The sequence below is a fragment of the Apodemus sylvaticus genome, chromosome 7 (genome assembly GCF_947179515.1).
Source record: "Apodemus sylvaticus chromosome 7, mApoSyl1.1, whole genome shotgun sequence".
In the NCBI taxonomy this organism is placed as follows: domain Eukaryota; kingdom Metazoa; phylum Chordata; class Mammalia; order Rodentia; family Muridae; genus Apodemus; species Apodemus sylvaticus.
The window spans coordinates 64,989,805-65,132,374 of NC_067478.1; the positions used below are offsets into that span (position 1 = coordinate 64,989,805).

The window sequence follows — 142,570 nt, forward strand, 5'->3', positions numbered from 1 at the left end:
ACAGGTGTGCCAAGCATAGAGTCGGATGAGCTTGAGGAGGAGCGGTCAGTCCTTCAGCTCCTTCTAAGGCGGCTTGTCCTTGGGCTTTGGCCGCTTCCCCTAGTGTGATTGTGATTCCCTCTGTACACGGGATAACCCACACTTCGCCGTTTGGTTGCAGAAGTGCCACGGTAGCATCAGTCCTGGACTCAGGCTTGCCAGACTCTGGTTGTAGCACAGGGGGATCCAGGCTACATCCTACCTCACCCTACATCTCCCAGTGAGCATGCAGAGGAGACTAAATTCCACTTAAGTTAGCAGCCCCTCTCACTTCTTCCTTTATTTGATTATTTGTTTCATGTGTGTTTGTGGTATATGTGATGTGTGTGTGTATGTGTATGTGTGAGGCCAGAGGCCTCTGTCTGCTTCACTGCTCTCCACCTTCCTTCCTTCCTTCCTTCTTTCTTTCTTTCTTTCTTTCTTTCTTTCTTTCTTTCTTTCTTTCTTTCTTTCTTTCTTTCTGTCTTTCTTTCTTTCTTTCTTTCTTTCTTTCTTTCTTTCTTTCTTTCTTTCTTTCTTTCTTTCTTTCTTTCTTTCTTTCTTTCTTTGTTTGTTTGACAGGGTCGCTCACCAAATCTAGAGTTCATTGATTCAGCCAGGCTGGCTGGTCAGAGTCCCAGGAATCTGCCTCTGTCTGCCCCCATCTCCTCCAATCTGGGGTTGTGGACCAGCACTGTTGTGCCTAGCTCACCCCCTTGCCCCTCACAGATCACTGGGCATCCAATTCAAGTTGTCATGGTGAACACTTTAGTGATAAGTCATTGCTCCAGCCCCTAGCTTAAGGTAGCAGGCTTCATAAGGGCCTGTTTTAGTCTCTCCTAGCCTGGTATACCTCAGAGAGAGATGCTTGTGCTCAGAGTAAGGAGCAGGAGGGACAGAAAGCCTCAACTCATACACCTCTCCAGAAGTGATGTGAGAAGACTTCTGGAAGGGTCCTTCCCTACCATGAGGGAGGCCGTGCAGAGCGTCTACAGGTGGGGAACCCCTCCTTCAGGAGTCTTGGCATCTTTGACATTCATACTTCTTTCTAGTTGGGTTCAAGTCCCACCCTGACCAGTAATGATAAACTTACACAGGCTATTGTGTCCAAGGCCTTAGCACTCTATATAATGGCTGTTGCCAGCCACCCTTGTAGTGGGAGAGTTGTAGCCTCCTACGAAATGTCCATCCAGCAGGTCTAATACAGGCAGTACCATACACCACATTTTGGAAACCACTCCCCTAAAAGGTATGTTGTGACATCACACGGTTACATGCTTCTTCCTGCTGTTGGGAGGGGGTGTGTGGCTCTCTGGTTTTGGTGTCTTAGTGCTCCCAATAGGTTTCAATGGCAAATTAAATGAGCAAGTTTTTTTTTTTACCGGAGACAGGGTTTCTCTGTATACCCTAGGCTGTCCTGGAACTCAGAAATCTGCCTGCCTCTGCCTCCCAAGTGCTAAATGAGCAAGTTTTTGTGCCTCAGTTTCATCTGTACACGGAGAAAATAAAACTGACTAGCTGTTTAGGCTTGAAACTTCTGCTACCATGGTAAAGAGCTCAAAGCATCTGCTCTTATTGTAACCCAGAGACAAGGCAACAAAGATCTTCATAAAAGAAAACATAATTGGTTTCTCTTTGTATTTATTATTTTATTTTGAGGGACTTTTGGAGACAGGGCCTTATGTAGGCCCAGGCTGGCTTCCAAGCCACTGTGTAGTCCAGGCTAGCCTTGACCTCCTGATTCTCCTCTCTCCACCCCCCAAGTGCTGAGCTAATGGGGGCGCACAATCTGTAGGGCTCTCTTTGTGTTTTAGGATCATTGCCGTCTTCAGGGGTGAAACAGAAGCTAAAAGGCAATTTTGATGTGTATACTTATTTAGTAAGCACTATTTCCTAGAATCTTCCTTCTGTGAGGCAGGCATCATCTACAGCATTTTCAAAGGAAACCAGTCAGGACAACTACTCACACTCACCTTGGCCAAAATAGTGAAGGGTGGGTGTGACAATCGGCCCTGCAGCACTGGAGTACCTGGCTCCAGGTAAGGCTCAGGAAAGTATTCTGCATCTTTCCTGCACACACGGCCCTTCCTTCCTCTCAGCGTACATCCAGACCTGGTCCTGGACTTGCATGCCACCTTCACGACAGCAGTCCAGAGCAAGGGTAGCCAAAAGGGGATCACAAGTCCGCGCCCCATCCTCCCCACTCCGCCTCCCGCGGGGTGCGGCGTCAAGCCCCAGGCCAATGAGAGTAGCGGAATTTCTTTCATTGAGCTCGGGGCCCTGCTCCTGCCCGGAAGGGGGCGTGGTGCTGCGCCGGGGGTGGGGCCCCGGCGCGCCAGGGGAAGGCGGGGCCGGCCCTGCGGCTGGGCCAATCGGCGCCACGCCCGGGAGGGGGAGGGGGAACCAGGCCTTTTTTCCCCTCCGCGCGGGACCAATCCCGACTTTACAAGCTTGAACTTTTGCCACCCTCGGACTAGCAAGCACGCCCGAGGAGGTACCCCGCCGCGCCGGCTCCAGGGCAGGAGCGGCCTTAACCCTTCCCATGCCGGGTCCCCAAGTCTGTCCTCAGCTTGCCCCCGTTTTTATAGTGAAACAGCTGGGGAAAGCACGCCCCTCCATCACTCTCGAAGGGGCATAAGGTAAATCCACGAAAGGAGAAGAAAGCGCCTGGCCTTGAGAGGAGCCCAGGACGCCAGGCGGGAGAGCTCAGGCGACCGAGTGGAGCCATCCAAGAGCACTCCTGCTTCTACCCCACCCTGTCCAAGTCCCTACCTCGGACTGTCCTGGAGCTCTCTCGATCCCTCGCCCTCCAGTGTAGCCTAGGCATGGGGTGCTTGGAGCCTTCATGGGTCACGGAAAGAAGCCCGCTATCCCAACTTCTCCGCCGCCCCCCAATTCCCCAGAGACGCAGGGCAGGAAGGCGCGCGCACACACACCCATTTTTATTAGCCCGCGCTGAGGCTGGGGGTTTGGACTGACTCTAAAGTGCAATGCGCGTTTGCAAGTTTGGGCACAAGCCAGAGAGAGGCAAAGAGCCGCCTTGGAGTCCGGGTCGCGGTGGGTTCACTCAGCCGATCTGGGTAGCAGGGTGTGTTTGTTAGCGCTGTGCCGGACCGCTGGTATCCGTGCCCAAGGCGCGACGTGAGCTCGAGAGCGAGTTGCGGGCACTGTCAGCCTCGGGGCGGGGGTGCTGGGGCGGGCGAGGGGCGGGGGCCCGGGTTCGGCCCGCCCCGGGAACCAGCCCCCTCTGAGCCTCGAGCTCAGCAATGGGACGTGTTCTCCTTTAAGAGTTAAGAAACTTGAAACCTTGTTTGCGCAACAATCAGCGCCGCGGAGCCGCCAAAGTGTCTAGACTGGCATATGATGGGAGGCAGCCAATGACTCCGCGGCGCTCCTCCGGGGGCCCTCAGTGTGCGTTTGAGGAGAACAAAAAAGAGAGAGAGCGCCGAGCGGGGGAACGAGCGAGGGAGCTGAGCCCAGAGAAAGAGCCGCCGGGCGCTGCCTCGCCAAACCTCGCTGGGACCGCGGGGCCACCAGGAGGCACTTTGGTGGAGGGGGGAGGGGGGCGACCTCGGCAGCCGCGGCGCCCGAAGCGACCCAGCGCAGCGTGGGGCGGGCTGCGACCTCTGCCTCGGTGGATTGCATTTTTAATTAAGGATTCCTAGCAGCTCTTTGGGATTTTTTTTTTCTTTTTTACGGCTTCCACTCATGTGTTGACACCCGCGTTCAGGAGAGACTTGCCCCAAGTGCACCGAGCGCCCGGGACCTGAGACGGAATTGCTTTTCGTGCGTGCAAATCCAAGCATTTTGAGTTTTGTTTGGGACCTTTTTCTTGCTTTGCTTTTATTTTTATTTTTATTTTGTTGCAGGGATCTGGGAGTTATCCACAAGCCTTAGTTTCGGATCCTGCAGGGGAACCCCATGTAGCATAGCGCTTGGCTTTTGAAGGCAGAGCTGTGCAGACACATTTGGGGGTACGACGCAAGCGCTTTGTGCTCAAGTACCATCCGCGCAACTTTTGAAGGCTCGCCGGCCCATGCAGGGTGTCTCTAGCATCGTTTCGCTGGTGACTTCCCTAAGGCTCCAAAGCAGCTGGAGTTGAGCGGTCCCGGCCCATCGCGATCCATGTAGCCCGCTGGTCCCTCGCGGACTGCGGCTCAGCGCGCGCGTGTTCCCGGCCCGACCCGGCCCGGCGCGAGCTCCCTCATGTTGCAACCCTGCGGTGCCCCTTCGACGACAGGCTGTGCGCGGTCTGCACGGCGCCCCGCGGCAGAGCTTCATGTGGGGCTGCGGCCCGCGCAGCCGGCGCCTCGTTGAGGGAACGGACCCCCGGTAACCGGAGACCGCCTCCCCTCCCACCACCCCAGGCGCCAAAGGGTATCGTATGTTCAGGTCTAAACGCTCGGGGCTGGTGCGGCGACTTTGGCGAAGTCGTGTGGTCCCTGATCGGGAGGAAGGCGGCGGCAGCGGCGGCGGTGGTGGCGACGAGGATGGGAGCCTGGGCAGCCGAGCTGAGCCTGCCCCGCGGGAACGAGAGGGCGGAGGCTGCGGCCGCTTCGAAGTCCGCTCGGTAGCCCCGCGTCGGCCCCGGGACGCGGTGGGACCGCGAGGCGCCCCGATCGCGGGCCGGCGCCGGCGCACGGGAGGCCCCCCGAGGCCCTTGTCGGAGCCGGGGGCCGGGGCTGGGGGCTCCCCGGTGGATGTGGCGGAACCTGGAGGCCCGGGCTGGCTGCCTGAGAGTGACTGCGAGACGGTGACCTGCTGTCTCTTCTCCGAACGGGACGCTGCAGGCGCGCCCCGGGACTCTGGCGATCCCCAAGCCAGGCAGTCCCCGGACCCGGAGGAGGGCGGCGGGCCTCGGAGTCGCGAAGCCCGCTCGCGGCTGCTGCTTCTGGAGCAGGAGCTCAAGACAGTCACATACTCGCTGCTCAAGAGGCTCAAGGAGCGTTCGCTGGACACGCTGTTGGAGGCTGTGGAGTCCCGAGGCGGCGTGCCGGGCGGCTGCGTGCTGGTGCCGCGCGCCGATCTCCGCCTGGGCGGCCAGCCCGCGCCACCGCAGCTGCTGCTCGGTCGCCTCTTCCGTTGGCCAGACCTGCAGCACGCAGTGGAGCTGAAACCCCTGTGCGGCTGCCACAGCTTTGCCGCCGCCGCCGACGGGCCCACGGTGTGTTGCAACCCCTACCACTTCAGCCGGCTCTGCGGGCCAGGTGAGCGCGCGCGGGGTCGCCTCCACCTCCACTGTACCCTTCTGGTCCCTTTCTGTGGCCACGTCTTTGTTGGTTACGCTAGGGATACCCCCGCCCCCCACCCCCGTACTGGGAGCTTGCAGGGGATTGAGGAAAGTTGAGGGGTAGATGTCTTCAATTTCAAATGGTAACTTTATTTTGTGGCGCCAGTGAAGTGAGAAAGGGACACGTTCGGGTTTTCCTAAGCAGCCCCTGGGATTTAAAGTAGATTGCAGCTCTGTGAAACCGGGTAGTAAGCCATGGAGAGGCTAAAGGAGTAAGTGTCACCTCTCCTTTGGGGATTCACCTCAGTCGGTACCCAGCTTCTAGCATTTGTACGCACATCCTGATAGCCCTGATTTGCTCTTCCCCACCCAGGTAGGTATGGCTGTGGAGCTGTCTGTAGGGAAATCATGCCTAGCGTCGGAAGTGTTTACTAAATGTTTGACTTGTCCCTTTCTATGGTCTGAACCCAGATTCTGCAGGGCAATCCCTCTTGTTTGCAACATCCTTAGGGATGGAATGTCAGATTCCTCCATCATCATGGCTCTTAATTGTGGCCCTCAGCTTACCTCCCTGAAGCATCTGGAGGTCCGAGGCTGCTAGCTCTTTTGTTACCCTGAGAACTGGCCCCTTTGTTCTCCTGGGATCTTCCGCACACACCCTGCCTTAGCCTTGCCCAGCTGGGCAGGCTCAGGTGCAGGAGCAGAGGTGAGGACAGATGAAGGGCCCCGACAGGCCAGAGAGTGTACACACACACACACACACACACACACACACTCGTTTTCTGTACCACGAAGAACACTTGCTATAAGTGTAGGTGAATACATCCAAGGGCTTTGAATTTGCAGGACAAAATGGAACAGGTAGAGGCAGTTGGCTCTGGTCAGCTCCCAGGTCTCCTCACTCAGTGTGGGCCGGCAGCCTAGGAAGCTTCCCTTCACCCCTGTGTAGCTGAGGGCCTAGCGGTGTGAAGGGAAAGGAAGTTTCCCTTCTATTATTGTGGCTCCTGAAGTGTGCCCCTCAGAGCCCCTCCAGACGCTGTGTAGACGCTTTGGGTAGGTCCTTGGCCAGTGCCCACACTGGTCTTTCTGTGCCTGGAGGCTGACTGACAGCTTCCCCTGGAGGAAACTGCTATCTCTTTCTCTGGGGAGGAGGACTCTATTTGTAGTTGTATTGCGTCCTCTTGTATTTTTGTTTCCTATCGGGAGATAGATGGTGGGACCCGCTACACTCTTCCAGTAAGGCCTTAGTGAGTTATTTTTCTGTCACCAAGTCACAGTACTAACAAGTTTGTAAAGCATTACTCTGTACCAGGTACTCTGTGTGTGGTGGGGAGGGAACAGTGGGATTCATGCTGTCAAGAAATCTTCCTCGGAGGTGGGAAGAAGTGAGAAGGAGGTAAGGGGGAGGGGCTAGGTCAGTGGTCTGAGCCACCGGGAGGGCTGTGGGCGTGCACGTAACTGGATCACCTCTGGGAGTGCCTTGCCTTTAACCTGGAGCAGCCTCAAAGGAGGGGGTGGACCTGAAGAGGGCTTGCTCAGGTGGGTGGACCGGAAAAGGAGGGGGTGAAAAGATGGAGGCTTTAGGACCCAGTCAGTTCCTCTCTTTGCCCTTCGAGTCGGCCCTGCTTCACCACGGAGAAGTAGAGGGAGACCCGATGAACTATAGACCTAGGCTTAGTGACCTTGAAAGAGCGTCTATGTGTAGGAAGGCTCTTGAAAACATTTTCAACTGAACTGAGTGTTGGAACTTAATTCCCTGCCTTCCCCTTGAAGCTCTTCCCCGTTGGAAAGGGGGCGCCATACAGCATGTGTCTGTACCCCGCTACTGCAAGCGACAAACCTGGGAGGATTCTAGTCAGCCAACTGGGGGCATCGCTAAAGACTGTGGTTGTGGGAAAGAAGCAAGGGCTTCCAGTATGCGTGGCTGACCCTCTTGCCTTCCCTGGGACCGAGGACGGGGAAGCCCTTTGCTGCCCACCCCGCCCCCAGGGCTGGCCGCCAGCCTGGCTCCTAGAAATGGGCGGGCGCATAGCTGGGGCTCAGCCGAGCGCGTCCTGATAAGGAGACCGCTCCTCCCAACTTTCCAGCTCAGGGAAGAAGGCTGAGGCATGGGGCAGGCAGACGACAGACAGACAGACAGACTGACTGACTGACTGGGCATACCACTAAAGTGCACGGGAACACCCAGCACCATCCGTGCCTAGCCTCCACCCTCGAGGAGTCCCAGTGTCAAGACCTGTGGGAAGTGTGGTCAGTCCCCTTCTGAGCATGACTCGTTGATTGATGGCCCTGGCTTCCTCCCACCTGTAAAGTTCTTAGTTGGCCTGAACGACTGAGGTGAAGAGGTGATGGGCAGATTACAGGCTCCTTGGGCTTTGTCTCAGAACCTGGTGTTATGCACAGAGGCCTCGACCCCCGGGAGTTACCTTTCCCAGGGCCTTTCTGTTTAGGCCTAAAGACAGTGGCGCTGAGTTTGGTGACTGCCTATGTGGACGGAAATGTGGAGAAATACTTTAATCACAGCTCTGACCTGTTTATAGAGTTCCTTTCTCCTGCAAGTATCCATTAACTCTGGAATGAATCTCCTGCTCTTTGCTTCCCTACTTTTTTTTTTTTTCTGTAATTATATTCAGTAAATTACTATTATCCAAATTGTGCCCGGGAAAGAGAGAGCGAGAACTTCTGAAGGGCCGGAGGAGGCTGCCTAGGAAAACACAGGGTTCCCAGGCCAGGCCTGGAAGAATTAGAATGGGCTAGAAAGTTTTTCCTTTTATTTGGCCTGGCATTATCCCTTTGAAATGAGATCAATTTCAAGTTGGGCTTCCCGGCCCCGCCCCGCCCCCTCGCGGCCCCTCGGCCTGCCTGTCTGCTCCCCGCTCCTCTCCTGGAGGTGAGGAAGCCGTGATAATGCCCAGTTTGCCTCTTGCTGGCGCCAGCCGGCTGCTCTGTTTATCTGGCTGCTGGGGGAATCTGGGCAGTTAGGCTCCATCAGCCTTAAAGCGCCAGGAGCTCCTTTTCTGTCCTCCGATCTTGGAGCTCGGAATCAGAGCCATAGGCTCTGAAGGAAGAAGAAAACAGACGCCCGCCCGCCCGCCCGCCCGCCCGCCCGGGAGGCCCCCTCCGCACCCACCCGGGCGTCACCCCCTGGGAGAAAGAAAAGTCGGAGGTCCAGGATCTTATTCTACAGAGAAGAGCTGCCCGCAAAGATGGGTGGAAAGTGTCAAATGGAAACTCCCGCCGGGCGCAGAGAGAGGCTGTGAACTTTTTTTCTGGCCTCAAATGAAGGTCTAGATCCCAGAAGGCTAAGAAGGCTGACCAGAGGGTGGCTGGGCTGGGCAGGCCTGGACTGCATCCTGATGCTCGCGGCTCCTGGCTTCTGGAGGAAGCTAGGGGAGATTGCCTGGGGCTGGAGGTTTGAGGGGCTTGGAGTTTCTGATGCCTTCCTCTTTTTCTCTTGACCATGTCCAGTTTCCTCAGAGGAATCTGCAGAGACTAAAAGTATTCTGTTAGAGTAGAGAACATGTTAATAATTTCCAAATCAATATAGTTCTTAACAAGAAGTAGGGCATCTTCTAGACAGTGGACAAGGAGCTAGGGGTCAACTAGAAGATTCTCTTGTGATCCTGTGTCTCAGCTAGTGGAGGGAGGGCTCACCTACCATGGGCTCCACTCTCCCGAATCCTGGAGGCTGTGTGGGAGGGAACGGGAGCGACAGGTAAGAATTACTGGTATTGTTCACAGCACATCATTCATAACAGCAAAATGTGGGACCAGCCCAAATGTCCATTAACTGATGAGTGGATAAACAAAGCGTGATGTAGCCACACAATGGAATATCATCCAGCCATAAAAAAGGGGGAAGCGCTCACACATGCCGGGCGTGGATGGACCTGGAGAACGGTGTGAAAGAAACAGACACAAAGGGCCTGTGAGATTCCACAGATGTGAAACGTTCAGAGGAGGCAAATCCATAGAGACAGAAAGTAGATTAGTGGTTGCCTGGGGTTTGGGTTGGAGTGTAGGAAGTGACTGTAATGGGGATAGGGTTTCTTCTTGTGGTGATGAAAATCTCCTATAATTAGATCATGGTGATGGTCACACAGCTCTTCGAATGCACCCCAAACCACTAAATTGTATACTTTTAGAGGGTGGATCTTGTGACCTGTGTTAAGTTTATATCTCCTGTATCTCCTTCCTTCCTTCCTTCCTTCCTTCCTTCCTTCCTTCCTTCCTTCCTTCCTTCCTTCTTTTCGACCCCCCCCCCCTTTTTTTTAAGAGACAGCATTTCTCTGTGTAGTCCTGGCTGTCCCGGAAGACACTTTGTAGATCAGGCTGGTCTTGAGCTCCCAGAGATCCACCCACTCCTGTAAGAGGTGCTTGGGATGGCCGGGAATATCCTCTAGTGTACATTATCACCACCCAGCTTTTCTTTTCTTAAATAAAGAGATTACCTGGTGTTAGTCTCCAACAGCAACAGAATAATTTATGCGGCTGCCTTCAAGCACAGCCTTGGGCAGGTCCTTTCCTGGTGAGTTGTCAGGTGCCCCATCAATAAAAAGGAGTTAAGAGCTTTCGCTGGTGGGGCAAGCCTGTAATCTCAGTGTTTCAGTGATAGGGGAGGCAGAGGCACAGGGATACTTTTGAGGCTAGCCTGAGCTATTGCATCAAGACCCAGTGAATTAGTGAAGCCCAGGACTCTTTGAGTCAGATGAGCTAGAGTTCTTTACTGCGGGCTGCTGACTTGAAACCTTGCTCTTTCTAGAAGGTTCTGTGGTTAGATGAAGTTCCTTCTGGAAGCTTAGCTGTCTTTCACTGGCTACAGGGCTGCAATTCTGGATTCCTGGCTTTTCTTTCTATCTCATGATGTTAGGAACCCTACCTCAGTTGTGATTGTAGCAGTGACTGCTTCCTTAGGGGAAACATGGCGGGCATTTTATTTCCTCTGCCTTTTTTGCTTTCAGGTAAAGTCCCTGTCAGTGGTACTAGAGATGGCCAGGGATATGCCTGTAATGTGTTCAGGAGGTGGAGATAGGAGGGTCAATAGTTCAAGGTCATTCCTGGTTGGATATTGAATTAGGGCCAGCCTGGGCTGTAAGAGATACTGTTTCAACACACACACACACACACACACACACACACACACACACACACACACGCACGCACGCACGCACGCACGCACGCACGCATGCACACACACAGAGAGATGGTGATAGTTGCTTGCCACACTTCAGTTACCACCTCTGGCTGGAGACAGGTGTGGGGGCAGATGTCTGACCATGCCTTGGGTTTCAGGGGTTGTAAAAAAGGGTGTGCACACCAGACAGACTCTGGTTCTGGCTCCACAGCCGGTTTCCCTGGGAGTGTCATTTCCATTCACCAGGCCTCAGACTCCTCTGTGCGGCAGGCGCCCAAGCTCAGTCTCCTCTCCTCAGAGTCCCTTGTCTTTCCATGCTGGGCAGCTGGACCTCTCTCAGGTCTGACCTCTGGCCTCAGGATGAATGAATGCAAGTGAAGTAGATCTCACTGGAAGTGCATAGTCTTCCTCCCGTGTCCTGTTTGAGTTCGCTGACTGGTCCTTTTGGCTCTTGGATTCTTTGTCCTACTCCTGTCCTGGCCTGGAAACACTGAGCGGGCACTGGGTTGAGAGACCTTGGTTCTCGGTCTCTCAACAGTGAAGCTGAAGTTAGGCCTGGGCGCAAATCCCAGCTCCGCCTTGATTATCCTGGGTGTCAGGAGCCAGGCAGGTTCCCCATAAGCAGATAGGCATGTGGATACCATCTTATATATTTATTTTGATCTCTAAGAAAAGACTAAATTGAAACTGGTGTCTGATGAGCATGATTAACTACCATGTACGTCAGGTCTGTAAGTATCAGAGAAAACAGTGGTTAAGAGTCCTGGCTGCTCTCCTAGAGGACCTGAGTTCGATTCCCTGCACTCATATGGCAGCTTACAACTCTAACTCTAGTTCCAGCAGATCTGACACGTTCATGTAGACATACATGCAGGCAGAACACTAATGCCATAAAATAAGAATAAATAGATCATATTTTAAAAAATCTGAAGCCAAGTAATCCCAGCATTTGGGAGGCAGAGGCAGAGTTCAGAGCCAGCCTGGTGTATAGGACAAGTTCTGGGCCAGCTGAGACTATTCTGTCTCAAAACAAACAAACAGCCAGGCAGTGGTGGCGCACGCCTTTAATCCTAGCACTTGGGAGGCAGAGGCAGATGGATTTCTGAGTTCGAGGCCAGCCTGGTCTATAGAGTGAGTTCCAGGACAGCCAGGGCTATACAGAGAAACCCTGTCTCCAAAAACAAAGCAAACAAACAATACATAAATCAGAAGTGTCTGGCACAGAGTGAGTGTTCTGGTCTCTTGAGTGGCTTTGTCCTAGTTGACCTTTCCTCTTTGACCCATGTCCACAGAGAGTCCCTGCTTTAGACTCCGACTCTTGACTTTGAGGAAGCCACTCTGGGTGCAGAGGACAGGGTTGGGGCAGGAGAGGGAAGCCTCTTTGGGGTGTGTGGAGCACACTTAACTAATGGTCCTGTAACTAATGGCGCCTTATTATAATTGCGAAAACACTCATTACTCCTGTGTCACCCCTGATAGCCACCTAATAATAGTTATTACTCCTTTATTACTGTGGAGTTTGCTTTAGCTTGCGATCTGATGGGCTTTGGTTTCATTTACAGAAAATGGAGGGTCATTTCATTCACCCAGATTGTTACTTAGTTTAGCAAATTGTTACTTCCCGGGCAGAGCAAGAGCCTAATTCCTCGGAAGGCAAAGTCTATGTTTTGAAGGAGGAGTATTTTACACCAATGAAAGGCCTGGGTCTGAGCTGCAAGGCTGGGACCCACTCCTGGCCTTTCTTTACAAAATGAGAGACGGAGACCAGAGACTGAAAATACTGGCCCAGAATGGGGGAGTTGAGGCCCTACCAGCTCCACCACCATCCCCACACCAGGAATGATGGTTCTAATGTGGATTAACATAATTTTTAAACATTCTATTATTGTCATGTATGTAGTGAGAGAGCATACATGGCACATGGCACGAAACACATGTGAAGGCCAGAGGACAGCTCCAGATCATCTGTTCTCCTCTCCCACCATGTGAGTTCTGGTCCTTAATCTTGACAGCAGACTATATGCTAAACCATCTCCCCAGCGACTGCTTCCCCCACCCCCACTCCCACCCCCGTCTCCAGCCATATTTCCATGTGTGGACCTTCTGAACTCTGGTTTGACCTGTTGAGCTGTGCTAGTGAAAACTGAAAAGCCCTCCTCGGTCGGGTTTTATCTGACACAACAGCATGATGTTTCAGGATAAGGCCATTCGAGGTATGTCGTAAGGCATGCGCTAATGCTAAGCGGCTGCATGCTGTGTTCAGCCCAAACGCAAACAGAACTGAGCCTGAGCCTCCTGTATATTACCCGGCAGCCTATGCATTACCCGGCAGCCTATGCGCGCTGGCTCTAGTTGTAATGATTATAAAGGTGCTGTTTACTGGAGTGTGACTGAGAGCTGTGTGAAGCATTTTGCATACGCTATCTTTTTCCCTTCTGGCACAACCAAGAGGTCTATGATTATCACCCCCGGTTTTTTAGTTGAGGAATCCACTTGGAGAGGTGAGGGAAATCGCTGGAGCTCACAAAGCATGGGCGTCACAAGTAGGGACTGAGCCCCAGGCTGTCTGTGCCCTTAAACTTGGGCAGCAGGGATGCCGGGAGACGGGGAAGACTTCCTGGGGTTTGAGGAAACTGATCGTTAAAAGCACGTGGAACACCAGGTGTGACATGCTGTACCCTGTCTTCTAGAATCACCGCCGCCCCCCTATTCTCGGCTGTCTCCTCCCGACCAGTACAAGCCACTGGGTAAGTGTGTCCTCCCCTGGAGGGGTGGGCTGAATTGGGTCCCTTCAAACAGGAGAAGTTTTACAAACTCTCCCATGGTTGGGCTGCTACAGAGAGACTATTTACATCTCCAAATTCCAGTCTCCTTGTTAACCTCTCTGTGGCCGTTGAACATGGGCCTGTGGGAGATGAATGGGTTCTGACTTAAGCTGTTCTTTGGAGGTGGGTTGGAATTTCTGGGTCTCTTTTCCTTCCTTCCTCCCCCAGTCTTGGGTTACCGTCCACCAGTGTGTTAATTGAGCATATGACAGGTCCAGAGGGCGTAGAGTCTGTTTAGCTCTACCTACCTGGACAGGTGGACAAAAAGCTGGCTGTCTCCAAGGGAGGTTAGTGGAAGAGGGTGTGTCATTCCAGACAAGTTCAGTGCTATGGCAAGCTGTCTTTTCTGTGTAGCTTGGGGGTTAAGTGTCAGCTCATGTTCTGGAGTTCCCACACACAGTTTTAAAAGCCAGTGAGGGTCTGCAGAGATGGCTCATGGTTTGAGAGCACTTGCTGCTCATCCAAGAGGATCTGGGTTCAGTTCCCAGCGCCTGCCACTCCAGCTCCATGCAGTGCAGTGCCCTCTTGTGGCCTCCAAGGGTACTTGCACAGGATGCACATGCAAACACTCAAGGGCACACACACTTGACTAACTGTTTAAAAGTAGAGATGCCCTGGGACCTGGGCGCTCCTTTGTGGATTTAGGGCAGTTATATCCTCTGTGGAGTTCCAGTAGCAGGTGAGCTGGCTTCAAGAGTTCCAACACAACAACTCTGTGACCAGTAGTTTCTGTGAGGCCCAGGCCTCAAAAGTACATTGGCATGGGGTGGGTGCTAGAACATTCCCAAGTGACCACAAAGAATAATTTTGTACTCTTTATGGTAGAAACTTCCACTCTTGAGTGTGTAAGCTCTGGCTGGAAGGTCACTTCCCTGGGCTGTGCACTCACGTAGTCACGCCAAGATCCTTCCAGCTCTCCATCTTCAGGGAAGTCGGTGATACAGTCACCCTAGACTTGCTTTGAGGAGTTTGATCCATGGAAAATAGATCAAAGGCTGCCCCCTCATGGGGACAGTCCCATGTCCCTCGGATGTGGGAGGCATTAGCTAAACAGGGGTGTGGTCCAGCTGTGAGCCTGTGCCCAGGAGCTTTGTTTACTTCTCTGGGAACTAGTGGGGTCAGGGTCCGATGGTAGATGAGGGGGGAGCTGACTGAGTGAGGAGAGGGAGATGAGGGGGGAGCTGACTGAGTGAGGAGAGGGAGATGAGGGGGAGCTGGCTGAGTGAGGAGAGGGAGATGAGGGGGGAGCTGACTGAGTGAGGAGAGGGAGATGAGGGGGGAGCTGACAGAGTGAGGAGAGGGAGATGAGGGGGGAGCTGACTGAGTGAGGAGAGGGAGATGAGGGGGAGCTGGCTGAGTGAGGAGAGGGAGATGAGGGGGGAGCTGGCTGAGTGAGGAGAGGGAGATGAGGGGGGAGCTGGCTGAGTGAGGAGAGGGAGATGAGGGGGGAGCTGGCTGAGTGAGGAGAGGGAGATGAGGGGGGAGCTGGCTGAGTGAGGAGAGGGAGATGAGGGGAGCTGGCTGAGTGAGGAGAGGAAGATGAGGGGGGAGCTGGCTGAGTGAGGAGAGGGAGATGAGGGGGGAGCTGGCTGAGTGAGGAGAGGGAGATGAGGGGGGAGCTGGCTGAGTGAGGAGAGGGAGATGAGGGGGGAGCTGACTGAGTGAGGAGAGGGAGATGAGGGGGGAGCTGACTGAGTGAGGAGAGGGAGATGAGGGGGGAGCTGACTGAGTGAGGAGAGGGAGATGAGGGGGGAGCTGACAGAGTGAGGAGAGGGAGATGAGGGGGGAGCTGACTGAGTGAGGAGAGGGAGATGAGGGGGGAGCTGGCTGAGTGAGGAGAGGGAGATGAGGGGGGAGCTGACTGAGTGAGGAGAGGGAGATGAGGGGGGAGCTGACTGAGTGAGGAGAGGGAGATGAGGGGGGAGCTGGCTGAGTGAGGGAGACCCCTGACTGAAGAGCTGCGGGGCTGAGAGACTAACCGAGGACAGCCACAGCTCAGGCCATGGCTTCCACATCTTCCTGCTGCAGGCCAGCCTCGGCATCTCCTGAGTCCTATAGAGGATTTCTTGCTCCATTAGAGAAGGGAAACTCAAACATTCATAACCAATGGTGGACTCATTGCGGGAGGAATTGCCAGTCAGCCTGAGGAAGAGCAGAAAAGCCCTAAAGAGTGGCCATTTAAAAACTAAAAGGAAGCTGCGCTTGGTGGCACACACCTTTAATCCCAGCACTTGGGAGGCAAAGGCAGGCAGGTCTCTGCGAGGCCAGCCTGGTCTGCAGAGCGAGTTCCAGGCCAGCCAAGGCTACACAGAGAAACCTTGTCTGAAACAAACAAGCTGGGCGGTGGTGGCACACTCCTTTAATCCCAGCACTTGGGAGGCAGAGGGAGGGGGATTTCTGAGTTCGAGGCCAGCCTGGTCTACAGAATGAGCTCCAGGACAGCCAGGGCTACACAGAGAAACCCTGTCTCCAAAAACAAAGAAGAAAGAGATGCTAACATGTGCCAAATTACTTCACAGTGGGACAACTGAGTCCCAGAAAGCAAAGATGACTCTTGCCAGGGCTCACAGAACTCCATGTTAGCGTAAGAGCTAAGAATGACTTTTACTGATTAAATCGAAATCAAATTGATTGATCGAGACAGGATCTTCTTATGTAGTCTAGTTGGCTTCCCTTCAAACTTTCCATCCTCTGCCTTCTCATCCATCCTGCCTGCTGCAGTTACAGATGTGCATCCCTGTGGCTGGCTTTGTTTTTATTTTTTATTTTTTAAATGATGTAGGAAAAATAATAGAGTAACAAGAACGCTCCCTCAAACATGAGGGGTGACAGAATGTCGGTGGCAGGAAGGCACTGCTCCTCCACGCTGACTGTCGCTGATACTTCATGCTACACTGTGGAGCTGAGCACATGCGCGCAGGGCAGGTCGTGAGGCTCTTGTGGTGGAGGGTGCTTAACTCTCTAGGAAAAGGTCGTGACCCCTAGTGCTCCCCACTGTTCCTGGAGGGGCATCTTGAACCGAACCAGGGTTCCAGATCCCATCGGGGTCCCTCCATGGCTTCAGGTCATGATAGCCAGCAGCTGGGAGAGATCTCTTCCTATAACAGCCACCATAGGAAGGTTGCCTCTGTGGAAAGTCTAGGTCTGTGGGCTTGGCGAGGGTGTGACAGGTCCTCTGTAGCTATCTTCAACCGGTAGAAGCTCCTGGCCCTTCCTATTCTCTCTGGAGACTTCTGGGTGCTACCAGTGTAGATGTAGCAGTTCCCAGCACATACACATCAGGCAACTCAGAACTGTCTGTAGCTCCAGATTCAGTGTACACATAAATACACGGAGACTCATACTTACACAAAACTAAAAACACTTCAAGTAAAAAATTTTAAAATTAACAGGACCCAGTCAGCCTGTGACTTGGTGTTTCTCCTTCAGATGATTGGTGGAAGGCTCAGTACTAGCAATATCTGACATTTTAAAGGACCTTCCGTGCCTTTTGTGTATTTCATCTGCTGAATTTTTGAAAGGAAGCTAGAGCTGGCACACCAGATTCCCGGCATGGCCCGCTCCCTCACCGGGGCTCCCTCACCGGGGCTCCCTCACCGGGGCTCCCTCACGGAGCCTCAGCGAGGTTCCAGGTACTTTGCACTGGGGACATTAGGTATTAAATGCAAACTCAAGGTGGGGAAGATAGCTCAGTCAGTGAAGTTCTGGGACATGAGTTCAGTCCCCAGGTATGGTGGTGCATGCCTGTCCCACTACCGAGGAGGCCAGGCCAGGAGCTCTCCCTGGGGCTCGCTGGCCAGCCAGCCTAATCTACTCAGTGAACTGTAGGCCAGTGAGACCCTGCCTCAAAAAGTCAAAAAGCAAGGTGAGGACTGATACCCAGAGTTGACCTCTGGTGTATACACACATACACACACACACACACACACACACACACACACAGACACACACAGAGTGTGCACTTAAATACACACACATGCAAACACACATACATACAAACAGTACAAAATTCCTCCACTTTAGCACTGAAGGGTTTATTTTGAAGATTTTTCTTATATCTTTATTTTCAATACAGCAGATCCTTTTTTTGTGTGTGTGCCTTGAGATATAGTACAAAAATTTTTTTTTCTGAGACATGGTTTTTCTGTATAGCCCTAACTATCCTGGAATTCACTCTGTAGACCAGGCTGGCCTTGAACTCATATATCTGCCTGCTTCGGCCTCCCAGGTGCTGGGATTAAAGGTGTGTGCCACCACTGCCCGGCTAATACAATATTTTTAAAAATCATTTCCTTTACCTTGCATTGTTTCCCTTTTTACTATTACTACATCACTATAGATTATATGTACATATATTATATAATCACACACATGAATGCATGCACAAAAATCTGTTTATTTTTGTGCTTCTCTGATAACATGAGACCAAGAACCGAAATCAAACTCAGCAGCTGGCAAGTGGGAAATGAAAAAAGAAAGCTGAATCGGTTCCTGTTCCCTCTTTACCAATCCTCAAGTCTTGGGGGAAAAGGAAACATTTTATGCAAAATGAAATGGAATTTTAGCTAGCTATAGGCTAAACTGAGGGAATTGTTCCAGGAATCCCAGCCCCCGGGGGCTGCTGGGCCATCTGCGGCCAGCCAAGCCATATCTGGCTTGTTCTGGATGAGCCAATATTTTGTGGACTTCCTGGTCCATGCTTCTTAACTCTGGGACAGACCTGTTGGTCCCTTACTGCGCTCAACCCCATACTTGTAGTAGAGGCCTAGACCTCGGAGGCCATTCCCCAGAGCAGCAGTTTATGAGTCCAGTGGGGCAGGTTCCCTTCCATCTCAGCGCCCGCAGGCAGGGCTGACCAATGTTGCCTGCCATAGGAAGAGCTTAATTAAGCCTGTTGTTAAAAAACGCGTGTGAAGGAAAATCTAGCCCAAGCTCCACAGGCCCTTTGGATGTTGGGGAGTGGGAGAGGTGAGAGAGATAGCAACAGGTAATCTGGGGAATCTGAGAGCCAACACTTGAACCTTAGTGAGAGGTGTGTGGGAGCAGAAGTGACTTCTTAAGCTTCCCCAGCTCCAGGAGGAAGGAAGGAAGGGAAGAGGGAAGGAAGCAAGAACGAACAACTTCAAGAATTTTAATGGTTGTGATTAAGGTTAGCAGCTATGAATTGTTCAGGGGCTTAATTTAACCTTACCCAAGCCGGCTCAAGTCGGTGCTTGCTCAGTCCTCTGAACGCGGACTATTTCTTCGGTCAGGACTTTAGAGACTCTTCCCTGTGTCAGGGTCACAGCGGTGTGCATTTTTCCAGAAGGGTGATTGGCCTGGTCTGGAGTGATCCTGTGACTGGGCTCCAGAGTGACATCAGAAACTTGGAAGGGGGCCGGAGGGGTCACTCGGTTGGTAGGGTGGGCTCCCTAACGTGCACGAAGCCCTGGCTTTGGTTTCCTGCACTGCACGCACCCAGCCGTAATGGCTCAGGCCTGCAATCGCAGCAGTTAGGAGGTGAGAGCAAGAGAGTCAGGAGTTCAAGGCCAGCCTTGGCTAGATATTGGAATCAAGGTTAGCCTGGGCTACAGGAACAAATCTGTGGCCCCTGGGACATCTGCCCTTTGTACGCCACACGTGCACTGGTGCCTTTTGACCAACTGAGCTCTCTTTTCTCTCTTCGAACAGATCTGTCCGATTCTACATTGTCTTACACTGAAACCGAGGCCACCAGCTCCCTCATCACTGCTCCGGGTGAATTCTCAGGTTGGCATATTTCTCCTTACTCGTATCTGTGGGCGGTACTGGTGGTGGCGGTACTGGCAGCGGGTGTGGGCATTGGTGGAACAGATTTTGATTTCTTGTGAATTTTATGCACTTATTCGCCCACTCTGTAAATGGGAAGATGGCCTGTGTGTGTGTGGTGTGTGTGTTTTGCTGGTGTTACTGGAGGTAAGAAATGAGTGTGGCATTCCACACGTTTCAGCCTAGTACTCAGGAGGCTGAAGCCAGAGGGGTTCAGCGCCAGCTTGGGTCCCAAGGCTGTGTGGATGGGACCTGAAGATAATAACTCGTTTTAACCTGGTTCTCCACCATATCTCTGCCATTTCTATGGTTTAGAAAGGTCTTTTCATCATTGTAGCCTGGGACACTTCTTCGTAATAGGACATCTCAAGGCAAATAGGTCTTTTTTCCCTCAGGGCACTAGGGGAGGGGCCGTGGGTAAGCAAAGGGAATAGCTTGGGCAGACTGGCAAGGGGGAAGTTTGCTAAAAGCTGGTGGTATTTGTGCCCTCTACGTGTCACGAAGCAGGAAGGAACCCCCTGGCTTTGGTGCTGTCTGTCGCCTGTCTGAAATTCCCAGATGTTGGCCCTAAGACCTCTCAGATTCAAGGGAATTTTTCATGCGAGAGGCTGGGTTGGAGGAACTGGGGCAGGGGGGCCAGTGGACTTGGGTGTCTGAGGTCTGTGTGGCCTTCTGGAAGCATGGTCAGTAGAGTGCACTGTGCAGCAGCTGGGCTTGTGGCCTGGGGTGGGGGGCAGCTAGCTGGGCCTCTGCATCTTTTCCTGGCTCCACACCCAAGTCATAAAAGTGAAAGAGAGGGGCTGAGTGAGCCAGGTAAGCCAGGCTCCACCCCAGCGCCTTGCATTATGCCAACCCATAGGTGTAGTGACTCCTTGTGTCCCTCGGGGCCACAGAGCAACCTTTGTGGCCACAGGAACCTCAGCTCCTTCTTGCTACTGCACTGCCCTCCCCTGTTCTGTAACAGTTCAGTGCGCCCCGATAACTATATTCCCAGAATTCCCTCTGTTGCTTCTTGTGCTCCTAGAAGTTTAAGGTGACAGTGCTGGATGCTCCTAGATACTTACCCATTCCCCTAGTCTAGAGCCCTTCTCTGTCTATTTCCTGGTCTTCCTGAGGTCCTGGGAAGAGACCACAGGAGCATGGCTGTTTGAAGAGATGGGGGCAGAAGATGAGACCCTACAAGTGAGCTTGTGGCTCACGTAGCACAGGAATCCAGGTCTCCTGTCTCCAGCTCTTGTCTGCCATTTGGACCCCGGTCCTCTCCTCAGGCCACTTTACTCTCTCCTCTTATTCGGTATACTCTCCCGCCTTTAAAGATCTGCCCAGGTAGCTGCCTGTGGTGGCCTTTAAGCCCGGCACTCAGGGCAGAGGCAGACAAACATCTGTGATACAGACCAGCTTGGTCTATAATTCCAGCCAGCTGGAGATACACAGTGAGACTCTTCTCTCTCTCTCTCTCTCTCTCTCTCTCTCTCTCTCTCTCTCTCTCTCTCACACACACACACACACACACACACACACACACACACACACACGATAAAAAAACATGTTAAAGAACCAGGCAGGATGCTGGGTGGTGGTGATGGCCCACCCCCTTTAATCCCTGCACTCAGGAGGCAGAGGCAGGTGGATCTCTTGAGTTTGAGGACAGCCTGGTCTACAGAATGAGGACAGCCAGGGTTACACAGAGAAACCCTGTCTCCATATGAGGGAGAGAGGGAGGGGGAAGGAAGGGAGGGGACAGGGGGGAGAAGGAGAGTGGGGAGATTCATCCAGGTGATGCCAAGTTACAGCACAGATCATTTTCTCCTCTGGCATGCAGGCAGAAGCCACATGTGACTGAAATGAGGGACAGCGATTATTTTTGAGTTTATGATTCTGGGTCCCTGCCAGCTCTCATGGCTGTTAAGTTAGGGGAATCGCCTTGGTGCCCTTGGATTGCCGGACAAATGGATGCTTTGACATCCTTTTTCCTTGTCAACTGTGGAAACGCGTGCGTGCGTGCGTGCGTGCGTGCGTGTGTGTGTGTGTGTGTGTGTGTGTGTGTGTGTGTGTGTGACATGGGTTTGCATTTGTGAGCTTCCCTGATTCCAGAGGAGGCCAGGTGCATGGTTCCTGCTTAAAGGATTGGACCTCAAAGCACACCTGCTGATGCCTTCCCCGAACCAGGCTCCTGCAGAGAGCAAGCACCTCCACACCCCTGCGGGGACCACAGGCTGGACCGTGTTGGGGTGGGCTGTGCTGGAGATTCTGCCCAGATATCTCAGAACTGAGTCCCGAAGAGGCCACTGTTGGTTTTGTCATGGAAAAAAAAGTGGCTGGGCAGGTGTGGTACAGGCCTTTAATCCTCGGGAGGCAGAGGCAGGCAGAGCTCTGTGAATTTGAGGTCTGCCTGGTCTAGAGAGTGAGATCCAGGACAGCCAAGGCTATACAGAGAAACCTTGTCTTGAAAACAAATGGGAAAAAAGGAAAAAGAAAAAAAGAGTGTCTAGTGGTTGGCATTCTGAAAAGATATGGGAAGCAAGTTTGGGGTTTCCCCTGTGGGAGGAGGGGATGAGGTGGCACCTGCATGGCCCGAGTAAGCAAGTGGAACAGTTTTTGTGTCCTCCTGAGCTTTGGGCTGTGTTGGTATTGCACAGAGGGAAGACTCAGGGAAGGGGTCCTTGGCAGGTGGGGCAGAGTCCCAGGGGACAGGCCTTGGTGGATGGAGAGTCGTGGCTGCCTCATCCTGTGAGGACAGAGTGATGTCGTGCAGGAGGGCATTGAGAGACTCAAAATCAGAAAGGCCAGGAGCAGAGTAGACATTTGATGGTCAGGGGCCAATAGGGTGGTTGCGGTGCTGGTGCCGGTCCTGGTGCTGGTGCCGGTGCCGGTGTCTCTGGACGCCCATGCTCAGATCAGTGCCCACCTTTCTTCCTCTCCTTGACTGGCCATCTAGGGAGACAGCTGCTGTTCTTCCCACTGTCCCCCTCTGAAACAGTACCTGCAAGGCCCTGTCACATTGTCTTGTCTGCACTACTCCCTCTCGCTGCTGAGTGATCAGCTCCAGTTCCCAAATTGCTCATGGAGGCTTGGGTGGAGTCACTTCAGTGCCAGGGCTGGGGTGAGAGCTGGCTGACACAGGACTCCATGCTTTTCTGTGCGACCACTGAGGAAATCTCCTGGAGAACACAGGGATCCACCAAACAATGACTGTGCTATCCTCTGTTCTGTGACCTCTGGATTGGTGCCCTTCAGGGCCTGGTCCCTCTCACATCAAGCCTGGCTTGCACACAATGACAGTCACAGTCTGGCCAAACCTCCTGTTTCTTTGTTCTCCTGCCCTGTGACTAAGGCCACATAGGGGGATGGCAGAATTTAGGGATCAGTCACAGGCCCAGACAGACAAGGGCACATGAGGAGCTGTAGCAAAGTGGGGGCTCCTATTCTAATTTGACAGGATGAGATCTCTTTTGGGGGTGCACTTGGAACACTGGTGCTATGGTGTCCTCATGTCATTTACGACTGGGGCACTATCTCTTGGCTATCCAAAGTCCCCATAGGCATCCACTCTCGGCCTGGGCTCTCAGTCAGGTCCTATGACCCATGCAGGAAACTGAAGGTCAAAGGGCGCAGGTGATTCCACCAAGGTCACTCAGGTGGGATAGACTCGAACCATCAACCAGATCCTGCAGAACCTCATGTCCAGTGTCTCCAGTGGGATTTGGGTAAAATCACCACCAGCCTTCAGGTCTCTTTTGGGGGTGTTCTTGGACCTCTGGGGTTATGATTTTCTTGTTTCACTTGGGTCTGGGGTACTGTCTTCTGTCTAGCTAAGGACCCCTTGTCCCCTTGGGCATCTTCTTAACAGCACTGACATTTCTCTCCTGTTCCCTTGACTTCAGTATAGTTTGAGGATTAAGCACTATCAGCTGAAGACACTCAAACTTCGGTGTGGGTGTGTGAGAGTTATCTATCCTCTTGGAAGGCAGACCATGCTCTCAGTCATAGAAGTGCAGCGTGAGGGGGCAGTGGGAACTGGTGCTTTGAGGGGAACTGGTGGGACGGGCAAAATTCTCCCAGCATCCTCTACTCCAGCTTAGAAGAAGAGAATGCCCTGGGTGGGTGAGAGAAGGAAGAACTGTAGTCATTCCATGAGAACTCAAGGTGGCAGGCTGCCGAGCACATAGGCCTGCCCAATCCCATGGTGGGGCACCCACCTGGCTGGCATCTGTATGCCCCATGATTACCATTTGGTAACGAATCAGGAGCCTCGCAGATAATTGGCAAGGTGGTTTTTTTTGGGGGGGGGGGGGGAGTGTTGTTTGAAGCAGGGTTTCTCTGTGTAGCCCTGGCTGTCCTGGAACTCACTCTGTAGACCAGGCTGGTCTCGAACTCAGATATCCACCTGCCTCTGCCTCCCAAGTGCTGGAATTAAAGGCGTGCGCCACTACCGCCCGGCGGCAAGGTGTTTATTTAGTCCAGTATTGTCCGTATGCCATATAAGCTGCCTGTAGTGTAGACTAGGCAGGCCCTTCTGCTAGCCTTGACTGCTAGCCTCTCCGTCAGCAGTATAGCTGTGGTGGTTGGGGCTGAGCTGGATCAAAGTCTACCTAATCGGAAGCTCCTTAGGGACCCAGGCCCTCCTATGTACGCTTACATTCAAGCTAACAGTTTGGAGGCAGAGAGATTCCGAGCCTGGCCGTGAGCCACACAGCAAGCACCGGTAGCCGGAGTTAGTGGAGAAGTAGGTGGCCCTGTGTTGTTTGTTCACCTGCTCTCTGTCCCGTGGCCCTCGGCTCTCAGCTGAGTGCTCTTTGCCCACATCCTCAGGTACATACAGATGAGACATTGTCACTGTCTCTCGTTGATTGCTGGGGTCACAGGTCTTGCCCAGCCCAGGCTCCGTGTCTCTGTGTCCCTAAGGGCTCTGTCAACTTCAGCAGTACACATCTACCCTTGCAGCAGAGGTAAGTGGCTTCATCACAGTTGGCTCTGGGTTCAAGTCCCTGCTCTGCCTCCTGATTGATTAGTCGAGAGGGGGCAGCTGCTTAGCCACCCTGCCCCTCAGGTTTTCTACTTGGAATAGGGGATAATAGTAATGTACCCTTTAAAGAAGGTAGTAACGGAGCCTCTGGTCTGCAAGGTATAGTCCTGTGCAGGGGTGCATCTGTTAAAGGTACCCAGCCTAGAGATAAGACCTGTGTCAATCCTGCCCTCCAGGCGTCCACATCAGGTGCTGTGGTGGTAGGGGGCATTGGGCTCTCCTGTTGGGAGGCGACCAGGAGTCTCAGAAGAGGGGGGTACCCACATGGGGTTTTAAAGAATGGCTGGAAGTCTGCCATTGTTTGTTTTGTTGTACGTGCATATGTGATATGCTTATATGTGCTCTGTGATATGTACATATGTGCACATGTGTGTGAGCTTGAGTGTCACAGTGAGGCTCATGGGAGTTGCTTCTCTCCTTCTACTCATGTGGGACCCAGGGACCCAACCCTGTTGCCAGGCTTGGCAGTATGTGCCCCACCCAATGGAACCATCTCCCCGGGGGAGGCAGGGTCAGCTCAGTGAGATCCAGTAGCAGTCACACATGGCAGCCCATAGGGCCTGAACACCATTGTGCCTCTGAATGGTGTTCTTGGATTGAGCCTAGACAGGCTGGGTGGTCGGGAGGGAATGGAGACAGAGGGGAGGAAGTGCTAGCTGAAAAGGTGATTTTCTTAGGCCGTGGAGTGAGATTCTATGGGCGGGTGGTCTCATACTTGATCATGGGAGTCCCCTGGATAAGAGAGGCATCTTGGGATAGCAGGGGACAGCGGGTGCCGTCCTCACATGAACCGTGTCTGTTAGCGGCAAGCCCCTTCCCTGGATTCTTTTTTTAATTTCCATTTTCTCTTCTTTATGCTCCTGACACTTCACAGATGCTCCATTCTTTCAGGCTGGTTGCCGGGGTGTGTGTATGTGTGTGTGTGTATGTGTGTGTGTGTGTGTGTGTGTGTGTGTGTGTGTGTGTGAGAGACGGGTCATGGCAGAGGGATAGAGGTGGCTGCTGCAGAATGACCAGGTGCCTGGTGTGTGTGTGTGTGTGTGTGTGTGTGTGTGTGTGTGTGTGTGAACGGGGGTCCTTCAGGAGTATGCCATGGAGTATCATGGGATAAGGCAGTATGCCAGGGTGGGTTGCCCTTTCCTGCTGGCGTCTCCAAGCAAACACGATCCTTGTCTCCAGCACCCACCACCATTTTGGGGTGCTGCACAGGAGCCCATTGGGTCCGAGAGCTCCAGCTCCATGGTGCCAGTGTGCCTCTGGATGTTGCTGGTTCTAGCTCTTAGGCCTTAGGAAGTGGATGGTTGCAAGGCTGGTCTTTATGGTTTACCCCATCTTAGCGGATCTTCTCTTCATTGCCTCAGTGCACAGCTTGAGACAATGCTACGGGAAGAGGAAAGAGGGCTGGTGTCCTCGGATGCCGGGACTCTGTTGAGATTGTGGGTGTTAGGGAGAGCTTCACAGAGCGGGCCTTTTGGGTTGGGTCTTGTAGGCTGACTAAGCACCTACTAAGAACAGACTGCGAGTGTGCTCTCAAGTAAAGAGAACAGCTTGTGCAGAAACAGCTGAAGGTAGACGTGGGAGGGACTGGAGGGTGTGGAGAGTCCTGAGTGGTTCTCCTGAATGATGTTGTGGTTAAGAACAGAGGGATTATGGCCCCTGGGGCCAGGGAACCCTAGGACATCCTTGGCCCCCCTAAAGGACATTGCCAAGCATTATGCTAGCCACAGCAGGGGCTCCCTTTTGTAATCAGAGAAATCCTGAGTTCAGGCGACCAAGACAGCACTCCCCCTCCCCTTACACACTATAGTTAATGACCCTGGAAGCACTGAGCCCTGCGCCAGGCGCTTTCTCAAGTGCCATACATCTATGAGTTCATGGAATTTTCCAGCACCTCTATGAGGCAGCCACTTTATTAGCCAAATTAAAGGAAGAAATGACGGAGGCTCAGAGAGGTTGAGTCGCTTGCCTAAGCTCACTCAGCTGGAAAGCTTGGCTGGCCCCTGTGGGGCCTCCCAGGTACCCTGTCTGCCCCCTGGACAGTACAGGATCCAAAGATGGTCTTTGAGCCTCTGTGGTTCCTTGCCTTCAGGGAACCAAGATTCAGCATAAACAAATGTCTTTTACCCCAGAGAGGGCCCCAGTGACCAACAATAGAATTTTTTTTCAAAGTCCAGCTTGGAGAGCCAGTGAGTGTATCGGTTGGCTTGCAGACCGTGGGCAAAGGGTTACTCACAGGAGCCTCTGCGGCTCCAAAGTAACCATCTCACTGCCAGGTTCCACCCCATCAGGCGTGGTGATGTCATGGAAGCTGTATCAGGGAGGCCTCCTTTCTCTTATGTGCCCTAGCCCCCTCCGAGAGCACTGTGTCTAGGGAAGAGGGGAGGAATGGCTGGCCTCCCAAGAGAAGACCTTGTGAACCTTACCTCCCTCTCTCCAACTAGGGAGTGTCAGCAGCTCCTTGACTGTCGCCATAGATCTAGCTGGCACTGTATTGTTCTGCTGAATTAGTTGCCATGACTACCAGGCCAAGGTGTATCCGCCCCAAGATGGCAGTGGTGTGAACCTGTTATAACACTCCACAGGGCATCTCTGCTCCTTGGTAGGTGGTGGGTGAAGGAGAGAGTAGTCAGGGCGATGGTGGAGGAGCTGAGAGGTGGCCGCTGCATGTCTTTCTGGGGTGCTCTGACTCTGAGCCACTCACAGGGAATCGTGGGATGCCTTTACCCAGGCTGGTGGGTGGCACAGGATTTCTGGGGACCCCCCAGTGGAGCCCCTGGTTACCTCCCATCCAGTTTTGGCCATGTGTATGTGCCCTCAGTCCTCCCTCACACCACCCCTCTAGCCCAGGCTCCCTGGGCATCAGCCACCCTCGGCGGACACACTCAAACATTTCCTTGTCTGGGTCGAGTAGCGTTTAGTTCATGGAGAAAATATCTCCTGAAGATACTTGACCAGACATTTTTATACAAAACATTTTCCTTCCATGACCCTTGGCTGTTTGTCTCCATTTTCTGGAAAGAATGCCTGAGATTTATGGCCTGTCCCCATGGTCCCCAACCTGAGAGGGTAAAACCTGAGGGACTTCAATCCACAGAATAGCCCATCACCCACCCTACCCTAACCTAAGCCTTGTGTTAGAAGGCCCCAGTCACCTTGTCGTAGAAGTTTCTGGATTTTGAAAAATAGAGGGAGATCTCATGTCTAGAGCTGGCCTCAAAGCCACCAGCCGAGACTGTGAGGTGAATCATTGCCAACATTATAGTGACCTTTAAAAGAGGATCTAGGGGCTGGAGACATAACTTAGTTAGCAGAGAACTTGTTTCACATGCACAAAGACATGCGTTTCGGTCTCTGAGTGCCACATATACTGGACACGGTGTCGGTGTCCATACCTGTAATGCCAGCACCTGGAAGGTGGAGGCCAGGAAGATCAGATATCTGTTCAAGATCATCTCAGCAACATAATGAATTGGAGGCCAGCCTGGGCTACATGAGATCCTGTCTCAAAAAACCTGGAAGTGATTTTATTCTCTGAGTCATCTGGGATCAGGCAAGAGTGGAAAGGGCTGGAGAAACCAACCACCAGCCAGGTTGGGTTGGTGCCAGGTTGGTGAGATGGCAGGGAGGTCACTCAGCATGAGACTGGAAGGGACTGAGTTGGCCCGGCTGTGTGCAAAGCTGAGAATCGAGGGCTCCACCAAGACCCATTTTACAGATGGAAAGGCCATGCGGTGGCAGTTTGAGATAAACAAAGAGTAGAAGACCTGGGTCTCCTCCGCACCCCTGGCTGGGCAGTGCTACTTTTATATTTCAGAAGCCCCTTGGGCTCTCTCTAGTTTCTGCTCAGTGAGGGGGAGGGGGGCAGCTAGCCCCAGATGGGCAGCGATGCAGAACTGGACAGAGCCAGGATCTTTCCCACTCTCCTTGGCATTTAAAAGCTCAGTCCACCGTGGAGTCCTAGAGGTAGTCCAGGTCCCTGTTCCAGACCGGAGACTAGAGTTTCCTCAGATAGACTGAAGTCCCAGTGATCCTCCTGCCTCTGTCCTGCTCAGGCTGGGGTTACAGTTGTGTCCAGGACCACACCCAACTACTTACGTGGGTGCTGGGCTCTGCACTTTGGTCCTCATGGCTGCGGGGCAGTGCTCTCTTCTCTGAGCGTCGCTCCAGTGCCCATGTCTAGCTTTTTTCCTTCAGCAGAGTGTGGATGAGTGCTGTGTGGAGCTGCCTGCCTTTCTCATTTCTGGGAGGAGTTTTATGGGCTGTGTGAAGGATCTGTGAGTTCTTTACTTTTAGTTCACACACAGCACAGTTCTAGTGGCCCGTAGTCTGGGACTCCTACCCATGATGCAACAGTAAACATTCCTGAGCTGGCAATCTCATACTCACAGGGACATATTCTCTTGGGTGCATACTTAGGCATAGAGATGCCGGCATATCAGCCTGTCACCTCTTTCTAAAGGATCTGGGGATTGTTTCCAGGGTCATAGCCTTAATGTGTGTGTACGTGTGATCGCACATGTTTATGCATGTACAGGTGTATTTGAAGGCCAGAGGTCAACCTTAGGTGTCAATCCTTGAGGTGCTATCTACCTTGCTTTTTGAAACAGTCTCCCACTGCCCTAAAAGTTCACCAAGTACACAAGCTTGGTTGGCCAGCGAGCATGCGGCGAGCTGCCTGTCTGCCTCCCCAGTGCTGGGATTACAAGCACATGCTACCATGCCTGGCTCTCCCTCCACCCCCTTTAATGTAGGTCCGGGGGATTGAACTCAGGGCTTCATGCTCACACGGGAAGCAGTTTACAGACCAAGCTTGGAGAAAGTTTCTCGTGTCCTTCTGCCAGGGCCACAGGCGTTTCAGTCTGCATGGTCGGAGGGAGGTGGTGTTCATTCGCAGTGGCAGAGCTGGGCTCTCTCCTCTGGGTTCAGGACTCCTGCCCGTATGGCAGCAATGCCCAACCTACCACAGTAGATCTGAGTCCTGGGCCTCGAGCTTCTCAGTGAGAGCCCCGAATCTCCCAGGGCCCTGGGCAGCCAGTGCACGCTGGGAAAAACATAAAGGAGACAGGAGTGGAAGGAAACTCAACACTGGAAAAGAAGTGTGTCTCCACGGAGCCAGGCCTTTCACTGGTAGCCAAAACATGACATTCCTGTACCCGGGAGCCACAGCCAGCTTGGCCTCTCTGAGCTGTCAGTCTTCCCGGGAGCTGGGCTGAGCTGGGCCCTGGGACACAGGCAGGCAGTGTCCTGCCGTTTGATGATGCCAGGCTTCGGGGGACTTCAGCATCTTTGCAGTGGCCCAGGTGCCCGGGGCTTCTTGTGGGCCTCAGGAGGAGCAGTGTGCACTTACCCTAAGGGGCTCCTCTGCCTACCCAACCTCCCTTTCTTGGGTGCTTTGATGGGTAAGAGGTGTTTATGGGCTTGATTCATGACCCAGTTACCAGGGTTTTCCACGGAAATAACTTATTAAAGGGGCCGTGCACACAGCAGCATTGAAGTCTAGCGGGTGGTGAGCATCAAAGGCGGCACTGGGGCCTGGCAGTCAGAGCTTCGAGGGGCCTGGCAGTCAGAGCTTCGAGGGGTCCCGGCTGGGGACTAGGACCAGGTCTCTGAGGGACACGCCGGGGGTGAGTGGGCTGCAGAGAGTACACTTAGGCTTAAGAAAACACCTCAGGCAAACTGAAAACACCTCAGACAAACTGAAATTCAAGCCATTGGAAAGGAATGAGTGTGCTGGCGTGTTTGTATGGGTTGGGGTGGGGTGGGTAAGGCCCAAGGTCCCAGGCCAGCCCCACCCACCGGGAATGGGGACACACATGCAGTGCCTAAGCTCTGCTGTCATGCCCCTTGGCACAGGGCTGTTTGGGGGAGGAAATGCCAAGGATGCACAGTGCCGGGCGCCAGCCGTAGGAGGCTGGGCAGAGCCATCTGGTGGAGAAGAGAGGATCGGGAAAGGGATCTTGAAGGCTTTCCCTTCCCAGGCGCTTGATCCTTTGATTCAGTATCCTGTCTGGTTTGTTTTGTTTGAGGTAGTCCCCTATAGCCCAGGCTAGCCCTGACCGTGCTCTATAGCTGAGAATGGCCTTGAAGTTCTGATCCTCCTGCTTCCACGTCCTGAGGACTGGGAATATAGGTTTGTGCCACAATGCCCAGATTTACCTGTGCATCAGACCCAGGGCTTTGTGCTTGCTAGGCAAGCCACCCATCTGACCGAGCTACATCCCCACGCCCCCTTTCTTCTTCTTCTTCTTCTTCTTCTTCTTCTTCTTCTTCTTCTTCTTCTTCTTCTTCTTCTTCTTCTTCTTCTTCTTCTTCTTCTTCTTCCTCCTCCTCCTCCTCCTCCTCCTCCTCCTCCTCCTCCTCTTCTGTTGTTGTCGTCGTCGTAGTCATCATCATCCTTATCCTCCCCTCCCCCTTCCCCTTCCCTCCTCTCCCGTCCCCCCTCCCTCTCCTTTCCTCTCCCTCTCCCCTCCCTTACCCCTCCCTCTCTGTACGCCTATGGTATTCTCGGTGTGTACTCACTGAAGTGCGGATCGGAGGTGGATGCTAGGTTGGGGCCTTCCTCTCTTGCTTTACCATCTGCCTTAGTTTGGGAGACAGTCTCTGACTGAACAAACAGTAGCTCACTGCTTTTGTGGGGTTGGCTTTCAAGCCTCCGGGGTCTGCCTGGGTTTGTTCCTTTCCTTACCCCAAGTGGGGTTACAGGCGCGCACCATCCCCAACTTCTACATGAGTGTGAGAATTTGAACTCAGATCCTTGTGCTTTATTTGCACAGTCAGTGCTTGACCTGCTGAGAGATTTCCACAACCCCCAATTTGTTTTTGAGGTTTTACTGAAAGCCTTCCTTTTCCAGGAAGCCTTCAGAGATTGCAGCCCCCCAGCCACTTCTTCCCCCCCCCCCCCCCCCCGTACTTTTAGTGGCTACCATCTCTCTACTTCTTTCATGCAGAAGACTTTGTGTAGACCTTCTGTCCCCTACCAGACGAGTGAGTTTTGGTCAGGATGTGGGTTGGCTTCTGCTCTTGGGCAACACATGACAGCCATGTCACGGCGGGTGTATCATGGTGGCCAAGTACAGGGTGAATGTACAAGTCACGTTTCTTACTCCATATGCTTAGTCATTCCTAGCAACATAGGTTCTGTGGTGATTTGTGTCCATTTTACAGGGGAGAAAACCAAGGCCCAGAATAGAGAAGTAAGGTGCTCAGGGTTAACGAGTGACTGGGTCAGCCTGACTCCAGAGCTTGCTACCCTGTACCTCTCTCGCCTGGCCCGGCTCTCAGGCTCTGACAGTCAGTTCACCAGTAACTAGAAAAATAAGACAAGCTCTCTGGAGCAGAAAGGGTTTGATTTTTGGTGCAGGTAAGATACAGTGTATATTCTTGAAATTTTGTTTTTAAGGATCCTGTTGCATGAAGTTTGGAGGGCTGGGGACAGGGCAGGCCAGCAGTACGGTGCTCCTATACATGCACCCCCCCCGCCCCCCCAGCATATACCACACCATGAGTTTGATATCCCAACGTTTCAAACACTAAATACGACTGACAGGGTGTGAGGCGGCTGTTTGCCATCATTGCACTAGAGAGGCAGAGACAGGAGAATCAGTTCCAGGTCATCCTCCACTGTCTCAAATTTAGGCTAGCCTGGGCTGCCTGAGACTGTTTCAAACAAGCAAAACAAACACTGCCTTTGGGTTTCCCCACGAATCCAGCGTTTGTTACACCTGTGTGAGTGTCCAGGATGATTGCTGGGTTTGAATTCACACTTTCCTGTTGGCTGAGGTTATCAAGCGTTTCTCTGCACAGCTTGCTTCCTGGCTGTGTTTCTTCTTAGATGGCATAGCTACACAGAGCTTTATAGGGTTTTTTGTTGTTATTATATATATTTTATTTATATTATATAGGATTTGTTTGTTTTTTCCAGACAAGGTTTCTCTGTGTAGTCCTGGAACTCATGCTGTAGACCAGGCTGGTCTCAGACTCAGATTTGCCTGCCTCTGCCTCCTGAGGCTGGGACTAAAGGCATGGCACTACCACCAGCTTTTATATGACACATATGTGCTGTATGCTTATTGACTTTAGACTGCTCTTTATATATTCTGGGTATCAGTGATGTAGACGATATTTGCAGATATTTTATCTCTGCTTATGGCTCGGCTTTCCATTTTCTTCATGGAGTCTTTGAGGAGCAGAAGGTTTTAATTTTGTCAGAGTTCAGTTGTTCCGTGTCATGCCTTCTGTGGGGCTCTTCCAAACTCCAAGGCTACCAGATTTTCTTCTGGAAATTTGATTGTTTGGGGTTTTGGGTTTAGGTTTTAAATTTAAAATCTTTTTTTAAAAAAGCATTTATTTTTATTTACATGCATGGGTGTTTTGCCTGCATGTGTGAGGGCGTTGGATCCCCTGGAACTGGAGTTACAGCCAGTTGTGAGCCACCATTTGGATGCTGGGAATTGAACGTAGATCCTCTGGAGGAGCAGTCAATGCTCTTAACCGCTGAGCCATCTCTCTAGCCCCGTATTTAGGTTTATAATCTATGATGAATTTTGTGTTAAAAAAATTAATATATATATCAGTCCTGGAACTTGCCCTGTTGACCAGGCTAGCCTCAAACTCAGAGATTTGCTGCCCCCTGACTCCTGAGTGCTGGGATAAAAGGTGTGCGCCACCACTGGCTGGCTGTCAGTTTTTAAAAATGAAGGTCTTCCACCATTGATTCAAAAGATACTCCCTTCTTGGGAACTGTATTGGTTGGTACCTTTGTCAAAGCCCATTGATGAGATTGAGACATGGCTCAGCAGAGTGTTTACCGAGCATTCAGGAAGTCTGCAATATTGTATCCACCAGCTGCAACTGCACAGGGCTGTGAGTCCTAGCACTGTGGAGTAAGGGCGGAATTTCAAAACCATCTTAGACCACATAGTGAGTTAGCCTGGGCTACGTGAGACCCTGCCTTTTAAAAGTTCATGATTATGATCCATGTGTGGTTCTCCTTCTGAGTTCTTCTACATGTTTCAGTGTGTCTTTCTTGTTCCAGTATGTCTGAGTATTGATTACTGTGTGTGTCATGATGAGCTCGGAAACCAAGTAGTGTGAGTTATTTGACCTTGTTCCTGAAGTTGTGGCTTCTACAGGTTGTTGCCGTTTGCCTGTGAGTTTCTGACTTCACAGACAGGCCAGTGGGTATGTGGATTGGGATTGCCTGGAAACTGAAGATCAGTATGGGAAGAGTAGCTGTCATTTGACTCCTCAGCTGATGAATTTGCTTCTTGCCCCACACCTTCCATCAGTGTCTCAGCTAAGTCTGTGCACAGGCCTCCACATGCTGTCCCTCCCCTTCCCTCCTCCCTTTCCTTTCTTTTTTGAGACATGTTGTGTCTGTGTAGCCCTGGCTGTCTTGGAACTCACTCTGTAGATCAGGCTGGCCTTGAACTCAGAGATTTGCCTGCCTCTGCCTCCCGAGTGCTGGGGTTAATGGTGTGTGCCACTGTCACCCTAGAATTATCATAAAGTGATACTTTACATTTTCCAGGGAATGCCCCTTGGTGGGTCAAGTGCTTGTCTGGTGCACACAGAGCCCAGTATGCAGTTCTCAGTGCTGCATAAGCTAGCTGTGGTAGTTCACATGTATAATTCCAAAACTAGGATGGTGAAGGCAGGGGAATCAGAGTTCAAGATCACTGTCTGTCTGTAGCAAATTCAAAGGCAGCTTGGGCTACATAAGGCCCTGTCTCCAAACAAACAAAACCTTACCAACCCCCCACACCTGCGCCAAAGAAAACCCCACAAACATTTTTCTAGATGCATACCATTAGTCATTAGAAGGTATCCTGTGTTGCAGGTGAAGGAATATAATTTAAAAATTATATGTTTTTATTTTGTATGTACCTGTGGGGGGTGCACATGCCACAGTGCATGTGTGGAGGCCAGAGGACAACTTGTGGGAGTCTGTTTTTTCTATCAGGTGGTTTCTAGGGATGGAATTAATACGGTCAGGTTTAGAGGCAGCAAAATATCTGTACCTGCTGAGGTACTGAGGCTTGGAGGATGGCTAAGGCCTTTTGGGGGGATTTTTCTTCTTATGCATCAGAAACTGGCAGAGTCTTAGCCTGGGGTTGCATAGTGGCTGATGGGAGGAGGCTTGGACTACGTGGGGCCAGAGGTGGCCATAGGTGCTGGCAGCCAGGAGGCAAGAGGCCCTTCCAGGATTGCTGGCACTCAGAGGTGGCCAGTTCATGTTTGACTGTTTTCAAAATCTCAAAGCCCGGGGCTTGGAAGAGCGGATTTTGGCTGACCTCACCCTGAGGTGATGACTGTGGAGTTTAAAGGCCTTTGTAACTCTTTGGGTTGGAATGGGGCTCTGGACAGGGCTGGGGAAAAACACTGGAACCTGTTAGTACTGGCCTCCATTGCCCCGCCTCTGGAGGGAGGCAATTGCCTCTTTGTTACCACAAAAGTCCCAGGAACCTGACAGACAGGATTCAGAGAGGGAGAAGAGGTCTGGAGAGGGCCCTAGCTAGGCCTTCAGATAGAGCCAGAATGGGCTCTAAGCATTTACTGACAGCCCATTACTAGTCCTGTTCACTCGTCTACCAGTCACTGCGGGAGCACTTGAAGGAGCTGTGATTCAGAACCAGTTGTGTGTGTGTTCACATGAATGTGTTTGTGTGGGGGAGGAGGTACATGAGTGCACATGTATGTGGGGGTCAGAGGATAACCCCCACGTTTTGTTCTAGATACGGTTGGCCTGGAACTTTGCCAAGTAGGTTAGGCTAGCTGGCTAGAGAGCTCAGTGGAGCCCCTGCGTCCTCCTGTCTCTGCTCGTCTGTGAGTCCCACCTTATTACTGGTAATGCAAGTGTGCGCCACTGCCTTGGGCTTTTTACACTGACTGGTTCTTAAATCTTCACTCTTGGGCACATTGAGTGCCTTGCTGATGGACTGTCTCCCAGCCTCCAATTTTTAACTCCAAAACTGTGCAACTGCGTCTGACTAACTTACAGGGCAGGGGGATCTGGAGCCAGACAGTGCTGCTTGCTATGCGAGTTTTTAATGTACCTGCTGCCACAGGACTGAAGATCTAAAGTGGTTATCATTGGTAAGCGTTGGTCTGTTCAGATTACATTTATTTATTTATTTATTTATTTGTGTGTGTGTCTGTGTATCTGTGTGTGTGTGTGTGTGTTTACATGCCACAGCATGTATGTGGAAGACAGAAGACAACTTGTGGCTGTCAGCTCTCTCCTCCTCCCGTGTGGAACTCAGGGTGTCAGGCAGGCATGGTGGCGAGTGCTCTTACCCGCTGAGTTACCCACTTGCCAGCTGTGCTTGGCATGTTTTTCTCCTTTTAGACTTTTACATTTGTGTGAGTGATTTCCTGCATGTGTGTGTACCATGTGCAGGCCTGGTGCTCACAGAGGTCAGAAGAGGGCATATGATCCTCCGGATTACGGTTACAGATGGTTCTGAGCCACCACGGGATGTTGGGACTTGAACCCTAGTCCTCTGCAAAAAAAAACAAATACTCTTGACCTCTGAACCATCTCTCTAGCCCCTGGTGTATTTTTATTTTTCCATAATTGTCCACACTGCCCAGGCTGCCTCTTGATGCTACAGGCTCACTGTGTCGTAGGAGGTAGCTCCTGCCTCGTGGTTCAGGCAGAAGGCCACGGGTGCTTTAACTAGCAGGATAGCATGCTGGTGTGGCCTCCCCAGAGCAGAAAACTGGGGAAGTCACGACACTGTCCAGAGCTTTTGATTCTTATAAGGATGACAGCCACACAGTCCAGTACTGGACTAAAGTAAGAGTGGATGACACAGTGCCTGCCTGTTGACCTCTGCTCTTTGACCTTTGACATTGCTGGAAGGCATGACTTTTGACATTGTTGGAAGGCATGACTTCTTTCCCTACTAGAGACTGGAGAAGATGCAGGAAGGACATCAAAACCTAATTCTCTTCTGGGCTTGGTGTTCACTCTGGTCAAAACAGCTCTTGGGAAGTTAAAGCAAGAGGATGTGAGTTCAAAGCCAGCCTCAGCTTCAAGATGCCTTGGCTCAAACAAAATTCTCTCCTGAAGGCAAAGCTCTCAGAGGAAGGAGGCAACTCCATCGCACTTCCTTCCTCCTGCGTCCACCAAAGGGAGACTCAGATGAGAGCTTTAAAGTAACTAGTCCTGGGTGTAGGTTTGGCAGATACATACAGACTGCCCCTTTGCGTTTTAAGTGTATTTTATTCGTGTGTGGTGTGTGGGACTGTGTCTGCATATGTAAGCACACTAGGAGGTCGGTAGTCAGGTGCTTTCCTCAACCATGCTTCAATTTGATTGATTGTTTAATTTATTTATCGGGGCAGAGTCTCTCTCTGAACCCACAGCTTGCTATTTCTGCTGGCCTGGTGCTGGGGTTATAGGAACATGCCTCATTGCTCGGATTGTATTTTGGTTATGAGGATGCAAATCCAAGTTATCATACTTGTATAGCAAGCACTCTACCCACTGAGCCATCTCTCCTGAGACAGTCTCCTGTAGCCCAGGCTAGCCTTGAGTGCCTCATCCTCCGTCCTCTGCTTGCTGAGTGCCAGGAATAGAGGCGTATACCACCCCAACCTGCTCCCCGCTGGCATTTGAATCTCAGATAACCAGTGAAAATAACGTGCATAAGCATGTCTCTAACGGTACTTGGGACCGTCATACTAAAACATTCTTCACTGTACGTGGGAGACTCACATTTTGCCTGCACACCCTGCCGTTATTCGACAGCCTTTCGTGGACCATCTGACTTATGAAGGGTGGAGCTGAGAGGCAACCCTGACCTGTGCAGACGCTGGTTTATGGGCTATTGTCTCCTAATGCCTACCAGGAGCACACAGCCTGACAGCAGAGCCCACAAAGGTCTTCTGGCCATACCTGGGCGTCACCTCAGACATCTGTGAAAACACAACATTCCAGCATACCTCCCTACCCCTGACCTTTCAGGTGGTGTGAGTTCTGCAGGAGGCTCTAAGGGGTGACCTGGACCAGGATGGCCTAGGCTAAGGGTTCCTAGCCGTTAGGAGTGTGGGAAGGAAAACTTGAGTTGGAGAGGGAACGTCTAGCAATTTCCTGAAGCCCTTACTTTGGTTCATGCCAGGACTACTCTAGGGATAGGCTGGAGCTCCAGCCCCCTGGAGATTCACACCCCTCCCCAGCTTAGCATCATCCCAACAATCTGCAAGAAGAGGAGGGAAGAGTTCAGCAGAGCTCCCTGCACATGGGCTTTACCTCAAACTCCCAGGACGCCAGGCTTTCCCTCCATCTCCCTGCCTTTGGAACCATTACTTGAGTGTACTGCCCAGCCCTAGACATTCTGCCAGCCCATCCTGTGTAATCCTCTGTCATCTTATTGAGAGAGGAGAGGGAGGGAGGGAAGAAAGGAGGGAGGGAGAGAGGGAGAGAGAGTTTTATATACATGGCTGGCTACAGGTAAAAAAGCTTTGCACGTTATCCCCTGGCATAGCAAGTCCCAGGTCAGTCATCCAGGGCCACACAGTGAGACCCTGCCTCAAGAAACAAAGGCAAAGGAGGGAAAAAGAAAGACAAAAAGTTGTCCTCTGACCCCCTCCTCCATACATACTGCATGTTCTCTTTCTCTCTCTCTACCCCTCCTCCCTCCCCAAACTTAAAAAGTAATTTAAAAAAGGAAGTGAGCCCCCGTTCTAGGCAGACAGTCCGAGGACAAATAGGCTCACGTGGCCCAGGAGGGCAAGGGTGAAGGGATGGCGAGGTCACACGGAGCTCAGAATGTGGTCACATGCACGGTCTCCTTACAGACTGCAAATAGATGGACACTCTTGCTGCTGTCGGCGTGCGTCCTCATAAGTCTTGGTGGTGACATCTGGGGTGGGAAGAGACCAGTGATGGACTGGGTGTGTGGTTATTGGTTGAACACTTGCCTACCAGGACAGTTTGGCAGCGTGGGAGGCTCTTCCCTTTCGGAGCATGGTCATGGGCGGAGGGCGCCAAGATGACTCCTGAGTTACTGTAATGTGTTCGCAGCCAGCCGACCTTCTTTGGATCCCGAGTTGCTTTGGAGAAGCTAAGTCACTCACCTGGCTGCAGAGGCAACCCAGGAGTGGGCCCTGTAGCCACGGAGGTGACTGTGAGTGCTTGCTTCCATCTTCCTAAAGTTCCTGGGGGGACTTGGCTCAGGCCTGTGGCCACAGGTGTGTGTGTGTATGTGTGTGTGTGTGGTAGGCTGGAGTGCAGACAGGGCCCACCAGGGAGGAGGGTGTGTTCAGTGCCAGCACCACAAGCTTTTGCTTTTACTGCTCAGGACAGGAAGTTGGGAGGCCTGGAAGGTGCGAGAGATGCAGGAAGGGGAAATGGCCGGGCAGGGCGATGTTAGGAGCTCCCAGAATCCAACGCTGGAAATACCATCATGGTTCTTGGGGTATTTTGACTTATTCTGCTTAATTTTCCCCTTGTTTTAAAAGATATATAGTTTTGGAGTTGGGGGTGTAGCTCAGAGGTAGAGCACTTGCATGAGGCTCTGGGTTTGATCATTACCTTCAAACAAATGAAAGTATTAAATACCCTATAAAACACACACACACACACACACACACAGTTGGGGGGGGGCTTAGCCTGAGACTCACCCCAGCTTGCAGGCAGTCAGAGGAGCCCTGGCTGGGGCGGGACCTATGCATGGTGTGCAATGAGGCTCTTGCCCTGGACAAAATCTGTTCTTTGAGCCGAGCTCTACCCTGCTCGGGCCTGGTTATCAGAACCAGGCATCTAACTTGGCGGCACATTCTTCTTTGAGCCTCTGCAGGCCGAGTCCTGAACTATGGCCCTTCCAGGAAGATAACCCAGCTGGGCACACAGTGGGTGTTTAGCCTCCTTTCTGAGCCTCTAGGAAGGAACTTCAGAACCTCAGTGCACATCTGGAATGGTGGCACCACGCCTGCCAGATTGCTCTTACTCTTGCAGACTTCTGGATTTAAAATAAGGCTTTGTCTCCAGGTGTGATGGTGCACACCTTTAGTCCTAGTACTCAGGAGGCAGAGGCAGGCAGATCTCTGTGAGTTCAAGGCCAGCCTGATCTACAGGGTGAGTCCAGGACAGCCAGAGTACACAGAGAAACCCTGTCTTGAACCTCCAACCCCCACAAATATATATACAAAGCACACACACACACATACACACGTATATACATATATACATATAATCTCCCAGGAGTGTACATTTAGGGGAAGGTTTTAAAACTGGAAGTTAAGGGGTGAGTGAGATAGCTCTGTGGGTTTGTTTGTCAATGCCCTCAGACCCCACATGAAGGTAGGAGAGACTGACCCCAGAGTCCTTCTGACCATACAGCGTGCCTTCTGAATGCGGGACCCTTTCCTCCGAAGACCTCTGTGTCCTTGTGTAGATCCTCTTGAGTGTCTGACAGTGAGATGCTGGGTGCCAGGCTGCTCTTGTGGTTGGATTCTCCTGCTGAGAGAGTCTGAATTACAATGACTTGCAGGGCTAGGCTGTGGCTCACTTGGTAGAGTGGCTGCCTAACTTAGCCTGGGCTCCATCCCCGGCCCTGCATAATGGGGTGTGCTGTGCTGTGCCTGTACGCCCAGCACTTGGGAGGTAGAAGTGGAAGGCTCATGGTTATCCTTGGCTACATAGGAGGTTTGAGGCCAGTCTGGACTATTTGAGATTCTATCTCAACAACAACAACAACAACAAACCAATAAACAAACAAATAACTTGACTTCCTACCACTTTCCAGGGAGCTGGGGTCCCTAAGAGGTGAGTCTAACCCCAGTCTCAATCCCAGGCTGTTCATGGTGACATCAGAGTCCATGGGAAGCTCTCCCTCAGGCCAGCCCTCTCCTCTGCCACAGGCCTCATGTTAGTGTCTCCCTTATTGGCACAAATGGACACAAGGGCCTAGACTTCTCTTCATAATTCCACCCATAGCACATCTTCAGAAATGCCCCTTGGGACAGCATGGCATGCGTGCCTAGAAGCTTTGCCCTCTAACAGGTGGGGACTCCATGAGGGTCACAGAACCCTGAAGTGGAGAGACAAATTACTTTTATTTTATTTTATTTTATTTTATTTTATTTTATTTTTTTAGTTTTCTTTTTTGAGACAGGATTTCTCTGTGTAGCCCTGGCTGCCCTAGAACTCACTCTAGACCAGGCTGGCCTAAATGAACTCAGATTTGCCTGCCTCTGCCTCCCCAGTGCTGGATTAAAGGTGAAAGTTACCACCACGAGCCACCACAAGTCACTTTAGCCCCCAGCTTGTCAGTGAAAGGGACAAGGTCTTACCCCATGCACCCTTAGCATCCAGCACATGATGGAAGCAAGCCGTGTCCTGCCGTGTCCTGCCGAAGGTTGTGCAGTGCTCTTGACCAAGACACTCCCTCTCAGGTGTCCTTGGTCTTCTGAGCAGTGACCTTTACCTAAGGGCCCCCTAGGAGTGCTCTGGCCCCCTCTACAGTAAGTGGCAGCTCCCAGGGTGGACCTGGCCTGCTGTGCTGTCAGCAGACTCTGACCCTCAGGGGCCGGAGGGTTGGCCTGTCCTTACAGCTCTGGGGTCCTCCTGACATCTCTCTCCCATCTGCTGTGTTTTAGGGTGCTCTGCCAGCCCCTGACTTTCTCCAAATGCCTTTCCTTTACTTCTGACCTCAGCCTTGGTAAAGGCTCACACCCTGGCTGTGTGACCTTTCCCTCAGTGGTTATCAGCTGCCACATCTGCAAATAACAACAGGTCCTTTCTCCCTGTCCTGTGAGTCACTGAGGCCTGTGGGGTTGAAGCTACCCAGGGAAGATGGAGGGATGGGACAGCTGCCCTAGCCAGCAGGACCGCTGGGTTCTGAGAGTCCCCTCTGCCTTCAGGAGGGGGATAACAGGGGGCACTTTTCTTCCTAGAATGAGTAGTTCCCTCCTTAACCCCCTTCCCCCAACACCACAGGTCTGTTGTGCTGTGTTCTCTTGGTCCTGCAGGTGTCAGGACTCAGGTGGTGAGCAGGGGGCCTCTGGGCTGGTGGCACAAAGTCAGATTTTGCATCTGTTAAATGGGTGTGCACTGGGAGGGGCTTTGTGAGTATAAAATGTGATGACATAGGACAAACCTTGTATAAGAATTGTCTTCTTAAGCCGGGCGGTGGTGGCGCACGCCTGTAATCTCAGCACTCTGGGAGGCAGAGGCAGGCGGATTTCTGTGTTCGAGGCCAGCCTGGTCTACAGAGTGAGTTCCTGGACACCAGGGCTATACAGAGAAACCCTGTCTCCAAAAAACCAAATCCAAGAATTTCTTCTTGGCTGCCATTGCCTCCAAAGCCCTTGTTATATGTCCAGTTAGCAAATGAAGCAATAGATTTCCCTTTTCACGGTATGTGTATGCATGTATATTCACGCGTGATGTGTGTGAGTGCTTGCATGCACGTGCACACAAATTGAGTTATATGTGTGTGGAGATCTGGGGCTTATGTCAGGGGTCTTCCTCAATTGATCTCTACCTTATTTATGGAGGCAGGGTCTCTATTGAACCATGAGCTTCTGGTATAGTTAGTCTCCAGAGGTCCCCTGTCTCTGTCTTCTGAGTCCCAGTGCCACACCCTCTCAGCTTTGGATTTTTTTTTCTTGTTGATCCTGGGGATCTGAACTTTGGTCCTTATAACAATCTTTTTTTTTCTCCTTTTTTTTTTCCTTCTTGTTTTTAGACAGGGCTTTTTTATGTAGCCCTGGCTGTCCTGGAACTCCCTCTGTAGACCAGGCTGCCCTCAAACTCACAAAGTCCGCCTGCCTCTGCCTCCCAAGTGCTGGAATAAAAGGCATGGACCACTGGGGCCTGGCTAGCCAGTGTTTTTGAACACTGAATCATCATCCTGGCCCTTTTTATTTTTATGGGTATGTGTGATTCCTGGGGTACGTGTGTGTATGGCGAGCACACAGTAACTCAAGGTAGTCAGAAGAGGGCATCTGATCCCCTTGAACTGGATTTACAGATGGCAGCATGTGCTGGGTGGGTGCTGGGAATCCAACCTGAGCTCCCTGCCTGAGTTGGAAGAGCTTTTAACAGCTAAGCCATCTCTAGCCTCCCTAACCCTCTTTAAGAATGTGTGTGTGTGTGTGTGAAATACAAGGTCACGTGTAGCTCAGACTGGCTTCAAATCTACTTTGTAGCTGGCTGTGACTGTGAACTTTGCTCCAGTGACCTACCTCCTAAGTGCTGGAGTTAAGGATCCTTGAAAGTTAGCAACAAAAGTTAGCAACACTCCGTTTCTTGGTCCTCCCCCATTCCCCATCCTCTTTCTTTTCTTGTAATTCATGACTAACATTTAGAAAGTCAGGAAAGCCTTGGGAGAAGCCGCCTGCCCTCAGAGCTTGCGACTCTGAGAGCGAGGAGTCCTGATGTTGTTATACTCATGTGGGATTATTTTTTTCTTGTCATCTTGTTTCTCAGTGAATAAAGGAGTTAAAAAAGGAAGTTAAGACACGAGATGGGGAGGTATGCTATTTTCCATACGTTGTAACTGTGAGAGGAAGCTTACGCAGTTGGGGCGCCTTTCCTCTCTGCCATATTGAGGACATTTCCTTAATTCAACACATATTCCGTGACCTTCGACGCTGCTTAGTGCTCTTACTCTTGGACCCAGCATGTTTATCCAGTGAATCCTCTCCAGCCCTGGGCCTTTCCAGGGTAGGAGAGATTTTCTTTTCTTTTTTTTCTTTCTTTTTTCCTTTTCTTCCCCCAACCATGAATACAGCACGCTTGCGCTTGAATCCAAATCACTGGCAATTTCCTTAGGATAAATTCCTAGAAATGGATTGCCCCATCAGAGGCCATGCCATTTGAGGTCAAAGTGCCCTCTGGAAAGACCGGATCCGTTTTTTCTCCCAGCAGAGATGGACCCAAATCCTGTAATTCCCAACTCCTTTGAGATTTCCAAACCAGGAGCCCAGAAAGAGTTAGGGGAAAAAAATTAAAAAATAACACACACACATACACACCCATGCTCTGGGAGCGACTTCCTGCAAAGGAAGGTGTCGTTAGGTAAATAGTCTGCTCCCAGGTTTTAAGTGAATGCCTGCCGCCTGCTAGGCCGGGCCGGGCCCCTGGGAACACACCATAGGGCCAGACCCAGCCTCTGTCCTCAGGTGGCTTCCACCTGATTGCAGGAGGAGGACCAAGGGCAGATGGACAGATATCCATCTGCAGCCTCTGTCCCTGGCATCTGGCTAGGGCTGCACGGAGAGGCCTGTAGCAAGCTCCCTTCCCACAGAGGTTGCCTTCATGACGTCACCAAGCCAAAGTCCAGTCCCTGTCCACAGTTGTCGGCTGAGGGAGTGGGTGTTCAGAGCCCAGGAAGGGGGGAAGGGGTCTGAGCTGGGATGGGAAGGAGTGAGCACAGGATGGACCACGGTGTTGGGCAGTTTGCATGCGTTGTTTCCCATCCCAGCTGTGCGTTGAGCCCATAGTTAACTAAGCCCTAGTTGTTTTGTTTGTTTTCTTGTTGTTTTCTTTTTAAGTGCTTTAGCCTTGGTTCTGGGCTAGGGATGCTTTTTGCTTTTTGTTGTTGTTTGTTTTGGATCCAAGAGTCTGGATGCCTTTGTCAGGAGACAGTAGGAAAAGAGTTGATTTGGCAAGACTCAGGCTCCCCAGGTGGCCCGGGATGAGGGTCATTGGCTGTCCAGCCCTGGGTTCCTGGTACCTCTTCTCTCCACCTCCAGCGAGCATGACAGCCGGCCCCTCCCCCGGCCCCTCTGTTTTGAATAAGATTGTGTGCTGTTTATGTTGGGGAAGAGAGGCCCCAGCCAAGCATCCTGCTTTTGAAATCTAAAGTTTTAACCAGCTCTCTCCCCATCCCCAGACCCATGTTCTACAACCTCCAGGCTGGTGTGGCTTCTGCCTGGGCGCCCGGCTCCTCAGAGGCCCCCTTTCTCGTTGCCCCACTCAGCCTCCTTTAGAGCAGCTCTCAAAGGCTCCCTCCTTCCCTTCCCCTACCTCTTTCCCCTAAGTTTCACCCAAGTTACTCTTGGTACTTGTCACAGTGGCTTAGTACAGGACAAAGGCCAGGCCGGGAAGAACGCCTCTGCCTCCAGCTTCTCGTGTGACCTTGGGCAAGTCCGTTTCCTTCTCTGGGCCTGGATGCTGAAGTGGAGGGAGTAGTTGGTAGTCAATGCCCCCTGGGTTCTTTGCACATCTGCTTTTATTTGTAGTGATGATCTCACTGTGTCTTGTGGGAAGGCCCTTGAAGTCCCTCCACGGCCCTGTGGCACTGTTCTGGAATACCACTTCCGGCAGCTGGTTTGGAGCCAGGGTCCAAGCAGGAGGTGTGGCCTTCAGGGGTTTTGCTGGTGCCTGGCTGAAAGCTCCTGTGATTTGCTGGAGGGCATCAAGGCAGGGGCAATGGAGCGGCTGTGTTTGGTAGGAAAAGGGGGCATGGCAGGCATACAGCCTATGACCCCTGTCCTATCACACGTTTATAAGGCTGGAGACTTTCTGTCCCCAACTAACTTGGGACCTTCCAAAAGGCCCGTGGGGCTACATGTAGGGTGCAGCTAGGTTGACACGTGAGTTTCTGGAGGTAAAGGCCTCCCTCCCTGCAAGCTGGCTCTTTGTCCTACATCCTCAAGGTCCCCTGGCAGCCGGTTGTTTGCTGCTCTCACGGTTGCTGTTCCCCTCTTGCTTAGCCTGGAATGGGGTGGTACATGAGCTGGGATAGGACCGGGCACAGATCCACCTTGTAAAAGTCACTTGGGTGACAGCTGAGTGGTCAAGAACACTGACTTTCTCCAGAGGACCCAGGTTCTAGTCCCAGCACCTGCTCACTACCCACTGTAATTCCAAATCCAGATGACCAGACACCCTCTTCTGGCCACCATAAACACTGCAAGTGCATGGTAACAAGGCACAGCAGGCAAAATACCCATACATGCAGAGATAAATAAGTAACTCTTTAACCATCATTTCTGAATCTGGAGCTATAGCCCAGTTGGTAGAGTGTTTGCCTAGCATGCACAAAATCCTAGGTTCTGTCCCCAGACCATGTAAGATGAACATGGTTGTATATACTTGTAATCTCAGCACTGGGAATATGGAGTTAGGAGGATCAGAGGATGAAGGTCAGACCCAGGCTAGCCTACATGAGACCATGTCTCAAAAAATGAGACAGTCAGGTATGTGGCTTACGCCTTTACTCCCAGCACTTGGGAGGCAGAGGCAAGTGGATTTCTGTGAGTTCAGACCAGCCTGGCCTACAGAGTGAATTCCAGGACAGCCAGAGCTACCTAGAGAAACCTACAAAAGAGTCACTTCCTTTGGGGCAGGTGGCATGTTGGATATCCTTTGAGTGTGGAAGGGAGATACACTACCTACCTTGGTTTTTATATCTTGGGTTTTGTCACATGAGGCCTGGCCACATGACTGACGTGAGGCTTAGGAGTCAGTTGAAGGAGACTTTCAATTTGACAGCATCTTAGTGGAGGCTTGCTTGTGACTCTGACAGACAACGACCACCTGTGAGTGCAGCAAGGCTCCCAGCATGGATTCCCTAAGCTTTGAGCCAGAACTGAATCCCTCAGGTTGCTGTGTGGACCCAGGGCTGCAAAGCCCATAGGCTTTCAGGGTCAACATCATTTTGAAGTCTGAGTAAGGGATGTGTGCATTTAAGCCCCTTTCCAGGACGCCGAGTGATGGGACATTTAGCACATCAGTTATTGGGATAACAACACTAATGTGTGAAGTTACTTCTGGCTAATTTTCATTTCACAGAGTAATCCAGTTAATATAACTGGTCCCATTGCTCTTCAGGGACAGCCCTCAGCCAAGAGGACAGAACAGAGATTTCTTTCTGCTCTGTCTGGCAAGTGTCTGGCATGCGGCTTGGCCAGAGATTGAATGGTTTGAGGGGCCACAGGGTGAGCCTTCTGGGACCTGGGTTACTATGGGCCTCTGGCTGATAAGGTGTTCATAGTGGGAACTGCTTGTTCACACTGACCTTTGTGGGTCCCGGCAAGGTTCCTCCCGTAGGAATTCCTGGGGCTTAGGTGGAAGGATCCTTGGAGTTGGCAGGTGCTGGCAGAGCCGCCTGGCTAGGGGCACCACCTCATCCACGCACCAGCATCGCTGTTCATGTGAAGATTATTCATGGGGAGTTTGAATTCCAAGTCAACAAGTCCTCTGAGTTTCATGCCCATGCTATGGCCTATAAATAAATAAATAAATAAATAAATAAATAAATAAATAAATAAATAAATAAGCGAGCAAGCATGCTGTGGCCTATAAATAAATAAATAAATAAATAAATAAATAAATAAATAAATGCCATGCTACAGCCTCCAAATAAATAAACAAGTAAATACATTATATATATATATAATATATATATATATATATACACACACACACACACACATATACATACACACACACATATATACATACACACACACACACACACACACACACACACACACACATATATATATATATATATATATATATATATATATGAATGATTTTTTTTAAGGAGTAGAAAGTGAGAGGTATTAATTCAACAGAGATTCAGCAGAAAGCCCAACTCACGAGTATGGTGGCTCAGTGGGGGAAGTGCTTGCTGTGCATGCATGAAGACTGGCACCCATTGAAAGCAAGGCCAGAGCTGGATGTGCCTATAATCCCAGTACTGGTGGGCAGAGAATAGGAGGACCCTTGGGGCTTGCTAGCCAATTGGTGACTTCCAGATTGAGTGAGGGGCCATTATCTCAAGCGTAAGATAGAGAGCAGTTGAAGAAGACACTACGCTAACCTCTGGTCTTCATACACAAGCATTTGTACACACATGTACAAACTTGTCTACACACATGTATGCACGTGCACAAAATAAGATAATACACATACGCATACACAAAATGGAAGGCTCCTGAGGAAGGACCCTGACATTGATTTCTGGCTTCTAGATACACACGTGCACACACACATCCAAGCAAGCATGGTGGCACCTGCCACAGAGTGAGGCAGGTAGATATGTAGTTTGAGGCCTGCCTGGGCGACTTAGTTAAGAGACCCTGTCTCGAAGCAAAAAACGAACAGACTAATCCAAGCGCTTTGGCATTAGTGGATTTGGGGACTGTCTGTGGTGATCACTTCTCCCTCCGCCATTATTTCCTTACTCACTGATTACAGCCTTCTGTCCCATTCAGACTCACTGCCCCTCACCGTATTCACCTTTGAGGGGTGACCTGCCATCCCCCCTGAGGGCCCCCCTTCTGACCCTGGCACCTAGCCAGCCCTACATCCTAACCTGGCCCCACTGCAGCCAGATCCCTCCCTCTAATCACAAGCCTCCTTGGGCACCATAAATCACCCTAAGAGCACATTCCTAGGGGGATTTGTAAAATAATCAAAATATTTGGGGGAAAGACCGTCAGATTACTTATGGCTATTAGTGGGATCCATATATTTTGGCACCAAGCATGGCTTAATTGAAAAAATATGTGAGCATGGTGGTTTCTTTCTTTCCACCACTCCCCCCTCCTCTGTGAGGAGAAGGCTCAGAGCAGAGTGGTGTGGTGGAGGTGGGGGAGCCGGGGAGGAATTGAATATCAAAGCATTTGTGCAGAGAACCTGTTTACAGAAGGGCGGAAAATATAATGCTCGCCGGGAAGCAAGCTCTGCCCATATAGTCCGGATTATTAATAGAGCCGAGTTACCCTGCACATAATGAACCTTTTAAGAGACCTGGGACAGCTTTCCCCTTTGCAAAACAAGTTTCCCTCGAATAGCACCATTCACGCTGCTAAGGGCATTGGGTTACAACAATAAATAAAAATGAACAGTGCCCTGAGATATTCGAGGAATGCGCAATCGCTTCAGTGATTTAGTATGAGAAAACACGGTTTCAACATTTAATTGAAGGGTATACTTTCATCTGAAGGCCAGAGTTGGAAACTGCCCTGACTCTCTGCATTAGCTCTCAGGGCTCTTTCCTGGGAGGGGGCCACTCGCACGCCCTCCTCCTCTCCCCCCTCCCGCCCTCCTGCTCAGCTCCTTAACTTGCCTTTGCCCAGGATTATCGGGAAGAGGAGACTCCGCGGGAGTTTCCTTGTAAAGCCACGGGCAGAGACTTGGAAGAGGCGTGCTCTCCTAAGTGTCCCCAGTGTTTTCTTTGCTGGGCGTGAACTGTGTGGTTCAGGTTAGTCCCTGGCCCTCTTTGAGACTCAGTTTCTTTTCTCTCCTCCCGCTTCCTATCTTTTACTGGTTCCAGCATCTCAGGGCTCCAGCATCTCAGGCTGGCCTTTTTAAAATGGCTGCGTAGCTAAGGATGAATGCATTTGTAATCTGCTTCCAGAGTTGGGATCCTGAAGTACACCTGTTTTATTCAACACCAGTGACCGAACTCAGGACTCCCGTGGACCAAATCAGTTTCTAGCTTTGTCAGTTGGCATGCCTGAGGCCCAGGCTGCCTGGGGCTCTCTATCTGCTTCTGTTGTCTGGACTTTTTTTTTTTTTTTTTTAATGAGTAGAAATTTGCAGGCCCTCTGCAAATCTAGGAAAGGAAGGGACAGGGACACAATATCCCTGGGCATCCAATGTCCTGCCCAAGAGCTTGGTATTTAGTGGGAAGTGCCACCTTACTGGGGTGTAGAGCCAGCGAGGACTTGTGTTTGCAGCAAGGTGGCCAGCCTTGGCCAATTTTTACCCTTCAAGGTTACTATGTGCACACCTGAGAGTAGACAGGGCCCTGGGCTCGTGCTCACTCTCAAAGGTGAACTTTTGTTGATAACCTTAGGTGGTAATCTTGGATGGTCAGGGCTGCTCCCTCTTAGCTGCCATGGGCACACAGAGGGGCTTCTCACAACCTGACCTTGGAGGGACTTGAAGTCAGGTTTTTTTTCTTTTTTTCCTCCCTCTCCTTCCCTCCCTCCCTCCTTCCCTCCCTCCCTTCTTCCCTCCCTCCCTTTTTTTCCTCCCTCGCTTTTTTCCCTCCCTCCCTCCCTTTCTCCCTCCCTCTCTCCTTCCTTTCTGTTTTGTTTTTTTGTTTTTTTGTTTTTTTTTTCCTGAGACAGGATTTCATCGTGTAGCCCTGGCTGTTCTGGAACTAACTCTGTAGTCCAGGCTGGCTCCAAACTCAGAGTTAATCTCTGCCTCTGCCCCTAGAGAGTGCTGGGATTAAAGACCCGAGCCATCACTACCTGGCTTGAAATCAATTTTCAGTGAAAGACAGCAAAACTGTAGCCTTGGGCCAGTCCACAGGGAGGCAAAGGCAGGCCCTAGGGTAGCACACGCCCCTTTCTCTGCAGGCATTTCCCCCTCATCGCCCAGCTAGACTGGAGGTACCCTGAGGACAAGGACAGGCCTTCTTCTGTGTGCTCAGAAGATTGGGACATCCCTGTGACCACTGGATGTTCCCAGAGTGACTCACCAAACTTGACAGGCTCCGCTCGTGGGCACCTCCTAGGAGCTGGGCATTGTTAGCATCCGGGCACTGAGCAGACAGATAAGCATTGGTACTTAGTCCTTCAGCCTTCCCTGGCTCTCAAGGAACTAGGGCGTGGCTCTCACGATATGCTCAATGCCAAGGGAGGTTTTCTTAATTTGGGTGTTACCAAGATCAGGGTCTGAAACAGAAAGGAGTCTGACCCAAGAGAAGTCAGAGAGTAGGGATTAGCAGCCTGGGGTGGGACTGGGGACATCTTGGAGATCCTTGCCTCTGTGAACAGCTGAAGCTGTGTCCTGCTGGGACTTTGGGAACCAGTAGAATGCACATTCTGTCCTCCTTGGGGTGATGGAACTGGGTTGTCATCCTACTACTCCTGGGCATGCCTTCCTGGCACCTGAGGGAGCTCCTTGCAGCCCAGGTGTGGTCGTCTGCCCCGAGTAGGCGAAGGCTCTACATTCAGCGGAACTGCTACTGGTTTTGTGTATCCAGGTACGTCTGCTGAGATTCTATGTGGAGAGAGCCCTGGTAGGAGAGAGACCTTCGGGAAGCTTAGGGAAGCCTGCGTGTATGTGTCTGTGCGTATGTGTATTTGTGAGAGGCTCTGGAGAAAGAATTCTGCCACCTGGGTTGGCCCATTCTGTGGGAAGTTGGCTGAGATGCTGGTGGCTCAGGTCTGGAGACATTTCTGTGCTTGGGGCAGAGTCAGAGCAAGGGGCCTAGAATCGCCTCACCTATGGATTGTTAGCCTCAGATGGCAGCCTGCATGGTACCTAGAGATACCCACAGAATGGGCCTCCTCTTCTCACCCTACCGTCCTGTGGTCCTCCAAACAGGCTGCACAGTACCATTTCCACAACAGGAAGCCAACATCCAGGCATCTCCCGAGCTTCTGCTTTTTTAATATCAAAGTCATGTGTCAAGGTCAAAGACACTTCATTGTAAAGCTGACTGCTGGGGGAAGTGGCCTTCCAAGGAGGAAGCCACTTGACCACTCTGGGTAGGTGGTCTTTCCTATCCTGTCTTAGCAGGTCACCGTGGCAGATGCTGGGACTCATGGGACCTTGGCTTCTGACTCACCCAGCATGCACGGCACTTTCACAGGCCCAGGTAGAACCAAGGAGGAGGAGGAAAATGTCCCAGACACACTAGTGCTTTCTCAGGTCTCATGGTGACTTGGTGACACCTTGGAGCTCTGTGGTCATCTCGCCTTTCCTTTGTTCCTTCTTGTGTGAAACATTTCAGCACAGCACTTTAAAATATACCAAAACACGGTCTGCTAATGGGCTGTCACGTGCTCGAGCTTTCACTCTCTGTTCCTCTGGAAAACCACGGAGGGCATTGCTCATTTTGGCTTTACATCGGTCACCGAGGTCCAGGAAGCTGGTGTTGTCTCTGCCCCTCAGGAGAAAGTCCTTTCTGGTTATACTGCAGGTGTGTCAGGGTGGTTCGGTTATTTGGTATTAGATGCTGTGATCCCAAGAAACCCTCTCCATCTTCCAATGGGCTGCGGACCTGGCTGTGGGCACCATTTCTGTAGAGGAACCCCCAGCTGGAGCCCAGAATGCCAGAACTCAATCCCAGCTTGTAGGTAATGTGGGGGACTTTTGAGTCCTCTCTCTAGGATAGATATTCCCCATAGTATTGTAGCTGACTGACTCTCCCCTCACAGCCTGACTAGAAACCTATATAGACCTCTGTATGCTGTAGTGGGTGTGGCCCAGGTGGGCATGGAGAGGCTTTCCTGAGGAGGAGACTGCTAGTCTGGAGAAGGCATATATAGTGAGTAGCATCCAGGGGGCAGAGACGAGGGATGTAACAGGGTTTGCAGAGATACTCTGTGGTCTTGGTCATTAGATGTGGGTGGCATAAAGGACATCCAGGGTTTGCCTAACTGTCACCAGTGTGCTGATGACCCCAGGTACCAAGGGACATACATACATCCTTGGCTCTACTTCTCCACAGCCTCCCACACAGGCCCCAAGGCCTACTAGGACCATCTCACTACTTTTAGAATCTGGGATAAGGGACAGTGAAAATGCTGAAGATGTATGTGTCCAGGAGTGGGTGGGAAGAGTCCCTGGCCTGGCCTGGTGTCATCTTAGTGGACAGCTTCTGTGGCTGAGTTTGGCCATCTCTGGTGAGTCTCACGGCTCTTCCCCAGCTCCAGCACCATATTGCTCTGAGCTCCAATCCCTCCCGCAGTTTGGTTCCCTTGGGTGGTCTTGGACATACCCAAGCAGGCAGGCAATATTGGCTTGGGGCTCCTCTCCCAAATCCCTCGGTGGCCCTTTGTAAGAGATGTCAGAGGTCATTCAGCTCAAGAGTCCATTCCAGGGGACTGGGGCAACGGACTCAGTTGGCAAAGGTCTTGCCACACGAGCACTTGAGTTTGAAACTCTGGAACCCATGAGAAAAGCCGGGCATGGTAGCACATACTTGTAATCCCAGTGCAGGGGAGGCAGAGACAGAGGAGTTCTGGATAGCCAGTCTAATCAAGTGAGTGACTTCCTAGTTCAGTGAGAGACTCTGTGTCCAAAAAAAAAAAAAAAATAAGGAGGTGAGCAAGTGAGGATGACATGGTGGTTGACCTCTGGCCTCACAAACCCACACATACCTGTGTACACATATGCACACACAGGAACACATATATAGACACACACACCCCAACACAACACACACACACACACACAAAGAAAATAAAAATTATAAAATCCCATTCCGAAGCTGGGGAAACTGGGTTCTCAGAAAGGAAGAGGCGTGCGCCAGAGTCATATGTATCAGAGACTTGGCCACAATGCGTGGTGACCCTCGCTTAGAGTGGATAGTGTGGCTTCCCCTGCCCCCACCATGGTAGGATGGTTCCTGGGATCCACAGCTTTCTCTCTGCCTTGCCTGGTACTGGCCTTCCCAGAACCAAAATCCTGGCTAAATTAGAAAAGGAAACTTCCAGACTTTCCCTCAACTTCTCCCAAGGCTTCATAACTCTATGGAGTTTGGGAGGAAGCAGGTGTTACTGAGGGCAAGAGCGCCATATGGGGGGCTCAGGCACCTCCCTGTGGTACCCCCAGGAATGCCACCGCTGGTTTCCCTTCTTCCTTCCCTATCCTTGTCAGCCCCTTACTGGCATGTCCTTAAGTCCCAGAGACAAAGGGGCAGCTCCCGTCCCCTCAGCCCTCTGGTTTTAGGGCTACTGATTCTCTCATTGTGGAAGCAGCCACTGTCACTGGCAGGCTGTCCCTGCCTGTGTCTCCTGATGCCCAAGTCTGCAGCCTGGCAACTCTGCCTAGGAGGGGGCGGGCTTGTGATGAAGGGCTGTTCTGTTTTGGCACACCCAGCCACACTTCCTCTATCCAGGCAGTGTTCCTCACCACACTTAGCACCACAAGCACACTATCCATTGCCTTGTGTGCAGTGCCTTTAGCTCTCCTGGGTAGGAGGAGCTTAACACCGAGGGACCGCCTTAAATTTAATTGTGCACGCATGGCTCTGTAGGAGGAGGGGTGGAGGTGGGGATGAGTTGTGTGCCCGTGAGTTCCAGCAGAATCCAGAAGGGTGTCAGGTCCTCCACAGCCAGGTTTGCAGCTGGTTGTAAGCTGCTAGGTCCAGGTGCTGGGAACTGAACTCTTGTAAGAGCAGTGCTGACCCATCTCTCCAGCCTCAGGCTCTCCTCCGCTGTACACTGTGTGGATTTCTCAGCGGGTCTCTGTGCCAGGAGGTGAGGCTGTGTGGAATGTGAGCCTGCCAGCTGATTGGCAGGGCCATTTCAGTGTTCTCTCCCGGAGTTCTGATAACCTGTCTTGAGGGTGGGGTACAGTTACTAACCATCTTGATTTTACAAATGGGTTCTCTGAGGTTCAGAGAAAAACACACTTTGACACTAGATCAGTGGTTCTCAAGGTGTAGGTTGTGACCCCTTGGGATAGCCTACAACCCTTTCACAGGAGTCACCTAACAATAGGAAAACAGTTATTTACATTGTGATTCCCAACAGTAGCAACATTACAGTTACAAAGTAGCAACAAGGAGCGGATGGTGGTGGTGGCAGTGGCGGTGGCAGTGGCGGCGGCATCGCATGCCTTTAATCCCAGCACTTGGGAGGCAGAGGCAGGCAGATTTCTGAGGTCGAGGCTAGCCTGATCTACAGAGTGAGTTCCAGGACAGCCAGGGCTACACAGAGAAACCCTGTCTCGAATAAAAAACCAATCCAAACCAAACCAACAACAACAGCAACAAAAAACCCCCAAAATGCAAAAACCAAAGTAGCAACAAGGAAAGTTAAGCACAGCTGCTGTAGACAATGGTGCTAGAGCTCAGATGTTCACTGAAGATGCCATTGCCAGGGTTCCGATGCAACTCTGACTCCTGAAGAGACTCTTGGCATCAGCATCCTCATTTTGGGATGAGGATGAGGATGGGACTCACAGGGTTGGGCATGCAGGACGCTTGACTCACAGTCTCTCTTCTGTTGCTCATTTGCTGTGTGACCTTACATAAATGTCTTTGCCTTTCTGGCCCTGTATGATACACCTATACCATACTGTACTGTACTGTACCATCTTTCTATATCATTTTTCTATAGTAAACCTTGGATGAAATTTCAACAGTGAATCGGCTGGTTGAAGAGAGTTGTTGTTTTGGCTTCTTGGCTCTCTGTACCCTTCATGAAGGTGTATAGGGCAGGTCACAGCTTAGTTCAAGAGTCATCCAGCAGATACTGTGGAAACCCCCAGGAAGTTAACAAGCAGGTCTTTCTGGACTCCCAGACCCAGCATCGTGGAAAGAGGGCTGTATTCCCCTCTGTATGGCAAAGACCAGCCCACTACCCATTGCTAGACCTTAGTTTCCCATTTGTACCAGGAGAGGATGTTCTCTCAGGCAGGATGGAGAGAGGCGGGTAGCTGTCATTTGTGTTTTAGGTCGGTGACAGTGACAGAAGGAATCCTCCAGAGGTTGCATTGGGGTGGGGGTGGAAGCATTCACTGCTAAAGGCCATGGCGGATCTGGGGTCCTGGGTAGCTCCCCCTAGAACATGCGCTTGGCGTGGACTAGGCCCCAGTCTCCTCCCCCACAGTACAGAGTCAAGTCCCAAGATGTCCTCACTGTTTCTGCCTTAGTGGCTTTACACTCAGGCCGCACTGGTCACTGATCCCAGCCCTGTTACAGGATTCTTTCCTCTTTGCCCCTCACCGCCCCCCAATACCCCAGATTGTGGTTGCAGTTTGTACCCCGTTTTAAAGTTGACTGATAGAGGCTCCAGGTTGGGGAGCAGTAGGGACCACCCCTTTGGGCCCAGCCTCCACCTTGTAAGGTTGTCTAGCTGGGGAAGCCACAGTGGGGCTGGACTTGAAGGCCTGAGGAGGAAAGGAAGGAGTCCCAGGGGTCTGTGCTGCTAGCCATTTTGGTAAGGAAAAAACCCAGCACCCTAATTAGAGGTGACAGGGGTGACTCTGTCTCCGTGCTCACTCTTTCCTCCCTCCCTCCACACCTCCCCCTCCACCCCCCATTTGTTGTATCCGTGGGAAAACTGGGAAACTAGGTACCACTGCAATTACAGAAGAAAAAAAAAACAACAAAATGCTGCCTGCTCGGAGGCTGGGGGAGGGGCAGGGAGGGGCAGCACGCGGGAGGCCGCTCTTTGGGAAAAAAAAAAAAAACAACTTTTTTTTTCCCCCTTAGATTTTATTTTATTTTATTTTTCCTTTCGTTTGGAAAAGGAGCCCTTCTGCAGTCACGCTGTCACAGTTAAAATAAGGTTTAAATCACAGGCCAGCCCGTGGCTTTTCCCCTTCTTTCAGAATTTTTGCCAACTTGCAATTTACTTAATGAAATCCTGCGATTCTGTTTAACGGGGATATTTTTTGCAGATGTTGGTTTGACTTAGCTTTGCAAAAATATGTGAACTGTGCCATTTCTTTTCCTATTTTTAACGGTTTCAGGACTCTGGTTCATCGGCTCTGCCTGCTCTGCTGTGCCAGCAGGGCTGTTTACCCCAGCCCTGAAACGCACGTTTCCATTGTCCTGCCTGCCCTTCCTCCCTCCCACGCACCCACAAAGGGGAGGGTCCCCGCTGCAGAGCAGAACCTCCCACCCAAGCCGCTGCCCCAGTGGCTCCAGTGACTTACCCATAGTCTAGCCCCTATGGTTTGGACAAATACAGGCCAGAGTCGGGAAGTAACTCATCTAGACTAACACAGTAAACAAATCAGGAACGTAGTGATCAGAGACTGCAGGCTGAAGTGGGAACCGGGCTGTTTCCTCTCCCTGGGAAGGCACCTTCCTCCTTCCCTATCAAGGCCAGCCTGGTCTACATAGTGAGTTCTTGGATAGCTGGGGCTATATAGAGAGACCCTAAGTAAACAAACAAACAAACAAACATCCAGATAAACAAACAAACAAACAATCAGTCCACCCTCGTGTCTGTTTGAGGCAGTTGTACTGTGATGGAAAAAGGGCCCAACTGTTGAGTGGTCTTGAGTTCCTCAACTGCGAACTTTAAGGTGATATCCTTGTATCCCAGCAGTATAAAGACCCAAATGGAGAGGCTGCTGAGAGCCGGGGAGATGGCTAGGGAATGCCTTTGTAAACTCAGACCACAGGCCCCGGATAGCATGTTAGAGCCCAGGAGGAAGTGAGGCGTGCACCTTAGGCCTCGCTGGGGAGTCGGGGGTCTGGGATGGGAACGGCCAGCAGCCCTGGTTCACTTGGTACACAGTGGGGAATGCCCTTTCCTCGGGACCGGGGACTCCATTAGCTGCTACCCTTGCTCTAGTTAGGAGTTGCCAGGAGGGCAGAGGCCTTTGGGCGCTGAGGGAATGGACAGATTGGCCTATGGAGCAGGCAGAGGCCCAGAGACAGGACTGGGCTTGGTGGACCTGCGTCCCCCTCCTGTTGCTCCTGGGGACGCCCATCAGGGCTCTTCTTCACGAAGGCTGAGCTCCTTATCTTCGAAGTTTAGGTGATCTTCTTGTATCCCAGCAATGTAAAGAATCCAACAGAGAGGCCTCTGAGACCTGAGGCTCTAGATGGCTAGAGAAGTCAGCACAGGCCTCTGGGCCCGGCCATGCCCCTCAGCTGTAGGAGGTATTTAGCCCGCGTGGCTGGAGGGCAAGGGAGACAGCAGTGGCTCAGGATGCCGAGGGGCCTGTCCTGTCCTGAGCATGAACAGTACCACACACACTTAGGTGTCCACAGACCAAGAAGGAAATGCTGTCAGGGTGACAGATGGGAGGCCCAATCCAGAGTCTGCATAGTAAGCATCAGATTCTCAGCAAAGGTAGGACAAGAGAGGGGAAGCCACACTAGTGGGACAGGTGTCACAGACACGGTGGGGACCCTCCCAGAAACATACGCCACACTGACTCCCTTTATCAAGTTGCTGTGTCTGTGTCGTCTTTGTCTCCTCCTCCTCTTCCTCCTTTTAAAAGACTAGATTGGCCTTGAACTCACAGAAATCCTCCCTCCTCTGCCTCCCGAAAAAGGCATGTGATCAGTGGGATGAGGCTGTCTTAGTTAGGGTCTCTATTGCGGTGATAAAGACCGTGACCAAAAACAACTTGGAAAGGAATGAAGGTTATTTTATCTTATAGCTCTCTGGTGTGTGGTAGTGGTGTGAGGTAGGCAAGCCCCCTACCAAATGAGCTACCTCTCTGCCCCCCTTGGCTCTTTTTTGAGTCAGGGTTCCTCTGTGTAGCCCTGGCTGTCCTGGAACTCACTCTGTAGACCAGGCTGGCCTCGAACTCAGAAATCCACCTGCCTCTGCCTCCCGAGTGCTAGGATTACAGTCGTGCACCACCACGCCCGGCCTCTTGGCTCTTCAGAACCCCTGCTTTCTTATTAGATCTATAGCAGTATGATATCACACAAACACTATAACTATATGATCTTTGTAAAAAAGATTAAACAGACAGATAAAGCAGGTGTCTCTTTCACGTCACGTCACGTCACGTCAGGTTGCTCCTGGGGCTGGAGGCATGCTCCGTGCTTAAGAGCACTTTGCTCTTCCAGAGGACCCAAGCATGGTTCCTAGCAACCACATCTGGCAGTTCACAGCCACCTGTAACTCGAGCTCCAGGGACCAGGTCAGAGAAGGCCGTCGCAGCCTTGCCTTCCACCTGTGTGCCCTGCGTTTGTTGCTCCACAGTGTGGCTCCCCGTACGTCACCTCCTTGGCAGCCGCCTCAAAATCTCCACTTGCCCTCTCCCCATGGCTGGACTTACTGCCCCTCGTGTAATGCTCAGGTCATGTCCTCACAGACAGAGGCGTGCTGGGCAAGACTTGTGCATTTCAGTGCAGAGGAAGGAAGGCAGCCCAGTGGGGAGCCTTCCTGCATGGAGCACCGCCTCAGACTGGATGTGTGAGTCCTGAGCCACCCTCTCTGGTCATGACCTTGAATGGACCAGGAGGCCCTAGTTTCTTTTCATCAGTTAATAACCTAGCTCTCAGGATTCTTCTGAGAACTGGGTGTGCCTGGTACATGGCGAGCTCACAGACCACGCTAGCTGTTAAGTCTTTTCATCCTCTGGCAGTTCTTGGTGGCAAGTGTTCTTGACCTGTTACATAGCTACGGAAACGGAAGCCCAGAGACAGTAAGACCATTCATCCCAGGTAGTCGTCTGGACCAGCGGTAGAGGCAGGATTTGAACCCTGATCCTGGATTCCAAATCCCACAGGAAAGGTATACATTCTCCCAAGGGCTTGTCATCGAGCACACCCAGAGCCACTGAGTCAGATTTATCCGTGCCAGCTCCAGATGTCACCTCCCTCCCAGTCAGACCCCCCAGGCCTGGCACCAGAGCAGCGGCATCTGTCTTATGCTGGGTTGATTCCGTTTGGTCCTCTTGTCCTTGTCATCTGTTTATGAGGAAGTCAGCTCTCCTACCTCTATGCCAGGCTGCTAAATGTGTGATCATAACCCGTCAGGGCCGGCAGAGGGGCCTCCTAATCTTGTGCAAAATACACAGAATATCAGACTCCACCCAGGACCCATGAATCAGAGTCTCCAGGGGCGGGGCCTGGGAATCTTGACTTGAGGGCACCAGAGTAGAAGAAACACGGGGCTCTTTTAGCTCTTTTCTATTGTGGTAGGGGAAGTCGGGACTTGGAGAGGAGTCTCAGGCTTCTTTGCTGCTGGGAGACCCAGTGAGCCTGTGGCCCATAAAGCCACTTTCTGGTCTCTTACCTGGACTGTGACTACTGTCGTTTGCAACACTGTCCCTGTCCTGAACAGCACGTACCCCGCCCGTCAAGCCTCCATTGTACAATGGAGGTGAGTGACTAGCTGTGACTGGGTGAACAGAGACAGGCTTTCTGGAAACACAGGCCTTGCTCGCAGACTTCCTGTGTCTTACAATGTTATCTTCAGAATAGGAAACTTTGCCCCATTTTTGCAACGCACATCCTCTGCCTGAGAGTCCATGGCGGTGCCGGGGCGGGTCATTTCTCAGGCGCAGGCAGGGAGTTGTTCCGACAGCCCAGGGATTGGGGAGGGGGGGCTCCCTGCTACTCACAAGAACAAACAAACAGACCATTTTGCAAAAATAATTCATGTTGGCTGGACTCATTGGTGGTACTTGTCTCAGTATCTGGGGCTTGCTTATTGGTACCCAGGACAGAGTCCTGCCTGTCAGGTCAAGGGATTTCTGCTTCCATGCCTCTGTTTCCTCTTCTCTAAGTGGAGGAGGGTGATCTCAGTAAGTTCCAGCCCTGAAGTTATAACAGTTCTCCACAAATCCCTTAGAGCTTTCGCCAGGTTCCTCTCTGAGGCAACTGGGGATGCCTTCTGGCAGTAGTATGCAAAGCTACCCTGAGTTTTCAGAGTTCTACCATCCTGAGGTAAGCAGGCCCCCTTGCTCTGAAACCTTCACATGACCAGCTGGGGTGGTGGCCAGTCTGCTCAGTCCACAGAACCCATTTGGAGGCAGAAGTAGGATGGTGGCTCTCACTGCCTGCCAATGGGACTTTCGTGGTCTGCCTGCAACTCTGGAGCCGTAGCTACAATTAGTCATGTTGTTTTGATGGGGGGGGGGCAATAAAATGTATCTAAGCCCCTAATTAACTCAGAGATGACCAAAAGGGATAAGCAAACATCTCCCCAGTTTCCTTTGACAACCCCAATATTTTCTTGCTTCAGTCTCCTGCCCCTGCATGCAGCCGGTATCTGTCTGGTACCAGCGAAGCCCAACCTCCTAAGCAAATTCTCTCTCCCTGCATCTCTGTGGTAGTTCTGCTGGCTGGAACCCAAACCCACAGTGAGTGACTCTTGCAAACACCCTACCCACTCTTTCCCTTCAGGGAGCTTGCTTCCGTGGTTCCTGAGTGGAGCTCCACGTGTTCAAGGCCCAGTTTAGGGTGGTTTTCTGTTGGCTGTGTTGTGAGCCAGCAGGAGGGGCTCTTTGCAAGGTAGAGCTGCCTGGACTCTGGCAGAGAGTGCCGTGCTAATTGCGTGTTAACACTGAAGTGAGTTGGTTCGTGAGTTTTAGTATAAATGTCAAGGGGAGAGAGACTCATTGAACTGATGCTTGCCCTGTAGTCAGACAGTTTGAGTGATGAGGGTCACAGTCCCCATGATGGTGTCTGTGGAAAATGTCCATCTTACGGTAGGGCATGTGCATGTGACAAGCTGTGCCTCATTGTCTTATTGATACATATATATTCCAGGGCTGGGGCTGGAAACTAGAACTTAGTGCCTGCTAGGGAAGCACTCTACACCAGCCCTGTTGATAACAATGTGTAAAGCCCACCAGAAAGAGGCAGAGGAGTTTGTATGTAAGTGGGGGTGGGGAGTATCCCCTAAGCACCAGGCTTCCTACTCTGAAGGATGACTCTTCCCCAGAGGGAACAGAGAGGCCCTGGCCAGCCCTGTGATCCACAAGGCTGACTTCTTCACCCTGCATCCTGTCTGGGTGTTAGTGAGCTAAAAGATTCCAAAATGCCTGCAAGATGGTATTGGTGGGCTCGGGTGAGCATCCCTGGGATCCAGAGCCAGAAAGTGAGGAAAGAATGGCCCTGTGTACTACAGTCTAACCGGTGTCTCTAAGGACAGTGCTGGGGGGTAGCACCAGGACAGAGGTACCCTGGGAAGACTGGCGGCTCTGGGTCTTCCTGGCTGGACTCCAGCTCCCACGTGCCTTGAGACACAAGAGGCTGCTCCTGACGCTGTACCCTTAGGGACCTGCCTGTCTGGAACCTGCCACTGTACCTCCCCCACCACCACACACACACAAACACCCCATCCCCGTCAGCACTGCCTTCCCGACTTGGCAGGGTCACTTCTCCAAGCTGGAACAGCTCTCGGTATTTCCAGCTTGGCCTCCCGCCCACATCTCTGGGGCCTTGCAGTCTGTCCCTCTCAGGGAAGGACCGGGACACCATATTTGCCGACTGCTTCACGGGCTCAGGGAGCCTCTTCCTGCTGCTCTACACCCTGTTGTCTGTGGGGTCCTGAGCTCCCCTGACTTACTTCCTGTGTGTATGCTGTGGTATGTTTGTGTGTGTGTGTGTATGTGTGTGTGTGTGTGTGTGAGAGAGAGAGAGAGAGAGAGAGAGACAGACAGACAGACAGACAGACAGACAGAGACAGAGATTTGCAGATGTATATGTGAATATGTGTAGGCTAAAAGGTCAACCTTGCATATTGTCCCTCCAGAGTTGCCTATTCTATTTCTTTGAGGCAGAGTCTCTCACTAGCGTGGGCTTACTGATCAGGCTAGGCTGACTTAGCAGTCAAGTCCCTGAGATCCTTCTGCTTCTGCCTCCCCAGTGCTGAGATTACAAGTGTATACATCCATACATACATCTGGCTTTTTACATGGGTCCTGGGGCTGGAGCTCAGGTCCTCAGGCTTGCAGAGCAGGCACTCGGGTTGACTGAACTGTCTCTCAGCTCCTCTCTGCCTTCCTACTGACCACCTAGTCCACTCACGGCTTCCCCGGGGAGAATAGCAGATCCCACTTGTAAGTAACCCAGGAGGGGGACCACCACCAACAGGACATCTTGGTTGTTAGCTGCTGCTGATGCCTGAGGGGCTTCCTTGCCCAGTCTCAGTGGGAATGCCCGAGCTGGCAAGGTCCCCTGGCCTAGAGACCCTGTCAAGTGCTTCTTCTTGAAACTTGGCACAGAGAACTGGGTGACGTGTAGAGTCAAGAGTTCTCACTGTTTCCTGGGTGGCCACTGGGTACCAGAGGAGGGCCAGGGAAGTTTGACCACCCGGCTCCTTCTTTTCCTAATTTAGAACTCTGGCAACGCAGGGGCTCCTCACCAGCTCTGGATGAGGGGTGACAGGAAGGATGAGGGGTGACTAAGAAGCCAGGTTTTGCGGTTTTTCAGCCGTCCTAGACTGCTGCTAGCTGGGAATGCGTCCTGGGAGAGATCCCTGGCGAACTGCGTTATAGATCCATGAACGCAGTGTGGAACTGCAGCACACTGTTTATACAGTGCTAGGAAGATAAACAGTTGTTCTAAATCGTATTTATATTTTGCATTTGTTTATCAGAACCTTTTCTCAACTTCAACCCTGCTACTTTCAGAATTATTACGAAGCCTGGGCTTATGGGTTCTAAATACTGACGCTTGATTGTTTGTGCGTGACAATTTATTTTGGCAAATGCATGCTTTATATCCAGAAGCTGCAGTGTTTAGGGGGAAGGGAAAACAAAAGTCTCTCCTTACCCCCTCCCCCTCAGAGCATCAGAGTTATAGAAAGCTTTGGGGTCCCACCATGAACTGGGCGTGGGGGACATAGTAATGCCAGCTACTCTGGAGGTTGAGGCAGGAGGATCACAAGTTCATGCCAGCCTGAGCTGCTTAAGTGAGAACCTGAATCAAACAGTAAAAAGTCTGAGGAGGTAACTCACTGGCAGAGAGCATGCGGGCCCCCAACACTGGAAGCGGGAACAGGCAGGTGAGGTCGGGGGTGCAAAACCTTCTCTAGACTGTCCTAAGGTGCCGAGTCTCTGGCATCCATAGGCTGACCCTATGAGGGACATCAGGCCACTGCCCTGTGGCGTGGGCTAGAGGAGGGAGGTGACCACAGACCTGTTAGAGTCACCAGCCAGTCTGCTTTCCTGGTGGCACACAGTGTCCATTTGAACTTGTAGCTTTCTGGATGGGGAGAGCTCTCTTGTGATTAAGGACAGTGTGCTTGGTGGCCATAGGGTTGGGCACCGAGCTGGGTAAGGGCGCTCTGAGGAGTTTAACTGCATTGGTTTGGATGGGGGAGGGGGGCTGGTCACCGAGGTTCTTATTGTCTTTCTTTTTATGAAAGTGTCTCACTCACTATGTAGTCTAGGCTGGCCTTGAACTCACAGACATCCACCTACCTTTGCCTCCTGAGTGCTGGGATTAAAAATGTGCTCTTCCATTCCCAGCCCACTGGTGGTTTCTTTTGACATGGACAGAGGTCGGGGTCACACACTTGCCTCTGTGTTCCAGCTTTCTGCTGTCCCCCAAAGGTCTGTCCCTTTATCATCTAGTCAATGGTGACATGAGCAGATGAACTAAGAAACATTGCATAGCCCAGGCTGCCCTTGAATCAGCTGTGTAGCTGAGGGTGACCTTGAACTTCTGAGCCTTCTGCCTTCGTCCCCTGAGTTCTGGGATGTAGATGTGTGCTAGTGGGGAAGGTTTATGCAGTGCTGGGGGCTGCACCCGGGATGCTGAGCGTGCTACGCCGTAGTCTCCCACCTGAGCTGCATCTGCTGCAGGGCTCTCTGATGTCACCGTTCTGGCCAGCGAGAGTGATCAGGTGTGAGGCCTTTTATACTAACCCACCACCTTTACAAGCACACCGATCCATTTCACAGACTGAGAAATGGAGGCATCTTGCAATAGCACCCAGGTGGGCTGAAGAGAGGTGTCAGGGTGTGTTTGGGTGTTCTTCAGTCGTCTGTATTTAGCTCTGGCTTTAAACACCCTTTCCACAAGACATGGCTGGGATGTAGTGAAAGGCTCGATGTCATTCAAAGGCCCATGAGTTGCCTACAAAGGAGGAAGTGGCTAGGCGACCAGGAACGCAGCCTCCACCTCCCAGATTAATAATTGAGAGCTGGCCTCCACCCAGGCAGGGTGGGAAACACACAGCCAACCCAGGGGTAGTTAACAGCAGAGGGGGAAGGAGAAGGTCGCTTTTGCCGGTGGCTAAGAGGGTCATACACAATGGCCGTGATTTACGGCCTGGATTACTTGGGAGCCTCCTCGGTGGCCGACTGGGGCCTAGGCTCTAGGAATGCAGCCGCCAGCAGCCTGCAGGCCACTAGTGCCCGCCCGTGGGAGGGAGGAGGAAGGGCTGCTGGTGGCTTGGCAGGCACCAGTGTTCTGGAGGGGGTACAAGTGGCACCCATGGGCGAACTCGGGGACAGGGACTGTGCTTACCTCCCGCTGGAACTCTGGTGGCTGTGACTTGGGGTGGGGGGCTCTGGCGCACACGCTCTCTATGGCTGTCGATAGCCTTGCAAAGTGCAGCTAAGTAGGTGAAGGTGTTCATGAGAGACGAAAGGGGAGGATTTGATGAAAGAATGGTTTGTTTATTTATTGTTTGTGGGTGCGGTCTCCACTGGGACGGTATGGAGTTGCCTGCCTCCATAGAGGTGGAGAACAACACACATTTTATGTGGATTCTGGGGAGTCAAACTCAGGTTGACTTTACCCACTGAGCCATCTTGGGTTTTAAAATCGTTTGTCCTGCCTCTGGTACTTGGAGGTGTTTTTCCTTTCTCACAAAGTTCACTTTTAGTGGCAATCAAGGTAGATGCAACTGACTTGTTAAAGTCACGCATAATGTCCACTTGGGTTGTAGAGCTTTGCAAGTAAGGAAGTCAGCTCCGCCACCCAAAGCCATGTCTCTATCTCTCCACACTTGGAGACTTGGCGACACAGAGGAATCAAAGCTTCTGTAGCCAGGCCAGGTGCCCGTGGTGAGCTTCTGAGAACTTGCCGCCTTCTTGCTGTGCCTTTGGAGCACTGCGTTTTCAGGCAAGCTCCACTATGCTGCGCTCCCTGGAGAAAGCCGGCGCTCGCCGGGCGTGGTTCAGATTGTCATCTCTTCACTTTTCACGGCCTTCCCTGCCACGTGGTGCAAGACGTGGGGTGGCCATGGGGCACCCTGGGTAGTGAGAATGCAGGAGTCAAGCCGACAGCAGAGACCCAAGCCGGCGGGCTTCTGCCAGCTGCAGCAGGTGATGGAGGGCACAGAGGATGTTATTGTGTGGGCCCAAGTATGAGTCTGAGGTAGAAGAAAGTGTGCCAGTAAACCTCGGGCTGCTTTTAGAAAATAAGAGAAATATGGAGATGCTCCTGCTCCCATGCTAGCTAGCTCTCTTCCTTGGGTCCCTGCTCCAGCACGTTGTCAGCTAGGCATGCGCCACACCTGCAAGCCCTGCACTTGCTGAGGGGGAGGCAGGAGGTCAGAGGTTCAGGGTCAGACAAAGAAGGTCTGAGGTGATAGCCCAGGCCTAGCCCGGTGGACTGGTAAACACCAATCTGTACACAGCAGTTCCCTCACAGACAGAGCACCCCTGGAAGAGCAACTGCCTTTCTGGAGAAGGAGCTTCTGGCTTCCCACACTTAACCAGACTGTCCAGGGGCAGTAGGGAAACTGAGGCTTTCCCACCCTAGGCTGTCCCTGAGTAAACAGAAGTTCAGTTTCAGACTTTGGAATAAAACAAAAGAGGCCTTGGAATGGGGGCCAAGGTTAGAGTCTTCAGTGACAAGAACTGGGCCTTTCCCTCAGCCTGCTGGATTCCTGGTGCTCAGCTGCTTGCTCTAGAACTCTTGTCTCCTCCCTCCCTCCCTCCCTCCCTCCTTCCCTCCCTCCCTCCCTCCCTCCCTCCCCTTCCCTCTTCTCCCCTCCCCTCCCCTTCCTCCCTCCCTCACCTGGAGTTTTCTTGCTCAGTGGCTGAGGACTTGCTTGCTCCTTGGGGCTTAGCTGTCTTTTGTATTACACTGAAGTTGCTGGTTTTCATCCTGTGTCTCTGTCCTCATCTGCACACACACACACACACACACACACACACACACACACACACACCCGGGATGATCCCATCCTTCTCCATGTAGCTCTTTGGAGTGACTGACAGTGTGCTGTCAAGCTCAATGCTGAGGCCTGAGGGGAAGCCTGGCATGCTATAGGTGTAGGTGTGATGGATGTGGGCCCTCTGTCCACTGCAGTTGAGTCTGGGGTTCCTATGGAGACTGCCCTGCTGGGAGCAATGACAGAGCAGATCTCAGAAACTTACTCAGGGTCAGGACTGCTAGAGGAGTTCATCTTTTCAGAATCTGTTGAAATACTGTTTAAATCTGAGATAAATTAGTGGAACCCTACCTAGTACAGCCCAGGCTGCCATCAAGTCCCACCAAAGACCAGAGGCCAAGCAGCCAAGGTCAGGACACAAAAAGGGCCTTCCTGAACGCCTGTTTGGCCTCTCAGAAGCTGGTCACCAGATTTCTGAGGGATCCAGCACCCTCCTGGATGATGCCTCCCTCTCAGGACTCAGACTGCCATATCGAGGAGCCATCAGGAAGGTCTCAGCAGAGAGAGTCACTCGGGTAGGATCCCCTCTCTGCAGCTGCTGAGGAGACTCTGGCTTGGGGCCTGCTCTGAGAATGGGGTGCTAGACCAATCCTAACTCGCTCATTGTTGAGGGGGGAGGCTGGGTGGCCGTCCTGTCCCTTGGGTAGCACTCACTGTTGTAGCTTACCTACACCACACTCTCTGCTGTGGTTTGGATGTGAGGGAGAAATTAAAAGGACATGCGTTTTCAGAGCAGTACTAGGCCCTCTCTATAGTGGTCAGAGGCTACATTCGAGAAGTGTTTCTGTCCTCTCAGGAGGGGGTCAACATGCAGCTGTTCAGTACCGCAGAAGCTACATCCCAGGCTGAGGACCCCTTCTAGCACCCCATCTTTTTGTAGCCCTGGCAATACATCTTAGAGCCAGCAGAGTTAGAAGTTTGGGCCTGTGAGGTTATCCACGCTGCACACTGAGGTTGGCAGCACACATGGTTGCCAACATAGCAGAAGCCCCCTCCCCACCCTCATCTCTAAGCCTGCATAGATAGATCAGATCCTTGAAACTTCTTGGCTGCTGACTTTGGACACAAGCTTCTTAGGTTGACACACAGCTTCTTTATCATAAAATGGGTGGGGGTGGGACTGGGGAGATGGCTCATCTGGGAATATTCCTGCTGCCCAGGTATTAGGACCTGAATTCCTATACCCCAGGACCCACATCAAAGCTGGCCAGGGTGGCTCACACCGGGAGTCCCAGTGCAGGAGAGGCAGAGACAGGATCCCTGGGGCCATCTAGTCTAGCCTAATTGACAAGCCCTAATTCAGGGAGAGATCCTGTCTCAAAAAAAAAAAATAAAGTGGATAGCTTCTGAAGAACAGTAGCTAAGGTTGACCTCTGACCTCCTCATACATGTCCACACATATACACAGACATCACACAATGCCCCAAAACACACGAGGAGCTGAGAGGATAGCAGTTTGTCCTCTGAGGGTCTTTTACCTGTTTCACTCTGCCTGGCATTTGCAAAGGCCTTCTCCGGTGTTGACTCATTTGTTTTATTATTAATTATTATTATTGTTATTATTGTTATTTCTCCTTGAGTCTCTAGTCCATTAGCCCATCTTATCTCTGCCATGGTCATTATCCAACATGACTGTACTTTGGAATTCTGCATTGTATAATTGCTGTAAATAATTTGTATAGCTTACATTTTGAGATCTGCTAAGATGAGTTAGTGATCCCTGATAATTTTCAGGTTGCTCATTTCCAGACAGGGCATCATCTGATTGCCGCTGACCCCAGTCCCCTATGCAGTAACCACTGCTTGCACCCCTGTTTTACAGTTTAGGAAACTGAGGCCCAGAAGAGCAAAATGTCACCTGCCCGAGACGGGCTCCACTGTTCGTCCCCAATAAGCCAATTAAAAAGGCAAGGAGTAGTGAGAAGCTGAGAAAGGCGGTTTATTCAGAGTGGCAGCCGTGGGAAGGGGAACAAATAAACGACCCCAGTGACAGCGCCCCCAAGACCTTCTTTAGGGACTGACATTTGCGGTTCAGGTTTAAATAGATAGTCCCCATCCAAGGGGCGGTCCTGAGCTGCATCCCTGAGCTATCATTGTCTAGGATCCAGTCCCTCCTGCAAGGTGGTCTGACAAGTCGTCAGAACAGTGTGACATCTCAGGTCTCCCTCTTGCTGACACCAACTTCTGCCTTTTCCTGCTCCCAGTATGAGAATCCTGGGGAAATTCCAATTCCTTGGGGACAGTTGATCGCCAAAGGGAGGGTCACGAGTGTCTCTCTTTAGAATATTTTCTGTAGGGATTGTTGCCATTGCTGGTGAGTAGCAGGGCTGGGGTTTGCGCATAGGCTTCCTTGCTCCTGATCCAGTGTGTAAACCCCGTGCCCTCTGAGCAGATACCCCGCTCCCTGGCGCATTCCTACTGTGACCTGCGTAAGGCACTTCACCTCTTTGGACCTTGAGTCCTCCCCTCAGTCATCGGTCCAGTGGACTTCCTGTTCCTGGGCTTCCCCCCTCCCTTTCTTGCTAGCATTCTTCCTTTCTGCACCCATCTCGTTCCCGCTTCTGCCAGCAGAGCAACCAAGTAGCCACCTGGGGCGGGAGGACCGCATGGCCTCCACACTGGAGACCCACCGTTGAAAGAGCCCCTGCGGTGGGCCCTGTGCAGGCAGGCCGCCGCGGTGGCCAGATCGCTTGTGATGTAATGAGCGATTAGGAACTTCCTCTTGGAAGCCAGGCTTCCTCTGGGAGCCCGAGGTGCTGGCTCTGAGGTGGGGGGTTGGGGAGGTGGGTGGGAGCTGGGAGGAGGAAACTCCTGTCAGCTGGGCCAGCTTCTGGACCGAGTTCAGCAGAGGCTCGGCCGGCTCTAAGCTGCTGACCAGAAACGTGGCCCTGTGCACATTCTTTCCCTACTTTCCTGCAGCAGCCAGGGGCAAGGACAGGCCCGCCCTCCCCTGTGAGGAAGGCAGACCATTAATGAATGCCGCTGCTGCTTGCTGGACTGCCTGCAAAACCTGAAGCCAGTTTTCTTCAGCTCCAAAGGACAAAGGAGAGTTCATTGGAAACTCGTTTCTTCCCCTAAGTTTGATAACAAAAAAACCTACTTATCTAATGGGCAATAAGGCTTTAAAAGGGGTGTTAGGTTAACCAGATGCAGGGCCTGCGTAATTGCTCCCAGGCCCAGAGCCACAGATGAAAAGCTGCCTGTTGGATGAAGGGAACTTGAAGCCACAGGCATGACACGACACGGACAGAAGAAAGTAGTTTTCCAGGAGGGTGGGAGGCCCCCACGCAAGGGCTGAGAGGAAGCCCTCGGCTTATTTCCAGTTCTGCCGCCAGCTTGCTGTGTGACCCTGAGCTGGTTGCTTCACCCTTCTGGATTTTAGAGAGCTGGTCTCTCTCCTCAGCACTCCTCAGGAATTTATTTGGTTCTTGTCTGAAGCTTATAGCTGAGCAGTCTTTATTGTTTGTTTTTAATTGGTGGCAAGGACAGTGGTAAAACCTAGGCAGATGCAAAGTCCAGCAACTATTAGGGGATATGGTGGCCGTGGACCACACCACAAGCCTCCTGAGAGGGCTTTGTCTTCTTGTCTAACTGGGGCATGTTTTGGTTCCTTCTTGGGATGGCTTACCCTGGGCATTGTGGTCAGAAGCGGAGAGACGGCAGGAAAAGACATTTCACTGTGTCGTGCTTTAGCGGGGTCCTGTGAGGGAGCACAGGACCGCGGGCACTCCTGCTCTTTGTTTTGACAGAAAATTGCTGAGTCGAAGAAGCTAAAGACATTTCTTGGGCTTTCAACGCTCCCCACCTCCTCCAGCCTCCAGCCAGCCCCCCTGGGGTCCAGTACCCCGCTCTCCCACACACGAAATTACATGTTGGTCTCTAGGCACCCTGGCTGGGCAGAGCTCTGAGGAAGGCATGGCAGCCTGTGGCTGGGCCGGGCAAGGGAGAGCGCCTTTGTTGGGGCTGTTGCCGGGTGCTCTGAGAAGGCTGCCACCACCCTCTGGTGGCAGGAATGTGGGTGCCTCTGGGAGACAACGGGGTGGGAGGCAGTCCCCTGGGTCACCTGAGCACCTTCTGAGACCACTGTAGGTGTCATTAACTACAGCCAAAACCTGCTTAGCCTAGCGTTAGGTTGTGGTGGCTCCACTGTGTATGTGTGTGCCCCAGTTCCCATCGCTCCTGTCTTGGGAGTTCCCTCCTCCCTGCTCTCCCACTCCTCAGGTTGTCACCCGCCCTGATTCTCTTCTTCCTCTTCTTCCTCCTGTCCTCCTCCTCCTCTCCTCCTTTCTCCTTTATTTTCCTTTGTATTTATTTATTGCAGCGTTAAGGGATGGAACCTGGGGCCTTGAACATGTGGACCTCACTCACTCACTCACTCACTCACTCACTCACTCCTCACTGGGAGCTACAGCCCAGCTTTGCTGTTGCACATCCTCTCAGCGAGTCTGCCTGCCGAGAACTTCCTGCCTCTGGCCTTCAGTGGGTTTTCTGTGTGTGACTTCCTTCAGCAAGCAGGTGCACCCAAGGGTGGTCCATTCTACTGTGTGTTTGTGGAGTTGGTTGGTTCCTCTCACTGCTAATCAGTGTCCCTGACAGGGCTGCACCATCCCCCTGTTAGAGCACGGCTGAGCAGGACTCCCAGGAAGGGACTGGCTGGAGCTTGCTATGGGTGGAAATTCCAAGCTGCACATTAAAGAGACTTCCCTGGTACTCAGACCAAGGCTCCCAGCATTTCTCCTCCCACCCACCCTCCCAGTGGGACCCATAGCTGGCTGGGAACTAGGCCAGGCCCTGAGCAGGCCAGGGATTGCAGGGGGTGGGGGGACGTGAGTTTCGGTCAGACCTCGGTCACCTTTGATGTTGCTCTGGTCTGACTCCCCCGGTATTTATTTGCAATTAAAGAGATGGTTCCTAATTAGGCTAGTGGCTGTGGAAGATGACAGGGCCAGAGCTTTGGAATCCCTAAGAGAGAAGGCTCTTTTCTACAAGACACTATCCCTGATGAGTGGGGCCATGTGGGCTCCTGGGTGCAGCCTGCCTGTTGTGCATCACTGAAGCACATGAGCTTACAGCAGACATGTCTCCACAGAACTGCGTTCTTGGAGCTTGTGAGTGTGAGCATGAAACCACAGCTGGCCTCATTCTAGACCTTGAGTTTTCCTTCCTTCCTTCCCTTCTGTTACAGGGCAGGCTGGTCACCACAGGTGCCAAACCAGGAGCTAACCCAGGTGCTCTATAGAGAGAAGAAAGCCCCACTACCCCCCTCCCCCAGAGTCCTCTTGAAGCACCTCCAAGCTTCCCTTGCCTGGGTTGTCCCAACAGGCCTGCAGCCAGTGACCAAGATGACTGTCCTTTCTGCACATGCCTGATTTACTGGTTGAGTTTCTCGAGAGTCCACAGTGGCCCCTGTGAACAGAGTCCTCGATGACTGCTGAGTCTCTCACAAAGGAGGAGAGGCGAGGCTTGGGTGCCTGGAGAGGCTTGCCAGCCAAGTGGCTGCAGCCGTGTGTTTGCCTCATTCAAGGATCTTAAGTCCTGGTCCCAACGTTGCCACCTCTGATGGGTGTCCTCAGGCAAATCATTATAACCCGGGTGCCACCTTCCAGGGCTAAGGCCGCTGAGCTGTGCTTGTGGAACCCACCCGTGCTCTCTAGACTAAGGTTGCTTTAGTTCATGACAGGGAAAAATAAATACCCATCGGACAAAATAAAGCAGATCGATCAGTGTCACCCCATTCCCATTTAGAAGTGTGGCTTGGGCTTAGGGTGGAGCTCCGTGGTGGAGCTCCTGCCTCGTAAGCTTAAAGGCCTGGGCTCACCCTCTTCCCAGCACGCGCGCATGCACACACACACACACACACACACACACACACACACACTCATGGGGGAGGGGTGGGAGACATACCTCCCTCTACAGAGCCCTTGGTATCTCTGCCAGACGAGGTGATGCCCGGGAGCTCTAAAGCTGAGGGGGTCACTCTCAGGATCTTTAAGTCCTTGCCCACATCTCCTCCTCTGTCCTCAGACCTGAGCCCACCTTCAGAGCAGGCTTCCTGTGTGTGAGATACACGGACACTTAAGATGTGTTTTATTTCTTTTCTTCCCCTGCTTTAGCATGTTCACAGAACCCTAAGGATATTTGCAGCCTTGGGGAAGGATCCAGAGAGGGCTGAGAGCCCTCTCTTCATGGGGGCAGAGGGAGGCCATCTCCAGAGCCGCTGACCCACAGCAGGCATGGTGGTCCGGGCCCAGAGAGGATGCTGTAGAAAAGCAACCAAGGAAGGCTGAGAGAGGGACTTACAGGGCAGCAGGCTGGCTACCTTCTGGAATTTGGATGCCAGGCAGCTTAATTTCCATAGGGGGTGGAGATGAGTCTACCCTGGACATCCAGGGCCAGCCAGCAACGTCCCTGTGAAGGATCCTGTGTCGCACTGGATTTCTAGTTTCAAAGCCTTCTAAACGTTGGCAAGAAGAAAGTGTCTCCTCTCCTCCCTGACTGCGGCCCCTAACACATCCCTGAGGTGAAGCTGTTGTTTTGACCAGGACACAAGGCTACTTTGTAACTCGTCGTCGTCTTCCTTTTCCTCAGTGAAGTAAGCACCCACAGGACTCATAGGCCCTTACAGCAGATAGGGAAACTGAGGCTCAGAGAAGGGAAGTGACTGGGCCCAGTGATTAGTTTTAAGGAGGAGTCTGTCTGACATTCTACCTTTTGGTAAACCTCTTATCTTCAAAAATATTTACATTATGATTCATAGCAGTAGCAAAATTACTTATAGTTATATTATAAAATTAGTTATAAAGTAGCAACAGAAGTTTATGATGGGGGTCAGCACCACAGCATGAGGAGGAACTGTATTAAAGGGTCTCAGCATTAGGACTGTTGAGTACCGCTGGCCTGAGGATGGAGGAGGGCGCCCTCTAGTGTGGCTGGCTTGGGACCTGGGTGTAGCTCAGCAGGAGAGAAAGACCCTGGCTGCATTTATTTCATCACTGGCACCACACACACAACGGCTTGCCCTCTCAGTGAGGCTGGCTCCAGAATTCTGGGGTGCACAACTGGGCATGCAGTTCCCTCGCCTATGAAGGCAGTGCCTAGCTCATAAGGTGCCCAGCGATGCCTGGTACCCACCCTGGCTCTGCTCCCAGCGTACTCAGGGTCCTGCACACAGCTTTTTGACCTCACTTGGCCTGGCTCACTAGAGGAAGTCTTGCTGGCTGTGAGCAGTACCGGAAGCTCATGGCCAGTGGGCACGGTCTTGTTTTTCTGGCCCTCAAGTTTCCCAAGCCTGTGCCAGATGGGTGGGCATTGAGAGGAACAGTGGTTCGGTGGGGTGCTGTTCAGGACCTTGCTGGTCCTGGTCTCCTGCCGTGGGCTTGAGCTCTCTATGTCCACTAGCCAAGGGCACTTAGCTGCGGATAGCTTGACTCCCCTACTCACGTTTACCTAGCTTTTGGCTGGCGTGAAGATTTGACTGTCCTCAGCAGACTGAGGAACCCGTGGCTGGCTCTGGCTGGCTCCAGAATGACAAATGGGCCTGTTCGAAGAGTCCCTGTGCAGCCGAAGGTAGCAGCCTCCAGAAAGCTCCTTGGGCAGTTTCCTGCTAGGAGCCAGGCAGCCTTCTATGTGTGAAAAGAGGGTCCAAGGCCTTCTAGAGACAAAGGACTTAAGTGGAGGCTGCAGAGCTGGCCTCAAGGCACTGGTAATGATTGCCCATCCGAGGTTAGGTTGGTTGGTGGTCAAGTCCCCAGAGAGGAGCTGGGTGACCGTCAGTTCTGTGTTCAGAAGGCCCCAGCCAGAAGCGAGCGCGGCAGATCATACCATTTCCGTGGCCAGTCATGGTGAGGTGGGGGCCCAAAGCAAAGGATGCCAGAGGTGTCTGCATCTGAAAAGTGGGTCACGGCAAGGGCTCCAGGATGCCTTCCAAGTCAGACATGCCCGTGTCAGGTCCCCCACTTGTGAAAGTGCCCCAAGCAGACAGGGGCAGTGTTTCAAGGCTACCGGGACAGAGTGCAGGTCACACTCTGTGGGACCATACAGTGGGAAAACTGAGGCCCGGAGTGGAGCAGCACTTAACCTCAGAACTAGATACCCATCCACGCTCTCTGGAGAGCAAAGCCCACTTTTTAAAAATAGCACTTAGCAGCCACAAGCAGTAATGCTCAGGGGTGGTTGTGGGCCTTGGGGAACCTGAAAGTCAGCTTGGTAAGGAACACGGGAAGTCTGAGACAAGGAGTGCCATCAGCGTCTCCTCGGGGGCAGGGCGTGTGATGCTTGCCCAGGCTGGTGTGACATCCTGCATCTTCTGCCTCCTGAGTACCTGGGACAGCAGGTGCATGCCGCCATACCAGATAGTGTTATTTATCAAAGGGCAGCAAAGTGTGTAACTCACCTCGCTGTAAGAGATCCCGAACTCACTTCTAACCTATGCTGGAGGCCCCTTGAGGAGCTAGCTCTGTTGGGGTCAAGTCCTGGACTGAGGGGACTCAATCACATGCTGGTTTGGCCTCTGTGAACCTTGGGCAGGTCACGATGGCCTTGAAGACAGGGTCTTATAAGATTGCTACACTTGCGTGGTAGAGTGTAGGTTCTTTTTGCATTTGTTGGTGTGTTTATCTCTCCTAGATGTAAAATCATAGTGGGCAGGAGCTGGATGTAGTTCATATCTGTATGTCCCAGGGCCTAGCACACAGTAGGCACTTTGGTTTGCATACTGTAGATTCATCATCCTATGTGGGGCAGAATGAGATAGTAAAGATGCTTGTAAGAAGTTTGATTCTCAGTGTGTGTATCTCTCTCTCTCTCTCACACACACACCTTAAAATGTATTTTTATTTTGATAGGGAGAGATAAATTCCCAGTGTACTAAATTATTTGGCAGCCTGGCATACAGTGGGTGCCCACATACTGATTGATCTTGGAAAACCTTGCCCAGCCACAGCTCCCCTCCGCACCGGCAATAACGTTGCCATTTTATATGCTTGCCTTGCAGATGCCAGCATGTCTCCGGATGCCACCAAGCCGAGCCACTGGTGCAGCGTGGCGTACTGGGAGCACCGGACACGCGTGGGCCGCCTCTATGCGGTGTACGACCAGGCTGTCAGCATCTTCTACGACCTACCTCAGGGCAGCGGCTTCTGCCTGGGCCAGCTCAACCTGGAGCAGCGCAGTGAGTCGGTGCGGCGCACGCGCAGCAAGATCGGCTTCGGCATCCTGCTCAGCAAGGAGCCGGACGGCGTGTGGGCCTACAATCGGGGCGAGCACCCCATCTTCGTCAACTCCCCGACGCTGGATGCGCCCGGAGGCCGCGCCCTGGTCGTGCGCAAGGTGCCACCGGGCTACTCCATCAAGGTGTTCGACTTTGAGCGCTCAGGGCTGCTGCAGCACGCGGACGCCGCTCATGGCCCCTACGACCCGCACAGTGTGCGCATCAGCTTCGCCAAGGGCTGGGGACCCTGCTACTCGCGACAGTTCATCACCTCCTGCCCCTGTTGGCTGGAGATCCTTCTCAACAACCACAGATAGCAATGCGGCTGCCACTGCGAAGCAGCACCCCCAACCTCTGGGGGCCAGCGCCCAGAGACGCCACCCCAGGGACAACCTCGCCCTCCCCCCAGATATCATCTACCTAGATTTAATATAAAGTTTTATATATTATATGGAAATATATATTATACTTGTAATTATGGAGTCATTTTTACAACGTAATTATTTATATATGGTGCAATGTGTGTATATGGAGAAACAAGAAAGACGCACTTTGGCTTGTAATTCTTTCAATACAGATATATTTTTTTCTTTCTTTCCCTCTTTCCTTTTTTAAAGAGAATTATACAGCAGAACTAGGTGGAAAGCCTGGGTTTGGTGTATGGTTTTTTTAAAAAATATTAATGCCCAGACAAAAAAAAACTAATACCAGTCACTCTTGATAATAAAGTGTTTGCATTATAGTTTTTTTTTATTTTTTATTTTAAAGCTGTCTTTCTTACAAAGAGCCTTCAGGACTTCAGTGGGCTTTGGGACTGTTAGAAACTTGGTTTCAGTACTTTGAAACAGGGGGGTGTCAACAGAAAAGGGAGCTGCAGGGTCTGGTGGCGTATGCCTGTGATCCCGGTGCTTGTTGAGAAGCGGGTACTGGAGGATGGGTAGTTCAAGGCTATTCCTCAGCAATGTAAGAGTTCTGGGCTACAAAACAAAGGAGAGAAGTGTGTGTGTGTGTGTGTGTGTGTGTATTTATACATAAGAACCAGGCAAGGGTTCGTTCTTCCTTGCCCATGGCTGGAACGTGTCCACTGGATGGGGGGTGGGGGGTGAGGAAGTGCATGCCAGTCAGATTAGGGAGGCTCCTGCCATGTCCCAGTCTGATGGGAGAGGCTCTTGTTCCTGCCTCCCATCTCAGAGCTCTGAGCAAACTAGAAATTACCATCTCTCACCACAGTCTGAGGAAGATGGAGGCCTACTTACCAATCTAGAACCCAGGAATGAGGCATCTTTTAGGACCTTAATAGGATACAAACGCACACACCTACACACACACACACACACCATACCACACTCAGAATCTGCCACATGAGCTGTGTTAAAGGTATAGGAAAGGCAGGGAGTATGTTTCTGATTAAAAACTGGGACATTTGGGAAGCAGAGACAGGCGGATTTCTGAGTTCCAGGCCAGCCTGGTCTACAGAGTGAGTTCCAGGACAGCCAGAGCTACACAGAGAAACCCTGTTTCGGGGGGAAAAATGGGGCATGTTGCCTTCTAGATGGATGAATGGCTAGCTCATGACAGAGCTGGTGGTTGGACCCATCACACTGTTGGACCAGATTTATATGAGAGCAGTTTTCTGGAAGTTACCCTCTAACTCTCAGCAGCGACTTTAAGTCACCACTGTCACTGGCCACTGTTGCTGTGGGCTGAGGGATCCAGTCTGTGTCCACTCACAAGGCCGGTCCCCCCACAAAGAGCACACCCCTCGGAATTCTCATCACAAGGCTTTCCCAGAGCCAGCCGTTCCCAGGACTGACCACGCGGGAAGCTTCTGACTTCCACAATCACATGGCCTCTTCCACCTTGTACTGATCACATGACCCCTTCCTGCCCGCGTGTGTGGTGGCTACAAAAGGATGCAGGTGGCATGGGGCAGGTGACAGGCCTCAGATCACCTAACTTTGTTTCCCAGTGTCATTTGCCCACGGACTGTTTCTACCTCTTGTAATCTTGTCCCCATACCAAAGGTCACTGGTGTCCCTTGACTGACCATAGTTGATTCTTCCAGGATCTCTCTGTTTTAGAGACTCCAGCCTCTCCCTCATGTGCTGTCCTGACCTGATGCTTAGTGTAGGCCATTAGTAAATCCAGGGATGAGCTCTGTGGGGTGCTGAGGTAAAATCGGACACTCTCAGCTCTGTCTCTCTGTCATGGACAGATGCCAAGGTAGCTGTGAGAAGTGATGGAGTGGGTGAGATCAGGAAGCAGTGATGGCGTTTTCATAGGCTTGTACTCTGGAGAGAGGCTACCACCTCACAGCCAGGGTAACGAAGAGCGCAAACCTGGAAAGGGAGGCTGCGGCATTCAACGCTGATGTAGTACCAGGCGGTGCTCCATGGGTAGAGGGAGGGCGGCTGGATTCTAGATGGACCCATGAGGTAATCATCTCTCTCTCTGTGTGTGTGTGTGTGTGCACCTCTGTGTACCGCGGCATCCATGTAAAGGTCAGAGGTTAACTCTCAGGAGGAAGTTCTCTGCTTCTATCATGGATCCCAGTGATCGGAGTTGTCAGCCTTGGCAGCAAGTGCCTTCACCCGCTGAGCCATCTTGTTGGCCCTGAACTGGGCTTTCTTAAAGATCATTGGTAGGGACCTGGCTGCAGGAGGGGACTGAGCCCAGCCCAGCCGGGCTTTCAGAGAAAATAGTTGTTGGTTACTCCCCATGCCAGGAAATGGACATGATGGTCACTGTCCTCCATCCTCAGGGAACAAAAAGCTCCCTGACTGACACCTCATGCAATGGCCAAGGAAGCTGAGACTCACACTATGCCTAAGTCCTCAGCCACTTCAGATATTAAGGAGGCCCTATAGCTGCCTTTCCTTTCAAATTACATCTGCCTGCCTGCCTGCCTGCCTGCCTGCCTGTCTGTCTATTTTGTGTATGTGCATGTGTGTGGAGGCCTGGGACTCTCCTTCAGCCATGCAGGTTCCAGGTCATGAGGTTGGCCACTGTCATCAACCAGCTGACTGTCACCTGCTCTTCGGCTGCCTTTCTTCCTGAGGGTCTGGGTTCTGCTCCACCCCCTCAGGTTACGAACGAAGGGGTGAGGATCCTGGAGCTGGTTGGGTTGCTAAGTTGGCCATCTTGGGCAGCAGTTCCTCAGCCCAGTACCCAGCAGTGACATCCTGCTCAACACCCTCCCCCAACCCCCAGACCACCCAGGAACTGGTGACTCATGCTCCAAGGAGACACTTGTAAACAAAGCCCAAGTCCTCGGGAGCACTGGGAACCTGGTGCCTGCAGGCCTTAGGAAATGAGGTAGGTGGGAGGCACTGTCCCCAAACAGAAGCTCAGGCAGCTTATGCCCCAAGGGGACACCTGAAATGGACTAAGTTTTTGAAGGACTAATACCTCCTGAGGGTTCTTTCCACTTAGCACACCACCCTCCTCTCTGGCTCTTCCTCTGCTTCTGTCTTTGGGTATATGTGAGAGCTAAGGTTAGACCACTGATCTAGGAATGAGAAAAGCGAATTGTCGGGGGTGGGTGGGGAGTAGTGGCCACTGTAAATATTTGTGTTCTTGTCTTAAGTGAGTCAGGGTGAGGTTCAGAGAGGGAGTATGAGTGGCCTGAGGTCACACAGCACACGCACACTTCATTCATCTGTAGGGAACTGCTAGTGCAGCAAACCTCTTAGTTCCCCAGCCAACCCTCCTCCACCCTCCACAAGGCAGAGGCCTAAACACTCCCCTGCCTCTGGCTGTAGCTGCCTTATTCTAAGTGACCTTGGAAGTGACCTAGCATCTCTGCTTTGGTTGCCTCATCTGTAAAGGTGGGCCTGGCTGGTACAGGGAACTGTGAGGGGACATGAATTCATGCTGGTGGCACTCAGAACCAGCATACATTGAGGGCATTTATGGGGGAACCTGAGTGTCAGCCCAAGGGGGTCAGCAAGTGAGAGAACTTGAAGCCAGGCGTGTCACTTTCTGGTGACCCAATGCGGCTAGTCATGGCCACCCAAGCCTCTGTTTTTCCTGCAGTCCCTTCTCTACCCAGAATGCCAAAGTTCCACCTACAGCGGTAGTGTGCTTCCTCCATGGTCCAGGACTAATCCCCTAAGGATGGAGGGCAGTCTTTCCAGTGGTTTGGGGAGGAGAGAAGGGACCCAGCATCGCCTGCCTCTCACATTCCCCCATCCACCAGCTGCTGCCTGCTCCTCAGTCTCCATCTCTCCAGCTAGCCTACCCCTTCCAATGCTCTGACCATTGACTCCAAGTCTCTCCCTCCCCCATGGCTCAGGGCTAGCCCAGTCCTGGGCACAGGGGACAGCTCTGGGATGTTTACAGAATGAAAGGGTCACAGAGAACATGGGTGTGGGTGTATTTTATAAACTCTTATGGGAACATGCAGCTTCCAGAGGGGTCTGTTTACTAGGCTGGGGTGACAGCCGCCAGCTGGCTTTCCCTATAGTCACTGAGACTACTCACCCTGCCCCTGGTTAGGGACTCAGGACCTGCAGCCTTCTATCTTTTTAGAAGTCGGTGGAGATGGGAGCCTAGAATGCAGGTTGGGGCATGTCAGTGCTGGGAAGGTCCCCAGGGTGCCTCCAGTTCCATCCCCATGACAGAGCTGAGTACTGTGCTCACAGGGACCACATAGCAGGACAGTGGCAGATGGAGGCCAAAGCTGGAGCACCTACAACTGAGACCAGCACCAACCTAAGCAGGGCCTCGGCACCAGCAAGGAAGGCAGGAAGGCAGGTCAGGTGTTTGAGTTTTACTTTTAGTAAAATATATGTAGCAAATCTTTCTCTGTGTGGGTGTTTACATGCATATGCATGTATGTGGTATCTGTGTGCGTTTGTGCATCTGTGTACATGCATACATGTATATATGTGTGACTGTGCGTGTGTGTGTGTGTACACATGTGTGTGCACGCGTGTGTGTGCGTGTGTGTACACATGTGTGTATGTGCACTTGTGCAGGCAGGTATGCATACATGTTGTATTTGTGGAGGCCAGAGGTCAGTCTCACTTGTCATTTCTCAGGAGCCATCCACTTTATTTTTAAAGTAATCATCACTGTGCGTGCACAGGCTATGATTTCCATGGAGGGAATGTGGAGGTCAGAGGACAGCGCTGTAGCACCTGTCCTAGACAGTCTTAGGGAGGTGAAGCAAGGTACGTGTCTTAGTCAGGGTTTCTATTCCTGCACAAACATCATGACCAAGAAGCAAGTTGGGGAGCAAAGGGTTTATTCAGCTTACACTTCCATGTTGCAGTTCATCACTAAAGGAAGTCAGGACTGGAACTCAAGCAGGTCAGGAAGCAGGAGCTGATGCAGAGGCCATGGAGGGATGTTTCTTACTGGTTTGCTTCCCCTGGCTTGCTCAGTCTGCTCTCTTATAGAACCCAGGAGCACTAGCCCAGAAGTAGTACCACCCACAAGGGGCCCTCCCCACTTGATCACTAATTGAGAAAATGCCCCACAGTTGGATCTCATGGGGGGCACTTCCCCAACTGAAGCTCCTTTCTCTGTGATAACTTCAACCTGTGTCAAGTTGACACACAAAACTAGCCAGTACAGTACGCATCATTTTATAGCTTGGGAGCAGCAAAGATTCACAGCGACATCGTAATGTCCGCGGCTGCTGTCCTCCCTTGATCTCTCTGCTGCAACTCCATTTCCGAGCTCCACTTTCTGCTGTTGCTAACTATTCCAGCCCCTGGGCTCCAGGACAAGCTCTGCCTCCAGCCAGGCAACCTTCAGCAAGTCACTCAAGATCCCGAGCCTCAGTTTCCTCTCTCCTCAGAAGGAGAAGAGTAGGGCCTTGTGCCCAGGGCAGCTAGGAAGGCACATGCTTGCAAGAGTGGGTGTTTCTGAAGAGCTGAGACCAGTCTGGCCACAGTGAACAGTGATTAGGATTTGTTTTTTAAATTGTGTTTACTGTCAGGGTTTTGTTTTTGTTAGTTCTGTTTAAATAGCATATTAATTGTAAATGTTTATTTTTAACAGTTTTGCTTTCGATTTCCCATCAATGAGCAACAAAAAAAAAATGCAGTGTTTGGAATGTCAAGAAATGTACACACTCACACACACAAACATACCCACATAACACACATAGTCACAACACACTCACACATACACATACATACCCACACAACACACATAGACACAACATACTCACACATATACTACAAACATACCCACACAACACACATAGTCACAACACACTCACACATATACATACAAACATACCCACACAAACATACCCACACAACACACATACACAACACAGTCACATACACACAAACACACAAACATACCCACACAACACACACAAACTCACACATACAAAAAAACATACACACACCAACATACCCACATACAAGCACACATACACACACAAACATTCCCATACAACACACATAGTCACAACACACTCACACACATACAAACATACCCATACAACACACATAGTCACAACACACTCACACACATACAAGCATACCCACACAACACACATATACAACAGTCACATACACACAAACACACAAACATACCCATACAACACACACAAATTCACACATACATATAAACATACACACACAAACATACCCACATACAAGCACACATACACACACAAACATACCTACACCACACAGACACACACACCACATACACCATACCTCACTCGCCACCACTCACTGTACTTGTCAACAGCCCAACATACACTTTTTTTTTTGTTTTTTTTGGATTTGGTTTCTTTGAGACAGGGTTTCTCTGTATAGCCCTGGCTGTCCTGGAACTCACTCTGTAGACCAGGCTGGCCTCGAACTCAGAAATCTGCCTGCCTCTGCCTCCCAGAGTTCTGGGATTACAGGCGTGCACCCCAACATACACTTTCATTGACATTTTAATGGAAACACATTTGCCCATAAATTTGTATGGGAAAAAACTAAAACCTTCCAAAAGAGCCCATTCACTGTGGACCTTACAGATGGTCTGAATCAACTGTTCTCAACCCGTGGGTCGAGACCCCATGAGGGGTTCAAATGGCCTTTTCCTAGGGTCCCCTAAGACCATTGGAAAACACAGTAATAAAATAGCAATTAAAATAATCTTATGGTTGGGGGTCACAACATGAGGAACTAACTGTATTAAAGGATTCATAGCATTAGGAAGGATGAGGACCACTGCTCTAAATCAATAGTGTTTTTTACGTGTTGGAAGCAGGCCCTTTACAGTGACCCTTTGTCCCTTCTTCCTTTTCTCTAAGGCAGAACAGAGAGTTCAACAGGTCTTGGCTGTGATGATAATTATTTTGCCTTGAGGGAGCACTTGCTCTGCACTCAGCTGTGACCTTGGCTCTGGACTGCACACTGGTGGCTTAGAAGGTTGAGGTCTGAGGCCTGCCTGCTTCAGCCGCCTGGCTGTGAAGAACAAATGAATTGAGGGGCAGAAGGGGCCTGAAGCTGACCCAGGAGGGTCAGTGGCTGCGAGGTGGTCCCTGAGAGGCCTGGAATGAGCAACATGACAGGGCCTGGGCCCAGGTTCCCTGTCAGCTTCCCACTGGGGCTAGAAAACCACATTAGACAAATGACACTGAGATTTGCACATACCTTAGTTAGCAGAAGCCATGAGACCATTCTCTAAGGGGATACTGACACCAGACTTACATTCTACAGATAGGAAGGAAGGAGGTTCAGTCAGGAGCTTGAGGAGGTGAGGGGGAGAGGCAGAACTCTTTTGGCCTGATCTCTCTTTTCAGCTCCCAAAGTTTTTATACAATTGACTCTTGAACAACTCCAGAGCAACTAAGACCTTGAGCAGAAATGACCCCAGAATCTTCCACCAAGCATAGAATACCCAAGTGGCAGACAGGTGCTTCTCCTAAGTAACTCCTTTCAGTTATTTAAAAACAAGATCATTGAGCTGGGGGTGTGGCACAGCTAGTAGAGGGCCTGCTTACTTTAACAAAACCCTGGGTTTTATAGGTATCAAGCACTGCATAAACTGGATGTAGTGGTGCACATCTGTTGTGGATGGGCCTGGTGCTGTTCTTGTGATCCAATCTCCTAATGTATAAAGGAGCCAATCACTGGGTGAGTAGGCAGGACTTCCGGGTTGGATGGAGGAAGAGAGGAAGCAGGAGAGAGGCTCTTTTTGGAACAGGGACTGCAGAGGGGTAAGATGTAACTGGAGTTTCCCAGTATCATAGTAGATCTGCAAGGATTCACCACCGGAGGAATCAGATTTTAATAAAGTTTACAAGATTAGGTTTTAGTTGTTGTGCCCAGAGATTGAGTTACCATTGTATCCAAACTAAGTTGTGCAGCTCGTCTGGGTTCAAGAGAGAGGGGTACGACAACCAAGCATGGGTTTGCCTGAGGTGCTTCACAAAGGCCATGGGGGATTTGAAGCACAGGGTTGACATGGTAGCAACTCAACTCGCCAGTGGGAACCTAGTGAGCTGAGTGGAGAGACTGTGGAGTTCAGAGTCAGAATCTCCATGGAATAAAAACACTTCAGCCATTGCACACCAGTGCATGGCCAGCCAGGCTGCTGGGGATGAGGCACGAACGTGCCAGGTTTTTTTTTTTTTATTAGTATTATTATTTCCTGCAACACACATCAGTAATCCTGGCATTTGGAAGAGAAAGGCTAGAAGATGAGGACTTCAAGTCATCTTCAACTGCACAAGTTGAGGCCAGTCTAAGTAATATAACACCTTGTCTCAACTTTTTATTTTAAAGATTTATTTATTTATTATATGTAAGTATACTGTAACTATCTTCAGACACCCCAGAGGAGGGCATCTGATCTCATTACAGATGGTTGTTAGCCACCATGTGGTTGCTGGGATTTGAACTTAGGACCTTTGGAAGAGCAGTCAGTGCTCTTAACCGCTAAGCCATCTCTCCAGCCCCAAAATGACCAATCCTTTTTTTTTTTATTTTGTTTTTTTCGAGACAGGGTTTCTCTGTGTATCCCTGGCTGTCCTGGAACTCACTCTGTAGACCAGGCTGGCTTCGAACTCAGAAATCTGCCTGTCTCTGCCTCCCAGAGTGCTGGGATTACAGGCATGCGCCACCACTGCCCGGCTTTGTCTCAACTTTAAAAAAAACTCGTAATATTTAAAAATTGTTATGATTGTGTGTGCGATGGGATGTCATGAAGTGCATGTTGGGGTAAGAGGACAGCTTTGTGGAGTTGGTTCTCTCCTCCCATCTTTCCAGGGGTTCTGATGATCCGACTCAGGCTCTGGGACCATGATGGAAGAAACTGTTTATGTGCTTATACTGAGTCAGACAACCACAGTCTTGGAGAGCTTGGCTGTGCCGGTGCAAAAGAATGGTCAAGTGCTTCCTTGACTGCTTATATCCCTCATGGATGGGTGGGGAGGGTTAGGAGACCTTCACCTGGTCTTCCAGCCACTCCCTGACACCTGCAGAATGTAACTCTGCCTATTGCGTGGCCTGGGGAGGGGCTAGAGTATACGCCTGGACCCTTGGAGAGGGAATCCATCTATGAAGATTATGGGAAACTCAGAGTAGATTTTAGTGGAATCATGTTCTGATCTGTTTGTGGGGCGTAAGAAGGAGGGCTAGACATTAGCAGCACTGCCTGTATCTGCTGAGCCCTCTTACCTGCCTCAGGTCCAGCCTTTATAGATAGTTAGCATAAGTGCAACTTTTATAAACATAAAAATCAGCTGGACATGGTGGCACACACCCTTAGTCCTAGAACTCAGGAGGCAGAGGCAGGCAGATCTCTGTGAGTTTAAGATCAGCCTGGTCTACAGAGGGAGTTTCAGGGCAGCCAGAGCTACATAAAATAAGAAAGGAAGAAAGGAAGGAAGGAAGAGAGAGAGAGAGAGAGAGACAGAGAGAGAGAGAGAGACAGAGAAAGGAAGAAAAAAGAAAGAAAGAAAGAAAGAATCAGCAAATGAAAAAAAAATGTAAGTAGCTAAATGGAAAAAAATGCCGGGCGGTGGTGGCGCACACCTTTAATCCCAGCACTTGGGAGGCAGAGGCAGACGGATTTCTGAGTTCGAGGCCAGCCTGGTCTACAAAGTGAGTTCCAGGACAGCCAGGGCTACACAGAGAAACCCTGTTTCAAAAAGCCAAAACAAACAAACAAACAAATAAATAAATAAATAAAATTTAAAGGATAAATAAATGGAAAAAATTACATTTTTTTTTAGCGTAAGTGTCCATTGAAATGGAGATTGTGGGTTTTTTTTTTAAAAAAAGATTTATTTTCATTTTCATTTGTGTGTGTGAAAGAGAGACAGAGACAGACAGACAGTGTGAGAGTTGTATACATGTAAAGCCTGCAGGAACATGCATATGTGTGTGTGAGAAAGCCAGAGTGTGTTCATGTGCGTGTGTGTGCTGATGCCTATGTGTGTATTTGAGAGTGCTGCTGCTTATGTGCTTATGGATGCCTGTGTGTGTGTGTGTCTGTGTGTGCGCGTGCATGTGTGCGTGTACGTGTGCGTGCGCATGCGTGTGCGTGTGTGTGTGTGTGTGTGTGTGTGTGTGTGTGTGTGTGTGTGTTGGTGCCTATGGAAGTCAGAGACATGGAATTCCTGGAGCTGGAATTGCAGGCAGTTGTGAATCACCAGACCTGGTTGCTGGGATCTGAATCCAGGTCCTCTGCAAGAGCAGCAAGTGCTCTAAGTCCTGAGCTGTCCCTCCAGCCCTGAGACTGTATGTTTTTCTTGCTTGTCACTTGTGTTAACTATTTTTAAAATGTTTTCCTGATGTTAAGGCATGAGTGTTGGAACGTAGCGTGTAACTTGTGAGCTCACCTGTGGTCTGCACTGAGGGAGCATGTCTGAATCCTGTCATACTTCATCGCGCCTTTCAAATTTCCCACACAAATCATGTATTATCTTTATCACAATAAACTTCATTTTACATCATAATCATGAGAAGATATTCTCTTTAATAAATGCCAACCAAGAAGCTCTGGCATTGAACCTCAATTAAACACCTTTAACTGCCACTGTTCTGCTTAGTTGAAGTTTATTGTGTGACATGATGATAAACAATCCTCCTGTGGGCGACACTGAATAACACACGAACACACGTGTCCCCTGCAGCACGCCTGCGAGGCTCTGAGACTCCTGGATATCAGCCAAACAGAGCAGGACTGTGCGCACACCCACCTGCTGTGGCTTTAGGTGGGTCTCTGTCCTCCAGGGCTGCATGTGGCAGCCTCGGAAGCACTGGCCCCAGCATGGCCTTCCACCCGACCTTCTGCTCTGTGGTTCAGTGGACACCAAGGTTATCTGACCAGACAACAGGGGGAGAGAAGCCCCCGTAGTCATTGTGGGGTGGGTGGGAGCACTGCAGATTCCATCTTTCACGGGACACCTCCTGGCTGCTCTGCCTGGGACATGGTGTCCTGAAAAATGAGGTGGTGTTTTTCGCTGTGCCCCACAACCAGCTCTCTCAGCCAGCAGTGGCACTGGCCATAGCTTGACATCTTCTTGGAGGAAGTAAGGCGAGGCCTGTGCTTGTGGGTAGCTGCTATCCACCCTTTTGATCACTGGACCCATATGTGGTCTACTTCAGAGGCGGGATGCAGAGGGCAGAGAGCACAATGTAGATTAGACGTTGTTGGAAGAGCCAGGAGGCTTCTCTGGGAAGGAGGCTTCCTGGATCAGAGGTTCTCAAAGCTGCTTCCTGAGCTGGCAATGTCAGCAGCACCGAGAATGGGCCACGGGCACAGATGCCCTGGGTCCACTCCAGACCTAACTCAGAGGAAAAGCACGGAATGGGCATATATAACCTTAACACACACCCTTAATCCTAGTACTAGGGAGGCAGAGGCAGGCAGATCTCTGTGAGTTCGAGGCCAGCCTGGTCTACAGAGTGACTTTCAGGAGAGCCAGCACTACACAATGAAATTTTGTCTTGAAAACAACAACAACAACAACAACAACAACAACAAAAGTTGCTGAGAGAGGAGAGCAGCACAAATGAAAGTCTCACACATTGTCCTAACGCATGAGACCAAACCCTACAGAGATGTTTCAAAAGAGCGGTGGTGGTGGTGGCGGTGGTGGTGGTGGTGGTGGTGATAAACAATGACTGCTTATGAAGCACCCGTTGTGTGCCATCTGTCATTACATCCCACTGTCTCACCATCCCTGTCATACCCATTTTACAGATGGTAAAAGTGAGATCCAGCCATGTAAGACAAAAATCCATTCCCTTCCAGATACCCAGTGAGTTGGTGGCAAACTGGAAGTTCAAATCCGAGGTGCTCTGCCCCCAAGCTAATGTCTAGAAGTTCTCTCATGGCTTGTATTCTCAATGAGGATTCTTCTGAATGAACATGTGGTGCTGGGAATTGAACTTGGGCTCTGCATACATGAGGTAAGTGTTTTACCATGGAGTGATGTCTCAGCCCTCTCATTTAGTCTTCAGGATGGTTTCTGAGTGAGTTTTGGGGAGGGGGTAATTATCCTCATTTTGAAAATTTTAGGAAACTGAGGCTCAGTGCTTGTCCAAGGTGATACTGAACCACAGAAAGGTGCTTTTCAGGAAGCCACCTAAGGGGAAGAATGGTCTGGGAACACGCTGGACCACAGCCCCGTAATCAGAGGAGAGAGGAGAAATGGGGTGGGGCTGCTAGATGCATCCTGCTTTGATGCACAGTTATGGTGTGACCATTGGTTGGCTCCACCACCCCAGGCCAAACAGTTCCACGTGAGGTTTATTGAGAAAGGAAAGGGCAAAGTGGCAGCAGAAAGAGAAGGGAGGGGGGAAGAGAGAGGGAGAGCAGAGGGGCCTTTCTTTATATATGGATGCTGAAGTAGTCACAGGTAAAGGTGGGAGGTGAGCCAAGTGGATTCTGGGAATATGGTGGCTGTTGCCTTGGCAACAGGTGTGCAGGTTGTGCTGTTGCCTATGTGATGTCACAGGTTTCAGAGGTCCTGATACCAAAACGTTACACGTGACATGCTCGGAGCAAGAATGCTTTCCTTTCTCAGTGGTGTCTGTCAGTCTGTTCCCATGGAGATGTGACTATAAGTCTGGCCTGGCATCTCACCGGTACCCAACCTCCCTGCCAGGGAAATAACTTTAAGACTCTGGAGTAAGCAGGGGATGTGACTCTGTCGGGAGAATGCTGCTAGAATGCAGGAAGCCCTGGATTGATCCCTGGGACTACGCAAAACTGGGCATGGTGGTGAGCATCTGCAGCCCTAACAGCCAGACGGTGGAGGTAGAAGAGCGGGAATTTAAGGTCACCCTTGGGTATGCAGTCTATCTGAGATACTACTTGTTTGTTTGTTTGTTTCTAGAATCAAACCCAGCTAAGACTCTTAATCTCTCAGTGTCTTTGTCTAGATGGCCAGGGCAGGCGAAGGCAGGGATGCAGGGGGCCGGGGGGCAGGGGGAGGCAGGGGATACAGGAGAGGCAGGGATGCAGGAGAGGCAGGGATGCAGGGGAGGCAGGGAGGCAGGGATACAGGGAGAGGCAGGGATGCATAGGAGGCAGGGATACAAGGGGAGGCAGGGATGCAGGGGAGTCCGGGGAGTCAGGGATGCAGGGGAGGCAGGGATGCAAGGGGAGGCAGGGATGCAGGGGGAGGCAGGGATGCAGGGGATGCAGGGGAGGCAGGGAGGCAGGGATGCAAGGGGAGGCAGGGAGGCAGAGGAGGCAGGAGAGGGAGGCAGGGATGTAGGGGGAGGCAGGGATGCAGGGGGAGGCAGGGATGCAGGGGAGGCAGGGATGCAGGGGAGGCAGGGATGCAAGGGGAGGCAGGGATGCAGGGGGAGGCAGGGATGCAGGGGAGGCAGGGGAGGCAGGGAGGCAGGGATGCAAGGGGAGGCAGGGAGGCAGAGGAGGCAGGAGAGGGAGGCAGGGATGCAGGGGGAGGCAGGGATGCAGGGGGAGGCAGGGATGCAGGGGAGGCAGGGAGGCAGGGGAGGCAGGGATGCAGGGGAGGCAGGGGAGGCAGGGGAAGCAGGGAGGCAGGGATGCAAGGGGAGGCAGGGAGGCAGAGGAGGCAGGAGAGGGAGGCAGGGATGCAGGGGGAGGCAGGGATACAGGGGAGGCAGGGATGCAGGGGAGGCAGGGATGCAAGGGGAGGCAGGGAGGCAGGGGAGGCAGGGGAGACAGGGGATGCAGGGATGCAGGGGAGGCAGGGAGGCAGGGAGGCAGGGAGGCAGGGAGGCAGGGAGGCAGGGAGGCAGGGATGGAGGCATGCATCATTACAAGATTCCTCCCCAGATCAGAGTGCATTCTGGCTCTGAGCTCCACTCCTACTCCCAGCCTATATTTCTTTCACTCTGAGTCAGGGCACAAATGGGCACAGGCCACTCACTGTCTGTCACTCTGGAGTCGCTGCATTCTTCCAGAGTCTCCAGAGGGACTCCTCTGAATAGGAGGTGACAAAGCCAGCTTCTTTCTCCCACAGCCCTGCCCAAGCCCAGCAGACAGGAAGGCAACTCAGCCCAGCCCCTCCTCAGGCACCCAGCACAAACTCACTTTGGAAGGGGGGGGGTGGCTTTCATTTCTTCCCTTACCCACACACCAGATTTCCCGGGGCTGTGTCTCCCATGAGCCTCTGTGGTTCCAGCCTTAGACTATCCTGTCCTGGGGCAAGGTCGATTATCAGGGCAGGCTATAAAACCCTACTGTGTATAAAGGAAAGAGGTGAACCTCCAGAGGTGCCTGCCTACCCCTATTATATTGGCTTCTTTTAAATCGAAACACATAGCACATTGATTACACAATAGACCACAGCTATTTCATGGATCGAATTAAGTTTTATTTGGGCAAATTACAACCTTCCCTACAGTTGTGCCTTTGTAAAACCATTCCTTTTTAATAAAAGCAAGCATTTCTTAGGGCTGGCCTTCCTGAACCAGAGGTCTATAGTTAGGTTAGGGACTAAGACTGGAGCTGGTTTGAGGATGGGAAGGTGTGTGTGTGTGTGTGTGTGCGCACACGGGCATAGTGTGTGGTTGCATGAATGTGCCTGTGTGAGTGTGAATGTGCATGTATGAGTGTGTGAGTGTGTGTTGAGTGTATGCATTGAGTGTGTGTGAATGTGTATGAGTGTATATGTTGTGTGTGTGAGTGTGTGCACAAATATGTGTGAGTGGTGTGTGTATGTGTGTGCGTGTGCATGTGTGTGTGTGTGTGTGTGTGTGTGTACTTTCTGTGGCAGGAACCCTTGGGGCCTCTCTAAGGAATAGATTTGGCCATCCCTGCCCTTATCTTTCCCATCCTTAGGTTGCCATGGAAATCTTGAGATAATTTTTCATCAAATGAGAATAAAGTAGCAGTGGTGGCAGGAAAGCATTTCCTGGAATCTGGGAGGAAACATGAGTCACTGGCCTGCTACAGGAGTCCTGTGTGGCCACCTCCGCCTGGCCCAGGAGGCCTGGAGCGCAGCGCCAGCCATCAAGGCCTCACCAGGCCAGGCCCTAACCGACACGCCTGTTGTCCAGGCTGACACAGGCTCCAGGAATGCAAACAAAGCTGGGTGGAGGGCCCTTCTGAGGGCTAGGGTGCTGGGCAGGCAGGAGGCAGCAGGCCCGGGGAAGAGGCCTGCACAGGGGTCTGGGGCCTTGGACAATTTGCTGTCATTGCCACCCAGGCTGCTGATAAGGCCCCTGCCTCCTGGTGTGATGAGAGCCAGCAGGATTTTCTGGGAAAGAAGAAGCTGCACAGATCAGAGATTCTCAAAGCTGATCCCTGAGCCAGCACCATCAGTGACACCCGAGAAAGCTCAGGAGCCCCGGGGTCCTGGTCCACTGCAGGCTCCTTAGAGGACAGCAGAGGCTGGCCACAGAGCCCTCAGAGGTAGCACACATGCCTGAATTGAAGCGGAAGTAGAGCCTAGCATTGTAACAAGCAGTGATGTGGAATGCTTACTTTGGGGGACAACAGTGCTTCTTCACCTTCTCTCTTAGTTAGGGTTTTAGTGCTATGGAGACACATGGTGCTGGAGATGGAGCTGAGAGTTCTGCATCTTGACCTACAGGCAGCGATGAGGAGCCTGGCTCAGCACCGGGCGTAGCTGGAGCGTATATATTAGACCTCAAAGCCCACCCAAAGTGACACACTTCCTCCAACAAGACCATACTTTCTAATAGTGCCATTCCCTATGGGCCAGACATTCAAACACACGAGGCCATGCCTATTCAAACCATCACATCCCACTCCCTGGACCCCATAGGCTCGTAGCCATAACATAATGCAAAATGTGTTTAGCCCAACCTTAAAAGTCCCCATAGTCTATCACAGTCTCAACATCGCTTAAAAGTCTAAAGTTCAAATCTCTTCTGAGATTCATGCAATCTCTTAACTGTAATCCCCTATAAAATCAAAATCGAAAGGCAGATCACGTGCTTTGAACTCATGGCACAGAATATACATTGCCATCCCCAACACAGGGAAGAGCACAGTGAGGAGACACTGGACCAAAGCAAGACGGAAAACCAGCGGGCAAACTCCGAACTCTGCATCTCCACGTCTGATGTCAACGCCCTACAGGTCTCCAACTCCTTTCAGCTTTGATGACTGCAGCACGCGTCTTTCTTTCTCCTGGGCTGGTTCCACTCCCTGTTAGCAGCTTTCCTCGGCAGGTCGCCCACGGCTCTGGCATCTCTAACGTCTCAGGCTCTCCAAGGCTGTGCAAGTTTCACCTTCTCAGACTCACAATGGCCTCTCTGGGCCTCCACACAGGGACACCCCTGACACATGCCTGGCCTCATCAGCTTTCCTTAGTCCCAGAGGGAAATTCCATCCTTGATTCTACAGCCAGAACCACACGGCCAAAGCTGCAATGTCCTGCTGCTTGTCGGGGCTGGAGACTGGGCTTTTTTATTCAGTTAGGTCTTCACCAGCTTTCTGTTTTCAATGGTTTCCTTCACTGTCTAAGCTTGGCTGTCCTGGAACTCACTCTGTACACCAGGCTGACCCTGAACCCAGAGATCTGCATACCTCTGTCTCCTGAGTGTTGAAATTAAAAGCTCTGTCTGCTGGGATTAAAGGCCACCAGGGCTGGGCCTAAGCTTTTCTTTAATTCCTTTTTACAAGAGGGAAGCTTAGCGGGGTGGGATCTTGCCCGGAGGAGACTCTCTTAATTGAATTTAATATATTTAATCTGTTTCTCTCCTGAACACAGGAGTTAGCATCATGACACTTCCTGGTGCCCCTTTTATCCTAGAACCAGACATTTTGTATTTTTCCTTGCTAGGTTTCATCAAAACACTCTTCAGAAAGTGAACTACAGGACAAGTCTTTACTATGCTGTTTTGAGATTTCCTTTGCCAGTGCAATTAATCTGAATCTCTTCACTTTAGCCTCAGGCAGGGCAGGGCAAAAAGCAGCCACATTCATCATCAAAATATCACAAGAATGATCTCTAGGCAGCATACTAAATTTCTTTCCTCTGAAACCTCTTGAGCAAAGACCCCACAGTTCAAATCACCCTCAGCACCAATGTCTTCCATATTCCTACTCAGACACCCCATTAAACCACTGCTTAAAGCATTCTACTGCTTTCCTAACCCAACATCTCAAAATCTACATTTCTCCAAACAAAATCCTAGTCAGGCCTATCAACAACAATACCCCAGTCACTGGTACTGACTTCTGTCTTAGTTGGGGTTTTATTGCTCTGAAGAGACACCATGACCAAGGCAACTCTTACCAAAAAATTAAAAAACAAAAACCCAAAACAACAACAACAACAAAACAAAACAAAACAAAAAACCAAAAACCATTTAATTTGGAGCTGGTTTATAGTTTCAGAAGTTTAGTCCATTATCACCATAGTGTGTGTGTGTGTGTGTGTGTGTGTATCCTCCAACAAGGCCACACATCCTGATAGTGCCATTCCCAACGGCCAAGCATTGAAACACATGAGTCTAAGGGGGTCCTTCCTATTGAAACCACCATATCTTACAACCCACATCTGCTGGTGATATATTCAACAAGGTAGGTGTGATACTTAAATCCTGCTGCTGCTACGTTCCAGGTCCCCAGCTGCCTGCCTGCTGTTTGTGTTTATACTCAGTCTACAGGGCCACCTTCCAGGTCAGCTGCTGCGGTCGCTCCTGTGCTGTACAGGGAACATAAGTGCTACTCAGTCCTCAGAAGTGCTGAAGATATGTGGCACCTGAATTCCTGTGTATGTGTGTGTGTGTGTGTGTGTGTGTGTGTGAGAGAGAGAGAGAGAGAGAGAGAGAGAGAGAGAGAGAGAGAGAGAGAGATTGTGGGAGTCCATTCTCTCCTCTGCAATATACAGACCAGGGATTGAACTTAGGTCATCTGGCTTGGTGGCAAGCACCTCACTGGCCCTTAGGTAGTTTTTCTTATAATGCCTTTCAGAGGAGCTGCTGCCACTTCACAGGACTCTGGTAGGTAGAGCTCTCTTAGAACTGGAGGGATAAAAAGAACGGGGCAGGTGGAGTAAGAAAAAAGATAGAGCATTGCAAGGCCTGAGAAGAGATGTGCGCTCCAGGCATGGCCAACCTTTTGATGCTGCAACACAGGGCTCACACTGAAGGACCACACAGTTGAAGTGCTTAAAACTATTTTTCCAAAAAAACAACAAACAAGCAAACCAAAAAACCCTTGTAATGCTTTAAGTTTATGACTTGGTGTTGGGCTGTGCTCATAGCTATCATGGTCCACAGGTTAGACCCATCCATGAGAGCCATCACTAATAGCATTAATAAAGGCTGGGAGCCTGTTAGGAATGCACAGTCCTAGGCCCTCCCCAAAACTCAGTGAGCTGGAATAATTACATGTTAACAAGACCCCAGTGGGATTCAGGTGCACATTCTAATTCAAGAAATGAGGAGTGAGTGTGGAGTGGTACCCTGCCTGGGTCCAGGCACTGGAGAGGCAGAAGCAGAAGGACCAGAGGAGTTTCAGGGCTGGTTTGGCCTTTATATTGAGATCTTATATGAAAGAAAAGATTGAAGGAAAAAGGCCTGGGGAGATAGCTCAGTTAGTAAAGCGTTTGCCAGGCAAGCACAAAGACCTGAGTTCAATCCCTCAGAGCTGACATTAAAATAAAAGGTGCTGGTGAGATGGCAGCAGGTAGAAGGGCTTGCAGCAAATCTGACAACTTAGGTTTCATTCTTGGGATTCACAGTGGAAGGTGAGAAGTAAATACATCAGGTTGTCCTTTGACCTCCACACACACACACACACACACACACGCACATGCATGCACACACACACACACACACGCACACACACGCACACACGCTAATGAATAAAGTTAAAATAACTTTTAAAAGTTTGGTATAGTTACAAACTCTTATAATCCGGGGATGGAGAGACAAGACCCCCAGAGCTCCACAGCCAGTGACTATAGCCAGACCTGTGTAAACCAGTTCCAGACAGTGAAAGACTCTGGCTTATAAAAATAGAGCACAGATGACATCCTGATATATGTGGCTGACCTCTGACCTTCTATTGCACCACACACAGGTACACATGCACTGCCGTGCAGATATTAAAAAAGAAAAGAATTAGATACAAATGTAACAGTGTGCACACAGTATCTGTATATCTACATAAGGAAAACAAAGAACAGAGGACATGGAACCTTTAAAGACATTGCTGGGCCTAGCAGGAGAAGCCTGTATATGTATCCAGGAGGAGCCTGGATGTAGCTGCTAGAGTTTCCCAGTATTGTGGCGAATCCTTGTGGATTCACCACCACAGGAATCAGATTTTAATAAGGCTTACAAGATTGGGTTTTAGTTGTTCAAGGCCTACCTGTACTGTCAAACAAGTTCCAGGCCAGATTGAGCACTTACCAGGACCCTGTCACAAATGCAAAGAAAGGGGAGAGTCTGGGGTAGGACCTGGCCATAGAGGTTTGCATGGTGTGTGGAAGGCTCTGGGTTCGAGCCTCAGAGACAACAGCATCAAACCCCTGGGGCTCAGGGCTGGGAGGTGAAAGAGCTTCCCCTTTACCTCCCTCTTCCTGCAGAAAGACGTTTGTACCCAGCGACAGCCATTACCCGGCTACCAGTGCAGGGCCTTAAAGCTGAGCCTGCCCTGGGAGCTCTCTACTGTCAGCTGCTCTCTCTCTCTCTGTCAGCAGGCTCCAGAGCCACGGGGACTCTGAGGAAGCAGGGAGCAAAGGGAGAGAGACAGACAGTCACAGGAGGCACATGACATCATCTTGCTAAGGCATTATTCACTGCTGAGTGTCTGCCCGCTGTCACCATCCCAGAGGTTGGGACAGGACTGTCACCATCCCAGAGGGCAGTGCAGGACTGGTGAGCTGTATAACTTCAAGCTCTTGCCACGTTAAGCAGTCCTCCCTGGAGGGTGCTGCCTCAGCGCTGGCCTCGGAGGCCCGAGAGCACACACACAACAGGGACAGTACCATGCTTGTCGCCAAGACTGCATAGGCTCATTCTGTGAGCTGCTGGGACTCGTGGCCCCTAACCCTTGATCTAGGGTTCCACACTAATGTACCCCTAAATCTCCTAAAACAGACAGATCAAAATGCTGGAGGAAAGGGCTCTCAGGGCCAGGTCCCCAAAGGAGGGGGCACTGATGGTCTTGGCTGCTTCCTCCTCCTGCCAGGGACACCAGGATGGCAAAGCATAGACGGCGTTGGATCCTCCATGGCCACCAGGAATCTAGGACGCTGCCCTGTGGCCCTGCTCTAGGCCTCTGTGGCAGTGATGAACGTGTAGTTACCTCCAACTGTCCTTCTTCCCCATGTCCTTCCCCAACATGCTGTCATGGCAGATTATGAGGCAGCTGAAGAGGGGAGCGGGGCTGCCGACGGTGCCAGCTGAACTGGGGAGCTGGCTGAGTTTCCCAGAGGGCACTGCGAGGAGGTAGCCTGTAAGAACAAGGCAGCCAGGAGGGGTGCTGCTCAAGGCTCTTCCTTGTTTCCCCAGAAGGTCCAAGAAGGGCGGAGGCAGCAATGAGGAAAACCTGCGTTTTTCCAAGGTGTTGGAGAACGAGCTGGCCCTGGCGATCTCAGCCAGCACGGCTGGGGGCCAGAGGGAGGGAACTATGTAAGCTATCAAGCTCTAGATCACAGCACCTGCCAGCTCCCTGTCCTTCCAGCTTTGCATGAAGCCAAGGGCCATGAAGGTGGGGTAGTGAGGTGTCTGACGAGGGAACAGGGAACAGCCTGAATGGCTAAGAATTCCACTCAGCCTACCAGTGGGGCATGCTGGTGCCACAGAAGACTGACTAAGGGGACATCTGAAGTGCTGGCTAGCTGTTCACCCACACCAGGAGATGTCCATAGCACGTCCCATTCTGCCCTAAGCCTCGTACTTCCTAACCTTCTCGCCTGCCCGCTAGCTCATGTTCATGTTCAGAACCTTCCAGCAGGCTGGTGAGGAGAGCCATGGGCCAGGCTGAGGGTAACCAGGTGGCTAGCAGGCTGAAACTGCAGGCCCGACTGCAGGAGGCCACCCAGAGAGAGCCTCTGAAGAGGGAAGTGCAGACACCCTCCCAATGGGAGAAGCTGCCCCTGGGAGGCAGGTCACCCACCTGCAGTCGGTACCTGCAGGAGAGTGATCTGGAAGTGATCTGAAGGACCATGCCCTCTGCAATCCTAAAGAAAGAGGAAGTGATTGAAAAGGAAGGTGACAGCTCAGTGATGCTTGTGTGTTCTCAGCAGAGGCAGCAGGAGTCCTTAAGGAGAAGGTGGAACTGCGGCTGAGGGGGCCATGCAGGACACAGGGAGGACTGGCAAAAGCTTGCCAAGGCTGTACATGGAAGAATCCAACGCCAGCCAGAAGCTCACAGAGACAAGGCAGTAGGCGGCTGGGCAAATAGTCTCTCTGTGGCTGGACTCATCCCAGAGGCAGACTGGGCTTAGCTGAAGGTTCGTTCGCCTGTTAGGGGACCATGGTGGCAGTATCACAGAGAGCACCAAGGCCATGACACAAACCAAGCACATTCCAGAAAAGCAGGCTGATCATTTCGACCTCCACACCAGCAGAGATGGTATGACTAACACGGAGGACTCCATCAGGGGCTCGGAGACCTAGGCCAGTGTGGGGACTGTGGCAATGCCAGAAAGGGAAGAAAAGGAGTGAGAGGGCAAGACAGGAAGACAGGGCTGAGGGGACTGCAGGAGGGAAGACTCGGGGCTAGCCCCAGCTCCCAAGCATGCTGGTGGCTCTGTGTGTCTGCTTCTTTCTGCTGCTCGACTGCTGTAGCAATGACAATGACAGTTATAGCTTGGAGGTATTCTTAGCCATAAGTCTAATGTTTCATCTGGAATAAATATCAAACTTTAAGACAAGTGCACTTGAGCTTCATAAGCAGGTATGCACATAAACACACACAAACACATAAACACACACACACATACACACACACACATAAACACACACACACACATAACACACACACACACACACACACACACACACGAGCTGTTCAAGGTTTTTCCAAGTACACCTTCTGCCTTGTTTAGACTTTACTTTTTCACACAGGGTCTCATGTCCCCCAGTCCTCAAACTCTCCAAGTAGCCAAGAATGACCTTGGACATAAGGCCATCCTCTCTCCGCCTCCTGAGTGCTGGAATTAGAGGTGTGCACCTCCACACCCCCGTTCATGTGGATCAGATCCAGGGCTTTATGCCCTGAGCTGCGTCTCTAATCTGCGATGTCATTTCTTTTGGGTTTGTTCTGAATGATCAACACAACCCCAATTAAGCCCAGTGAATTGCTTTGCGGATATGGAAAGAAAAGCCAATAAAATCCTAAAAGCAAAGAACAAAGAAGGTTGATCTTATCAGCCTTGGAGCACACTGTAAAGTGGCAGCTGCCAGCATTGTGTGACACTGGTGACAGAATAGACCCGCAGAGTAGAAAAAGAAAAGAGAGGCCTAGAAATAGACTCCCATGATCCTCTCTGGCATTCCCATGGAGAAAGGACAAGATAACACTTTCCACAGATGGTACCAGGAGAATTGGACATCTGTGTTCACAAAAAATGTGTAGAGAAAGAGATGTTACATCTTTTTGTTTGTTTTTGGTGTCTCCATGTAGCCCTGAGTGTGGTGGAACTGGCTCTGTAGACCAGGCTGGCTTCACAATTCACAGAGATTGGCCTGCCTCTGCCTCTTCAGCAGGGATTAAAGGCATGGGCCACTAATGGTAATGTCACATCTTTTGTAAAAAAGAAAAACATTCAAATGCAAAACAAAGTGATGAAATTTCTGAGTGAACATATTAGACAATCTAGTAACCTTTGGTTACTGCCTCTCTGTACCCCAGTTTCTCATCTGTTCTTCAGAGAGAGAGAGAGAGAGAGAGAGAGAGAGAGAGAGAGAGAGAGAGAGAGAGAGAGAGAGAATAGTCAGGCTTATCTAGTCGGGAGCTGGGAATTATCACCTGGGGATGCTGCAGTTTTGTAGCCTGACAAGACACTTCCTGGTTCCATCTGGCTTAGGTTCAGCTCTGAGAAAAAGCAATAGTGACAAAATCAAAAACATCAAACACAAAAATTACAATAGTTTCACTATGTGGAAGCTTACTTATGACTGGGGTAGAAATCTGGTCTCCAAGAGGTCCAGGGCTGACAGAGGATGGCACAGGGACAGGCATCCAGACTCCAGGGTTTCTCCATTATCCCCTCCATGATCTCCCTATGGGCTGGGTGGCTGCTGGAGCCCCAGCAACCACCTCCCCTTGATGGGACCCCTAGACGTATACACTCCACTGGCAAGCTATGCCAAGGCCTTATCCTGTAGAAATACATTCTTTTAATTGTGAGTGACCATGAGTCCTGCAAGCTAAAACGTCAGAGTTTGTACACTAAGGCAAAGGTTGAGAGCAGAGCCTGGAAAACTGGCTACACTGAGGAAAGGCGGTAGGAACAGTGGTCCCAGGGGAAGAGATCACCCTGTGCACAGGCAGGATCCGAGGCACAGTGGTGGCTGCTCTCTTTGGTGTCTTTGAAGGCCTCAGCTCCTTTCTTGGGACCTCAGATGGCTCAAGTCCCAAGACCTGTAGACATGCTGTTATGTGGCCTTTTACTAGGTAGACACTCCTGCCTCTGGTCTCTCTCCTACCCACCGTCACTCAGGGGAGAAGCAGGCACTTCTGAGCAGATATGACAGTTAGGGGTTGGCTTGTTTGGGTTTTTTTGAGTTTTTTTTATTTTTTGTTTGTTTGGGTTTTTTCCCCCCAACTTGATGTTCTAGAGTCATCTGGAAAGAGGAGCCTCAGTTGAGAAAATGCTCCTCTCAGATTGGCCTTGGAGGCAAGTCTTTGGTGCCTTTCCTTGATGATTTCCTTGATGGGAGGGCCCAACCTGCAATGCGAAGTGACACCTCTGGATTGTTAACGAAAGCAGGCTGAAGAAGCAAGGGGGGCAAGCTAGTAAGCAGCACTCCTCCATGGCCTCTGCACCAGTCCCTGCCTCCAGGTCCCTGTCTCCAGGTTTCTGCCTCCAGGTTCCTCCTCCGACTTCTCTTTATGGCTATAAGTGATACCCTGAAATAAATCCTTTCCTCCCCAAGTTCCTGTTGGTCATGCTTTATCATGGCAATAGAAAGCAAACTAGACTGGAGGGCTTCCTCTGGAGAGCCTGGGCTCAGCTCCCAGGTCAGCACAGACTAGCTGGGGCTTTGGTAGCCAGTGAATAAAAAGAGGCCGAAAATGCCACAGTCCTAGAGAGGCATTTCTTCTAAAACTTCCCAGGCAGGCTGAGGATCAGAAGGCCACAGAATGAAACCCGGTGAGAAAGAGCTTAGCGGAGCCTGCCTTAAGTTTGGTCAGGGAAAGTGACTCCATCATAGGCTTTAGAATCTGAGAGAGTTTTCCCTTTCTACCAATGAGGAAGGGGAGATTCTCTTCTTTGAGGTCTGCTGGAGTACCCCTCACCTCAGGAGGGCCAGTCCTGGGGTTCTGGCAATAGTCGATGGGTGAAACAACCCTACAATTCGGTTACAACCTTATCGCTGACTCATGACCGGGTGACCCTGATTGCCCACCCAGGAGCCTGTCATTGTGGTCCAAAGCTGTCAAAGGGGGAAGAGCAGATAGGGTGGGGGTTGATGTCCCTGGGGCCAAACTATGGGAACTCTGGGGGAGCTGGGTGGTCCGGGCCTGGGATAGGCAAAGCACTAATTAGCTGAATGCCTCTGGAATGTTAAGTGCCAGCTCTGGAACGCAGCCCCTGCTGGTTGCAAATTCCCTGGCCATCAAACAGACATGGCAGTGATAAAGATCGGGTGGTCAGGCTTTGGACTTTGCCTTAGAAGCCCTCTGTAGTCCTCTGTTCACCAACGCCACACTGTGGGTCCTCGCCATGGAAGCATGCCCCCGCTTCCATGTAGGAGGACCGCTTGGGCGTTGTGTTAAGGAACATCTATCTCGGATGGATGCCAAGAACCCCACTTCTGGTCCTAGTGCCTGGTGTAGTCCTCCTTCACTTGAGATAGGCAGAACCTGGTACCTGCCTACTTCTGACAACCAGAACACAGAAAAGGTATGGGGGTGCTTCTCCTGAGAGTGGGTCATTGGGGGGGTACCATGGCTTTCATATGAGGTATTCTCTTGCTCTCTCTGACTAAAACCAGCGATGTAAGTTGCACAGGTAAGATCAAGTGATAAGGATCTGGGGAAGAGGTCTGCAGCCAAGATCCTTTAAGCTAGTAAGTCCAGAGAGAAGCTCTGCTCCCTGGCCAGTGACCTGTGAGGACAAGCTGGGAAAGACCCCATTCCTAAGACAGTTCTCTCAGCCTGCAGGCTTGGCCACAGCCTGATGGCAGCCTCAGTTTGGGACAGAGGATCCTGCTAGGCAATGCCCAGACCCCTGAAACACAAAACTGCCATGATAAATGTTGGCTGTTGCGTGCTGTTGACCTCTGGGGCAATGTGTTAAGTAATAACTATTACTAATACAGCACATGTCAGCCAAGGGCCTTCCCTGTGCCTTTGTGTCATCCTTTCTAATCTGTCTATGGCAGTCAGCCCATGCAGAGACAAGATAAAGGAAGTAGAAATAGAAGAAATCCCTCTCTGGGCTCTTTGACCAGAGTCCCTGCAGAAACCAGAGAACCTTGCCTGAGACCTGCTTTCTTTGCTTTCAGCTCTAAAATCAGGCAGGTGACGTGGTTCGGTTTTCTTCGGAGAACACTGAAACTCCAGGACAAGGCTGACAGGCAAACTCCAAAGCCATGGTTGAAATCCAAGACTCAGAGTCAAGTTTCAGGCTCACAGTCACCCCAGACTCCTCTACCTAGTCAGCCTGGCTGGGACAGGTTTATTTTATTTGTATGAGTACACTGTAGATGCCAGACAGACACCAGAAGAGAGCATCGGAGCCCATTATAGATAGTTGTGAGTCACCATGTGGCTGCTGAGAATTGAACTCAGGACCTCTGAAAGAGCAGTTATTGCTCTTAACCACTGAGCCATCTCTCAAGTCCTTGTCTGGCTCTTTTCAAGACTTGGAAAATCACTGTCAGAAGATGCTTGACCAGATAAAACCTGCTTTTTGAGGGCACAAGGATTTGAGCCTGGACTATGAAATCTAAAAAGTCTTGGAAGGGGGCAGAGATGATAAGTCTTGTTATTTTCTTGCCTTAATCCAAGGTCCCTTGTCCTTAGGACTGCACTGAGACTCCTGGTTGGAGAGACATGAGTCCCTGTCAGGACAAGCTAGGCAGATGGTTTTCAAAAGGGGGTGCCAGATCTCTTAGAGCTAGAGTTGCAGGCAATTGTGAGCTTCCTGATACAGATGCTGGGAACCAAACCTGGGTCCTCTGTAAGAGCAGCAAATACTCTTCACCCCTGGCTATCTCTTTAGTCCCCCAAATATATTTTGACTAGTTAATTTGCTTATTTTATGTTTTATCTGCGTATATATGTACCATATCTGTGCCAGGTGGGCAGAAACCTGAAGAAGAAATTGGATTTGTTCTCAGTCACTGTTCTAGTGCTGTGAAGAGATGCCGTGACCGAGGTGTCCGCTTTCTTATAAAAGAAAGCATTCAACCAGGGGTTTGCTTTCTTTTCCGAGGTTTAGTCTGTTATCTTCACAGCAGAGAGCATGACTGCAAGCAAGCATGGCTCTGGAGTGGTGACTGAGAACAACTTCCTGACTGCAGGCTGGGTGGGCGGAGCTCACCTGCTACCAAAGGTCGGAAACAGATATCCTCGGCCTGCCTGCCTTACTGAGATGGGGGAATGTAGTCATTTGAGGGCGGGCAATGGGAAGCATGCTCAAGCTGCCTCAGTCCCCATGCCAGCTCTCGCTTAATGATGTAGCTCCTAGATGTAGATTTTCTCCACCGGGATGGCGGGCCAGTACTTGGCGAGGTCATCAGGGCACCTAGGAGATGTTTGACATCTTGGGGTACTCAGGGGATTCCCCTCCATGTTTATGTTCTGGGCAGAGGAATGGGAAAGAGGACAGGTTCTCTCTCCTTAGGGTGTCATGCTTCTGTACACATTCACTCGTACATACATTCAAATTATTAACCTATGTTCAAGCCACCACAGATCTCCTGGAACTGGAGTTACAGTGGTTGTGAGCTACCAGGGGCATAATAGGAACTGAAACCTGGTTTTCTGCAAGGGGAGAGGGCGGGAGGGAGAGACAATGAGAGACATGGGGAGGGAGAGATTGATTGGACTGATGAAGGCTTTTAAAACTTTGAAAGCCCGTCCTCCGGTGCCATACTTCCTCCAACAAGGCCGCACCTCCTGATCCCTCTAATTTTTCCTCAGGTAGTTCTAATTCCTGATGGCCAACATTCAAATAGATGAGCCTATGGACACCATTCTTTTTTTTTTTAAAAGATTTATTTATTATATGGAAGTACACTGTAGCTGTCTTCAGACACCAGAAGAGGTCATCAGATCTCTTTATGGATGGTTGTGAGCCACCATATGGGTGCTGGGATTTGAACTCATAACCTTTAGAAGAACAGTCAGTGCTCTAACCTGCTGAGCCATCTCTCCAGCCCTATGGACGCCATTCTTATTTATACTACCACAGATCTCCTGGCACTAAGTTACAGACAGTTGTGAGCCACCATGTGCATGCTGGGAACTGAAACCTCAGTCCTCTGCAAGAGCAGCCAGGGCTCTAACCACTGAGCAACCTCTCCAGACCCCTCCTCCCAGTTACATTCTCTCTCTCTCTCTCTCTCTCTCTCTCTCTCTCTCTCTCTCTCTCTCTCTCTCTCTCTCTCTCTCTCTTAGAGACGGCTTTGCTATGTCGCCCTTGCTGGTCTAGACCTTACTAGATAGATCAGGGCAGTTGTGAATTGGTGAGGCTCCACCCACTTCTGCATCCTGAGGGCTGGGATGACAGTAATTCTATTGTCTACATTTTTGGGGTTTTTTTGTTTTTTGGGTTTTGGATTTTGTTTTTTGTTTTTTTTTTTTTTTCAAGACAGGGTTTCTCTGTGTAGTCTGGCTGTCCAGGAACTCACTCTGTAGACCAGGCTGGCCTCGAACTCAGAAATCCGCCTGCCTCTGCCTCCCAGGATGCTGGGATTACAGGCGTGTGCCACCACAGCCCAGATTATTGTCTACATTTTTAAATAACTGAAAAACATGAGAGAAATATGTTTGGGGGCTCATGGTGATTAGATGGTACGCACGTTTCAGTGTGCATAAAAGAATGATTTTGGGGTGCTGACATGGTCACTTACTGCTTCATCGTCTGTGAAAAAGCAGGCAGGGCTAAGAGAACAGTAAGGCCCACAGAACCTGGCCTCGTATAGAAAAGGCTTGGCAATTCCCGGTCCGTTGTGACAGAGGTCCTTGTTCCTTCCCTCCCGGCTAGGAACCAGGGCTCAGGCATGGCAGTCTCAGCTACCTCAGCCCTCAATGTTTTGTTTTTGGTGGGCAATGAGCTACAAACTACATTGCCCAATGTCCTTTGCACCAAAGTGTGCCCATGTGATTAAATTGTGCCAGTGAATTATGGGCAGAGGTGATATACTCTAATGGAGAGAACATACTCTAATGGAGAGAGCCCCTGTTCTCCCCATCCCTATGTCTCTGCCCAGAACATAAACACAGAAGGGAATCCATTGAGTACTCAAGATGGCAAAAGCTGCTCAGATGCCCTGAGGACCTCACCAAGTAAGAGCACCATTCCAGCCTGGGACAATCTCTATCTGGGAGATACATCCAGGAGATAGCAGTGAACATGAGCTGGCTGAGATGACCGGAGTGAGTCTTCCCCAGCAGATAAGTCCCCGGAGCCCCCAGGCAAGGCGGGGCCCAGGATATCAGAGATCCGGTTCTGAGATTGGCAGGCGAGCTTCCGCGACCCTTCCCTGCCTCCCCTTCCTGTGATACTGGCAATCTCTTACAGGATTGTGATCACCTCCAGTGTCACCTCCAGTGTCACACCTGGCCAGCACCTGCTCTTAACAGGTGCTAAGGAACTGGCAGCTAGTATCAGTTAACGAGTTTTCAGAAATCCTGTGCCTCCACCCTGCTTTAAACCACAGCTCCTCAGCTGGAGCCCGAACTCCTTGCGGTAACCTGTACGACCCTTCCTGTCCCAGCCTGCTCACCTCCTGGCCTCAACTCAGCCCTTGCAACAATGTGGCAGATGGAGTCACTCTGACATCCAGTCTAAGGGCTGTTCTGAGCTTGGAGGATGGCAGGAGCGCGCACACCCAGCAGAGTACTCAGCTAAGTCCAGGCTCCCTCTCACACGTTCCTTCAGTTACTCACAGGCACACTGGTGAGATCAGCTTCCCTAGCAGTCCGCATTGGTTTCCTCTAGTGTGGCTGTCTTTAGCTGAGCCCTAGCTAAAGTATCTGGCTTGCATTTAAGGGACTCATCACACCAAAAACCTGTCGTTAGTCAGTGCAGCCACACTCAAATGTCCCTGCGCTGCATTTCTGGCGTGCATCCACGCCTGCAGCACACCTGCATTTTCTCCTTCAGCCTTGATCATCTGTATTCTCTCCATCACAACAGCCCACCTGCTTCCCACTCGCCTCTCGGTGACCTGCCAGGCGCCTTCCTCTTCCAGGTCGCACTATTCCAATGCCCCTGATCCAAATCCCCTCTCCCGGGAAATCCCTTGGCCCATCTACCTAAGGATGGCTAGCTACTATCAGTCTCTGTCCCTTCCACGCCATCCTTCTCCCTTTTTCCTTCCTTCCTAGGCCAGAGGTGGGTGCAGAAAGGCCCAGGTCAATGCAGTGGGGTAGAGGTGGACGCTGCCAGCGTGTGGGGTGGGGACAGCAGGGCTCCCTCCGGCATCCCGCTGTGCTGGAGGGGGTGAGGCAGCACCCTGGGGCTTCCCAGACCCTTTCCCTGCCCAACAGGGCGCCACTGGCCTGTCCCACACCCTCTCTGCCGCCTGCCCAGTGACCTAATTATTGTTTTTTCTTCCAACCCCGCGGAGGGGAAAACAGAAATTCCTGGTGGATGACACAGGCCAGGCGGCCGCCTGCGAGAGAAGCACGGGACCGGCTGGGCCGGCTGTGCCCGCCCTGAACCCAAGCCCGCCCGGCCATTAGGGCCGCGGAACCCTTCATCAGGATAAGTACAGAGCGGCCCTGGAAATTGCCGGTTCCCTTGGCCCGCGGGGCCTGTGGCGCCCGAGTCTGGGGGCCTGCGGCGGGGGTCAGGGCAGCCCGCGGTCCCCGCTGGGCTGAGAGCCAGGCCGCCCCGACCCCAAGGGCCAGTGCGCCTCGCAGGGAGCTGGTGCTCAGCTTTCTGCCTGGTCAAGGTCAACGGGCAATTGTTCTTGCTTTCTTCCAAAATGACCATGGGACCCAGCAGGAACCCAGGCCAGGCCTCGAGTCCAGCTTTGAGGTTAGAATGGTGGCGAGCCCGAAGAAGGGGCTGGGGATGTAACTCTAGTGATAATGCACCAGCACAACACTCCGGTTCTATCTCCAACGCTGCATAAACAAGGCTGTGGTAGCATGTTTGAGATCCCAGCACTTGGGAGGTAGAAGAGAGAGAGAGAGAGAGAGAGAGAGAGAGAGAGAGAGAGAGAGATGAAGGTCACCCTCAGCTTCAGAGCATCTCATGCAAAGCAGTCCTCATTTGCTTATTGTTTATTTTATTTTAGGTTGGCAAATTGAACACAATGCTTGGCTGTGCCTCCAGCCCTAGACCTGGCTTCAGATTCTGGCTCTGCGACTCATTAGCCTTGTGACCTTGCACAAATCACTTGCCTTTGTGAAATAAGTCTCGAATCTGACTGGTGGGCAGGGCAGCGATGCTTGGATAAGGCGATCCTTGAGCTCAGTGAGAAGTACTGCCTGTTGATGTGTAGGCTGGAACTTGATGTGTAGGCTGGAACTCAGGCATAGTTGATGTGGAGTAGCTGCCCCTCGGTTGTGGACACCTTCGCTCCTAGCACTTGGGAGGCCCAGGCAGGTGGATCTCTATAATTTCAAGGTCAGCCCAGGTCTAAAGAGCCAGTTCTTGGACAGCCAGGGCTACATGGAGAAACACCATCTCAAAACAAACAAACAAACAAACAAACAACAACACAATCAAATAAAATTTAAAATTAAAGGAAAAAAAAGAAAAAAGAACACACTGTGGGGTTCTCTAAAGGACCTCAGTTTCTGTGTCTCCCTGAGTAGAAGCAAAGGGAGACTTACTCTGTGGTGATGAGGAGATCGCTGGTGGAAATCTGAGCATCTTGAACAAACCCTGGGAGGCAGGCCCCGCTGGGGCCAGTCGCTGGTCACCCTCTGGTGCCGAGAGCCAAGTCGTAAGAGGAGTGTGCCACAGCTGCACTGCCAGCTCCCTTCCTTCTCAACCAGGCTTTTGTGTCTCAGCCAGCATGTAGCGTAGTTCAGAGGGGATCTCCAGTAAACCTGCTGGCTGGAACCTGTCCCACTGGCCACCCTAACCCTCCTCCCTTGGCAAACTCTCCCTATACCCTGCAGGAAATATGGCCTCTCTTGAAAAAAATGACAGGAGGCTTGATAGGGAAGGCACACTGTAAACCCAGCACTCAGGAAGGGAAAACAAGACGATCGTAAGTTCAAGGACATCCTGGGCTACAGAGCATAACACTGTCTCAAAATACCGAACAAACCAGCCAGTCCAGCAGACAGAGCCCCTGAAGAGATGACAGGAAATCCGTGACTTGACTTTACAACCAAAGGACAGTTTCAATCCTTCAATCATTGGATGAGTTCATTCCTCTGACCACTGGGGAATCTGAAAACCAGAGAGTGCAGGCCTTTACCAGCTAGGCTGTGAGATGTTGGATCTGGGACCGTTTCTCTGTGAATTACATGGCTTAATTCCACCCATTTCATAAATGGGAGAAACTAAGGTCTAGAACATTTATTCAAGTCAGCAGAGGCTTCCTAGGATGACGGTGACTGGTGTGGAAATGAGGAACCTATCCAGGCCCGGGGCAGTTGGGAACCTCAGGAATGCAGGGTTTTGTTTTTTTTGGTTTTTTTGTTTTGTTTTGTTTTTTGTTTTTTTTGTCTATGTCCCTCTAAGTGAAAGTCATTTGGGAGATCCAAGGCCCCTCTTCTCAACCGGGAATCCTGAAGATCCCATTGTGAAGGGTCAGCTCATGGGGGCCAGGTGCTGCTCTGGGTCTCCTGAGAGCTGGCAGTGATAACTGAGTACTCAGAGGCCACACACCAGTGTCCTGGGGTCTTTCCTTGAGACGTGGGTGTCTGGTGATGCTGGCCACCCAGTTCCACAAGGCTGCTTTCCACCCCGGCCCCCTAACCCCAGTGACAGTCTTATGTAGCCCAGGCTGGCCTGGACTTGTTCTGTAGCTGAAGGTGACCTTGAGCTCCCTTGTGTGTGCCTGCACTGTGCCCGATGTTTTCATTTATTCATTCTTGCATTCGGAAGTTATTTCTGAAGAGTGCTCCAGCTGCCAGATGTCGTCCTGTGAGGGTGGAGCAGCGAAGAGGGGCCCCACCCAGCCTCAGAGTTCCTATCACAGAGTGGGAGCAGCCAATAAATGAATATATACAAAACACAAAGCTGGGCGGACAGGGACGAACGCAAGGGAACAGAAAGGGACTGTGTCTGTTGGGGGTGAGCTATCTGCTAGGCTGGCTCAGGTAATCACCACAACCACTTGGGTAGAAATGCTGCTGTCAGGGCAGAGAAGTACAGAAGAAGGATCTGCAGGGGTCTGGGCTTAGAGGCAGGAGTGTGCTTAGTGCTGTGGCAAGGGCGGGGGGTACCGGGGAGACTCTGGGTTAGAGAGAAGGAGTCGGATGATGGCTCTACTTACCCCAGCTGGAGTGGCTGCTGAAGTCACTCCTGTACCCCGACCTTAATCTTGGGTTTCTCCACCTGTTTAACAAAATGGAATTAGAAAGGTGGACAAGTGAGCCAGCGATCCCAAAGGAGGCTAGAAGTAGAGCTCTCCGGGCCCAGGGCAGCCTGCATGCACACAGGTGCTGGGTGAGCCGAAGCGCTTTCTCTACTCTCTGGGCCCTCCTCTCTGTCCCCTGAAACGGACCTGCTGTGAAAATGGCTGCTAGCACGCAGGTTCCCACCCATAAGACTGAGAGGTGCATGGCCAAGAGGCTGAGGCAGGGTATTGGTGTTCACAGCAGCCCCCAGTGGGATCCACCCTGGTGCCTATCAGCAAAGGAAAGGATATTATGGTACATATCTGTAATCCCAGTTCCCAGGAGGCTAAGGCAGGTATATTATGTGAGTTTGAGGCTAGCCTGTGCCACATAGAAGTGCCAGGATAGTCAGGGCTACATGGGAGACGTTCTGTCCAAACATTCGCGAGCGCGCATACACACACACACACACACACACACACACACACACGCACGCACACGCACACACTCATGCACATACACTCTCACATATACATTTACTCACACATAAGTACACCTACACACTCATACACATACACTCTCACACCTATACATACACACTCACATACATGTACAGAATTTAGTGTGCTTTGTTCATGCCTATAATCCCAGTACCAAGAAAGCTGATGCAGAAGACTTGTCATGAGTTTGAGGCTGGAGTGGTTTATTTAATGAGTTGTTCCAGGCCAGTCAGAGATACAAAGTGAGACCCTGAAAACACAAAATCAAATTGCTGAAGAAACAGCTCAGTTTGCCTAGCATGCACAAGGTTCCATGTTCAAACCCCAGCGCTGTATAAGTCAGGCATGTTGGCACATGCTTGTGATCCCAGCACTCAGGAAGTGGAGGCAGCTGGGTCAAAAATTCAAGGTCATCCTTGGGTACCTAGTTTGAGGTTAGCCTAGGCTAGAAGAGATCCTTTTTCAAAAAAGCAAACAAGAGGTGAGGGGGGAGTAACTGAGGAGGAGGAGATGCTGGAGGAGGAGGAGGAAGAGGAGGAGGGAGAGGAGGAGGAGGAGGATGGAGAAGGAAAAAAGAGAAGGAAGAAACCAGAAAGGCCACATCAGAGGTTATGTCCTGCAACAGAATATAAAAAAAGAGTCTGCTGAGCAGTGGTGGCACACACCTTTAATCCCAGCACTTGGGAGGCAAAGACAGGCAGATTTCTGAGTTCGAGGCCAGCCTGGTCTACAGAGTGACAGCCAGGGCTACACAGACAAACCCTGTCTCAAAAAACAAAACAAAACAACAACAACAACAAAACAAAAAAGAGTCAATACTTAAAAAAGAAACTATCAAGTCAGGTTCTGTGGTGCACACCTTTAATCTCAAACTGAGTTTGAGGTCAGGCTGGTCCAGTTCCAGCACAGCCAGGGCTAAGACGGGAACTTTGTATCAAACAACAACAACAAAAAACAAGCAAATAAATAAATGAAAGAAACTAGCAGTAGACTCAGCGGTCTGAGCCAGGCTGACATTTTGCTGGGAGGAGGAACCAGAGACACAGGAATAGGCAGCGAGCCCCCATCGGTATTTTCCAGAGCAGACAATGATGCAAGGTTATGGTGAGAGCTGAGCCTGTGGTTAGCCTCGAGGCAGCTGCTAGGACGCAGGCTCTAGAGAAGCTTCTGGCACACTGGAAGTGTTTTATCTTGATCGGCATCACATATGGCTTAATGTATATGCATGTACATGTTTGCATGCCTGCTGTATACACAGGAGAGTTCATGCAAAGGCTGAACAAGAGGAAAACCCAGAGAGCCTGTGTGAGCAGCAAGCGTGAGGGAGGCTGCGGCTATGCCTTCCCCAGGACTCGTGCTTGTGAACATTCCTGCCTCCTGGCACCATTCCAGAGGGACGATGTTGTCCTCCAGAAAGCTGTCCCTTGCCCTGTCCACTCTTCCCATCAGCTGCTGTCACTGCCGTGCCGCTGGCAACTGAGCGGCTCTGCGTTGTGTGGTGCTGTGCGGTTGGGCTTTGGGTTCCTTTGATTTTGTTTTCTTCTGTTGTTTTGCTTTGTGCTGAGCAAGTTAGAGTGTTTAAGATCACATATCACCGCCCACTGGCGTTCAGATCCCAGGCCTGGTGTGCAGGAAAGATCTCGGAGTTAGGGGTGACTTTGCCCTTTAGACTGAGTTCCCCAAAGATGGGCTGCAGGGGGAGGTATCTCAGGCTGGCCAGGCAAGGAGCTGCCCCGCCCTACCCATGTGACTGTAAGGCATCTTCACTACCCATCCACCCTTCCCTATTAAAGTTCCGGGCTCAGAGTGGAGGAGTCACTTGCCCAAGGTCATAGGAGTAGTATGCAGTCGTAGGCAACAGATCCAGGCCAAGCTCTCTGTGATAGGTGAGGGGCCACATCAGGCGCTTCCGGAGCACAGGCTGACGTCTGTCTGCACCCCCTGCTCTGAAGGGGACTCCCGCTGGATTAGTGATGGCACACTCTCAGTATTAAGTCAGCATTCCGTGACTTCTCCACCAGGTGCTTACAGGGTGAACCCTGTCACCCTAGCTCTTCTGTCAGGCTCACGGGCCAGGTCCACCTCCTCGTTAGCCCTGTTTTATCTCCACAGCTTCCCTGTGCCTCAGTATCATCTTGGTATGAGGAGCTGGTGCTCTGTGAGGAGTGAGGAGGTGACCTGAGGGAAGGGTTAGAGAGAACAGCGTAACTTGTCCTGGCTACTTTGAGGATTCTTCTTTTTCCCACCCTTGATTCCTCCAGTTTCACCCCCATCGCTAGAGAAAGGATAGTGGAGAGACAGAGACAGAGACAGAAAGAAAGACAGAAAGACAGCTGAATCTAATTTCTTTCCTTTTGTTTCTTCTTTGAGTATGACTACTAACAAACCACAACCCCCACACCCATCCAGCAACTACCAACACCAGGTATCAGGAGGAGTCTAGTATTTATATACTCTCTAAGAAGTTCTCAGAGGCTGGAGAGTCAGTGGTTAGGAGCACTGACTGCTCTTCCAGAGGTCCTGAGTTCAATTCCCAGCAACCACATGGTGGCTCACAACCATCTGTAATGGAATCTGATGCCCTCATTTGGTGCATCTGAAGACAGCTACAGTGTACTCATATAAATTTAAAAAAAAAAAAAACCATTTCCAGAATTCCAAACATAACCACAGAAACTCTGCACTGGCAAAACCATGCCTCTGCTAGAGCATGAGACAAATCATAGTCAGCTGCTTCAGAGAGTCCAACACAACCCCTCATTCCCACGCCTGGTATTAAAACAAAAACATTCTCATAATATTTCTTTGTTTTTTAAAGAAACCAAAATTCTAAAATTCTCAATACATGACAGTGGTCTAGCCCAAGAGCTGACCTTCCTCCCTTGTTCCTGTGGATCCATGGCTCTCTCTGCCTCTCGCAGAGCTGTGTCTAGGCAGAAGCTGGCTCTGTCACTGCCAACCTGGCTTGTGGTACTTAGGTGTATGGTGGTAGCTGATGAATGCATTGTAAGAACTGCTCTAGTAAGGGTGTGATGGTGCCAGGGACAAAATGGGCTTTGATTATGAAGAAAGAGGCACATCAGTGGATGAGGTGGGATCTTGGGCTGGGCCTTGCTTGGGGAGGCCTCTGAGAGCTAGTTGGTAAGTCTGAAGGTCAGAGCAGAAGGCCTCATGTGCTTCTCTAGGGAAGCAGAATTCTAGAACTTCAGACCTTCTTTTCTGAGCTGGAGAATGGGGCCTGGCTGTGGGACTGACAGGTCCCTTAGAGAGACTACAGGTGCAGGGACTTGGATGTTCATTCTCCCTGGGACTTTTTGGCAGGAAGAAGCCACTCTCTCTAGTCATACAGGTCACTGGTCTGTGGCTCTCTCCTGACACTTCAGTCCCTGAGGCTCCAGAGAGCCTGTAAACCAGAGGGCATCAGTGTGCCCAAGGTCACACATAATCAAGGGTGAGGAAAGCTAGGGCTCTCCGCTGCCTAGCCTAGTTCCTGCTGCCTACCTCACGTCCATGTTGCCGCGTGGCAGTCGGCCAACCCTGGCCTTGGCTTACTATGGGTAAATTTGGAGCCCAAGGTTCTAATGCAGGCCTGAGGGGAACACCCACTACTCTCAGAAAGCCTTTCCCAGTAATTCCTGAGGTGGCCTCATCACTCCAACAGTCTTTGGGGTACCAAGAGGCCTGGCTTCAGAGGACCATGTTTTCTATGCCTTTCCAAGGGTGCCTTGAGTCCTTATGATAATTAATATTGATTGACCACTTGATGTGATCTAGAACCACCCAGGAGATTTTCTGGGTGTGCCTGTGAGGGAGTTTTTAGATTGGGTTAACTAAGGTGGGAAGACCCACTCTGAGTGAGCACGGTGTCATTCCATTGGCTGGGGATCCCACCTGAGGCAGGGGGGTGGGATTCGGGCTGAGTCCCTCTGCTTCTTGACTGCAGAGGCACGGTGATCAGCTGTAGTTCCCCTCTCGGGGTGTCTGGATGACGTCGTCAAGTTGGAGGAACTGTTAGTGTCTGCAGGATCCCGGGCAGGTTGGGACCGCGTGAGGGGGTGTGGGGACCTTCTTTGGCATCTTAGTGTTGTGGTTCTTTTAGGCAAAAGCCTTCTCAGCTGATCTTTAATGCGATCTCAGCTTGTTTGGGTCACTTTATTTGGGGTAAACCAAGGGTTATATAGTTTGGGGTGAGAATATCCAGGGAGTAGAAAAGCCATTGGCTGAAGGCTAAGGTTACTGAGATGCCTCATTTGCACAAGGAAGGATTCCAGGTGCTGTGCCATGTGACTACCCATGATCACCTGGTTGGGGGAATCTCCAGGTTATACGTTCCTTCCCGAGGCAGGCATGGAAACGAGGAGGGAGCTACTTCTGCTACTCCTGCTGCTCTCAAGTTTAGCGATGTCTGGGATTCGACCATGTTCTACCTTGCCAGTTCCGTGCCAGCTCTTGTGGCACAGTCCATGTGCTCTGCTGTCATGTCTTTCCCACCATGGTGGACTGCTTCCTCAACTGTGAGCCAAAACGAGCCCTTCCTGTCTTAAGTTGCTTTTGTCAGGTAGTGGCAAGGAGTAGACAAACATTTCCCAAGGAGCCAGGCAGGCCTCCTCCATCTGACTAGAGACCCCTAGCTCCTGGCCACCTCAGCTCTCAGGGCTGTGGTCTTTCCATACTGACATTCACCCCAGGCCTCCTCCAATCTGTGAGCCTGGGGCTGGGAGCCTTGGGTTAGGTTTGTGAATGAGATCTTTCAGCCAATTCCTCCTGGAAGCCTCTGTAGTCCTGGGCCATATCTTATCTCTTCCTAAGCCGTGTCACAGAGCCTGATATAGAGGAGGCTGTGTGTATCCTAGGTGACTCTGATGCCATTTGAGGGAATCTAGAAAACTCCAGGGACCCCCCAACCCCAGCCCAGAGTCCCCAGTTTATTATAAGTGCTTTCTAGACTTCCCAGGGGACATGCCTTCCCTGACATTCTCTTCATGGAAAGGAAACTAAGGCAGCCGAGCCTGCTCTGGGCCTGGAACCTCTGGACAGTCTGCTGGCTTCTCCATACAAAACCTCTGGGCTTTATTTTGGCCTGTGTGGGGAGGCTGAGACCCTGGGAAGGGGAGCTTTCCTTTGGTGACAGGCCTGGGCCAAGTCCTCTTGGGCCTGTGGGAGTAGTGGGACCTGTCTGGGAGGAAACCACTGGCAGACACCTTATCAGGCCCTGCCGCCTGTTATCTGTGTCTCCTCAGTGAGAGAGCCCCCGTGCTTAGACCACTCCAGGCCCAGAACAAAAGCATCCGAGTCAGCTGGCGTCCCCGTGGCTCCACAGCCTGTGGCCCACACTGGATATTTGGGGGCAGGAGGGGGTGGCTGCCTGCCTGGCGACAGCCAGTCTGCCTAGACTCCCCACGCCAAGTATCTGCGTGGCCAGGACCAGCCCCCTCTCCCTAGAATGGGCTTGGGGCTCGGGGTTACCCCAGTGCTGCCTGATCCTAATGAAATGTCAGTCTCAGAGGACAGGACACAGAGGGGCCTGTCTAGGGACAAGGGCCAAGTGTCGGCGTGGGAGGAGGGCGGGGCCCGGCTGGTCAACTGATTACTTGTAATAATTGCAGTGGACACCCTCAGGCCATAGGGCAGCCGGCGCCTGGCACAGGGTCCCTCTCCCCACTACCATGGGACACATAGCAGATAGGGCCCAAGTCCAAAACCACCCAGAACAGGCTGTCAGCGAAGGCCTGGATGTGGCCATATTCTGCCATCGTGAAGAGCCGGACGGGTTGTACACCACAAATCAACGTCTGTCCTCTGAAGCAAGCTTAAAACCCTGTTTGGCAAGCAATGGTATAACTCAGAGGCCGTGTCTCTGCAAAGAAGGGGCACCTCTGTATAGCGGGCCCTGGGGACAGTGAGATGGTATGTCTCTTCTGGTAAGAATAGAGTCTCTTAGAGGTTGTCTTCCGATATGATAGAGATTGTTCCCTTAAGTCTGAGCTCCAGAAAAACAATAGATACTTGTTATATACCGTAACTGTGACCCTTACAGCACTGCACTGGTTAAAGTGTTTTGAGCTGTTTTGTGGCAGCCGAGCAGGTTGGCTGGAGCTCGGAGGCCAGATGAAGTTGGTCCACCAGCCTGTCCTGGGGGAGAACTGGTGCAGAGCAAGGCTGAGCCAGGCCTGACGCTGTCCAGAGCTCCCTCTGGTGGCCATGTGCAGGTAAGGCTGGCCACCAGAAAGGCTCGAGTGGCTGCCTGTGCCACACTTTGGAGGCCACTGGCGATGGGGGTCTGGGGGCAGCCCTGGAGCACAGGGTGGTGTGTGGACATATGAACTCTTTTCGAGATAGAGTTTCAGGAATCCCAGACTTGCCTCCAAGTTTCTGTGTAGCTGAGGCTGGCCTTGAACTTTTCATCCACCCACATCTACAGCTTTTATTTTTAAAAAAGATTTGTTTATTTTATGTATATGAGTACACAGTAGCTGTCTTCAGGCACAGCAGAAGAGGGCATCAGATCCCATCACAGATGGTTGTGAGCCACCATGTGGTTGCTGGGAATTGAACTTAGGACCTTGGGAAGAACAGTCAGTGCTCTTAACTGCTGAGCCATCTCTCCAGCTGCCTATTGTTCTGTTTGTTTGGGTTTTTTTTTTTTTTGTTGTTGTTCTTTTGTGTTTTAATACGGAGATTCTCTATGTAGCCCTGGCTGTCCTGGAACCTACTATGTAGACCAGGCTGGCCTGTAACTCACAGAGATCCACCTGCCTCTGCCTCTCGAGTGCGGGGATTAGAGGTGTGAGCCACCGAGAATGGTTCTACCTTTGTAGCTTGAGTGCGGCTGTTACAGGCAAGCACTCATGGCTGTTTTTGTTGGTTTTTGGTTTTGTCTTATTTTTTTAAGATTTATTTTTATTTTATGTGTGTGGGTATTTGGCCTGTATACTTATATGTATACAATGTGTGGGCATTGCCCACTGAGATCAGAAGGCATGGGACTCCTTGGGAGTGGGGTTACAGGTGTTTGTGTGCTGGGAATTGAACCCAGGTCCTCTAAAAGATCAGCCAGCCCTCTTAACCAACGAGCTATGTATCCAGTCCCTATGCTTGCTTTTTTTAAAATTAATTAATTAGTGTGGTACTCACATACACAAACGTATAACCAAGTACTTGTGTGGAAATCAGAGGACAGCTTGCACAAGCCAGATCTTTCCTTCTGCTGTGAGATTGGGGGATGGAACTCAAGATTCGTAAGGTTTTCAGAACAAGATCTTTACCCTGCAGAGCCATGGAGCCCACGCTGTGACCAGGTTTTTTAAAATGTGGTATTGGGGATAGATGGAAACCTCAATGCCGTGTTACGCAAGCCCTGAGCTCCAGCTTGGAGAGAACATTTTCTTATGGAAGGCAGAAAGTCCACTGCGAGGGGTGCCGTGCTTCGATCACCCACTTAACTACTGATCATCCATCACAGCCAGTCTTATTCCTCGTGCAAACTTTCTGTCTCTCCTGGCCACCGGGTGTTTTTGAAACAAATGCCAGGCATGTTGTTCCACCCATAAACACGTCAGTATACATCAGGAGGCCTGAGGAGTCCTCAAAGATGGAGCCACCAGGAATTCACCCTAAGCCCTTATATCGCTCCTAAGAGGAGGGGCCCTGCCCCAGGATGCCCCAGTCTCCTGAGATCCCCTTTAGTGTCTCCTGGCCTTTCATCCCCTTGGACAAGTGTTCCCATGCCAGGATTTCCTGTCTCCCACTGCCCCAGGCTCCTCCAGTGTAGTCTGTGAACTCCTTGGGGAATTCCCCTTGAAAGCGTCTGTGGCTCTCAGAACTGCCACAGTTCTAAAACTCACGCCCGCTTTGTTCTCTGCCCCTTCTATAGATGGCATCAGAGGGTCATTCCTGGGAACTCAGGCTTCCTGGGGAATGTGAAGAAATATGCGGGGTTTCACAGAGGGTCACGACCCCAGATTTAGATCAGAGCCCCTGCTAAGGACGGCTTAAGTGTCTGCTGCTCAATGACCCCTCCTCTAGGAAGTGCCTGAGTCTGCCTCACTGAGACTTTGCTGTGATCCGTGTCCTGCTCTGGACTCTAAGAGGTCACCGCCTCTTCTGGTGACCTTCTCCCTACCTGACCTCATCTCAGAGCCACTGGAGAGGGAGGAGTGGAAGGGCATATCTAGGGGCCTGGACACACCAGCTTCTCATCACATACAGAGCTCCAAGAAAGAGAAAGAAAGAACTTGACTAGGCTCTCCAGCAAACACAAGGCAGTCAGGATTTGGGTGCCGGCCAAACCCTCAGCTCTGGTACCCGGATGCCTCCCTGGTGTTCAAGGCCTTTCCCTGGGCACACCCTCCTCACCAGGCCTCGTTTAGCCACCAGCTGAGAGGCTAGCTCACACGCCTCTTCTGTTCCCTCACTAAAGAGACTCCTGAAGGCAAAACTCTGTGGATGTCTGCAACGTGAACCCTTTCCTGTCATTTCTGAGTGGGAAAGGCACCGCCCTGCTTTCCAGAGGTGGAAACAGAGGCTCAGAAAGGTGCAGTGATCAGACCACGGTGCACAGCTTCGTGGTGGAGGCAGCCAGATTAGATCCGGAATCCCTGACCGGTGGATGCTGCGGTTGCTTTGTGCAAACATCACCAGAGAGCGGCGGCCCCGCCAACAACGACCCACTGCCCTTTGCTCTCCTGGTGGCTTCACCACGGTTTCCCTGCATCCTCTCTTGTTCTTCCTAATCCATGCAGGGCAGGACTAACACCACACAGCCATTGCAGGTGAAGTGGCACATGTGCTCCCCCTGGTGGAGGGGTATGGAAATTTCCTCTATCTTCTGCAAAGTTGCCTTGCTTTCTACCAACAGCTCTGTCACCTGTGATGGTTAACTAGCCTGCTGTATGTTTGCCAGTTTCTTCCTCTTTTTGACCCAGTATCTTCTCCCATGTGCTGGGGTTTCCCCTTGGTTTGGACCCACCTCATCCCTCCTTGCTAAACGTCCTTAGTCATGGCTAAAACACAGCTATCTCCTGCAGCTCTGTCTTTAGGAAAGCAGGGAGGCTTAAAGGTTCCAGCAACTGGGGAGACTGGGAAACCTGAGAACCACACAGATGCTCTCAATCTCTCCAGTCCAGGGATGCTCTGCCGTGAGAGTTCTGTGCTCTCCCACGCCCCTGAGCAGGGGCTGAGCCTTCCTTCTCCTGCACTGGGATGAGACCATTTCAGAGAAGCAGATGAGAGTGGTTCTCCGCTCTCCACACAGGGTAAGAGTCCTGTTTCCTGAAACGTAGACAAGATACAGAGATACCAGGAAGGTCCTTGTGGACACCAGCTTGGGCCTCTGCACACATGGGCCCTGCCCAGCTCTTAGGGGAACTTGGGCAGTAATATGTCATCTGAGTGAGCTGGGTGGCACATGGAGCTAAAGATGGTTCTCTCGGGAGGCAATGTGGCAGGCATGCGTGGTGGAGGCAGGAGAATACTGAAGAAAGGCCAGCTGAGAGGCAAAGGTCACGGGTCTCCAGGTCTCCACCTTTAATGTCCCGCTGCCCACTGGTCACCCTCACCCTGAGATCCTGTGGGTCTTAGACGTTCCTGCTGGTGCCACTCCCACTAAATGACTCCTCCTCCTCCACTCGTGCATCAGATAGCCAATACGCAGCTGGTCAGTTTTCAAGTGCTGTGTTCTATTAGTCCCATGCTGTAAGAGTTATCCCTTGAAACTGCACAGTCTATGAGACTTGACAAATGTATAGCAAATGTGTAAACATCATGACAATCAAGATACAGAACCCTTTCATCAAGCCTTGGTGCAGGCAACCCCTCTTCCCACCTCCAGCCTGGCCTCTGTTGTCTGTCCCCATAGTGTGGCTTTACCCGTGGAATCTGGCTCCGGGCCTTGGAAAGCCATCCACATTTGCTCCTTCCTGTCACCATTCGATGGCTTTGCATTGACACAGGGCCATTTGTTTATCTGCTTGCTGGTGAGGGACATTTGGCTTGTTTCTAGTTTGGGCTAGTTATGAAGAATGTCACTGAACATGTTTACACTTCCAGATTTGTGCAAATATAGATACTCACTTCCCTGGGGTTGATCTCTACCAGAAGAGCTGCAGGGACGTGTGTGCTTAGCTTCACAGCTGTGTGCCAAACTATAGTTCAGAACAGCTGGATCATTTCCTAAGTATAACTTTTAACATTTAAGTCTTAACTTGAATATCAAATACAGCAAGAAATCTAAACTAAAACAGTAACAACTCATCTCTCTGTCTCTGTCTGTCTCTCCTCTTCCACCCTGAGAGAGTTTATTCTGTCCTACATTTCAAGGGTATAGGCCATCCTGGTGGGGACGTCAAGGAAGGGAACTTGAAGCAACTGCCCACATCCATACTCAGAAGGCAGCCAGTGAGTGAGTTAGCTTTAGTTTTCATCAATGGATGGCAGCGAGTGGATTTTCTGGGTCAGGTGGTTGGTGTTTCCTAAGAATCTGTCAGAGCTGAGGTTTAACTCAGCTGGTAGAGCGGCTTCCTAGCAGGCGTGAAGTCTGCACTCCATGCCCTGGACTTCCCAAACCGGGAAGTGGAGGCACGTGGAGACCCTACCTGAAGAAGAGGCGGAAAAGGAGGAAGAGAAGGAGAAGGGGGAAGAGGAAGAAGAAAGAGGAAGAGGAAGAGGAGAAAGGAGGAAAAATAGGAAGAAAAAGAAGAGGAAAGGAAGAGGAGGAAGAGGAGGAGGAGAAGGAGGAGAAAGAGGAGGAGGAGGAAGAGGAGGAGGAGGAGAAGGAGGAGGAGGAAGAGGAGAAGGAGGAGGAGGAGGAGGAGGAGGAGGAGGAGGAGGAGGAGGAGGAGGAGGAGGAGGAGGAGGAGGAAGCTGCTTTCCAGAGTGGACACTTGCCAAGCACCAGATTTTAATGTTTTGTCATGGAAAATATTTATTTGAGGTCCTGGGAATTAGAACTCAGGACCTTGTGCTTGTAAGGTGAGCACTGTCCCAGTGAGTGCTATTGGGAAACTTTCTAATATCTGCGACAGTAGAAAGAATTGTGTTCAAAGAGCTTCAGAGACCCACAATGGTTTCCCCACTCACACTGCATCGCTTACCATCACCCCCAACAGTTCAGATTATTAGCGTTATTTTGAAATGTATTTACTATTAGTGCCATGGCTTGCATGTGTGAAGGTTAGGGGACACTTTGTGGAATCACTTTTCTGCCACTGCGTGATCTAGTGAGCAAACTTGAGTCATCAGGTGTGCGTGGCAAGCCCCTCTACCCAGGAGCCATCTCACTGGCCCCCAGTAGCTAAATCACTTTTGAAGAAACTTCCAGAAGTCATTCTCAATTCACTCATATCCAACATTCTTTCTTTCTTTCTTTCTTTCTTTCTTTCTTTCTTTCTTTCTTTCTTTCTTTCTTTCTTTCTTTCTTTCTTTTGCTTTCTTTCTTTCTTTTGCTTTCTTTCTTTCTTTCTTTCTTTCTCTCTTTCTTTCTTTTGCTTTCTTTCTATCTCTCTTTCTTTCTCTCTTTCTCTCTCTCTCTTTCTTTCTTTCTTTCTCTTTCTTTCTTTCTTTCTTTCTTTCTTTCTTTCTTTCTTTCTTTCTTTCTTTCTTTCTTTCTTTCTTTCTTTCTTTCTTTCTTTCTTTCTTTTTTCTTTTCGAGACAGGGTTTCTCTGTGTAGCCCTGGCTGTCCTGGAACATACTTTTGTATACCAGGCTGGCTCAAACTCAGAAATCCACCTGCCTCTGCCTACCAAGTGCTGGGACCATGCCCGGCTCAACATTATTTTTAAAGTGCAAGAATCTTGTTTTTTAAAAGCCACAAAAGCTCTCGGTCCCATATTGAACTGGAGTTGGAAGAGTCGAGTCTGGTCTCAAAATGGAGGGCCATGATCCAAAGGAACCAGAGCAACTGAGAAAGCTGTTTATTGGTGGTCTGAGCTTTGAAATCACAGATGATAGCTTAAGAGAACATTTTGAGAAATGGGGCACACTTACAGACTGTGTGGTGATGAGAGATCCTCAAACAAAACGTTCCCGAGGCTTTGGCTTTGTGACGGACTCTTGAAGAGGTGGATGCTGCATTGTGTGGTCGGCCACACAAGGTTGATGGGCGGGTGGTGGAACCAACGAGAGCTGTTTCTAGAGAGGATGCTGTAAAGCCTCGTGCCCATTTAACAGTAAAGAAAATTTTTGTTGGTGGTATTAAAGAGGATACAGAAGAATATAACCTGAGATACTACTTTGAAAAGTATGGCAAGATTGAAACCATAGAAGTTATGGAAGATAGGCAGAGTGGGAAAAAGAGAGGATTTGCTTTTGTAACTTTTGTAACACAGTTGATAAGATTGTTGTTCAGAAATACCACACTATTAATGAGCCCAATTGTGAAGTGAAAAAGGCCCTTTCTAAACAAGAGATGCAGTCTACTGGATCACAGAGAGGTCGTGGAGGTGGGTCTAGCAACTTTATGGGTCGTGGAGGAAACTCTGGAGGTGGTAGAGGAAACTTTTGTCGTGGAGGAAACTTTGGTGGAAGAGGAGGCTATGGTGGTGGAGGTGGTGGCAGTAGAGGTGGTGATGGTGGATATAACTGATTTGGAGGTGATGGTGGCAACTATGGTGGTGGACCTGGTTACAGTAGCAGAGGAGGTTATGGAGGTGGTGGACCAGGGTGTGGAAACCAAGTTGGTAGATATGGTGGTGGAGGAGGAGGATACGATGGTTACAATGAAGGAGGAAATTTTGGTGGAGGTAACTATGGTAGTGGTGGGAACTATAATGACTTTGGAAATTATAGTGGACAGCAACAATCAAATTATGGACCCATGAAGGGGGGCAGTTTTGGTGGAAGAAGCTTGGGCAGTCCCTATGGTGGTGGCCATGGATCTGGAGGTGGAAGTGGTGGATATGGTAGCAGAAGGTTTTAAAATAAAACAGAAACGGCTACAGGTCTAAGCAGAAGAGACAGCGAGGAGTTGTCAGGAAAGCTGCAGGTCACTTTGAGACAGTCGTCCCGAATGCATGAGAGGAACTGTGAAAATCTGCCACAGAAGGAACGGTGATCCACAGTCAGGAAAGTCACTGCAGCTTAAACAGGAAACCCTTCTTGTTCAGGACTGTCATAGCCACAGTTTGCAAAGTGCAGCTATTGATTAAAGCAGTGTAGTCAGTTACATGTACATCCCCGAGGTCTTTTATCTGCTGTAGCTTTGTCTTTTTCTTTTCATTACATTAGTATATTGCCCTGTAAATTGTGGTAGTGGTACCAGAAATAAAAAATTAAGGAATTTTTAACTTTAAAAAAAAAGCCACAAAAATATCATTTCACTGGAGTTACCTGTAATCACATTTTAATAGCTTTAAATACATAGTCAGTGTCCATAGTTCCCTGTTGTCTCAAGAACACCAATGTGTGTGTGTGTATGTGTGTGTGTGTGCGCACATGCACACATGCAAGGCACACACATGTGGGGGTCAGAGAACAACCTTGGTTGTTTGTCCTCAGGTGTCTTCCGCCTGCTGTTTGAGACAGAGTCTCTCTCTGGCTAAGGGCTTTGCCAAGTGGTTCAGGATGACTGAACAGCTTTGACTAGAGCACCCAGGGAGTCTTCTAGTTCGGCTTCCTGTCTCACCAGAGCTGTAATTACAGGAGCAAGCCATGCCTGGCTTTTTATGTGGGTACCAGGTATCCAAAGTCAGGTCCTCGCCCTTTCAAGGCAACTGCTTTACTGCTGGGCATCTCCCCAACTATACCATATTCTAAAAAGTGATTTACTGAAGCAGGAGGAGAACTGCGAGAGGGCAGAGGGCTTTATGGACTGCTCTGTGTATGTAAGTCGGAAGTGGCTCCTCTCACAGTGGTTAGCTGACACCATACATAAACTGGCTTGCACTGGTTCACTTTAGACTTCTATGAGTTTATTTAGAGATTTTTTTCCCCCAAGACAGAATTTCTCTGTGTAGCCTTGGCCAACCTGAAGCTTACTCCGAGAGATTCTCCTTCCTCTGCCTCCTGGGTGCTGGGATTAAAGTGTGCACCACCACTGCCCTTATGATTCCAAAGCCCATCGTTGTGAATTGACTCTCAGCTGTCTCTCAAAGGCTAATTTTTGAAAATGGCCTCAACTGACGGTGCTTTTGGGGAACGGCAGAGACTTTAAGCCATAAGTCAAGAGGCAGAAGGTCCACTTTGAAGAGGTATTTGGGACACACGTCCCTCCCTCCTCTTTGTTTCCCAGTTGCTGATAAGTGAGCAGCTAGATCAAACTGCCAGTCACTGATGCCTCTGAACCTGTGATCCCAAATAAACCTTCCCTCCTTTTAAGTTGTTTTCCTTGGGTATTTTGTCACAGTGATGGGAAGCTAAATTCATTTACCAGACAAAATAAAAGGTCTCCGGAGAGACCCAATTTTTGTGTCCCCTTTACCAATCCTCCTAATCACTTTGATGACAAAGTTTATGCTTTATCCTTACATCAGCTTGTATTAATCATAAAGTGTAAACACTAGTTCTGGAGAGATGGCTTAGTAGTTGAAAACAGTTGTTGCTTTTCCAGAGAACCCAAATGCTATTCCCAATGCCTTTGTTGGGTGACTCACAACTTCCTATAATTCCAGCCCCAGGGGGTCAGGATCTGACACCCTCTCCTGACCTGCTAAGCACTTATACTCACACCTGCCCTTATACACACACACACACACACACACCCCTAAAAATAAAACAAAGCATCCTCACCTGTATGTATGCAAGCTTCCTGACCCTTTCCTTAGACACACTTTCTTATATCTTGTTTTCTCCATTGTTATCCCTGGGCCCTGTCACCCAGAATCAATGACTTCTTCTTGGGTTCCATTGCAACCACCAGGTCCACTCTTGTGTTGTCATCACAACCCCCTGCACATGGGTGTCCCTCATCTGATTCTAGGTGATTACTGTTGACCCAGGAGCATTTGGCTGATACATCTCTGTGAATATGCTCCCCAGAAGAAGGCTAGGACTGCAAGTCTGAGGCCATGGGTGAGTTCAGTCTCCAGAATTGCAAAGGAAAGAACAGCTCTGCCTCCCCCCAGCCCTCACCCTTCCCTCAGTAGAATCACTTCCGCATTCCCATCAGCCCTCTTGAGAGTGCCTGCTTCTCTGCTACCTTCCCAGTAAGGAGAGTTGCCAAACTTTTGGATTTATGCCAATCTGATAGTCGAGAAATGATATCTTGGAGCAGTTTGAATTTGCATTTCTTTTATCTGTGCCTTGTTAGGAAGCATTTCAGAGGGCTGGGGGGGGAGGCATTTGCATGCCTTTCTGTGAATTGTCTGATAATTTATTTAGGATCGCTTCCTCCTACCTTCTCTCGCCTTTGAGGCAGAGTCTTGCTATGCACCTCTAGGAGTCTAGCCGTCCTGCTTTGTCACTCTCTGCCTCATTCCCTTGAGACATCATCTCTTTCTGAGTCTGGAGCTAGACTGGCAGACAACAAGCCCTGCCATCTTCCTGTCTCTGCCACTATAGCACTGGGGTTACAGGTGCCCACGAGACCAAGCCAATGGGGATTTGAACTCAGGTCTTCAGGCGTGTGTAGCAAGCACTCTTTCCTTCTGAGCCACCCCTTGAAGGCCTCCGTGCTCTGAGTGCCATAACATTACTATTTGTGGAAATGTCGTGTCTTTCCTCTCTCACTCAGCCTTCCTTTGCCATTTCCTCCCCTGTACAGTAGGGGCCATAGTGGCATGTCCCTTACATGTTCCTCATAAGGGCAAGTATGGAATGGGGTCTGGACATATTCCTTGTGTCAGCCAGTGTGAGGTGTGGTGGATGTGGTGACTGGGGCGGCCATTCTTGTTCCTGTCTGATGAGTCACCGAGGTCTGGAAAGGCACTTGATGACATGCATGTTAACCAGGTCTGAGGCTCTGGACTCCTGCCCAGGGCTCCTCTAATTACCCTTGTGATCTTCCAATGGTCTGTGTGCTTGACCAAAGGAAAAGGATGAAGAAGTCCAAGGAAGCGCCAAGGGGTTTCTGCAGCACACCACCGGAAGTTTTGTGGTGCATTTCTCTCTATGGAGCCCCGACAAATGGAACTCAACAATGCAATGCAAAGCACACCAACACATGCGTGTTGTTAGCAAAAGCTCCTTCATCACGGGTCCCTTCATGTGCCTGCTTCAGGAGAACGTCCTTTCTCCGATGTCTGCTTTAGTACAGCAGGGTACGTCATGACTCTGCCTTCGCTTTCCACCTGTGTCCATGCCAGGAAAACACTCCTTCGCGTGTGTGCCCCAGAAAAACACCATCCAACGCGGCTGACTCTCCAAAGAACACTTAGGTTTCCACTTCAGCATTTTATTTTCTTATCTTGTGTACATGTGTCCGCTTACATGATGGATTACATGCTGGCTTGTTGCTGGGCAACACGTAGCAGCTGTGTGTCTTCATTTTAGGAACTGTAAGTACCCTACACAGTCAGTAGGAGGGGCTATTCCTGAAGGGAAATTAGGAAGAGCATTGCAGACTCACGATGCGTGCATGTCCCAGCCATTGGTCTCCAGGGACTGTGCAGAGAGCAGAGGGACACCCCACCACCACAAGAGCTGGTAGCCGAACAGAGTTTGGGCTGCGGGTCTCCCTGTTCTGGCCCTAACTCTGGCTCTAAGGGGGTTGGGTGCCAACGAGGGTGCGAGCAGCTTTGGAGGACCCCAGGACAGGGACCCCAGGACAGGAACTAATAAGAGGAAGGCCAGTCGAAAGGACAGAGAGTGAGTGGGAGATTGAAAGAGAGTTTAAAAGCGGAGGCATGGCATGGACTAAGAGTATCCCCCTCGTGGGAATGCAGGAGCCTGACGGGTGGTAAGAAGGTCCTTGTCTAGGTGGGGGTGTGATGGCCAACCTTAGTCATCCATCTTTGCACACCTGAGACGAATCCTCAATTCAAGAACGGCCTCCATCAGATTGATGACCAATCCCACTCAGTCAGTCAACCGGTTCTCCAGCACAGGAGTGAGGATTAAAAAAAAAAAAGATGATTAGACAACATTGCAGCATGACCCCAGTCAATTCTGAGACTGAAAGCAGGTTTAATAATTTCCAATCCACTTTTATACCAATTTAATTACATGCAGGTATTAAGACCATTGGTAGTACAATGAGGAACAAGCAAGACAGTAAACACAAAATTGTCAAGGCAATAAGCGAAGTCAAAATACCTGAGCCTGCTTCCTTGACAAAGCCCAAATCCTTGCCTGAAGCCTGCTTCTTTCATTCCACACTAAGATTAAAATTCCTGCCGTAACCTATTTCCCTATCATGCCCTAAAGTCAGATTCCTGCTGGGCTTACTTCCTTGTCATTGCCTAAAGTCAGATTCCTTGTCCTTGGTCAATGTCAAGCTCCTGCCAGGTGGCATGGAACCCCAATAATGCTCTCTACAGATTGGCTTATGGGCATGTCCTCGGGGCACTTTCTTGCTTGATAACGGATCCGGAGGGCCAAGTACACTATGGGCGGTACCATCCCTAGGCAGGTGGGCCCCTACTGTATAAGGCTAGGAAACAGCTTTCTTCCATGATCTCTGCTTCAGTTCTTGCCTCTATATTCCTGTCTTGCGTTCCTGCTCTGGCTTCCTTCAATGATTAACTATAACCGGTAAGCAAAATAAACACTTTTCTTCCTCCCCAGGTTGCTTTTGATTAGTATTGTATCGCGGCAACAGCAAGCAAGGATAGTTTCAACACTCAAGTGTGAGCCTGCATGGGGGCAGGTGTCTCATTCCTGGGCTTATTGTGTTTACTTTCAAACTGCACCGCTTGTATCCAACTGTTTAAGTGGCCGCTCCTTCCTTCCTTGCTTTGCTCACGCTTCTCCTTCTGAGTCTCAGTTCCCACCCACGTGAAATGAGGCAGAAAGACAGGTTTTCTAAGTTGCTTGGCTGTACTTGCTTGGGCGAGTTCTTACAGAGCTCATTGCTGGATGGTGGCGGCGCCCTCTGGTGGTCAACAGTGGGCATGCACTCAAGGTGCTGTTCCTTGCTCCTGAGCATGCGGGTGTGTCTGTGCTTTGGGGGTGACTATGATGGGGCGAGGGTGGTGTGTGACAGGCTCAAGACACAAGAGTTAACTCAATTCTCAGTCATTTCTGTAAACATGGACGGAGAGGTGGGAGCTATTTAAAACAACATGGTTAATCCTAGGACGCCAAGGTTTCCAAAATGCGCCCTCGCCTCCAACCCCCTTTTCCTGGTTGCCTAAGTCGCCCTCTTCGCGACTACACTTGTGTAGCATTGTTCTGCTTACGATCTAGACCTGGTGCCTCTCTGCTGACTCACTGACCTCTGGCACACCACGCTTTAACGTCTGCCTGCCTCTCTCTGCTCTCTTAGCCACTTCAGCGGCTCCAGGCTGCTCAGTAGTCTTCCAGAGTCTCCCTCTCCTGCCCTCAGTCCCCACAGCACCTCCCGTGGGAAGGCTTTGTCCGCATCATTCTCCCTGATGTGGAAAATTGAGGCTTTCCCTGGGGCTGAAGATGCTCTGTGTATGCCCCTCGGATGAGAAGCAGCAGCTCCGAGGTGGCTGCAAACCCAGGTCCTTCAAGAGCACAGAACTCCCCACTGGTCCCTACACTGCCCCCTACGGGCTGACTCTTGCATCTCTACTGAACTGTTGACTCCCCCTCCCCCACAAGAGCCTGGGCTAGACCTACACACGAGTCTCCTCCAACAAGCAGATAGCTGGGACCTGCAAAACTCCATCTACTGAGATGCCTGTGGGAAGATGGTATCTGGCTGCCCAGAACAAAGGGCTGAACCCACGTAGCTGCTTGCGGGACCCCTGGGAGGCATCTGCTAGTGTCTGCGAATGCAAGATTTTACATAGAGGAGAAATGAACTCAGAGATGCTTAGTAACTTGTTCAGGATCACACAGCTCTGAGAGTGAATGTTCAAATAGAACCTGTTTCCCCAATGGTCTCTGAAGCCTGCATCAGAGAACTAGAAAAAAATACATGCTGTCACCATGCCTGTCACACAGATAGTGCTGGATGAATTCATGAACAATGAAATTCAGAATTTAATGAAGACATGACTATCTTCTACTTGACTTCTGGCTGCCTCAACCCAGCTCCAGTCCACCTCGGCCTGGGGAAGAAAGGCTGACCTATGGCTTCTGGAACTGGGGTGGGCGGGGTGGGAGCTCTAGGGGATGAAGGGAAAAGGACTCGCACCCAGTCCCTGGCAGGCAGGAAGCCCTGGATGTGATGTACTTTGTGCCTACTGTTCAATGTGTCAGCTCTGAGGTGTTGTGGCCGTGGGTGTCCCAACCCACGGAAGCCCAGGCAGGTCTCATGGTGAGGACCTGTGCCGAGGCCTAGTTCTCTGAGAAGCAGATGCTGAATGAGACAGATTTCTCAGGGAACACATCCGTGGGAGACTGAGGTGGATATGGGGGAGTCTGGGAGGATCCCCAGAGCTTACAGGGATGTTACCGACCAACTGGAGCTGGCTGGCAGAGGCACTGCCATTGTAAGCACAGGTCACGCAAGCGTTCATGGCGGTTGGCCGGTTATGTTGGGCATTGCCTCCTCCTTTTCTTCCTCTTCCTCTTCCTCCCCTTCCTCCTCTCTGTGTTCAAACGTGTAGCCATCAGAAGGCAGCCTCTGAGAATCGGGTTTCTCCCTCCACCGTGTGGATAACGGGTTGAACTCAGATGGTTTGGCACCGAGCGTCTCTGAGCCATCTTGCTAGCACACTCACTTTCTAAAAAAACGAATTGAACTGTTTTTACTTTAAGTGTTTGGCTGTTTTGCTCACATGTGTGTCTGTGTAACGAACGTGTGTGGCACCCACAGCAGCCAGAAGACATCAGAGCTTCTGGAGCTGGAGTTACGGACACCTACGAACTGCCAGGTGGGTGTTGGGAACAGACCCAGGTCCTCTGCAAGAGCAGCAAACTGGGCCGCCTCATGATTTTTTGAGACTGAGCCTGAAGCTGACCAGTGGTGCTAGACTGGCTGGCCTAAGTCCCGGAGGTCCTCCTATCTCGGCCTCACCAGCCCTGGAATTGCAGGTGTGCCTCACTGCAGCTGCCGTTTAAGTGGGGGCTGGGGATCTGAGCTTGTGCAGCAAGCTCTTTACCCATCATCCTACCTCCCCAACCCAGAACTGGGAGTTTTCACAGCCTCCATGGTCCTGTCTGTGCTCATTACCCTGGTCCACAGGATGCCAGCTCCAGCTCCAGTGCCCACAGTTGCAGGGAAGGCAGTTGGAACATGTCCGTGTCCAGCTCCTGTGTCAGCTGCCCACCCAGCAGGAGCCAGAGGCCATGCCCTCTGACGCCACACGCCCACAGAGATGTAGTCTGAAGGGAATGCTCCCATGGTGGGACGTGGGTACAGGTCAGGAAGTGAGGCAGTGTGAGATGTGGGTGCCAGTCTTGCTGACTACAGCGTCTTACTGTGACGAATAGCGGCTCTGTGAAGGGACTTTTATTTCTTTCAGGGCTGGGGTGGGCACATCATCTACTGTGAGATATCAGAATGCCCCCCGCCCCCCAATGCAGCACACCCTGTAGAGGCTGACCTCTGCTGGCAAGAGCCCACCTTATTCCTCACCGATGGTTGCCACCCTTGGGCAGCAAGCATTACGGGGATGTGTTTTCACCAGCCTTTGAGCCCCTGGGAGGGAAAGACCACTGCGGTTCAGCAGTACAGGCTGTGGTCTTGAGCCGGAACCAGCTGTCCTATTAGCTTGAGCAAGACCTATATGTGCCAGACCTCAGCTCCCCCATCTGCCTTGTGAGGCTCATCAACTAGAGAGAGGGAAGAGGAGTGGGGGTGGGGTGGGGGAGGACTCGGGCATCTGTGTAGGAGCAGTCTTAATCCAGGATCTCCAGTTCCCTGGAGTGGTTCTCAGTCTCCCTACAATGAAGAGAAGCAAGGAAGGATCTTCCTTCCCTGGGATGGTACACGTGGGGGAGGGGTGAACTCATGCTTCCCTACCTTTCACTTCTACCCAGGCCCACTCCCCTCGTCCCTCCATTTCCCTCACTCAAGTGCCAAGCAGTGTGACCTGTGACCAGTCCATATTCAGCACCCAGTCACGCAGGAGAGCCCGGGCTTTGAAGACCTAGCACCTTCCCTCAGCTTCTGTGAAGCACTTCCTGCATAGCCTATGTTGGGCTGGGTGCCCCGGGGACAGGGATCTTTTAGAATACCAACTGCAGCAATACTCAGGGCATGCTGCGGAATGTCACTCCTTTGGAGGAGTCCAGCTTGGACGGCTAGACATCTGGATTTCGATCCAGGACTTGTTTCACACCACCACCTATAACCGAGTTAAGCCTCTAAGGGTGAGCACGGAGGAATGATCAAGGAAGCTGCGCCTGCAGAGGGGTCCCTGTTATAGCCAAAGCCGTGGGAGGAGCCTGGCGTCCCTGGGTTACAGCAGATCTCAGAGTGAAAGGCTTGGGCTGGAAGAGGAAGTCTTCTTGGGAAGACATGGGAATGTCCCTGCCAGGTGAACTCCTGGACTGGGGACAGCAGAACATAGTTTGTGCCAGAATTTCTCACAACCTGGAGTGGGTGAACTTGACTTTGCATTTCCTCCGTGCTAGAGTGTGATACAGACAAGATTTAAGAAGGTAGGAGGAGGGGCTGAAGGTAGGAGGAGGAGCTTGAAGGTAGGAGGAGGGGCTGAAGGTAGGAGGAGGAGCTTGAAGGTAGGAGGAGGGGCTTGAAGGTAGGAGGAGGGGCTTGAGTGGAGAGAGGGGAGGGGCCTGAGTGGGGCTGAAAGAGGCGTGATTCTCACTGGCTACCAATAGCCCACATCCAGACAGCAGGTGACACCAAGGAACAGATCTTCCTGGTGCATCCTTCTACCTACCCACCTCGGCACTGACTGACACAACATGGCTGTTGATCAGAGATTTAAAAGCAGTTATTAAGAGCACGCTCCAGGTAACAAAATGGACACTCTGGGGGTGAAATAAAGATGAAAAGTCTCAAGAGGTAACTAGAAGATAAAAGAACTAAACTCACATTATAGAAGTGAAAAATGCAACAAAACGTTTCAGGAGCGAACTGAGATGAGCCAAGGGTGTCCATTAACATGAAGATCTATAGGAACCTATTAGAATTAATGCGGCCTGAGCAGCACAGAGAATTAAAGACAAAAAAGAGGCTGTGGGGAAGCATCAACGATCTCCAGAGCGTCGTGTCGACAAGAGTCCGGAGGGTGTACATCTGACCTATAATCAGGAGGCAGACACTGAGGTACCTGGGAATGATCTGGGCTGTGGAAACCTGCAAGTCCAGCCCCTGTGACGCACACCCTCTTCAACAAGGCCGCACCCCCAGTCCTTCCCAAACAGTCCCACTAACTGGGGATCAAACATTCAGATATTTGAGCCCATGTGGCTCAGCCTCATTCAAACCACCACAGTCACTATCATTATTTAAGAAATATGTTTTTTAAAGATTTATGTATTTAATGTGTATGAGTACACTGTAGCTGTCTTCAGACACACCAGAAGAGGGCATCAGATCCCATTACAGATGGTTGTGAGCCACCATGTGGTTCCTGGGATTTGAACTCAGGACCTCTGGAAGAGCAGTCAGTGATCTTAACGTTGAGCTATCTCTCCAGTCCCCAAGAAAATATTTTTTATTTTGTGTGTAGGGGTGATTTTGCCCGCATGTATGTGGGAACTGTGTACATTCAGCACCCACGGAGGCCAGAAGAGGTGTCAGATCATCTAAAACTGGAGCTACCAGAGGGTTGTGAGGTGCCACCTTGGTGCTGGGAACCAAACCTTATGTCCTATGGAAGAGCAGCAAGTCCTCTTCACCACTGGCCTGTCACTGACCCTTCTCTCCAGCCCCAATTACCATCACCATTAATTATTTGTAATCTCTTACTACTTGATTTATAAATTATACATCATCTCAGGTATGTGCAGATGAAAATGTATTATGTTTTTATGTATTTATTATTTGTGTGTGGGCAAATGTGTGTGTACAAGCCTGCACATGCTGTGGTGATCAGTTTTCTCCTGCTTCTGTGTGTTCCGGGGCCTGAACTCAGGCTGTCAAGTTTATGAAGCGAGTGCTTTTCCCTGCAGCACTCTCTCCTTGGCTCAGAATACGGTAGTATAAGCAATACTATCTTTCCTGGTGGTGTTGAGATCAAACCCAGGCCCTTCAGTGTCTTAGACTATACCCCCAGACTTAGTATTTTACGGGGTTTGGTCCTATCTGAAGTTTCAGGCAATCATGAGATGTGTGCTCCTCAAATAAAGGGGTGACTCCTGCATTTGCTGTGTGGCTTTAGACATGTTTCTCAACTTCCCTGGACCCTAATCACCTTGCCTGTAAGATGGGGTGAATAATGCCAACTGTAAGCTGCAAGGATACAATGACACCAGGTGTGACATGCCTGGCACAGAAGAAGCTCAACCACTGTGACTCCCTTTTGCTTCTGTCTTAGACCAGATGAAAACAATTCAACGCACCTTCTTTTCATTCCACACCTGCTGTGACCCCTCACCCCAGCTCCCCTCCACTGGAGGAAGCACCAAGTTGGGAAACAAATGTAACATTAAAAAAATGTATTTACTTTAATTGTGTGTGTGTGTGAGTTATTTGCCTACATGTATGATTGTATACCATGTGCATGCAGTACTTAGAGAATCAAGAAAAGGCTGTCAGATCACCTGGAACTGGAGTTGCAGGTGGTTGTAAGCTGCCATGGGGGTGCTGGGAACCAAATCCAGGTCCTTTGCAAGAGCAGCTATCTTTCTACCCCTTGAGTGTTCCTTGAGTTTTAGTGTAACAAATCTACTCTTGGGATTGGAAGTGTCGTGTGGAGGGTGTGAGGATCCAGGCGCCATATAGGAGACTCACTTCTGCATGGTTGAGATGTGAGTCTTCCGTCTTCACGATCCCTACATCCACATTCCCCGATGCCTTTCCTCACCTTGGAGGGGGGGGGGGACAGTCACCACTCTACGTGGGCCACCTGCTTTGTGTGCTTCTGTCAGATGACTACATAGGCTTTGGTGAGTAAGGAAGCTTGGGTGCTGAGTTAGTCAGGAACAATACTCCAGGGAATCTCTCCAAAACTGCTAAAATTATGGGTTAATTCCCCACTGTGATGGAGATAGATGAAGATTGTCAAAATATATTTGGAGCAAAGTGCTTCTAAGGTTTCCTGCTCCCCAGCTTCCCACCCTCCCCACCGGTAAACAGGAAATAGACAGTGCTTCCCTCCCCATTCTCCCCACCCCCCACCCCCCTCCCCCACCCCCAGGCTGTGAGTTCTCTCTCTCCATGTACAGGGTGACCCCAACATGTTGGAACAATAAATTCCTCTTGCTTTTTGCATTGATTCCCGGTTCTGCGTCATTCACTCAGAGAGTCTCCGATAAGCTAAGGCTCACCAGAGTCTTACAGCATCTTTATTGATCGATCAAGAACCAGTTGGGGAGCAGCACCTTAGCATCAGAACCACCCCCACATCTCACCTTTTCTGTCAAATTAAAAAAAGAAAAATACCTCTTCTCCCAGACATACATTAAACAAAACCATAACAATCATGTAAATTACAAAGTATGATACACAATTAACATCCAGTCTACCATATTTGTCAATTAGATAAAGTACTCTTCCATCAATCCTAACTTAATTATGATTCTAAGCCTGGATTATGTTTAGATTTTAGCCTATAACTCCATCTAAAAACCGTGTCTTCCACTCTATAACCTCTCTCTCAATGTTAAACAACTTGAGTTTGATTATGAGATTATAACTAGTCTTTAGCCAAACCTGAGTGGGGCTGGTAGCATGATCCACCCGGCACTTAAAGCAGGTTAGTAGGAACTACACGCTACAGGGGGTGGCATCACAGGGCTTCTCCAATGGGTCCTCGGTTCCATCAGGATTCTTTGTGTCATTCCTAGATTCAAGTAAGCTATCCTACCTTAAACATATTTCATGAGATAGAGGCGCCTGACTGCTCCACCTGTGGACTGTTCTGTCTCTCTCTGTATATGTATTTGTGTATGTATATGTGTATAATGGTTGGGTTTTTGCAAACTTGACACAACTTAGAGTCACCTGTGGAGAAGGAACCTTAATTGAAAATGCCCTTCATCAGATTGTCCTATAGCCATGCTTGTAAGGAACTGTCTTAACTGGTGATTGATGCGGGAGGCCCACTGTGGGCGGTACCATCCCTAGGCAGATGGGCTGGGTTGTATATGAGAACCAGCAGAGAGCATGCTGGTGAGTACATTCCTCCATGTACTGCTCCAGTTCCTGCCCTGACTTCCCTCAGTGTTGTGCTGGGCCCTGGAACTAGAAGCTGAAATAAACTCTTTGCTCCTTTAGTTGCTTCTGGTCATTGTGTTTATTACAGAAACAGAAAGCAAACTGTGGAGGTGGAGAGACGGCTCAGCAGTTAAGAGTGTGTACTGGGTTTACAGAGGATCCAAATTTGAGAGTATCCAAGTTCAACTTCCAGCACCTATATTAGGTGGCTCACAACTGCCTGAAACTCTACTTCCAGGAGATCTGGGTCTCTCCTCTGACCTTCTTCTCTGAGTGCTGCAGACATATGCACAAACCTTCACACACGCGCGCACACACACACACACACACACACGCACACGCACGCACGCTCATGTGTGCATGCAAGCATGCTGGCCCTGAGAAGCATTCAGTAGGGTCAAGAGGCCCTTCCCCTGGAAAATCAGATGTAAGGGTGAGCTCATGAAAGCTCATTGCACTGAGGAAGAACCACATGACAGTATTGTAAATGCAAGTTCAGTAGAAAACTTGTACAGCAAAGACAAATATGGATATGAATGTTAGCAGAACACAGCAGTATCCACACAGTGTTGATATCCAATTAAGAAATTCATGGAGCAGAAATGAATTTGTGGTTGATGGTAGTAATATATAATTGAAATTTAGAACAAAATAAGTTTACTGGCATATTGATTGAAGAAGAAGCTGTAGGGGTTGGGAGGTAGACCAGTTGGTAGTGGGCTTGCCTAGCAAATCCTTGCATCTTGTATGAGTTTATGATTTAAATTCCTTTGCTGGGAATTTGAATGGATTTGTATAGATCCCTGAGTTTGATCCCTAGCACCAACATAAACTGAGTGTGCACATCTGTAATCTTAGCACTCCAGAGGTCAGAAAGTCCATGGTTGTCCTGGACTGCATAGAGAGTCTGGAGCTAGCCTAACTGCATGACACTCTTTCTCAAAAAGAAAAGAAAAGAAAGCCATAGTTAATATATGTGCCTGCAAATGAATGTAAAGAATATGTGTTTTTGTGTCAGACATGCTAACAGCTATAAGACAGAGCAAGCAGACCTGGAGAAGGGGCTCAGGTCACTTGTTGCTCTTGCAAAGGACCCAAGTTTGTTTCCCAGCACCCATATTGGGAAGTTCACAATTCCTTATAACTTCAGATTCAGGGGATCCATGTCCTCTTTTGGCCTCCATGGATCCACACACACAAATAAAAATAAAAATAAATAAAAGAGATCAACTGTGCAGCAGGGCCAGGCTATCTACTTGCCTCAGGTGCAAATTTTAAAATCTCTCTCTCTCTCTCTCTTACTTGCACTCATGAGAGCACACACATACACATACACAAACACACATACACACACACACACACACACACACACACACACACGCGCGCGCACACACACATGCATGCACACGCACAAATGCTTATGTGTCACTTCCCTCAGATCACCACACTGGGTCTTCAGCATGCACAGGAGGGTACTTAGTAGGTAACTCAGCAAATGTTTTCACCAGTTAGGAATGTTTGGGGAACCTCATAGGCTGACGCCACAGGGGAAAGTAGTGGCCGCTGCCCCCTACTCCTCTTGCACATTCCTGGGGCTGATGAGTCAGACTTTCCACCCCCTGCAAAGAAGTCGCTGCTGCCCGCCAGCCAAATTGTTTTTGCAGACCAGAGTCATAACTGCAGATTCTTCTCTCTAACCCTCCAGGGGTGAAACCACGGAAAGTATTTGAAACACGCCGCCTGAGAACGTTCAGGGTTCCATAGAGGGCTTGGCAGAGCCCAGCGATTGCTCAGCCCACTCTACTCTCCTGGAGGAGACTTCTGCCAGGGCTCAGGTTTCCAGTGAACGCTGGCTCAGTCCTGGCCAGGCTTTAGACCGTTTCTCCTGTAGACGGGAACCCTAGTACAGATCTTAAATCATGCATTTGCTCCTGGAGGCACAGTGCCTTTTCCCTGGGAGAAGCCTCCGAGTCCCTGGCCTGTCATTAACTGCTGCACAGTAAACTACTCACAGGCCCATCAAGGGTCTAGTTGTCCTGAAGAGAGGGTTGTCTAATGAAAAGAGCCCTGCAGAGAACTGGGGAGATAGCCCAGTGAGTAAGGTATAAGGATGGGGGCCTGAGTTCAGTCCCCAGCACCCACAAAACGAGCTGGTGCATGCTTCTAAGCACTGAGGAGTCAAAAACAAATGGATCCTGGGGCTCACTGGCCATGTCAGGCTAGCCTACTTGATGGGTCTGGAGGAGTGAGAGAACCTATCTCCAAAATGGAACAAAAGACTAGGGTGGCTGGTGCCTAAGGGGAATGATACTCAGGGTTGACCTCTGGCCTCCACACACATGCACCCCCCCAACACAAACACTTACCCCATCCTATACACACAAAGAAGGGGTCCTGCAGAGTGTTCCCTGTGAGGTGTGGTAAGGAGCAAGGTACTGCTGTCCCCTTCTCTCTCAGACCCCAACCCCCTCTACCCTCAAGGCCCACTCAGACTCCACCTTTTCCAGATGAGGTAGTTTTCATTTTAACTGGGCTAAAGGGGGATTTTTGCAGTTGAAGACATCTTTGAGCTTAGTAACCAACACTCACGGGAGTTTCCATGGGACCCTCACAGCATCCATAATAGGATGGAGTCAAGCGAAGAAGACCAGGGAGGGGCTTTGGGGAGTTAAAACCTGCTGTGTGTCACACAGTCTGTGAATCTGTCTGTCCTTCTGTCTTCACTGGCAGTGCTGACTGAGAAGTCCTATGTGGACAGGAGAAGGAGGGCAGTACTTTCTACTCAGCACCCTGAGCATATTTGTCCTTCATCTGCCTGTTGACCTTACCACATAAATCAGCCCAGGGCACCTTTCTTTCTGTCTCAGCTCTGGAAGCCATGTGAGTTAAGCCACCAGCTGGGAAATGGCTCACACCACAGCCCTGGGCCCATACTCAAGGCCTTCCAGGTGTGTCCAGCCTTGCGACAGACAGCCCAACATGAAGTTGTTGCCTACAAAGTCCATGCTTAAGAACTGGACACACTGTGGCTGCTCTTTGGATACTTTGTAGGCTCTTTTTTCTTCCACCCTTCTCCACCCCTTTTCTTCCAGCCTTCCAACCCAGTAACACTAGAAAAGAGAGAAAAAGGGATTGAGAGGAAAGGAATGAGAACCCTGAATAAAGTCAGGGGTTGGAAAGGGAGTGACATTGTTGATAGACTACTTCCTGCTCAGGATTAGGGGCACTGAGTTCTTGGGGCAAGTTTGATCTTTGCCTTCAGGATACCTAATTTCCTCTTATTTTTTCTTTGCACAGGACTACTTAACAAAGTGTAACCAACAACAACCAACCAATATACCCTCAGGTGAGGTGATGTGGTGTGGTGTGTGTGTGTATGTGTGTGTGTGTCCTAGCATTTATATATCCTCTGCAAAGTTTCCAGAATTCCAAACCTCACAGTCACAGAAACTATTTGCAGCTGGCAAAATCACGCCACTGCTAGAGCATGAGGCAAATCATAGTCAGCTGCTGTGGGCAATCTGAAGTAGATATACCTGGGATTAAAATGAAAATATATTCTTATCATATTTCTGTGTGATTAAAAAAAAAACCTAAAACTTTAAAATGGACACTACACATACTCACAAAAATTTGCCCAAAACTTCACACAATATTTTAAGTTTGTGATTTTGTGTTGGGCTGAGTTCATAGCCATCTTGGAATATGGTGATCCACAAGCTAAGGGCTGCTCATGCCTGGAGGCACGCAGAGTCTGTCATGGCTGCCTCCATCTAGACAGCCTCCTGTCACTGTCCCTTCAGGTGGCAGAGGGGGAGAGGCCTGTTTCTTTTTTGTTTTGTTTTTGTTTTTGTTTTATGGATTTGTTTTTTTTCGAGACAGGGTTTCTCTGTATAGCCCTGGCTGTCCTGGAACTCACTCTGTAGAACAGGCTGGCCTCGAACTCAGAAATCCGCTTGCCTCTCCCTTCAAGAGTGCTGGGATTACAGGCATGGGCCACTACCGCCTGGCAAGGGGCCTGATTCTAAACCTTTCAAAAGTGCCAATGATTTTATACATGAGCCCTCCCCCCCCTTGTGAGCTGATCTCATTCAAAGGCCCCATTTCCTGACACTGTTGCCTTCATGGGGTGGGGGAATCTGGGCAAAGAGGCTTGGAATATGCAGACAGTTCCTATACTTTCCACTTAGTGTTTTCTGCAACAGCTCATGAGACCTCACTGCTTCCCTGAGCTTCTTTTTTTTTCTTTTGTTTTTTTTTTTTTGTTTGTTTTTGTTTTTGTTTTTTTTTTTGAGACAAGGTTTCTCTGTGTAGCCCTGGCTGTCCTGGAACTCACTCTGTAGACCAGGCTGGCCTCGAACTCAGAGATCCGCCTGCCTCTGCCTCCCAGAGTGCTGGGATTACAGGTGTGTGCCACCACTGCCCGGCAAGCTTTTTTTTTTTTTTTTTTTTTTTTTCAGTTTTTTCGAGACAGGCTTTTTCTGTATAGTCCTGGCTGTCCTAGAACTCACTCTCTAGACCAGGATGGCCTCAAACTCAGAAATCCACCTGCCTCTGTCTCCCAAATGCTGGGATTAAAGGCGTGCGCTACCACCACTCCACCTAACTGCAGACTCTTCAAAGCTTTGGCTCATTTTAGGCCAGTTTCCATGTGATGTGTGTGTGTGTGTGTGTGTGTGTGTGTGTGTGTGTGTGTGTGTGAGAGAGAGAGAGAGAGAGAGAGAGAGAGAGAGAGAGAGAGTGCCTGTGCCTGAATGTGAATTTATGGTTGCATGTCCATATGTGAGTGTGTATAGGGCAGAGGTCAACCTCAGCTGTCATTTCTCCTACACTATCTCCACTGATTTTTTGATACAAGGTCTCTCACTGCCCTGGAGTTCTCTAGCTAGCCTAGACTGGTTAGCAGTGAGCCCCAGGCATCCTCCTCTCCTGTGTCTGCCTTCTCAGCAGAAGGATTACAAATGCATCCACCATGATTTAAATTTTTTTAGTTATCTCTTTATGTATTTTACATCGGTTCTAAAAGTGAATCCATCACCTAAAGCATGTTAACAGACCAAGCCATCTTTTGGGTCCCTTAGACCACTTTTTTAACACAACCAGCTCAACATCTTGAGCAGGCATCGGCCAGGCATCCAATATATATTATCAATTGAGTAAAGTGACAGAGAAGTGATTTTTCTATGAAGTAAGACAGAACGCCAACTCCCCCCTAATGTCCCATGTCAAAGGCTGTGCTCATTTCAGAATTAGCTTTTCCACTCCAACACCTCCAATCCCAGCCAGGGTGAAGCCCTCTTGGGCCCTCAGGACTCCAGAGTGGCACCCTGGGACTAGGGTGACCAGTGGGACATGGCAGGACCAGGGGCTTCTGCCTGCCTTGTGTGCCTGACTCTGCGGCTTTAATTTATATACAGTGTGACAACATCACTCAAAGCCTCGCGACCAGCCTCGGACAGCACAGGTAATGATGACATCGGCTCATTTATGCAAGATTATCCTTTTATCACATTTGCAGACTCATTTATGAGGCTCATGTTTTCCCCCTGAGGGCGTCATCAAGCAAGTAAAGTTGGACTATTTCCCTCCCGCAGAGAACTGGCGGGAGCCTCCCTCGTTGACGGATGAGGCCCGCTGCCTTTGCCAAATAGGGTCGGCACGATGGATCTTTTACTTGTGAATATTATAGCTAGAAATTAGCATGTTTATTGAGGTAGAATGTGTTTGTTTACATTCCACTACCCATGGCATTACCTCTTATGACCTGACTTATTTAGTTGAGGATAAGCACAAATGATCGCATCCTGGCACCCACACACAAAGAAATTAATGAACTTCCAGATATAGAATTCAGCCTTAAGTAAATGCACTGGAGATGCTGGGAAGGGCTCGGGGGTTTGGTTGTGGATCGAAGTGGACCTCCTGGAGCAGGGTAGGAGGTGGAGGCTGGAGGAGGGGCCTGGGAGAGCTCTCTGCTCATGTGGTGCCTGGGGCTGTGCCTGGCACTGTCTGGGTGGAGTTGGCTTCTGATTGATGGAGGGAGGAAAGACAGAGAGAGGCCGACGTCTAAGAACCGTTTTCCAGGGGATGCTCCTGGGTGTTCCTGATGTAAGAGCCAGGAGGATTGTCTTAGGTACGGATGAAGGATGGGGAGGCATGATGTTTGGGGAAGGTGAGTTGGGCTAAGGGACCACTGAGCACTGCTTCTCTCCTAACATCTGCATCTGTAGTAGATCCAAATCCAGCTCACCAAGGCAAATCCCTCAGAAGAGGAGACAGGGTTTGAGAAGTGCAGAGATTTGGCCATGGTCTTAGGCCCAGGGACGAATCAGAACACTGTCTCCCAGCATCCTCTCTGTCCTCCTGTCATCTTTCTATGTGAGGACTGCCTTAGGAGAAGAGGCAGGGGTTGGGTCTTCTAGGATGCTGCGTCAGGAACCCTGGACAGCATAGACTCCATGTCTCGTCAGCACATGCTTTCACTGTTTAACTTCCAGTGATTTATTTATTCTTTTTTTTTTTTTTTTTTGATTTGGTGTTTTCAAGACAGGGTTTCTCTGTATAGCCCTGGCTGTCCTGGAACTCACTCTGTAGACCAGGCTGGCCTCGAACTCAGAAATCCGCCTGCCTCTGCCTCCCAGAGTGCTGGGATTACAGGCGTGCGCCACCACCGCCCGGCCGATTTATTTATTCTTATTTTATGTGCATTGGTGTTTTGCCTGCATGTATGGCTTTGTGGGGTGCATGTGCTCTGGAACTGGAGTTATAGACAGTTGTGAGCTGCCATGTGTGTGCTGGGAATTGAACCCTGGTCCTTCAGAAGAGTTGCCAGTACTCTTTCCTGCTAAGCCATCTCTCCAGCTCCACCAGCACATTTTTTAAGACAAAACAAAACAAAACAAAGCAAAACAAAACATATCTTTTTACTCTAGGTGAGACAAGCAAGTTCAGAGATTTAGAGATCCTTTCAAGATGACAGATGGGACAGAAGTGAGATGAAACCAGGTTATTTTCTAATAAATTCTCGCATCTCCTCTCTTCTAGAGTGGTTATACCTAAGGTGACTCTCATGGGGAGAGCCCGGCACTGTGGAGTCTTGGACTTGTCCAGGCCCAGGTCCAGGCCCTGGGCTGAGTGAGTGCATTAGAGCTGAAGTCAGGATAGGGCTGGGGAGCCTTCTGATGCAAAAGGGAGTACAGAGCCTAGAGAACAAGCTTTAAATCTCTGGCCAGGCAGAAAAGGCCCCATCATTAGGGATAACATTTGGCAGCAGTCAGTCAAGAAGCCAGACCCTATACTTAATTGATGACAAAAAAAAAAAAAAGGTGTGTCAGGAATGGGGATCCCCAGCAAGCTCTGAGGTACTGTGATCAGGTGTGGTCAGGGCTGGGGCAACAACTCCAGGATAACTCAGACTCTGGAGGAAGAGCATGGGGTGACCACACCCCAAGGAGGTGGGGCATAGCTTCACTGTGGAGCCAGTGCTGGCCCCACATAACAGTGTTGCTATGTCGTCCTTGGCCCTAGCCCTGTGTGAGGGGCTGCAATCAGACATTCTCCATGTGCTTCACTCCATCCTTAGGGAATGCTTGGTCTCAGAGCAGGACAAGCTCCAGTCCCAGGTTCTCCACCCGCCCGTTAGTGGGTCAGTGATTAAAACAACCCCTGGAGGCTGGTGAAGTGTTTCCTTTGTAAGTGTGAGGACTTGAGTTTGATCCCCAGAGCCCACATTTTTAAAAAAAGCCAGGTGTGCTGGCTTGTGCTAATGACCCAAGTGTGGGGGAGGGGGAGGCAGAGACAGAGGATCCCTGGGCACAGCTGACCAGCCAGCTAGCCTACCTGGCAACTCCACATCATAAGAGATCCTGTCTCATAACAAAAACAAAGTAGGTGGAGCTGGGGAGTGGAGACCAAGATTATCCTCTGGTTTCTACGCTTAAGTACACACACACACACACACACACTCATAGACACACTCACATACGTATACACTCACATATTCATACACACACACTCACACAGATACATACATATGTACACATGCCATACACATTTATATACACATTTTCATACACACTCATATATATATATATATATATAAATTCATATACACATACATATATATACACATTCCTATGCACACCATATACAATCATATACACCCCCCCACACTATCATACATACACTCACACATACATTTTCCCACATACATATACATACCATATACATTCATATACACCTCCTCTTTCTCTCTCACACATACACACACACTCACATACACACACACACACACACACTCACATACACACATTATGAACAACCATATACACATTTTCTCTCTCACACACACATATATACTCACATATGCATTCATATATACATAACCTCTCTATCTCCATCTCCTCTCCCCCCCAACACACACACTCTCATGACCTCAGTGTGCTTCTGAGTTCGGGTGAGTTGCTCTCTTGGACAAGGTCAAGCACTCCTCAGGCTGCCTCAAATAGTGAGCAAGCCTCTGCCAACCAGGGGACACCAGTCCCCGCCCACCTGGCCAGCCTCCCTCTCTCCCGCCCTCTCCTCAACTCCTCATTCCAGCCAATTGCTCCTAACGGAGCGATATGAAATGTAACTAACTTGGGGAAATATCTGAATACTTTAATTAAATCAGTTTGCAATTAGCCATCTGAGTAATGAAGCTAAGGTGCTTTATCTCCCTGTGAGCTGGGGCTGGGGGTGGGGTGGGGGTGGGGAACAGAGGGAAGCGTATGCGAAGCCTGGCCCTGGAGCCCAAGCCCCTCAGGGACATGGAGCCAGGTACCCAGA

The 142,570-nt window shown here is 50.8% G+C and overlaps 1 protein-coding gene and 1 pseudogene across 2 annotated transcripts; both read left to right on the forward strand.

Moving 5' to 3' along the window:
• The first annotated feature begins 3,345 nt into the window (after positions 1–3,345).
• On the forward strand, positions 3,346–75,389 carry Smad6 (SMAD family member 6). 2 transcript variants are annotated; one of them, XM_052188063.1, is made up of 5 exons: positions 3,346–3,804; positions 3,888–5,225; positions 13,073–13,129; positions 18,878–18,955; positions 74,458–75,389. In XM_052188063.1, exons 2-5 carry the CDS (start codon positions 4,403–4,405, stop codon positions 74,988–74,990), a joined length of 1,491 nt encoding a protein of 496 aa, XP_052044023.1. In that variant the 5' UTR covers positions 3,346–3,804; positions 3,888–4,402; the 3' UTR covers positions 74,991–75,389. The 2 variants fall into 2 exon arrangements, with proteins under 2 accessions (XP_052044023.1, XP_052044022.1); XM_052188062.1 differs by having other exon boundaries at positions 3,346–5,225.
• Positions 75,390–120,268: 44,879 nt separating this feature from the next.
• LOC127689882 (heterogeneous nuclear ribonucleoprotein A3-like) lies at positions 120,269–121,444 on the forward strand (annotated as a pseudogene).
• Positions 121,445–142,570: the final 21,126 nt, after the last annotated feature.

Bases quoted from the DNA above. Each gene is read 5' to 3' on its own strand.
- Smad6 (XM_052188062.1), top strand. From the start codon at position 4,403: ATGTTCAGGTCTAAACGCTCGGGGCTGGTGCGGCGACTTTGGCGAAGT. The intron at 13,130-18,877 runs GTAAGTGTGTCC...CTCTTCGAACAG, and splicing joins CGACCAGTACAAGCCACTGG to ATCTGTCCGATTCTACATTG. The intron at 18,956-74,457 runs GTTGGCATATTT...CTTGCCTTGCAG, and splicing joins TGCTCCGGGTGAATTCTCAG to ATGCCAGCATGTCTCCGGAT.